The following is a 144,179-nucleotide window of genomic DNA, read 5'->3' as shown; positions in this document are numbered from 1 at the left end:
GGGCTTTTGGATACTCTGGCATTACAGCGCGCTACACTTCCAGTACGGACTCAAACCTATCGCAGGCTATTGAAACTGCTGTGGAAAAGGCAAAGAGTAAGGCAATAGATAAACTCATATCTAACCTTTCCGACTGTTTGGCGCAAATTCTTTCAAGTCAGATTGGGCAAAGAGTACAGACTAGTGCAGAACCTGCAGTATCGGACATTACCAGCGATGCCACTCAGCTACGCAATGTAGTGTTGGACGAACTTTCTGCATCTGCAGACGAGGCTAAGCAGTCAGGAACACAGGTGCACTTAGACCGACATACGCCTCAGCCGAGCACAAGTGCTGATACAAATATGGAACTCGATATACGAACTAATAAACGTACCAGATCCCCTACCTTCACCGATCTCAAGTTCAAATCTAAACGGAATGAATCAGCTATTTTGCGTGAAGATGCTAACAAGGGCGCGACATGCGCCTCTGCGGTGCGCCCAACACCATAGGTCAGTTGAGGGTACTACAGTGGAACGTCCGTTCTATATTCTCAGCCTCAACTGACCTACATTACTTTTGCAATAATTTTAATCTTGATATTATGATTCTCCAACAAACTTGGCTCACACCAGATAAAAATTTCTATCTTGCAGGTTTTCGTTCTTTTCGATTAGATCACCCATCACGTGGTGGTGGTTTAATGATCCTTGTATCAATTGAATTATGCCATAGGGCAAAAATTTCTTTTAGAATGTTAGACTCGGATTGTGAAATATTAGCATTATACTTGTGTCTCCCAAGATACCACCCTTTTTCAATTATAAATTGTTACTCCCCCTCCGGTGTGCAAAGTACGCGTTACCTTGACAGTGTTTTGGTAGCATGCAGAAAGGAAATTGTACTCACAAGAGACTTTATTTCACATCGTTTGTCTTGGGGTATAAGGACAGATTCTTGTGGTACACGGCTGTGGGAATGGACCATTGATCACAACCTCTGGTGTCTGAATCAAGGTCATGTAACATTTGTCCGAGGTCAGACTTGCTCAGTATTAGATTTAACGTTTTGCTCCAGTGCAATCAAGGTTTTGTCATGGGCTGTTCTGGATTCGGCAACTAATAGTGATCATCTTCCTGTAGTTTTTGACATTACTTGTCCAGCAATAACTTTCGATCAGCCAAAACGCACATACATCAACCATTGCAAATTTCAAGCCTGACTCCGTTCTGCCATTTCCAAGCTTGAAAATGCCAGTACTAAGGAGATTGCATCTACGATTGGTTCAATGCTGGAGGGATCTAGAAAAATTCCGAATTTTCTATTCCGTCGAATAAACAATCCTCCTCTCAGTGGTGGAACGATGAGTGTACGCGCGATTATAGAAGACGAAAAGACGCTTGGAAAAAACTTCTTCATAGTCAGAGCCCAACAAACTGGAAGGACAATCAATTCCTTGCTGGCGTATTTAAGCGTACAGGGAACCGCGCGAAAAAAGAGTGCAACAGTAGACATTTTGATTATCTTTCTAAATAAAAAAATAAGCGCGCTTTGTTTGCTTATCTTCGTAGAAGAAAATTACTGCCAGCACCTTTAACGTTGCAGTCATGTGTCTTGACGCCGCAAGAAATGAACACCTCTCTAGAAGACATAGCGCAAGGTTTAGAACGCCGCTTCACTGCTAATCTTTCGGCTATTCGGTCCATTCTGGTAAACTTGCAAGAATTTAGCGAAGTTTCTTGAGCTGAATTGAGTCAGACAGTATTATACTTACCGAGGACAGCTCCTGGACCAGATGGAATTACGAACTCTATGTTAAAATGTTTACTCCAGGAATCACCTAATCTTTTGCTAGAACTAGTGAATTATTTGTTAGGGAACGCATGTATACATCCAGAATGGAAACTTGCCAAAATTGTATTCTTGCTAAAAAATGAAAATGAAGCATACATGTTGGATACCATAAGGCCGATCGCACTGCCATCCAACTTAGTGAAATCGGTTGAGAGAATCATCAATATACGAATTAATGAACTTATTACCATGATGTCAATTTGAAGCCCCTGTCAAATTGGGTTCAGGGTGGGTTGTTCAATTTGGGATGCTCACGTTTATTTAGAAAGTCGACTTCAATTAGCTCGGCTACATAAACAATATGCAGCTTTGCTTACCTTAGACATCGCTAAAGCATATGATACCGTGGAGCACTGTATTTTGATAGATCGGTTAGAATACCTTGATTTTCCATCATACATTGTAGCGTGGGTTCACAATTTTTTTGCAGACAAGAATTTTTAGTGTTTTAAAGATGGGTTTTTGTCATCTACTCATACCCAAACGAGGGAAGTACCACAACGCTCAGCACTTTCCCCAGTGCTATTTATTTACTAATGAGCACCATTCCACGTACACAGGATATAATAACTTATGTTTATGCAGACGATATCGCATTTTTTGCAATGGCAGATAACATTCAGACCTTATATGAACAGCTGCAGACTTACCTTAATATATTGGAGAGCTGGCTCGATGGCAACTGCTTTCTACTTAATCCAAGTGAATGTGCCCTCTTTGTTTTCCCGCTGCAATACCGTGTGAACATCTGTCTGTCTTACCATCATGAGGATATACCACAGGTGGAGTCTGTTAAATACCTTGGAATAATTTATCACACATCGCTTAACTGGCGACATCAAATCGAATATATCACTGGAAAAGGTGTGCGGGCCATTGGCGTATTACGTAGGCTAAGCAACTACCGCATAGGTATGAGAAGAGACACATTGGTGTCTCTTCTAATATCGCATGTACTTTCGCATGTACGTTCGTCCCATTTTACGTATGTACGTTTTACGTATGTACGCACGTTATGTCGGTTCGTCCCATATCATTGTACGTTCGCATGTACGTTCGCATGTACGTTCGCATATATCGCATGTAAGTTCGTCCCATTTTAGAATTTGGTTGTGTACTTTTCTCTGGAGTTCCAGCTTATACGTTGCGGCCTCTAATTCTTCTGGAAAGAGAAGCTTTGCGCTTATACCTTAGACTTGCCAAAACAGTTGCTAACAATGTGTTGTATCTCTAATCGAGGGTCCCTCCGCTTTCTTGCAGAATTCACCCTCTGACTGTTGAGACATTCTTAAGAATTTATGAATCACCATTACGACATTCAGAAACAGCCTTTATTTCCACCCCGGAATCATTTTTGGTGCTAGATGGCCACGATTTCACACCCTACAAATTATATTTGTGCAAAATTTACTGGAGCCTCTAAATGTACGTATATGCGACATCATGCCGAGTCGTGATCATTTAGCCCCAGTGGAAATTCAATTTGACGAAATGTTTCCTAATAATGCCAAATTACTTCCCCATAATATTTTGGAAGGTTTACTACAAGATCATTTGCGCAGTATTACAACGAACGTTATTATTGCTACAGATGCATCGCAATATGACGAAAAGTCAGGGGTTGGTATTTTCAGCCCAATTTTAGATTAAATTTATTCCCTTAGACTACTCGATTTCATACTCATTTTTGTTGCTGAATTTTGGGCAGTAGTGCTCGCCTCACGCAAGTTAGATACAGCAATTACATCAGCTGTCAAAATAACAGATTCTCTATTTCTCTCAGCGGCACTTTTTGTTGGTGCTGAAAATCAAGTAACAAAGGCGTTCCGTGCACTAGTACCTGCGTATTTGAGAAAAGTAGGATTAGTTTGGGTGCCTGGACATAAAGGTTTGTTTCTAAATGAAATAGCCGATTCCTAAGCTAAGTCGTCAATCAGCGAACTAATTCTACCACTCTGTTCAACATCCACTTATATGACTGCTGCTCGATTCCACAGACGTACGCTTATGCAAGTCTTTAAAGGTTCAGCCCTAACAAACTCTACAAAATATCGCCATTTATTATATTCCTGACGAAGAGACTTTTGCCGCACTCGAAAACAAGAAGTAGCTATCACAGGGCTGCGTTGCCGGGTACCAAATCTAAATTTCTATAAATACAAGTCTACTCAGGCAGCTTCGCCTCTGTGTGCGTTCTGTGATGAACTGGAAACAATAGATCATTTCTTTTTGACCTGCAGGTGGTTTAACACATTACGAAAAAACCTTTTAGAACTACATTTACGTGGTATTGGTATGGACTTATCTATGCCTGTCATTTTGTGTTTTGGAGCTTCCATTTCTGGTTTCTCTATATTGCGACAGCATGCGCAGCCCTAGGGGACTATCTTGATGAAACTAATAGGTTGACTAATTAACCAGTTCCATTATTCTAACTTGTCCACATAATTACATTCGTATAAAATCAGATTACTGCTCGAATCTAAGAATAAATTCGTTTATGTAAATATTTGTAGGCATTACATTAAGCACCACACTTTTTTAGGCTATCGGTAATCTTTCTGTTATACCTGCATTATTCCAAATCTAAACAGTAATTTTTGGAACCACTCGAATCTTGGCTAATCCCCTATAGTGGGTATGAGCCACTATCAATAGGTTAACAACGACAACAACGACAACAACAACAACAACAACAACAACGTTTTTTTAACGGCAAGGACGCCAACAGCGCACATGTAACCTTGGCCTTAAAGAGCATTGTTGTTAAACAACGTAAGTTCGGAACAAGTATACGTTAGAAAAAAGAAAGTCAGCACGCACGCCGCGTATTTTTTAGTTAGATTTACTTCGTTTCCGAAGTACAATATCAGCGATAGAAGCCATCCGTGTTCATGCAATCAATTTAAGCCTGCTGTCGCTCTCAGAGAAGCATTTCTTTGTGTGGTTTGCTTGAACTATTTCGCGCCTTGCATTCATTGTCAGTCAAATCTAAGACACATACTTTATTTCCGGAGCCCTAGAGTGAATCGCCTAATTGATTTTGCTTACCGACGTTTTACCGCAATCTCTACTGCCACACATACTAAAACCAGCTCAGTCGAAAATGAGGATATATGCTAACTACGATGTGATGGATTTACTTTGCGGCAGCGAAAGCCTAATTTTCATGTGGTGTGAATCCGCGTACCTACGTCACATTGGACAGCTTGACCACGCAGCACCCGTCATGAAGGACACAAAACACGTAATGGGGGGCGCAAGAGACCCAAGAAATATACACTACTGGAGACATTCAAATAGCTTTGCGCACTTATTACAAAACGTGCTGCCATCCTTCCAGAAGTGTAAAAAATAGGCGTAAAAAAGATTTCTCAGTGCATTTTTTGACGGCGAGCAAGAGTTATCGTTATTTTGTCACATTTTTTATAGTTCAAGCAAACAAAAAAAAGTTGTGACATATCTCGTGGTCTTACGAATTCATGCTTGTTGTTATTTCTCATGATTTTCTTCGCCTTACAACGTACAGCCAGAAATGAGTATTTGTCATATTTGACGTATTCAGCGGTTCAGTGAGTATTATGAATTCATTTGTGTTTTGCCGGGCAATACGAATATAAAGGGCAACAGGTTGGGCGATAAAGTAGCACATCTCTGTTGCGCCGCATTTAGGTTGTAGTGGCAGGTTTCGAGACAATTAACGCATGTCAGGGGTGCCGAAAGAGTACCTGGCAAACTATCCATTGCATTAGGGGCGTATCTACATGAAAAAAGGTAATGTTTTACCAATGTATGTCTATATTCAACTTTCTCAATTTCCTCGCCAAACAAAGTTCTTCAAAACAACTGAGTGGCTGGTGATTCAGTTGGGACAGTATATAAATGTGGCACAACGCGAACATGCCAACGTAGAGGCAACACCTTGAACATAATTGTTAGTAGACAGAAACAATAACTGAAATTATGAATTAGGCCTGAACGATAAACACTTCACTGAAACAATGACTTGTTTCAAATAATAAACTGTACTTTGAGAACTCGAATATCGCAAGTTCTACTTACATAAGTTCATTACCAGAGGAGAAAGCTGAAGTGGAAATTTCATTTTCAAATCCCGTGTGGAAATTTTCGTGTGTGACGTCGTTATATTTTATACATGTATCTTTCGTACTTTCTCGACATGGTCTTATTGAAATTATCTTAAACTTAAAAGATTAGATCTATGGCACTCACAGATGACTACGTACTTCATATTTATTGATTTGGAACAACGCAGGACCCCGTAGACGCCGTCATAACTTTCTACGTCGCGGTGCTTGCTGCGGAAATCTGAAGGTGGCGTCTCCAACCACATTTCTTTTTCACGAGTGTTCTCGCTTACCAAGCATCGTGTCATGGTGAAGGCAGTGTTTCTGGGACTCTTAACATTTACTTCACATATACTCAAAAAATTTGTGTCCTCTTCATTACTGTCTCTTTAAGGCACGAAGCATTTACTTTGCTTTGAGCTACGTTTAATGCTAAAAAGACCACAAGCAGTGAGATATTGTTTTTCATCTTTGTCAACCATATTGCTTGGAAATGTGCATGGTGGGTCATACTAAGCACATAATTGTCTCTTTATTATTACAGCTGCAATAAATCTGAAAACTTTCGCAAAAGTTCTTTGCCCAATAAATGCTGAAACTGACCAAACATTTTTTAATGAATTTCTCATAATTGATGCAACAGAGGGTTAAGTTCAGCGGAGTCGTTTCGATGAACCGCTCTATTAACATTATGTCAGGGAAGAGCTAAATAAACAGCATAAATCGCTTTTGTCAAACCTTGCTTTGGTGTAAACATTTTCTATGTCCTTTTACTAAGTATTCAAGCCTTCCCCAAGCAGGCTTCCAAGAAAGTGCCCTCAAACAAAGCCGTCCTGAAATTTTTTTTCTCTCATTTGGGCTTAACGTTATAGTCCTTGTCACCACTTTAATTATCACTTCTAGAAAATGGTTTATTAAACATTTTTTTTGTTTAAAAAACATCGTAGCTTCAGTGAAGTTGACTTGCTCTTTCACTTTCTAGCACTCACCAGGACGTGCTGCGAGACTCCGAAATGCAATCGTTAGCATAACTCTTGAGGCGTCACATAACTGTCATCATAATGAATTTTCGAATCCCCATCATCTCGTACCATAGCATGCCTCAACTCTGAAGCTCCCTTTTTTCTCTGTTAGAAAAGTTTTGAGGCGAGATTGTCACGACGTAAAACACGGTTGTCTCATTACGCATTAAAAGGACACGCCTCTAATATATGCGACAATCATAACGCGCCTGCAGCAAAGTGGTCTTAGGTGCGAGGGCAGGCGCTATTACACGCTATAAAACAGCGCCGACTTAGGGAGTCTTCTTGAATACTTGAACAACGGAATGTGCGAGCCGTACTAAGCTCTAAGCATTTTAGGAAAAGGCCATTTTGGGTTGGAAAAAACTATATATATAAATATTAGTACCCTTGGAAAGACTTGGCGGACAGGTTATAATGACCTCCTCCCGCCATGCGAGAACACATTTTGTTGGAAAACTTTTCACTCTGCGAAACTCGGTGTGCTAGCAGCCTCTAGGAAACTCAAAGTGCATTATTAATGTGCATATGCTTGTGTATCCTCGAGAATCAAATTATTGAACTTGGCAATAATGAGGCCCGTGTTTTATACGACGGCTTCGCAACCACATGTTTTGATGCTTAAAATATTTTTTACTTTGTCTCGCGTATTGCTAGCTGAAATAGGAGTAGTGCACCACGTCGTCATGATTTGGCTCGTTCACTTTCGTTAGCACATGCGCGCAGTGACACATGCCAGTTTGAGCGTGGATTATAACATTTTCTTTTGGCGGCTGGCGACGTTTCATTGCGGGAACATAAACACCTACAAATAATGTTTTGCATGACCAAGAACTAAATGCCCAACCTTCGTTCTTTTGTGCGCTCCTTTGTAATATGGTTGTTTCGTATGCTGTAATGGCGATAAGCAAGATGCATCCTATTGCAAAGCGCGAAATAGCTCTCGCGAATGGCGACTGTGCTATGTAGAGCGTGACGCAGTATTTTTTCTGTATTCTGTGATTTTATGTGTCTTTTATATACATTTGCCAAAGTCTGTGTCATTCACGAGCGTGGAATTTGCGGCACTGTGCTGGTTGCGCTGACGCATACCATCTCCTTTTAAAACAAGAAGCGGAATGGTTCATGTCACTTTGCAAGGTGTGGTAAAGCGAGCACAATTTCTTTCTGCTTAGCGTAAAAAGCGCTTCAGAATGACAGATGTCACGTATGTTTGTTTGCGAAACTTGTGACTTATAGAAATTAATGTTAACGTCAGTCACAGCTTGACAATAAATACCCGTTCTTTCCGCTAAACCCCGGTGGCTTTTTGAGTAACACCCACACTTCGTAGGGTTGTTCGACGGGTGATGCAGCCATGCGCGTTGTCTCTTGACACACCTAAACTAAGACCTGCGACACCAGAGGAGTGACTGGCAGACGTTTCCCCAGACACAAAAATGTTGCTCTAATCCTGATAACTAGACCTTGTTTGTTTTAGTTTTAGGTATAACCGCTTACAAAAGCTTCAGAGGACGAAAACATTCTAGGGGTCCCATGGACCCAAGGTCCGACGATGGTGGCAGAAACCATCACATGGTGATAGCGATGCCAAAGGGACGTGGGCATGGCCCAGTACTTTGTAAGCTACTCATTGCAGTCTTTTTTAAAGTTTTGCGGGGTATTCTCAAAGGGGTCTGTGACGACATCTATGACCTTGACCTCCTCACCGCTCAATAGCACCAAAGTCCGGACGCAGGTTCGTGTCACCGACCGAGCGATTCTGAAGAGTGACACTGAAGGAAGTGGAAGCGCCAGAGCAAAAACGCACCACCATGGCATTGTGTCACACCGTAGCACTCCGCACCATGCAGTGATTGACGACGTGTGGTAACGTCTCACGCAGGTAGCCGCAGGTCAAGAAGCGCTGGTCATGATCTGGCGGCACACACTAGCATAGGGCTCACTTGATCGATGAAGCGTCATTCTGCAAAACGCAACAAGCCGGTTCTAAGAAAAGGAGAAGTGACCAAGTCAGTCATCACGCAAGCCATGATTTTCCCCTGGTTCGATTGGTTCAAGAGTGCATGCATGGTCCCGTTTCGCAGGAATGACCCCGCACAGAGACCGCATCAGGTGGCAGCAGAGAAGGGGAATGATTGTGGCCTTGCCGCAAGCAATTCAAACGTACGTGGGGTCACTGGAAGAAACGACCTGTGGTCGACGAGATGCTTCAAATGTCTATTTCCAGATGAACCCTAGTTGGCTCGAGAGGCCTAACGCACCCGAGAGGCCCAACGCAAGCGGAGGCCGACGAGTTGGCGTCCATGAAAGCAAAGTCACGAAGCTCGCGGTCGTTGGTTGTGAGGCGGCTTTCCGCACAACACCCACGCTTTGTGAGATTATGCAGGAGACCATGCAGCCATGCGCGGTAGATTTCGAACCATCGAAACTATGACATGCGACCCTGGAGGAGTGGGTAGTGAACTTCTTCCCAGACAAGGCACAGCTTGAGTTCTAATGATTATGCCTTGCTCGCTTTAGTGGGCACGGACTGGTGCTTATCTTAAATAAAATTTTCCCTCTTCTAGCCCTAATAAATGTATAATGGCAGAAAAAAGACGCACCACGCGTGATCCAGTCCTGAAGTTACGAAAAAGCGCAATATTTATGTATGTACATACAAATATATATTCGCATATTCTATCACCTACTCACGGGTTTGCATTGTCTTGCAGTCCAGTCTGTTGCATTTTATAACCAGCGGTTACTATTACTACGTGCTAAATACCATGCTCATGTCCATTTCTACATCTTTATTTCGACACGTGAAATGAGGAGCTTCAGAAAGTCAGTTGGGCGGATGAGATTAGGTCGTTTTTGGGTACAACGTAGCAGCATCCAGCACACGAACTTATTGATTGTCGGAACATGGGAGAGGCCTATGCCCTGCATTGGGAGCACCCAGGCGACTCAGGGGGTGACTGGCCTATTGTATTAGTTGTAAGGGTAATGTAATTGCTAGAGAAAGGAACGGAGCGGAACAAGAATCTGAGGCCTGAATGTGTGTGCTAAATGAAAACAGCAACAGCTCGTACGAACAATAAAAAAATTAACTGAAACAGAAGATTTAAATAGAACGTGAATTTAGCTAGAAACATCGAGTTCCTTTCAAACCAATAAATCTCATTGTGCACTGGCTTAGTAATGGCCTCCTACTCTCTATTAGCGCTGAAGCAAAAAAGAACCCTAGTTAGTCACATAGCCCAGCGTTCAGCTCTTTGTCATGGTTGTTGCCTGGGCTGTTAGTTTCACGGTTAGAAATGAGAGCGGGCACTGACAGAAGCTATCAACTTATTTCAGAGTTGAATGAAGTATAAAAGGAGCATTATCAACTCTATAAATGTTGTTCTAATTTCAAATACACGTTTAGTATAACCGTTTTAATCATTGAGAAAAATTTTAAAACGTGTGGACATGAGGCATGAACTCGCAATCGAAGTTGGTGACTCAATCTCACATTTTGCATGCGAACAACACTGACAAGGTAATAAAATAAATCAAGCAATATTACCACTTTTCATAAACACTGTATCTCTTAAAACAAATATTTGAGCTATAGCAGAATATTTGCTGTCATTGGATATATTTTGTGTGTTCACGGCTTCAGCTGTATAGCACTTCCTTAATCTGTCTGCAAATCCTTTTTGAAACATTAGATTATTGAACTTATTAAATATTTTCTCTGATTCATATTCACTTGAACCTTTCGGCTCACTCATGGCTGCCACTGGTTCATATCAACGCTTCTGTTTAAAAGATGAAAGTTTGGAAATAAAAAGTGCTTCAATAATAACTACAGGCCCCAAGAACACAAATTGATTTATTATTTGGAGCCCCTGATTATGAATATAGCAGCGCAAACTTTATAGACCTATTGCCATTCGTGTAAGACTTTTATCGTCCATGTCAGAGCTGGTTAAAAAAAACTCGGCAGGTCTCATGTACCTGGGAATTGACGTTATGCGAAGCATGCGGAGGGAAGGTGACCGCGTAGCAATTTTTTATTGAGTGACACGTCGGGAAATGACGGTAAATATATGTACAAATGTTGCACGCACAAACATATGTTGAAGAGTTTCGGATGTTCATGTAACCAGTCGTTCATACTTGTGAAACGATGCCAACTGAAACATGCATATTAGCAACACCGGAGGTTGATATGAAGCGCTGATGCTCGCGCGAAGATGCTAGCCCTGGACACTGCTACATAAATCAAATTCAGCGCATGGCATGTAACCAAAATTGACGTTAACCCGACGTGACGGCTGTATCAAAAGAGTACATATGTAATGTTTAGAAAATTGTATGCATCACTGCCACCACTATTGATGCTTCAAGAAGATTAGCGTCTATTCCAAAAGTAGTTGCGTTAGTTGCGAGACATTGCGTTTACTATAGCTCTGTGGTAAAATGCTGCATTGCTGCGCAGAATGCTTGAGTTCGATTCCAGCTGGGACCCTGACATTGGCAACTTGTGTCGGGTATTTCTTGATGCTCACGTGTTGAAATTCCTTTGTGTGTTGTCGTCGTTCCTGAGTAGATACTAAGTGTCAATCACCTGTGGCACATACCCGCGTGCCAGTGGCACATACATGCCAATGGGTATGTGCCACTGTCTTGCAGGAAGTGTTTGATGACATACGCGACGGTATTTTGACATTAATCATTTCTCGGCCAGTGCGTCGTATTCGTGAAACCATCTTACCCTCCCATGCTAATTTTGGTTCACGCCAAGTTAAGGGGGTGACCACGTGAACACCCAAACGTATACGGCTAGATAGATAGATAGATAGATAGATAGATAGATAGATAGATAGATAGATAGATAGATAAGCTCAATGTCGCTGAAGTTCGCTAAGAAATGCTTCGCATTTAAAACCATGGTCGAATTCTGCGGGGTATTCCGTTCACTGAAACGTTCCTAATAAACATATCGCAGTTCTAGTGCGTAATATGCCAGAATATTTTGTTTACATTACCGCTTTTCCTAATATTAATTGAAATATTATTATTATTATTATTATTGTTGTTGTTGTTGTTGTTGTTGCTGTTTTGGCATTAGTATGTGCCCTGTTCTCAAAGTTGTATTTATTGCCCTTGATTTCCTTACGGGCAGTAATAGCGCTAATTTTGGCAGTCAAGGTATGTAAAAAACATTGATCTGATTAAGGACCGCAACTTTATCAGAGCTAGTGTCAAATGAGCTGAATGTATATTCGCTCACGTTGTCACTGCTGAGTCATGACAAATTTTGTATAGTAATGAAAAGGTTGCGAAACTATCTCAGAATAATGTGATTTCCAGAAACTCAGAAATGCCTGTGCTTCATTTTTAAGCCTCGAACACCATGCACGCCAAGTAGTGCCTTAAGTTTTTTTTTTTTTTTTTTGCAGATCGAGGAAGCGTCATTCTCTGTAATTACGAGCCGTAAGCTGCAAATTGTTTAGGTAATTGTTGTCGAACGAGTAGCGTATATTTCTAATTGTCTATTTAAATGGTGTCGTCAACAGTAACATGAAGCCACACTCCAGAAAAATTTCTTTCTAGAGAAGGAATAAAAACGAAAAATGTTAAAGTTGTATTATTATATATTTATTAAAAGTTGTAAACTAGACTTGTTCGCATCTTTCTAACTCAAGGTATAGCAGCAGCAAGCGAATACAGCAGCCAAGAAATAAAGTAAATTAAGGGGAAAAAGAGCAAGTAAGGCGCCTAAAGCAGCGACATTTTGTGTGAAGCACAGCACAATTACGACAACAGAATGAAGAAATGTTACCCATGATGTCCGAGTCCTAAACACCGGCAAATAGTTAGCATAAACACACAATAAACACAATATTCACAACAAGGCTCTACCAAAGGACCAGTGCAGAGGTGATCATGTACCAAACCACCCAACATGCTTTGAAAAGAAGAGCAACAACCAACAAAGTGACACCATACCTTCCGATACTTCTCACGTTAGAGAAATTTCAAGGTTTTACTAAGCGAGCGGTCACTGTGTAAAGAAAATGATAGCAAACAAAACAAAACATGCTTCTCGTAAATAACATGCCCGTATTCACTTTCAGAAAAATGGGTGTCGTGAAGGTGGGTATTCTGCTTTTTTAGATTCCGCATTAATATAACGAATGAACACTTCGAGACATGTGTGGTGTGTCCCGAAACACCTTATTTGCGCAGTGTAGTGTAAAGGTGAGACAATTCGTTGACTGTTTATCTCCAGGTGTGCTGCAGGAGACGAAGTCAAGACGCAGTAAAAATTGGCAGATGCCACGTCATGAGAATCGACGATATGCGGAGCACGAATAAGGGAGGTTGATATGTCACTTTAAAATCAGCACAACGTTACGAGGTGGAGGTAAATTGTGCCACACATAACGTCCATGTCATGATTATCATATTTGGACGTTTCATTTACCTTCGTCATCTATTCACGTCACCTGATATCAAATTTGGTATATGTAGAACGGGCGAATCGGCCGCGAGCGCGCTATGAGCGTAGCATGTAGTCATGTTTTACATGCCACTCATATCACGATTATCATGTTTAGAAGTGTCATATACGTTCGTAGTCTATTCACGTCACGTTATACGAAATTTGGTATATGTAAATGGCTGCGAGCGCATCACTGAGGGCCCAATATGCTACGACGTAACGGTGAAACGCGCGCACGCTGGGTGTAGCGAATCTACACCAGGAAAACGCGAGCACTTCATAATATGATGCCAGGCGTTACCGCTGTGACCAGCGTCCTTCGGCGTGGCCCGGCGGCAACCGGCGCGATATGCAACATGCTGCATTTTGCGATGATGAAGTTACCCAGCTCTGCCCAGACAGCCTCACGTCTGCCTCTCTTCGCGGTGGAACGACGCCGGGCGCGTTCAAACGCCCACGTGTCAAAGGAACGCAGCGCGACGTGCGCCTGCGAGTATATGGCAGGCAGATCGCGGCGCCTGACTTGGCATCGCCGGTGTGACGCGACAAAATGAACGCCGGCGCGCAATCGTCCCACGTCACGTCGAAGTGTATTGACGCCTTGAGTGTGGCATGTAGTCATGTTCTTACATGACACGCATCTCAGGATTATCACGCTTACACCAGTCACGTACATTCGTCATCCATTCACGTGACGTAATACCAATTTGACATATGTGAAGCTAGGGAAACAGCCGTGAGCGCATCATGATCGTGGCATGTAGTCATGTTGTCATATTACACGCACCTTAGCATTGTGATGTTTCACGAGTCACATACTTTCGTCAACCATTCACGCCCCGTAATAATGATTTGGTAAATTCGAAGTTAGTGAATCGGCCGCGAGCGCATCATAAGAGTTGATGATTGATATGTGGGGTTTAACGTCTCAAAACCACCATATGATTATGAGAAACGCCGTAGTGGAGGGCTCCAGAACTTTGGCCACCTGGGGTTCTTTAACGTGCGCCCAAGTCTGAGCACATGCGCCTACAACATTTCCGCCTCCATCGGAAACGCAGCCACCGCAGCCGGGATTCGATCCCGCGACCTGCGGGTCGGCAGTTGAGTACCTTAGCCGCTAGACTACCAAGGCGGGGCCGCATCTTAAGTGTGAAATGTAGTCATGTTGTTACATGACAAGCATCTCATGATTGTCATGTTAGGGTCGGTTGCTTGTGTTTGCCATGCAGTCATGTCACACCAAACTAGTTTTGCGTCATGTGAACAAAACCACCGCAAGAAGAGCAAGAGCATAAAATGTGATTTATTTATTTATTTATTTATTTATTTATTTATTTATTTTCATACTCTCAGGGCCCGAGGGCATTACAGAGAGGAGTGGTCTGACAACAATATATCAATAACTGCACTTTTGAAGGCGGCAGATTCTTCGATTGCAGCAATGGAGGCAGGAAGGTGGTTCCAGTCACTGCTTGTTTGAGGCAAAAAAGAAGCATGGCAAGTGTTAGTGCGGCATATGGGAACTTTAACTTTAAGATGATGGTCTAACCGTGGTGATACATAATCTGGGGGAAGGAAAAGATCATTTTTAAGTGTTGGATTCGTGTAAAAGATTTTGTGAAATAGGTTGAGACGGAAGTACTTACGGCGTGACTTAAGTGTTGGTAATCCTAGGGTAGCTTTCATTGAAGAAACACTGGCGTAGCGGTTGTAGTTAGAGAGCACAAAACGAGCTGCACGGTTCTGAACGGATTCAAGGGCTGTAGTTAATACGGAGCTAAATGGATCCCAAATAGAACAAGCGTATTCCAATTTCGATCTAACGAGTGTTGTGTACAATTTAAGTTTTAAATCTGAAGGAACGGATGAAAAATGACGGCGGAGAAATCCAAGCATGCGATCAGCGTTATTAATTACATGTTCAACATGCATATTCCAAGAGAGGTTGTGGGTTATATGCACGCCAAGGTAACGGTAACTAGTAACGGGGTTTAAAGAGGAGTTTTTGAGGGTATAGGAAAAATGGTCATTGACTTTATTGTGGTGCATTACTCTCATAACTTTACACTTACTGATGTTTAATTTCATGAGCCACTTGTCGCACCAGTTAGAAACAGCGTCAATGTCGGACTGCAATGTAGAAACGTCATGTTGATTATGAATGACACGATACAGTACGCAATCATCAGCAAAAAGCCTAATGGTAGAATTAATTCCGACAGGCAAATCATTAATATAAATAAGAAAAAGCAATGGACCTAAAACCGAACCCTGTGGTACGCCTGATGTTACAGCAACGGTAGGAGAGTTATAATTATTAGCATGAACATACTGCAGACGGTTTGTTAGAAAACAGTGAATCCAGTCAAGGATGTTAGGATCTATACTTAGCTTGCTCATTTTGAGAAGAAGGAGAGTATGCGAAACAGTGTCGAAGGCTTTAGCGTAATCTAAAAAGATGCAGTCGATAATGAAATTATTGTCGAAAGCACGAAAAAGATCGTTAGTAAAAGAAAGTAACTGCGTTTCACAAGAGAAGTGCTTCCTGAAACCGTGTTGCCAAGGGGAAAAAAATGAGTTGGATTCGAGAAAAGATACTAAGTTTGAATAGATGATGTGCTCGAGAAGTTTGCAGGGTACACTGGTTAAAGATATTGGCCTGTAATTGAGGGGAGAGTGGGTGTTACCTGATTTGTGAAGTGGAACCACCTTACCCACCTTCCAATCATCTGGCAAAGTGGAAGACTGCAAAGACTGCGAAAAAAGTTCAGCGAGTATAATGGAAGAATAAAGTTTTGTGTTTTTTAAGAACTTTGAATTGATGCCGTCGTTGCCTGCAGAGCTAGACAATTTCATTTTTTCTATTATACGGCACACTCCAGATGAATCAACAGATATGAAATCCATAGGAAAAAAAGAAAGGTCTTCGACAGAAGGCATAGAAAAGGGTGTTGCCCCAGAAAAACAAGAAACAAATACATCATTCATCACATTGCAGCAGTCACGATTGGAAACAGCATCACCATTGCTATCTAGTAGGTGAAACGTTGTAGATCTGCTGCCACGAACTACATTCCAAAATGGCCGGGGATTATCTTTCAGTAGGGTGGGTAGGGTAATGTTGTGGAATACATTTTTAGCCTGCGCAATGGCGTTTTTGTACTCTTGTTCAGCGATTAATGACATTATTGACATGCACGTCATGATTTTCATGTTATGAGTTGTAACCTATGCTCGTCATACAGTCATGTTATGGCATTCCAAGTTTGGTATCGACACCATTATCGAAACGGCCTGGAGAGCTGAAAGTCGTAAGCGGATAGATAGATAGATAGATAGATAGATAGATAGATAGATAGATAGATAGATAGATAGATAGATAGATAGATAGATAGATAGAGTGATTAGATAGATAGATAGAGTGATTAGATAGATAGATAGATAGATAGATAGATAGATAGATAGATAGATAGATAGATAGATAGATAGATAGATAGATAGATAGATAGATAGATAGATAGATAGATAGATAGATAGATAGATAGATAGATAGATAGATAGATAGATAGATAGATAGATAGATAGATAGATAGATAGTGTTGCATTCACCGGAAGAGAAAGACCAAGGCCTTACAGAACACCTTTATTTACGGCACTGCATGCTTGCAGCACAAAGCAACGATTCACCCAGCAACAGAACAAGAGCCAGAATATATACGCCCACCAGCCACTCGCGCATGTACGATAACATGGTGACGTCACTAACATTGTTCATCGGCGATGCCTTTCACGCGCCGTAATAGATAACAACACAACACTTCCTTCATCACTAGATAAAAAATGGTCGTAACACCAACGCTCAGGAGGCCGCCTTTCCCGGTTGCTCCGTCTCAGAGGAATTGCATTGTTATTATCGGTTAACCCCGGGTCCGGCGGCCTTTGTTCAACCTAAGGGTCCGGTTGCACCACAGGCAGTGGAGGAGGGGCGACCTCGGAAGCGTGTGGCAGGCGTATTTCACGACGTGGGGTTCGGTCGTCGAGCACAGAATGTCGTAAATGATCAGCATGTACAAAACGCACTTGGTTTCCAATAACAACCAAATACGTAGTTGGAGACTTCACTCGCGTAACTTTTCCCGGCAGCCATTTCACCGATTCTCCTCGCACGGAACGATCCAACACACGGTCACCAACCCCAAAATATCGCGGCTTCGCTCTGCGCTTATCGGCTGACTGTTTCATTCTTTCTACTTTCTCGGTCATGGCCTTTGTCAGATGCGGCCGCACCAAAGACAACCTGGTACGCAACTGTCTTCTCAAAAACAGTTCAGCCGGTGTCTTTCCAGTGAAGGTATGCGGCGTTGTGTGATAGCACAACAGAAACTTATCTATTCTGTGCTGAAGCGTTCTTGCACTGCCTTTTTCTTTGTCCTCCAACAACTGTTTAAACAGTGCCGTCTTAGTTGTTTGTACCGCCCGCTCCACCGCCCCATTGGACTGCGGGTGGTACGGGGGTGTGAACGTGTGCTTTACAGATAGATACGCTCAAAGTTGCTAAACTTCACAAAGACATGCTTCGCATATAAAAGTTCAGTGGAACCACCACTGCATTCGCACATTGTTAAAAGGAAAGTGGCTTGATATGCATACACACCAGCCTATAGCATCGGCAGCTGTAGGCTGGTGTGTATATAACATCGGCAGCATACAAGTTTGCTCGCGAAAAAAACTGGCAGCATATCCACGGAGTTAATGATGGAAAGTGGGGCGAAGCATTCGTCCGTCCATTCGTTCTTTGCTTGCGTCCGTCCATGGGTCCGTCTGTGTGTCCGTCCATGCGACCATCCGCCCGTCCGTGCCTGCATCTGTTCGTGCGTCCGTCCCTGCGTTCGTCCATGCATCCGCCCCTGCGTCCGTTCATGCGTTCATCCATGCATCTGTCTGTGTGTCCGTTCGTCCATCTATTCAACACTCCAAGTCCCACCATCTCGCATCTTTTCATCATATATTCTTCATATAGAAGCACCGCCATCCAGCGGACATTCCAAGGACTAAACGATAGGTGGCACACGCACACTTTCTTACGGCTTGCGCTTCGGGGCTACTTCCCCCCTTTAACCACCTCGGGTTCATGGTATATACTTGTTCACTGTATTCATGGCACTGCGGCCCAATGCTTGCTAAACCTTTCTAAAACTAAGAAACTAAGGTGGTTACGCCCAGCGAGTATAACGTAGCAACCATTTCCTGTCAGATAGTACATGCCAATTTCTGCTAATGGGAAATGAGAGACAGGAGAATTCGGCTTTTACTTTCTTACAGCTTGCGCTTCGTGTCTACTTCCAACCTTTAACCACCTCGAGTTTATTGTATATACTAATCAGTTGCATTCATGGGACTGCGGCTCAACGCTCGCTAAACATTTATAAAACTAAGGAGGTTACACCCAGCGAGTATAATGTAGCAACCCTTTCTTGTCAAATAGCGCTCAATGTACATGCGAATGGCTGCTAATGGGGATTGCAGCGTGCGCATTGTCGAAATGCCGAATGCTCCTGTCTCTCATTCCCCATAGCAGCCATTGGCATATACATTGAGCATTATTTTTTATTGTTCAACAACGCACAGAAGAAATCTCTCACCGGCACCACCTTGGAGGTCGAAATGTTATGCTCGTTACATACTACAACGGCTGCCAGGGACAAACGGGTGTCGCTATAAAGAGCTTCGCCGCTAAAAAGACCGTATGATATTGATCTTTCAAACAAAAACTATACTGCCCAGTAAAACTACGCTTAGGTGCAATATTTGCGAAAAGAAATGCCCACGCAACGAAAAAAAGACTACAGAGCCAAACTGGGCATGTGTACCCCAGAACAATATAGCCCATAATTGCGTCAGTACATTCCACGTGAAAATCATAAAAATCAACATCGCTTCATTTTCTACGGGCTGTTGTTTATAAGGAGACACAATACACATAGATGAGATATTCATAATTCTTGTACTTCATGCACGCGTATTAGTATACTTGTGAAAACATCGCTCATTTTACGTACACTTAACTCTCTAAATGGCGTCTCGTCACCATCCAGCTATTTTGACAAATCTTTGAAGTAGCTTGCGGCAACTTTCACTCGCAATTGTATGTCTAAGCAAAGGCAGCAAATTGAATACAGCATTATCATTCGAACACGGCCGTCATCCGAAGCGGGAGGAAAACCGCACTATTTGCTGGAGAAGTGCATGTGCATAGCTTCGCCCCGTAGGTTTCGCTTTATTTCCAAGAGAAATTGTCGGTGAGTGTACAATAAGTTTGCGTTTTTTTTTTATCAGGCGTCGCACAGAGTATGACGCATTGGGCGATATTGCGCGTCCTCTGGCATGTTTGCAAATATGTACGTCAAACAGCCGCAAACAAGAGATAGGTTCGACGATTGCAAACACAACGTCCCTATTACTTTCATTTAGTCACTGAAATCATCCACAATCTATATCATAGTTTTATCAATAGCGGGCGCCTTTTTGTTCCGACGAAACACCACGTCGCCAAGCCATAGTTGTAATGAGGTTCTTCGGAATATTTAGATTAGACTGACTTCGTTGCGTCATTGACCGCAACGTCCGTAAAAAAACGGTGAGGCTGCTTTCTGTTTCCTTCGCTTTATTAAAACAACACACAAAAATAGACATACAAAAACATGCTATAGAGCAACGCACGACGACACTACACAGAGAAAGCTTCGAAAAGTCACGCACATGATAAGACCTACAACGAAAGCATCTCACCGATAAGTGCTTGAAACGTATGCGGGGCTTGTCAACGTAGAGGAGGTGTAACACGAATAAGTCAGCACCGCAGACATTCCGTGAAGAGCAGGTAACGCTCAGGTGTACGCACCGACAAAGCATATAGGTGTACAGGGCCGATGAAGTCTGGCAGTCTTCTTTTCGAACGCGTGGACTAGAGACCAGAGCGAAGCACTCGGGCCTACGTCCGCTATTATACCTTGTGGCTGCGGTAGCTTCCAGCTGGCTCTATGAACCGTCGAAGCTTCAGGTCAGGCGAGGCAGGCCACTCCGAATCTTAACCTCTGCCCGACACTCGGTGCAAACCACGACCGCGACGCTGGCGCACCACCTTTCCCTTGATTCTACCAGCACGAACACCACCTTTTCAACCGCGTGGCACTCCACTCCTCGGGTCCTGCTCTCTGCCCACACCTCCTGTTCGCACTGGCTCGTCTTTTTTTTTTTTTTTTGCTTCTACACCCTCACCCCCAAGCTAACCACAGTGGCGCATTCTTAAACTTGCACCAGGGTCGTCATCCTCATCTTCATCCGGTTTCTGTTTGCGCTTGCAATGCTCTTCTCTCTTAATTTCAGTGACGCGCACTTTTTCGAGACACTCAATTAACACGCGCACTGCACTCAGCACAGTAGTCCATAACATTCAGCATAGTGCTAGCGTCGCAACTGCTACCGTGACTGTGAATATTATTACCACCTTTGTTAATTTTAGTGCTGTCACTAATACAAGCAGCACTTGCTGAAGTAGTGAATATGACCACGTTCTTATGTATCGTGATCGACTGACTGGCTGAGCATTTTGGAAGAGAAGATGGCTCCCACTAAAAATTTGTGTACTTCTCGTTCGGACGAGTCTCGTAGCGTGCGCGATAGCTGTGACGGGCAGCGGTGACGTCGGTGGACGCAAGCAAAATTCAATATTGTGATCAAAAGGTTAACACGTCCAGCTGTGAAAGTTCAGACGTTATGCTTGGCTGGGCTATGTTTTACTCTGTGACCTTCTATTTTTCTTCCTCCTCACCTTTACCTCTTTTTCACGCATCTAGATTATGCCATAATATACATGGTTATGCTGGTGTACCGCTTACCTGGCTACGTTGTGTTTTACTCTCTGCGTTAATCATTTTCCTCTTCATTCACCTTACACCTTTCCTCCTCACTCTCAGACTCCTACCGCACCACCTTGCTAGGTTACGGCTATACATGGCTTCGAAGGCGCCAGGCCAGCCTACGCCATGAGGTTACAACGTACGTTCAAAGCATAAGACAGCCCATGCCCCTGGTGCACCGCACATAAAACGTGTTGCGGGTAAATGCTCGTTTGCCGATATGAATCGCCTGCAATTATACGCTCTATATCGCCCCTTTTTTTCTTCAAGTTGCATGTAAGTATGAGCCTACAATGAAGTTGTAAATCTCTTCCCGGGGTAAGTAAAGTCTCATTTGACATGCGGCGAAATAGTCTTGCCACGTAAGTGCAACTCTTGATAAGTTATTAAACGCACGTAAGCAATCGTTTTCTGACGTCATCGATTCAACAGGTTTCTCCGTCTGAAGTTCGTGCCACGATAACACTGAAAGTAGAAATAAATCCTAACATTAAATTCTGTAAACTGTAGAAACCTCCTGTATGCAGAAACAGAGTGCTGAGAACGTTATAAAATACCTGCTACTAAAATTATTTTTATGTAAAACACATCGTCTTGTAGCTTTTGACTTAAACGCAGTACAGATAATCTGTCCTAAGTGTTCTCATTGTTTTTCACTACCTACTCTCAAGGTTCCTAACTTTTCTGCCTTGTTGCTTCGTGATATGGTAGTACCGTAATTACAAAAGTAGATACACTTTGAATATGGACGTAAATGAAAGCAATTATATAATTACACTTTGCTCAAACTTTTACGAGAACAATGGTAAGCGACCAGCATGGAACCTAGCTCGAGGCTTTGAAAGTGGCCGTTGTGCTTTGTTTATGAATAATCCTTTAGATTTCGACCTTGTTATTGAGCAGAAAAAAAAAAGACCAGCTCAAATGGTTACGTTATATTTTAATATGAATGCTCAGGGTTGTTAGCGTAAATCATGGGCAATTTTGCTTTGCGATGAACGGCCTAACAGCAACTCAAAGTAACAGTCAAATTATCAGTAATTTCAGTAAGAGTAAATTATCAAAGTAAGATTCAATTAGTAAGAGTCAAGGTATCTGTAAGAGTCAAATTCTTTTTTAAGCCAAACTTTATTTATTAGGTGCTCGAAGTGTACCACATGGAATGTAGTTCCTGGTGTTATTTTTAGTGAAAGATGTTGTGTTATATTTAAAGATTTATTGTTACAGCATTACTGTCAGTGGGCTGAATAGTAGCCCAGTTTTTTTAGCGTTTATGTGCCTTCTATTTTTTGTGTTCTTTCCTTTTTCGCCTTATCTTGTTTTTTTTTTTTCAAAGCAGTTTTTATGTGGATTCTTTTTGTGAGCCGGAGTTACCTACTGTTACAACCCACCCCCCCTCTCTCATGTTATGCCTCACAAAGGTCCCTTCAGGGTAAATAATTTATGATGATGATGATACTGATGATTATGATCACGTAATCTCTCAAAAAGCACAACTATTCCCTTCATCTTTGCTAAGACTTGCTCCTCACCAGCAGCCCCGCCGTGGTGGTCTAGTGGCTAAGGTACTCGGCTACTGACCCGCAGGTCGCGGGTTCAAATCCCGGCTGCGGCGGCTGCATTTCCGATGGAGGCGGAAATGTTGTAGGCCCGTGTCCTCAGATTTGGGTGCACGTTAAAGAACCCCAGGTGGTCGAAATTTCCGGAGCCCTCCACTACGGCGCCTCTCATAATCATATGGTGGTTTTGGTACGTTCAACCCCACATATCAATCAATCAGTCCTCACCAGCCATGTTGCCGTCCTTTTTCGCTGATGTTGATGAAGGGTACAATAAACTTGATTGTGGCATATCACCTGAAAAAAAAACAAAAAAGCGCAATAATTGCTTGAAGCTCACTCCCGTTCAACTTTTGCCTTCAAGGGGATGAAAGCTTTTTTGCGAGGACCTAATGACACAACCGATGGCTGAAGAGGAATACTTTTTTATGATAACCTAAAATTTAAAATGTCTACAGCCTAGTGTTGCAAGCCATCATAAATAATACAATTTGAGAGCGACCCTAATGCATTCCTTATTTGCTCTGATAGCCTCTTTCGCTCGTCGGCGTTCATCCACCCTGGTTTACTTCTTAGTTAACTCTGTGTCTCACGCGTTACGGAAGTTGATATCGGACGTCTTGTTGATTGATTGATTATTTATTGATATGTGGGGTTTATGAAGTCCGAAAACCACCATATCATTATGAAAGATGCCGTAGTGGAGAGCTCCAGAAATTTAGATAATCTGGTGTTCTTTAACTTGCACCCAAATTTGAGCACACAGACCCACAGCATTTTCGCCTCCATCAAAAGTTCAGCTGCCGCAGCCGGGATTTATCTCGCGACCAGCGGGTCAGCGGCCGAGTAGCTTAGCCACTTGACCACCCCGGTGGGGCGACGTCTTGTTGAGATCTGCTCCACCAGTTGTCGGAACAATTCCGATGCACCAATATTTCCTGATGATTTGGGATATCGGAAGTAAGTCGTCAAGCCACAGCACTTGGTGCGTCGTGGTTAATCGGTGGCCTGGGTGCTCGGCCCGAAGGTCATGGTTTCGACACTGGCCACGGTGATCGAATTTCGGTGGAAGCGAATTGTATAGGGCCCGTGTATTGTGTGCTCTCAATGCACGTTGAAGATCACCGGACGGTCGTAAATTTCCGGAGCCCTCCTTCAGGGTGTCTTTCGTACTCACTGAGTGGTCTTGTCCCGTAAAACCCCAGATAAAACAGTTAGTCGACAGCTTGAAAGATACCCAAGCGTCACATGGTACTCGTGCAACTGAAAAATTGGCCCCGTATCTGCATGTTAACCTGCAAATGTCGTCGAAAGACGATAGTCTTGCCTGTGGAGAGAGTGTAGAACGCAATGCGGCGGGTAGGAGGATAAAGTGTAGAACGCAAGGCGACAGGTAGGTGCCACCACCGTCTCGTCTTAGCGAAGCGTTGGACGAGACGGTGGTGGCACCTACCCGTCTCGTCCATGGACGAGACGGCAGACATCTGTCTTTAGCCCTTTTATCCGAGACATACACTTGTCTGAAATAAATACAACAACAACACTCGCTTTTTCGTGCAAGCGTTGCATGGTCAGTGCAGCGTGATAAGAGCTACGGTCCTTAAAATTACTTATGTATGCCTTTTCCAGCAAAAGACGCACATGCAGAGTATATACGTGTTGTTCTGATGCGCCAGACATGCGGAATAATTGCTTCTTATTTGAAAATTTTATAAGTATGAGTGCTGAAGTTTGAGCAACATTGGTGGGTGCTGCGGATGGGGCCAGCCATTTCAAGTACCCGGTGCGTTAACAGTGGACAAACAGACAAATGTACAGACAGACAAACAGACAGACAGACAGACAGACAGGCAGACAGACAGACAGACAGAAAGACAGACAAACAGACAGACAGACAGACAGACAGACCAAAATTTTTGCGTCGAAGGTCCCCAAGAAAGACTATCGTCTTAAAAATGCTGCCACTAAAATCCTTCCTGTGTTTACAAAAGTGTCTAACGATTTAGAGCACTTTGTACTCTACTATAGTAAAGCAGAAGGCCCCGTCCCAAACCCACCAACTGCAATTGTGTTTTCAGAGAGGGTTTAGAAGAAGTGGGTAACTATTAAGAGTACTAGGTACTCTACTATGGAAGAGCATAAAGCCATTCCGTGGGCCTCATACTTGATCAGGCCCTGTTGACAAAAATTGCTGCGTGAATGACCTACGCAACCACCTCCAGTATCCAGTGACCCTTCAATGTCATTCAAGACTGCTGCGCGTAACAATATACGTGGTAACTATTCAGCAGGTCTTCAGGCTAAGCAATTTCCGAAATCTTACTATTCTTAGAAACTTGCGGTAAGTTCCATGTTTTCTTCTATAATGGACTTTACCAATTTTCGTCTTTGAGAACAACCCAGTTAGTTTTTCGGCACCTCATATCTTTATGGTGTCATTGTGTTGATCCTTTAATGCAGTTCTTTTCATCAAATTTAGTCCCCAACAAGTTCTTCTTTGGATATGTTTATGGTATCATAGATATTTTGCGTCACAGAGGGATAGACTAATTCTGAAATAGTACCCAGATGTAATATTTCTGAGTTTCTATGTAAAAAATGAATAAATAGTCAACGTTCTTTTTACCATTCCCTAAGACAGTTTGAAGGCTAAAGACGCGTGGTGTGGCTATATAACCAGGTCCTTTATATCAAGCGCATGCCACAATGACAAAGCTTTCACAAAACTTGCGCGCGTAAGGTCACAAAGCACGGCTGGTCACGTGATATTTTTGCGGCGTACACCGGGATTTTCCTCGATAGGCGTCTCTAATATGCACCGATGAAAGCTTTGCTCTCAAGAAACGAGGTCGTCAATACAGCCAACCTATTTGATTGGCTTGACGGGAGTCAATGTGACTCCAGCAGCAACTACGTACTTTGATCGGCAAAGCATGGTCGGGTACATCCTATTTTGATAAGAATTGGCAAGTGGATGATACATTTGTACGTGCTGTTTTTTTTTTTGCCGCCCTTTACGTTGAAGTGAAAATCAGCGCGAACTTGGCTCGTTGCAGAGACCACGTTCCCTGACGCCAGGGTTTGTTGCGTTATGCCTAGCCGAATTGTAAAAAGATCGCTGTTAGGCTTACTTATAGCATGAGAATCCAGTTTCTTACTGCCAGATTGGGGCTTTTTCCTTGCCACATAACTGATATTTTACACAAACATCATTCTCGTATAAAGTAATAATACATACAGACGCTCATTGCATTACCCGTACAGACGCTCACCTTTTAAAGAGAAAAGTTGATATTCCATCACAGCGCATTCGCTACTGTCATTTTTATACCGTATGCATTCGACAATGAAATGAAGATGATCTGAAACAAAGAACAAAATACTGCCTTTAACCAACCTTTATAATAAAATTTATCACATTGGTGATCGATGATTTGTCGTTCAGCAACCGCCATAATATAAGTGAGTTGCAATGGCGTACAACTGCTGAAGTCGTGCCGGAGAATCCAAAGCAGCAAAATAAAAGAATAACTTAGACATATGCGGCTCTGTGTGTGAAAACTACACCGACATGTGACTTCCAACGCGGGCACCACGCAAGCGAATAGGTACGGTTTTTTTGTGTGCATTGTTCGTAGAATGTCTATTTAGTCAGGACAAGCTTTGTCGTCCCCTACGTTTCAAGGGCGTGCACAGGGCATCATATCAGTTTATTCTGGCACATTCAGCCGCGGTTCTTTTATGGCCGTTATTGCGAAAAAGTCGCCAAATAAACAAAAGCCGTGTTCGAAGGGATATGAGCCGCTCCATACCCAAGTTAAGCGTGGACGAGTGAAGTAGCTTGGGCGGATGCATGCACCTGATTATGGAAATTTAAGAGCTTCATTAGAGAACGCTGTCATGAAACACGTACGTGTTAAAACTCGGAGGATACATAAGCCTCGTCTTTAAGAAAGTGTCTTCATCTTTTAGAATTCTGTGTCGCCTTCTTCAATAGCCATGTTTCGCATATTGACTATTGAAACTATGATCTCTGATGACTCTGGAACGCCTTTGCACGCTCCTCTTCTCAATATGCGAAGAGCGGCGTTTTTTTTTTTTAGCGAGAAGTATATCAGCCGTATTCTCGCTGCTTCGTCGTGGCTGGTCAGTAGCCGCACCGCACACCACGTTATCTGGCATGATGTCAGAGGATAAATCGGTGATAGCGTAGAGCAACCGACGAGGTTTAAAAAGAAATGGCTGGAGTGTCGCGACTTCAACTAAGCGCCATCTGGCGGCCGCAGCTGGAGACGTCGCTAACAGGGTCAACCTTGAAAGGAGATATGTCACCACGTTGAGCGCACTGAGAAGCAGCCGCATAGTTCCTCTATTTTCGCTGTGCCGCACGTGTGGTCCCGACATAGAAGCAAGCGATGTCCAAAGACTATCGTAGTGTGGTGAAGTGTGTAGCATCACGGTGGAAAGATGGCAATGTGTCGTCCTATTACTTCACGGAGAATGCAGACAACGCGCGACGAAGAATGGTGCAAATGACAAGCTTACCCATAGTAAAGAAGGGGACAGACACTACGGTAATTTGCTCTAATCAATTCGCTCTCGACGACCTGATTCTCTTCGGTGAGTTCAGCATCATTAGCATGTGTGCATTCTTATCAATATTCGGCCTGTTCTAAAGATAGATATGTGGGGCCCTTAACGCCCCAAAACCACCATAAGATTCTGTGAGACGCCGTAGTGGCGGCCTACATAAATTTCGACCACCTGGGGTTTTTTAACGTGCTCCCAAATCTGAGCACACGGGCCTCAGCATTTTGCCTCTATCAAAAATGCACCCGCCGAACCCGGGATCCGATCCCGCCACCTGCGGGTCAGCAGCCGACTACCTTAGCCACTAGACCACGGCGGTGGGGCTCAGGCTGTTCTAAGCACTGAGTATGGTTTTGTTTACACAAGAAATAAGTCTTGGGAATTGGTCTCGTTATGAGTGCGAGTGTATTTTTCGCATACACTTGCTTTCCCCAAGTTAAGCCACTTTATTACTCACCCCAATTCATTTTGGAATATATATATATATATATATATATATATATATATATATATATATATATATATATATATATATATATATATATATATATAAGTCAAGTAGATCCTCCAAGAGAACGGTAACAACGGAAGTGTTTAATTCGACAGTTTCGGCCAGAGTCTGGCCTTCATCAGGAGTCATGGTACATTCTGTTTGCGCTCACATTTATAGTATTTTGGGTAAAAAATGAGAGGGAAGGAACGAAAAAAAAAAAAAAAAAAAAAAAACAGAAAGAAAGAAAGAGTTTGAAAAACGAGAGAGGAAAGGATATCCAGAAAGTTCCAGGTTCCACTGTGCTTCGCGAGTGGCGTCGTCAGTGTGTATTTTCTTAGTATTGCGTTCAGTGCAGTTTGGTGGCGGTCCCTTTATTGTACGGGGCCTGGCTAAGGTAAGGGCTTGCGTGTCGCGAAAAATGCTTTTTTTATTATTATTTTTTATTTTTTATTTTTTAAAGACCGTCACTAATTCGGCGTCGGGGACAGCGTTCCGAGGCTCCAGGAAGTCGGCGCGGGAGAAAATGTTTCTTAAGGCGCTGTCTGTCGTTTTGAATGCTATTTTGCTCTGCGAATCCGCGTTTGGGGGTTTTAATTGTGTATGGGGTGGCCCTTCTATATGTCGGGCTTTGTTGTCGAAATGCGGGAAGGGTTTCCAAACTGCGAGAAAGGACGTTTGAAGTGATTGCTATTTTGTACTGGGAAACCGCGTTCGGGGCGTTTAGTTGTGTATGTGGATGTCGGGCTTTGTTGCCAAAATCGGGGAAGGGTTGCCACAAGGCGAGAAGGGGCGTTTGAAGTGATTGCATTTTGTTCTGGGAATCCACGTTCGGGGCTTTTAGTTGTGCATGCGGTGACCCTTCGACAAGTCGGGCTTACAACTATTGTTCGGTTATTCAGAGAAATAGAAATAGACGACAGTGGTTCACTGAAACACGCAAAGATATTTGTAGTTGTCCAGTCCTCGTCGCCGCCACAGTGCCGCGAAATCTTGAACTGTTATGATTACAATTATAAACTTACATATACACACATACACCCCCATACATATGCGCATATGCAAAAGTACATATACACATATAAATGTATATGTATATATTATAGTGCTTTGATTGCTGCAAGTGTACCCGGACTTTCATTTATGCCTTTTTCGAGGGTGTTAAATCGGTGTATGAGGTATGATTCACGTTGTTCACGTTCCCGGTTTGATTTAAATCCTGTTTCTAAAAGTGTGACTGACAATTTGTCGAAGGAGTGGCCGGGAAGGTTAAGGTGTTTTGATAGAGGTAGATTCGGCGCTGATTTCGCGTGGGCTCTGTGATTATTGAAACGAATCCTAAAGGGTGTTTCCGTTTGTCCGATGTATTGCATGCCGCACACGTTGCATTCAAGTAGATATACCACATTAGGGGAATCGCATGTTAGATTTCCTCGTATGTTAATTGAAAAGTTGGATTGTGTGCTGCTTGCCTTGCTTGTATCTCGCATCGCTTTGCATACAAAACATCGAGGCTTCAGACAAGGTCGGCATGAACTGTCGGAAGTTGAAGTATTGATTTGGGAGTTTACAAGTGTGTCTTTGAGGTTGCGTGTTCGTCGGTAAACGACGCCAGGAGCCGATGGGAATGCACGTTTTAGACGTTCACTTTGTTCCAGTATGTTGTAATGTCGTTTAAGGATTTTGTTAACGTTGGGGAAATTCGTGCTGTATGTTAAACATAGGTGTGTCTGTTGCAGGTTGTGTTGTGGTGGCCGCTTCATCAGAAGGTCATCACGCTGAAGTTTTCTAGCTTTTTGAATAGCGTCATCAATTACATGTGGAGGATATTTCTGTTTTTCGAGCACGAGTTTAAGCTTTTGTGAGCTCGCGTGGAAGTCAGTGTCTTTTGAGCAAATTCGCTTAAAACGGTGGGCCTGGCCGTATGGAATGCTGTTTTTACAATGGCGTGGATGATCACTTTGGTAATGGAGGTACTGTTGTCGATCTGTTGGTTTGCGGTAGAGGGTTGTGGAAAGTTTATCATCTTCTATTATTATGGTAACGTCAAGGAAATTTACGGTTACTTGTGAGTAGGTGTGTGTGAAGTGTATGTTTGGATGCACAGTATTGTAAGTATCGATAAAGTTTAGCAGTTCATCCTCGCTGTGAGTCCAAATAAGAAAAATATCGTCAATGTACCGCCTGTATAGGAGTGGTTTCAAGGGAGTTTGGGACAAAAATTCGGTTTCTAGTTCTCCCATAAAAATGTTAGCATAGTTTGGTGCGAGTTTGGTACCCATGGCGGTGCCGCTGATTTGTCGAAAGTACTCTTGGTTGAACTCGAATGAGTTCAGTTCTAATACAAGTCTTGTGAGGCTTGCGATGGCAGAGAAATCTGGGGTGTCAGGTTGTCTATGGTTTGTGTATGTGTTTTTTAATGCCGCTATGCCATCATCGTGGGGAATATTTGTATAAAGTGAAGACACATCAAGGGTAACTAAGTATGAGTGTTTCGGAATGCGCAGGTCTGCAATATCTCGAAGAAAATGTGAGGTGTCTTTTACGTACGACCCGAGAGTGCACGGAATGTGGCCTATTAATTTGTCTACGTACCCTGATATGGGCTCGGTTACTGTGCCTATACCTGAAATGATTGGTCGGCCTGGATTACCGGGTTTATGAATTTTTGGGAGTATGTAGAAGCGCCCTGGACGAGGGTGTACTGGCCGCATTAATTTGTGCTCACTGCGTGTTATTCTTCCCTCGTCCAACAGCTTCTTCAGTTCTGTTGCTACAATACGCGTGTATTTCTCTGTCGGGTCCCCTGGGAGGCGTTCGTAGAATTTTAAGTCGTTTAGTTGACGGTATGCTTCTTGTAGGTAGTCGGTTGTATTTAGGACTACAATTGCCCCTCCTTTGTCAGCGGGCTTTATTATTATATCAGTCCTAGATGTTAGGTTTTGCATACTCTTTTTCTCGGATTTTGTCATGTTTTCCCGCTTTCCCTTCTGTCTGTGATACTCCTGTAATATATCTTTCTGGACCGCGTTAATATATAAGTCCAGACACTTGTCTCGATGACTATTTGGTGTCCAATCGCTTGTTTGGTGGCGGGGAGTCTTTGGAATGTTAGACGGCTTGTCCAAGAAATATTCGTGCAGCCTCAATTTTCTAGCGAAGTTGTCGAGGTCTCGGAGTAAGTGAAACTCATCGAAAGATTTTCTAGTTGGGCAGAAGTTTAGTCCTTTAGATAATAGTTTTACTTCATCAGTTGACAAACTCGTGTCTGATAGGTTTATAATCGCAGCGTCGTAGTGAGTGTTGATAGGTGTTTTCTTGTTTGTGCCGTGAGTTTCCTCGTGGGTGAATGTGTTGTAGTCATACAGTGTAGCGTCTGGTAGTGTGGGGTTGGAAACATTGTCTCTTTTAAGTTTCTGTATTTTAGTTTTCTTGACCTCTTGGTATTTATTCTGTTCGAACTCTGTTAGTAGGGTGATTTCCTCGTTTGATAAGTGGTTGTTGTCGCGCAGAATGGCGTTGGTCATGTTGGTCAGTTTCTTTACTTGTTTTTCACTGTGGTTGATTGCAATTTCTGTTAGCTTGAGTGATGCTTCTAGAAGGACGTTTTGCCATGCGGCCTGGTTGTTTTCGTCGAGATTTGTGGCGGCAGGGGTGATGGAGAGTGTCATTCCTTTGGGGGCTATTCTAGCATTTAGGTATACTTGCAGCGTCGATCTATGCATTGCATGTCTGATTCGTTTATCCGTGAGTTTTCTTACTTTAAGAAAAGTGGCACTGTATTAACGCGGTCCAGAAAGATATATATATTAACGCGGTCCAGAAAGATATATTACAGGAGTATCACAGACAGAAGGGAAAGCGGGAAAACATGACAAAATCCGAGAAAAAGAGTATGCAAAACCTAACATCTAGGACTGATATAATAATAAAGCCCGCTGACAAAGGAGGGGCAATTGTAGTCCTAAATACAACCGACTACCTACAAGAAGCATACCGTCAACTAAACGACTTAAAATTCTACGAACGCCTCCCAGGGGACCCGACAGAGAAATACACGCGTATTGTAGCAACAGAACTGAAGAAGCTGTTGGACGAGGGAAGAATAACACGCAGTGAGCACAAATTAATGCGGCCAGTACACCCTCGTCCAGGGCGCTTCTACATACTCCCAAAAATTCATAAACCCGGTAATCCAGGCCGACCAATCATTTCAGGTATAGGCACAGTAACCGAGCCCATATCAGGGTACGTAGACAAATTAATAGGCCACATTCCGTGCACTCTCGGGTCGTACGTAAAAGACACCTCACATTTTCTTCGAGATATTGCAGACCTGCGCATTCCGAAACACTCATACTTAGTTACCCTTGATGTGTCTTCACTTTATACAAATATTCCCCACGATGATGGCATAGCGGCATTAAAAAACACATACACAAACCATAGACAACCTGACACCCCAGATTTCTCTGCCATCGCAAGCCTCACAAGACTTGTATTAGAACTGAACTCATTCGAGTTCAACCAAGAGTACTTTCGACAAATCAGCGGCACCGCCATGGGTACCAAACTCGCACCAAACTATGCTAACATTTTTATGGGAGAACTAGAAACCGAATTTTTGTCCCAAACTCCCTTGAAACCACTCCTATACAGGCGGTACATTGACGATATTTTTCTTATTTGGACTCACAGCGAGGATGAACTGCTAAACTTTATCGATACTTACAATACTGTGCATCCAAACATACACTTCACACACACCTACTCACAAGTAACCGTAAATTTCCTTGACGTTACCATAATAATAGAAGATGATAAACTTTCCACAACCCTCTACCGCAAACCAACAGATCGACAACAGTACCTCCATTACCAAAGTGATCATCCACGCCATTGTAAAAACAGCATTCCATACGGCCAGGCCCACCGTTTTAAGCGAATTTGCTCAAAAGACACTGACTTCCACGCGAGCTCACAAAAGCTTAAACTCGTGCTCGAAAAACAGAAATATCCTCCACATGTAATTGATGACGCTATTCAAAAAGCTAGAAAACTTCAGCGTGATGACCTTCTGATGAAGCGGCCACCACAACACAACCTGCAACAGACACACCTATGTTTAACATACAGCACGAATTTCCCCAACGTTAACAAAATCCTTAAACGACATTACAACATACTGGAACAAAGTGAACGTCTAAAACGTGCATTCCCATCGGCTCCTGGCGTCGTTTACCGACGAACACGCAACCTCAAAGACACACTTGTAAACTCCCAAATCAATACTTCCACTTCCGACAGTTCATGCCGACCTTGTCTGAAGCCTCGATGTTTTGTATGCAAAGCGATGCGAGATACAAGCAAGGCAAGCAGCACACAATCCAACTTTTCAATTAACATACGAGGAAATCTAACATGCGATTCCCCTAATGTGGTATATCTACTTGAATGCAACGTGTGCGGCATGCAATACATCGGACAAACGGCAACACCCTTTAGGATTCGTTTCAATAATCACAGAGCCCACGCGAAATCAGCGCCGAATCTACCTCTATCAAAACACCTTAACCTTCCCGGCCACTCCTTCGACAAATTGTCAGTCACACTTTTAGAAACAGGATTTAAATCAAACCGGGAACGTGAACAACGTGAATCATACCTCATACACCGATTTAACACCCTCGAAAAAGGCATAAATGAAAGTCCGGGTACACTTGCAGCAATCAAAGCACTATAATATATACATATACATTTATATGTGTATATGTACTTTTGCATATGCGCATATGTATGGGGGTGTATGTGTGTATATGTAAGTTTATAATTGTAATCATAACAGTTCAAGATTTCGCGGCACTGTGGCGGCGACGAGGACTGGACAACTACAAATATCTTTGCGTGTTTCAGTGAACCACTGTCGTCTATTTCTATTTCTCTGAATAACCGAACAATAGTTGTAAGCCCGACTTGTCGAAGGGTCACCGCATGCACAACTAAAAGCCCCGAACGTGGATTCCCAGAACAAAATGCAATCACTTCAAACGCCCCTTCTCGCCTTGTGGCAACCCTTCCCCGATTTTGGCAACAAAGCCCGACATCCACATACACAACTAAACGCCCCGAACGCGGTTTCCCAGTACAAAATAGCAATCACTTCAAACGTCCTTTCTCGCAGTTTGGAAACCCTTCCCGCATTTCGACAACAAAGCCCGACATATAGAAGGGCCACCCCATACACAATTAAAACCCCCAAACGCGGATTCGCAGAGCAAAATAGCATTCAAAACGACAGACAGCGCCTTAAGAAACATTTTCTCCCGCGCCGACTTCCTGGAGCCTCGGAACGCTGTCCCCGACGCCGAATTAGTGACGGTCTTTAAAAAATAAAAAATAAAAAATAATAATAAAAAAAGCATTTTTCGCGACACGCAAGCCCTTACCTTAGCCAGGCCCCGTACAATAAAGGGACCGCCACCAAACTGCACTGAACGCAATACTAAGAAAATACACACTGACGACGCCACTCGCGAAGCACAGTGGAACCTGGAACTTTCTGGATATCCTTTCCTCTCTCGTTTTTCAAACTCTTTCTTTCTTTCTGTTTTTTTTTTTTTTTTTTTTTTTCGTTCCTTCTTTCTCATTTTTTACCCAAAATACTATAAATGTGAGCGCAAACAGAATGTACCATGACTCCTGATGAAGGCCAGACTCTGGCCGAAACTGTCGAATTAAACACTTCCGTTGTTACCGTTCTCTTGGAGGATCTACTTGACTTATTGCAACGCTACGGCCATTTTCGCCACCATGCCTGCATATATATATATATATATATATATATATATAAGGAAAGAAATGTATACTTAAGGGCTCGTTTTTCCGTGTTTTGACAAAATATAATGAGATCTAACGGACGATATTGCCAAGGAATGTATAGGGGAAGTTATTAGACCGAATTGTAATGTAAATGTGAAGAAAAAAAAGTCGGTGAAAAGATAACTTGCCGTGAGCAGGAACCGAACCTGTGACCTTCGAATAACGCGTTATTCGAAGGGAAAGTATAGGGGAAGTTACTGACCGAGTTGTAATGTAATTGTGAAGAAAGAAAAGTGGGTGAAAAGATAACTTGCCGTGGGCAGGAACCACGGCGAGTTATCCTTTCACCCAGTTCTGTTTTTTCACACTTACGTTACAACTCGGTCTAATAACTACCCTATACTTTCCTTTGCATTATTGCCTGTTATATCTCAATAATATTGTGTCGGAACACGGAAAAACGAGTCCTTAAGTATAAACTTCTTTCCCTTTATATATATAGTTTGCCTTGTGTTTAACTGCATAATATATATGTGTGCATATGTGTGTATGTATATGTATGTATATATGTGTATATATTTGAAATTGTGTAGAATTATCACCCGTGTTTTTTTTTTCAATCCTTGCGTATGTGACTCTGTTTCTGGAATATTTATTATCCTGTACATTTTGAATTGTATTTTGTCGCCATGGTTGATCATGTATTCGTGAATTTTGTATATCAGTTTTTCCCTTTTTTTGTAATTCCGAGAACTGTACTTTGCTTCCGTATTTTTGTTCTTGTTCACCTAGGAATATTTATGATTGTACTTCCCACCCTGCTATAATCCCTCATGTGGGATTGCAGTATCTACAAATAAATAAATAAATAAATAAATATATATATATATATTGAGGGGCGGTGACAGCCATCCTTTCGCCATCGGCCATCCTTTAAGCAGGAGCTCCGTCAGATATTTGCCAACCCTTCTGTACGTGTAGACATCGCCAAATGGAAACTTGCTGAACGTGTCCAGCACTACGGCGAGTCCTATACATCGTACATCGAAGATGTCCTCGCCCTATGCCGCCGCGTTGACAGCTCGATGGCGGAACATGAACGCGTTCGCCATTTGCTCAAGGGCATAGGCGCCGTTGCATTTAACGCTCTGGCGGCAAGGAACCCGACCACGGTCGCCGATATCATCAGTACGTGTCTTGCAGCCAAAACGTTGTCTTACAAGTGGTGGAGAGTGCTTTCCGATCCCCTGGTCCTCTCCCTGCAGCGCTTTTTCGTAATCTTCGACTACAAACCATCCCTGGAGCTCCGGTCGGGTCGCCGTCTGCGCAGTCAGTCTACGGTCATGTCGCAAGACGAGCACAGCAACACGGCTCCATCCACCTCGCCTGCACCCCTGGGCATGCTTTCTTGGACTGTCACCGCCCCTCAGAAAGATCACTCGATGTTCTCCGGCCTTCGCAGTGAAGACGTTGAAGAATGGTTGGATGAGTACGACCGCGTGAGTGCGCTTAACTATTGGCATGATTCTGTGAAGCTGTCCCGTGTACCTTTCTACCTGACGGGTGTCGCTAAGACATGGTTTCTCAACCATCAGCTGGATTTCCCTGACTGGCCATCCTTTAAGCAGCAGCTCCGTCAGATATTTGCCAACACATGAACGCGTTCGCCATTTGCTCAAGGGCATAGGCGCCGTCGCATTTAACGCTCTGGCGGCAAGGAACCCGACCACGGTCGCCGATATCATCAGTACATGTCTTGCAGCCAGAACGTTGTCTTACAATATATATATATATATATATATATATATATATATATATATATATATATATATATATATATATATATATATATATATATTGTGAGCATTGTTTATGCGTCCCATCTTTTCATCTGTACATACTCATCATCACTAGTCAAGCTTAGGTTGTGGGGCACATACTCGAGACAATAAAGAAGAGTCTTGAGGGTACTGGACGCCATCTTACAAGTGGTGGAGAGGGCTGCCCGATTCCTGCGTCCTCTCGCGCTCTCGGACAACCCCAGCGTCTTCTAGAACACATTCCTGGAGCTCCGTTCAGGCCGCCGCTTAAACGACCTGGGTTCGGTAATGTCGCAAGCCGACCAGCCCAGCGCAGCAGCTGGGCCACCGCTCCCACCGCCAAGAAATCCTTCTCACCTGGTCACCAGCCCTCAAAAGGATCCTCCGCTGTTCGCAGGGCTTCCGGGTGAGGACGTGGAAGACTGGCTCGAGGAGTATGACCGCGTGAGTGCCATCAACAACTGGGATGAGCCTGCGAAACTCACCCGCGTTGCATTCTACTTGAGCAGCGTCGCAAAAACGTGGTTTTTAAACCACGCTACAGATTTGTTGACATCGCCCGCCTTTACGCGCCAGCTCCACCAGATTTTCGCCAACCCGTCGGTGCGCTCGGATATCGCCAAGAAAAGGCTTGGTGCACGTGTTCAACGCCCCGGCGAGTCTTACACTTCTTAGATTGAAGATGTTCTCGCCCTTTGATGATATGCCTGATCTGATAACCTGATAACCTGATATGCCTGATCTCAGCTCGAGTCATGACACAACAGAGCTGCGTGCATTGATCCGCTGTATCATCCGCGAGGACCTTCATGCACAGGCTTGATATCCACTTGATATCCGAACGACGCCTCGTTGATATCCGAACGACGCCACCTGCTGCTAGTTTACGCGACGTCGTGAGGGAGGAACTGGCATTGATCACAGGTACACCAGTTCCGAGTTCTCATCCCGTGCCCATTCCAAGTTATGCTCATGTTGCTGCAACGACACCTGCGCCCCAGCAAAGCCTGGCCTCGATGACAATCTCATCAGTTCCGAGCTCATATCCTGTGGCCATGCCAACTTATGCTCAAGTTGCTGCTATGACACCTGCACCCCAGCTAAGCCCAATGCTAAGCCCAAACCAGTGGCCGAATTGCATGGTTCGCTCAACTCACTCGCACCGCGACCATCTTCCCAGCCTTAAAACGACTGGCGCACTTCGCGGCCGACTTGCTTCTATTGCGGCATCCGTGGTCACATTTCAAGGTTTTGCCGACGCCGTCAGCGAGACGAAAGACGAAGCTACGATAACTTTGAACGGGAAGGCTTCTACCCCACTGGACCAGCCTATCGCCGACTGTATCAGAACAGCACACGTCGGTCGCCATCTCCGCAGAACTTTGGCTTAGTTGGCAGTTCCCGTTTCTCACGTCCTCGCTCACCTTCACCGATGCGGCGTTCCTCTTCTCCTCTCTGACCTTCTACCTCAATTCCTGACCGCCAACTGGAAAACTGAACAGTGCAGCTTCGGGAGGGAAAGCTGCATCTTTCGAACTCCATCAAACTCCTCCGGACCGCCCATCAAATGTTTTATTAGTGTACGTTGAAGGTGTACAGACAGAGGCACTGGTAGACACAGGCGCATCACTTTCCGTAATTCGTGCAGACTTTTGTGCCCGCTTGAAAAACGTTAGGACGCCATACGATGGCCCTCCCCTTCGTTGCGCAGATGGAGCCCCTATTCAGCCTTCAAGTGTTTGCACAGTCCGCGTTTTCATAGATGGCATCCTTCACCACATTCAGTTTCTTGTACTTCCTTGGTGCACTCACACAGTAATTTTAGGATGGGACTTCCTTTCCTCGGCATCAGCTTTCATATCGTGTCGTCAGCGAGTAATTGAAATGTCAGCTACTGATAGTTCATCCGATGTCGATCCATACAGCGTCCGTTTCGTTGCTGCCGCTGATTGTTTCATTTCGCCAGGAGATGAACAAATTCTCACGATCACTTCGGATACTATAGTTAACGGTGACGTGTTCATAGCCCAATCAGTTCGCTCCAAACCTGCGGGACTTACCATAGCACCCGGCCTTGTGCGGTTTAACGACAGTAAAGCATTGGTCACCGCCTTGAACCCAACTTCATCGCCAGTGATGCTGCCCCAAGGCACTGCTGTGAGCTGCTTCGCTGACAGCGAGCCTTTCTCGCTGGTTCCCCTTCACGCAGAATCAACGCCTTTGTCTACTACAACTGATATGAAGGCTACCACTGTTGCTTTAAATGACACCATAAGTCCTCACCTCACTGCCGAGAAAAAGAGAGACGTCTTAGACCTTCATCAAAAGCACAGCCTTTTGTTTGACGTACATTCCAAAGTTCTGGGCCGCACCTCCGTTGCAGAGCACAGCATCGAAACCGAAGGCAGCTCCATTGTACGCCGCCGCCCATACCGGCGGAACGGCGGAACAGCGGAACGGCGGTCTTGGGCGGAACGGCAAATCATTGAGAAAAACGTCACCGACATGCTCAAACGGGATATTATTCGACCTTCATCCAGCTCTTGGTCGTCTCCTGTGGTGTTGATCCGGAAAAAGGATGGCTCTGTCCACTTTTGTGTTGATTACAGAGCGCTCAATAAGATCACGAAAAAAGATGTATATCCATTGCCCCGCATAGATGATGCCCTGGACTCCTTACAAGGCGCAGAATATTTCTCCAGCCTTGACCTCCGATCCGGGTATTGGCAAATACCTATGCGCGAAGCAGACAAGGAGAAAACAGCGTTTGCGACGTCTAACGGGCTCTACGAATTTAACGTCATGCCTTTTGGCTTATGCAACGCTCCAGCAACATTCGAGCGCATGATAGATACCATCTTACGTGGTCTCAAATTGAAAACCTGTTTATGTTACTTAGACGACATCGTAATTTATTCTTCTACTTTTCCTCAGCACCTTAAGCGTTTCGACAAAGTTCTAACGTGCATTTCGAACGCTGGTCTACAGATCAATACAAAGAAGTGCCACTTCGCCAGCACAAGCATCAAAGTATTGGGTCACCTTGTCAGCAAAGATGGCGTTCGACCCGACCCCGACAAGGTTGCTGCCGTAATTAGTTTTCCACGTCCGGGCAATCAAAAACAATTGCGAAGTTTCGTGGGCCTGGCGTCTTACTTCCGCCGCTTCATCCGTCACTTTGCTGCCATTGCGGGGCCGTTACACAAGCTTCTGACGTCAGGAACGGCTTTCACGTGGACTGACGAGTGCGAGTGTGCTTTCAAGCCCTTAAGCGTGCTCTGACATCAGACCCCATCCTCCGTCACTTCGATGAGAGTGCACCCACTTTCCTGCACACAGATGCCAGTGGCCACGGAATCGGTGCTGTCCTCCTCCAGCGCGATGAAACATCACGTGAGCGAGTAATTGCGTATGCCAGCCGCGCACTAACACCTGCGGAGCAGAACTACTCGATAACAGAGCAGGAATGTCTCGCTGTCGTTTGGGCCATCCAGAAATTTCGCCCTTATCTGTATGGACACCACTTCACTGTGATCACCGACCACCATGCCCTATGCTGGTTGTCCTCGCTGAAGACTTTGTCTGGGCGCCTCGGTCGCTGGATACTGCGTTTGCAAGAGTACACTTTTGACGTTGTGTACATGTCTAGCAAACAGCATCAGGATGCTGACGCTCTCTCTCGCTGCCCTCTGCCACTTTCATCTCTAACCACGCATCCTCAATGCCCTTCAGGTAATCAAGCGGTTTCCTCTTCACTCACGTTATAACCCCCAGCAGTTGCTGGGCCACTATCTTTAAACAGCCGCGCCCAGTTCGCCGCGTGCCAACGTGACGACCCCTACTGTAACCGCATCATCGTATACTTGAATGGCTCGTCTTCTCCACCTAATGCCAGACTACGTCGTCAGCTACGGCAGTTCAAGCTAGAGAACAACGAACTTCAGCGCTATACTTACAATGCGGATGGGCATCGGTGGGTGCCAGTACTTCCCTTTCGCTGCAAAAACAAGTTCTCGAAGCATTGCACGACCACCCATCAGCTGGACACTTAGGATTACAAAAGACATACAACCGCGTTTGGAGCCGTTTCTTATGGCCTGGTCTTTCTACCTTTGTGGCTAATTATGCCGCCTCTTGCACACTTTGTCGACGCCGGAAACGACCAACTTCAGCTCCTGGTGGCCTATTACAACCCATTCCATGTCCCGATACACCTTTTGTCGTTGTCGGAATATACCTCGTCGGGCCACTTCCCGTAACGCCAGCGGGCCACCGCTGGATCGTCACAGCTGTCGACCACCTCACACGATACGCGGAGACTGCTCCTCTACGCACTAGCTCTGCATCAGATGTTGCCGCCTTCTGTTTAGAAGCCATTGTGTTGCGTCATGGTGCACCTCGCGCATTGTTGAGTGACCGAGGAAAGGCCTTCCTGTCTACAATTCTCGATGAAATCCTAAAAACTTGTGGCACAGTTCATAAGACCACATCCGCTTACCACCCGCAGACAAATGGCCTCACAGAGCGATTCCACCGGACTCTAATCGACATGATATCCATGTACATCGGACTGAACCACGATACCTGGGACCAAATCTTGCCGTTCGTAACATTTGCACACAACACCGCTGTTCAACGAACCACCGGGTATTCACCTTTCTTCCTCGTCTATGGTCGTGCGCCGACATTCACCATTGACGCCTCTTTCTTCAATGTAATGACAAAAACGTCCACGACTACGCCAGAACATTTCGTTTCCAGGCTCGCTGAGGCACGGCAACGTGTTCAACTCAACACGGAGGCCAGTCAACAAGACCGCAAGCAACGCTCTGACAGCTTCCGTCGTGACGTCACTTTCCGTCCTGGAGATGAAGTATTACTTTGTACGCCTGTTCGCAATCCACGATTGTGTGAAAAGTTTCAGTCACGCTTTCTCGGACCTTACGTTATTTCTGAACGGACATCTTCTGTCAATTACCTTGTCACTCCAATCGAGGGTTCCTCGGACCGTCGTTACCGTGCCTCCGAGATAGTCCACGTTTCACGTCTTAAACCCTTTGTTCGCCGTACATTTCCCGCCTAAGTCTCGGCCGGGCCGGCCGCTCAAGTGCGCGGGGAAAATAAGGGTGAGCATTGTTTATGCGTCCCATCTTTTCATCTGTACATACTCATCATCACTAGTCAAGCTTAGGTTGTGGGGCACATACTCGAGACAATAAAGAAGGGTCTTGAGGGTACTGCTGGATGCCATCTTACAATATATATATATATATATATATATATATATATATATTGTAATGAATCTGAATAACGGACGCTCTGCTGGTAATGAAGACGACGATGATGATCGGTGGCTGCAGTAGTAGCTCGCGCACGCCGCTCGCCATTAGCCAGACCTGCCTGATAAAGGACATTTTGCCAAGCTACGTCTGAACCTTTCTCGACGTACAACACCTCTATTTTAAGTGGTGGAGGAGCCGGGGTTCCCATCAACCTGGAACTTCGCAATCGGACGCTACCCTCACCGTTCACCATGACTGCTCCTGGCCCTTCTCAAGCTGCCTTACCAACGACAGTCTACTGTACTGGCGCGCCTCGGCGACGCGACCCACCAATTTTTCGCGGCAACGACGAACAAGACGTCGAGGACTGGCTCGTCGAGTACGAAATCGTAAGCGCTTCCAACAAGTGGAACGCCTGCGACCAGCTCACAAACGTGCGCTTTCACCTCGCTGATGTGACCAGCCTCTGGTTCAAGAACCACGAAGGCAAAATTACCAACTGGTCCGCCTTCAAGACCACCATCGCCGCGGTCTTCGGTCGTCCCGCCGTGCGCCGGCTTCGCGCGGAACAGCGTCTCCGTAGTCGAGTCCAGCGCAGAGACGAGACCTTTACGAGTTACATTGAAGATGTCTTGTCTCTTTGCAAGCGCGTCGATGAATCTCTAACCGAACGCGACAAAATCAAGCACATCATCAAAGGAGTTGACGACGACACCTTCCAGATGCTCGTCGCTAGTAATCCACAGACCGTCACCGATGTTGTCCAGCTCTGTCAAAAGTACGACGAGTTGCGTAATCAGCGTGTCTCGACGCGCAGGGCCGCTGAAGATACGGCTGAAGTTTCCGCCCTCGTACACGACGTCACTGCTGATCACACCGTCTTACTGCCCCAAATCAAACAATTCATTCGTGAGGAAGTTGCGCGTCAGCTTTCTCTTGTGGCCGAAGCATCCGCGCCAGTGACCTCGTTAGACCCACGTCTACGCCAGGTCATCGAGACACAGGTCACGCAGGCACTGCCTCCATCGCCATCTGTCCCTACGCCGCTGACCTACGCTGCCGTCGTTGCCAGACCCCCATCCCCACCTATCTCTGGCGCATACCGGGGCACCGGGTCCTCCTACCCTACGACGCTGCCTACATACACGGCACCCCATCCCGTTTCGCCCCCTGCACCTTCTGTCGTTAACCCATGGCGCACCTTGGATAATCGACCCATCTGTTTCGCGTGCCGTTTCGTGGGACATATAGCACGCTACTGTCGCCGTCGCAACTTCCAGCCTCCAGACCATGGGATCTGCAAATTACCAGGCTGCCCAGAACAAGTGAGTATTCGGAAGCACATGACCTTATTCATTGGAAGTAAGAGTTCGTAGTTCCATTGAGCAGCAGTAGAAGCAACAGTATTCAATGTATTAGTACTGGCATTACAATAGTGGTAGGGATTGTAACAATAGCAGTAACAGCAGTGCTTGTTGTATACTGGTAACACAAGTAGTCATTGAAAAGAGCAGCGAATACTAACATACCCTGTTCATTGTGAAGCATACAAGCGTAAGAACCTGTATTTTTGGTTCTCTCGGTTTCCAAAAATACCCAATTCAGCGTGGTATAACGCCTAAAATAGAGCAAAAAGAAACATAACTACTCAGCAAAACTTTCTGTGAGATCACCTAACACTTCGCCAGCCTATTTTACAGTCAACTATACCAGAGCGCCGTCGCCGTCGCTCGAACACATTTATTTCCGTTGAGGGAACAAGGTCCCTCAATCCAAGGCGACAACTACGGATTTATTGTTGGTGGATTGTGCGCTTCTCGCTGTAACCACTTTCATGCGATTATTAAAGAGAGTAACTTAGCAACGGTTGCTTGTTGGCCTTGTTGGTGTAGTGTGTTCATAAAGTTAAACGCACCAATAAATTGACGAAGACGGGAGAAAGAGAGAGAACACACAAGCGCCTATGTGCGTTCCCTCAGTCCCGTCGTCGTCCATTCAGTGCCACGTTTAACTTCGTAAACGTGCTACGGAGGGGTTCCTCAAACTGTGACATTCAAACGTGGCATGTGGCGGCAATAACACATAGAAAAAAAAAACTTGCTATCTCAAGCGGTCCACGCATGCAAAGTTGCTAAGACTGTGGTCGTCTGTGGTCTGGAAATCATTGTTCACTACGCTGTTCAAAAAGCATCAACGCAACAGCAATAACGCTGCATCCATAGATGAAAGAGTCTGTCAGACCTGACTTTTGCAGATGTACGCTTCAGCAACGTCCCTCATTTTGATAGCAAACGCACGAACACCATACCACAACAATTTATGGCCGTGTTTGCAGAGAAAACTGAGTGTCTCACAAAAATAATCAGTAAAATTTGTCATGCCCTGCCGGAAGCCGTATAATTCTAAGGCTTTCCGTTTTCACTATTCACTAATCGTAACTTAATAATGGTTACGGTGGTTAGCCACGCTAAGACTGTGTGGGTGATGAGTTAAGTGCAATACGCTTTGCTCGTGCGGTGAAGAATAGGCTAGGTCTCTCCTCTAAGCAGAATCCTAACCTGTGACCTTCGAATAACGCGTTCAATTCTCTACCACTGAGCTACCAGGACAGCTATCCCCCCACAGTTTATTGGGTATCTATGTCAATTTGAACGTGGGAGTGTCAGTCAGCGCCACTAGTAGCCATGGCGGCGAGTGTGGCACACCATTTATGAGCCTGTTTGGCGTCTAGTAGCACGTGAACTTATTACTAACTGGCAGCTGACCAATAGTCCCCCGTATACAACCTAAAGGCACGAAGTCTGCCAGTACGAGACCCTCGTTAATGAGTAAGGGAAACAAGTGTACACTTAAGGGCTCGTTTTTTAGTGTTTTACGCAATATTATTGAAATCTAACGGACAATAATGTCAAGGAAGGTATAGGGGATGTTATTAGGCCAATTGTAATGTAAATGAGATGAAAGAAAAGTGGCTGAAAAGATAACTTGGCGTGGGCAAGATCCGAACTTGCGACCTTCGAATAACGTGTTCGATGCTCTACCCCTGAGCTACCACGACAGTTATCCCCCAGCCACTTTATTGGGTATCTATGTCAATTTAAACGTGGGAGTGTCAGTCAGCATCACTAGTAGCCATGGCGGCGAGTGTGGCACACTCTTTATGAGCCTGTTTGGCGTCACGTAGCACGTGAACTTAATACTAACTGGCAGCTGACCAATAGTCCACCGTAAACAACCTAAAGGCACCAAGTCTGCCAGTACGAGACCCTCGTTAATGAATAAGGGAAACAAGTGTATACTTAGGGGTTCGTTTTTTCGTGTTTTACGCAATATTAATGAGATCTAACGGACAATAATGCCAAGGAAGGTATAGGGGAAGTTATTAAGCAAATTGCAATGTAAATGAGAAGAAAGAAAAAGGGGTGAAAAGATAACTTGCCGTGGGCAGGATCCGAACCTGCGACCTTCGAATAACGCGTTCAATTCTCTGCCAATGAGCTACCACGACAGCTATCCGCCCAGCCACTTTATTGGGTATCTATGTCAATTTGAACGTGGGAGGGTCAGTCAGCGCCACTAGTAGCCATGGTGACGAATGTGGCACACTCTTTATGAGCCTGTTTGGCGTCACGTAGCGCGTGAACTTATTACTAACTGGCAGCTGACCAATAGTCCCCCGTATACAACCTAAAGGCACCAAGTCTGCCAGTACGAGACCCTCGTTAATGATTAAGGGAAACAAGTGTATACCTAAGGGCTCGTTTTTTTGTGTTTTACACAATATTAATGAGATCTAACAGACAATAGTGCCCAGGAAGGTATAGGTGAAGTTATTAGGCCAATTGTAATGTAACAATTACAATTGTATTGTATTGTATACACTTATTTCCCTTAATAAGCAACGAGGGTCTCCTACTGACAGACTTGGTGCCTTTAGGTTGTATACGGAGGACGATTGGTCAGCTGCCAGTTAGTAATAATTTCACGTGCTACGTGACGCCAAACAGGCTCATAAAAAGTGTCCCACACTCGCCGCCATGGCTACTAGTGGCTCTGACTGACACTCCCACGTTTAAATTGACATAGATACCCAATAAAGTGGCTGGGGGGATAGCTGTTGTGGTAGCTCAGTGGTAGAGAATTGAACGCGTTATTCGAAGGTCGCAGGTTCGGATCCTGCCCACAGCAAGTTATCTTTCCACCCACTTTTCTTTCTTTTCATTTACATTACAATTGTCCTAATAACTTCCCCCATACCTTCCTAGGCATTATCGTCTGTTATATATATATATATATATATATATATATATATATATATATATTTCAGCAACCCATCCGGTGTCATGCAAAAAACATGCGCACGCACTCGCCTGAGAAGACTCAAAAATGAGGTGCACCCTTGTTTTCTCCTTCTCCGCCGATTGTATTAACCACCACGGCCTCGAAAGATTGCCATATGCGTATTATTGTTCGCCTCTACCCTACCATGGTTACGCGTGACATAAGAGAGTTCTAGTTTTATTCAAAGACATATCTAGTTTTCGGGTATCTTAAGGAATGTCTGCTGCAAAGATGTTCTGTTGATCGACCACATCTTTCGCTGACCGGTGACGACCGAAGAACAGAAATTACCCCAGCCTACTTTGAAAACCGCATTACCACCCAACTACTCGACGTCACTCGAAAAATTACGAACATACCCCGCAAGCAGGATAATCACCTTATGTTTGGCAACCCTGCTATAAGACCCTCCACGCGCTTTCGTGGCCGCGATCTTATTCGGCACTGCGGCTGGCGATGATGAATATCATGGCGGGTATAGTGGTGGTGAATTGAGCTCGGCCACCTGCAAAATGATGGCAATTCGAAAACACCCACTCGTTAAGCAAATGTACATAGATTGGTGCGTGGAAGGATTCCAAGTTTGTACCACGCAATATTACATATATATTGCCACAGCTCGACTTTCGCAGAAGACGCGTGCCACAATTCGCGTCCGTAAAAGCCGCCACACAAGTAGCAAGAAAGCCGCGCCATGGGACGCCGTCCTGCACGCGCCACGATGCTACGCCACGGGACCGGCACGAGACTCGAGGGGCAGAGGAAGAGACCGACGAAGTTCGAGTCAGCGAGCAAGGGGCATTTTGGCTGACCACTTTTAGTTTTGAGTTTACGGGCACAAGTTCGCCCTAAATAAAGAGCTTATATAGTACCAGGTGCTATATTTATTCGTAACAATGTGAATGCTGCTCCTTTACCGTGGTGTCAAGCGTTGGCATGGCGCTACGGCGGAATGTTTTACCGCCACGTTGGACGCTGGCGTTGAACTCGGGTTGCAACCCCGAATCGTATGTTCTCTTCGTTAGTGTATATCAGTGGCACCCATCACAGCAGTTGCCAACGTCAACATAGCATGTTCTCCGAATGTTACGTAACGAGCAGGCAATTTTCACGCACAAGCCAGCTGGGTACAGCTTTGGCGGTGCACTCCAGTGACATTTTTCACATTATGTGGGGGTGCCGAAAAACCTTAAAGCTCACCCCTTTACGCAACCCTTCGCGGGAAGCCTGGGAAGTAGCCCTGCTCTGCTTCGCTGAGCTGGGGCCTTGGTTGAGAGTGCCCAGGTGACGATGTTCATAGCCTGCCGTGCCGCCTAGCAGAATTCAGGAGCGTCTTCTCGAGCATGATCAGTAGCAGACGCTCCCAACGCTCCCTTGTTCGGCGGTGCTACCCTCTTACAGCGAAAGCTGTTATGATGATGATGATACTGATGGACCTTCAGCTTTCCTGGCACTCACCCACAAAGGGGGATCGTCCAAGAAAAGCTGTTATGAGATCACAACACGGGTCACGCGCAGTTGCATGATGTCCTCTGCCGGTGTGCGTAACCACATCGCGCTTTCGCGCGATGTGGTTACCTTGTTGTGTATACATGCACTATTCCTTTCGGAAACCTTTGCTTTCAACAATAAATAACTTTCTAAGGCGTAGATATCACTTCGTTGAGAATATCGTCGGTAACTAGAGTTTCTAAGCAACAAGTTGTATTAACCACATAAACCAAAACAAAGAACGTGTGTAAATGATAGCTATAGCCCAAATTCCTTTCGATCATTTTTGCACCGATGGCACAGTGGGGCTTGAACCCGGGTCCGCTAGGTGCCAGCCATATCTACATAGTTACGCTGGTGCTTGTAACTTCTTGAATGCATGAATGAACTTTATTTAAAGTCCGGCAGTTTTACCGGGCAAGGTGGGGTAAGAGGGGATAAACCCCTGTCCCTTCCCACTCTCCGTTGATTATGATGGCGGTACCTCAGGTGACCGCTGGAAGTCCTTGCACCCGGGCGGCATCTTCAGCTTGCCGGACGGCCGAAAGCTGGTCGGGCAACTCGTCGCTTGTGAGTCGGGCAGCTCATCGCTTGCCTCCCAGCGGCAGCGCAGCTGACGCAGCCGATCGGCAAAAGGGACTGCAGCCGCGGCGGAGGCCGGCTCTGCCCTCGCGCGGTGGTGGCAGCAGCACTTGGCCTCGGATTTCGTTCCTGCCTAATATTGAACCTACATTGAAGAGATTCTGAAGTTGTGCAAGTCGGTGGTTGCCCACATGACGGAAGAAGACAAAGTGGGCCATATACTCAAGGGCATCGCCGATGACGTGTACCACTTCCTCATTGGCAAGGAGAGCCTGGAATGCGTGGCCGACGTGATTAACCACTGCCGAACCTTCGAGGCTCTTAAAACTCGTCGCATCACATCGAAGTTCGGACGTCTGGCCAACGTCACGCCTGTTGCCACCGTCGATGTCTACCAAAATTCTCTACCTGCCGACCTTTCCTCCACCATTCGTCAGATTGTACGGGAGGAACTGCGTCGCCATGTCTCTGTTCCCATGCAAGCTGGAGACCCGCAGTGTGATACACTATCCCCAAGAATCAATGCTGCGAGTTTCGACGAGCGCAGTTACTCCACCCGCAGTCCACGGCTGAGGGCTCCGCCACCACAGGCTACTTACGTCGAGTCGTCTTATGCGCCCCGCAGCAGTTATAGCTACGACAGCCAACCGCCTCCGTTTGTGTCCGAGTGGCAACAGTTCCCTGAGCATCCTCTCCACACCGCAGCATTCAATGTGCCTCGGGAACGCCCCGTGTGCTACCAGTGCGGTGTTCGCGGACATATCGCCCGGTTTTGCCCATCGCGACGTCACCCACGCACGACGTTTTCTGACCGACCAGCGATGCTTGCACGGCGAAGCCAACAGCCCGATTACGCCTACTGGCCTTCGGATTCAACTGCCCAGAAGCACGGGCACCGGCCGAACATCCGCAGTGACTCGCCTGCCTCTGTGAGGAGCTTGACGCCACCTACTACGCGCCAGCGACGGTCCCCATCTCCCCGTCCCCGGCCGCGGCTTTCCTCTCCGCCACCGGGAAACTAGCTGGCGCGGCCGATGGAGGCGAGGTCGCTGGACGTACCGCTTTGCACACAAGTATGCCTCCATTAGTTCACATGCTTCACAACAAGGTTCATGTATTCATTGACGATGTTCCCACGATGGCTCTGGTAGACACCAGTGGAACAGTTTCTGTAATGAGCTTAGTTTTCAAGTAGAGACTTGGCCGCAAGGTTATGTTTTATTGGGATAAATCTTCTACTTTTCGAGCAGTCAGCGGCACGGCTTTGTGTCCAGTAGGTGTGTGCACTGTGTCTGTTCATGTTGCTGGTAAAACGTTCAAGGCAGAATTCGCAGTGCTCGTTCATTCCACGCATGACGTTATCCTTGGAATTTACTTCTTGCAAGAGTGCCGTGCGACTGTCGACTGCTGGGCAGGCGAGGTTCTGTTGTCTGCCCTCGCCCAGCAGCCTCAGCGTAGCGGAGACGACAACCTCGTTGTAGTTAAAGACCCTATTCTACCGGCATGGTCTACTGCCAGCGTGCCCGTTGCTGCTTCGAATGCCGACTCGAGTTTCAGTTCTCTTGATATTGTGATTGAGCCGTTGCCTTTGCCTTGCATGAAGAAAAACATCTTTCTGCCGCGCTGCGTTGTGTCTCTCACCGAGGGAAAAACTAAATTATGGGTAGTTAACTGCTCATCCGAGTCTGTTGTACTACCAGAGAGAATGCGCCTTGCCATGTTTGAAGGACAGTGCAGTATCTGCATAGGAGCTCTCAGCAATGCGGCAAATTCGGACTATGCTGATGTATCCGGCACGGAATACGAATTTTATAAGATGGTTAGCAAGTCTATTCCCTCGCATAAGCGCAAAGTGTTGGTTACACTGCTGGCCAGGCACGCTAAAGTATTTGATTTTGCACGGAAGTCGCATAGACCTCAGACGCTTAGCACACGCACTCGTCACAAGATCGACACCGGATCTGCGCACCCCCTCAGACAGAAACCTTATCGAGTTTCCGCGTCAGAGCGCAAGGTAATTTCAGAGCAAGTCAGCGAGATGCTAACCTCTGGCGTAATTCAAGAATCGTCAAGTCCCTGGGCCGCGCCTGTTATCTTGGTCAAGAAAAAAAATGGGTCCTGGAGGTTCTGCGTTGACTACCAACGTCTCAACTCTATAACTAAGAAGGACGTGTACCCGCTTCCTCGCATCGATGATGTCATCGACTGCCTGCATTCAGCGTCCTATTTTTCATCGGTGGACTTGCGATCCGGGTATTGGCAGATCCCCATGGATCCGGCTGACAAACAAATACGGCCTTTGTTACACCCGACGGTCTGTTTGAGTTTAATGTTATGCCATTCGGCTTGTGTAATGCCCCCGCCACATTTGAAAGATATATGGACACCGTTTTACGGGGCCTCAAACGGGAAATTTGCCTGTGTTACCTGGACGATGTGGTGATTTTTGGCCGAACATTTGAAGAACATAATCATCGCCTTGACCTTGTTCTAACCTGTCTCGAGGAAGCTGCGCTTACACTGAACTCAAAAAAAATGTCGCTTTGGAGAACGTGAAACCTTGCTTCTGGGACACCTGGTGGATAAAAATGGCGTGAGACCGGACCCGCAGAAAGTCGCCGCTGTCAGCAACTTCGAGCAGCCGCAGTCCCCCAGGGAGTTGCGTAGCTTCCTGGGCCTGTGTTCTTACTTTCGTCGATTTGTTGCGAATTTCGCTGATAAAGCACAACCACTGACTGGCTTGCTGCAAAAGGATGTCCCTTTCCACAGGACACCGGATTGCGAAGCAGCCTTTAAGCAGCTTCGGTTCATACTGACTTCAGGACCGGTACTACGCCATTTCGATCCTTCTGCTGAAACGGAAATTCACACAGATGCCAGTGGAATCGGCCTTGGTGCAGTGCTCGTTCAGCGCCATGACAATGCTGAACACGTGGTCGCTTACGCGAGTCGTTCGTTGAGCAAGGCAGAACGAAATTACACAGTCACAGAACAGGAGTGCCTCGCAGTCGTTTTCGCCGTGCACAAGTTTTGCCCATACATCTACGGCCGTCGCTTCTCGGTAATCACCGACCATCATTCTCTATGCTGGTTGGTAGGCCTCCGAGACCCATCTGGACGACTGACGCGATGGGCTTTGCGCTTACAGGAGTTCGACTTCACAGTACGCTACAAGAGCGGTAACCGGCTCGCAGACGCCGACTGCCTATCGCGCCTTCCTCTACCGACGACTGAGTGCGACGCTGACAACTTCGAACAGTATATCGGCGCTATTGCCTCTGAGTTCCCTGATCTCGCGACTTTCCTGACAGCCCAACAAGAGGACCGCTCCTTAGATTCTCTTTTCGCCTCCACAAATGAACGCGCAAACCCAAGCTTTTTTGTGGTTCATGACGGCGTCCTTTAAAGAAGAATTATTCCGGACGAGGCGCCCGTCTGCTTCTAGTTGTTCCACGCACTTTACGGGCTCACGTCTCTCGGTCCTTACACGACGACGCAACCTGCGGCCACATGGGCTTCGCCAGAACGCTTCAACGAATCCAGCAAAGGTTCTATTGGCCCAAGATGCGACACGACACGGAAAAATACGTTGCTGGATGCGAACAATGCCAACGACACAAACGTCCCACGGCTACGCCGCCAGGACTTCTTCATCCTGTTCCACCTCCTAACTCTTCCTTCGAGGCTGTTGGTGTCGATCTGCTCGGTCCATTTCCACGATTGAGCAGTAACAATCGATGGGTCGTCGTCTGTGTTGACCACCTAACGCGCTACGCAGAAACTGCTGCAATACCTGCTGCAACGGCCATGCACGTGTCGCAGTTTATGCTTCGCTCCCCGCCGCGGTGGTCTAGTGGCTAAGGTATTCGGCTGCTGACCCGCAGGTCGCGGGTTCGATTCCCGGCTGCGGCGGCTGCATTTCCGATGGAGGCCGAAATGTTGTAGGCCCGTGTGCTCAGATTTGGGTGCACGTTAAAGAACCCCAGGTGGTCGAAATTTCCGGAGCCCTCCACTACGGCGTTTCTCATAATCATATGGCGGTTTTGGGATGTTAAACCCCACAAATCAATCAATCAATCAATCAATCAGTTTATGCTTCGCTGTATAATTCTCCGCCATGGTCCTCCACGCGTTGTCATTAGCGACCACGGACGTCAGTTCGTTGCCGACTTCGTTGAAGAGATCCTGCGTCTGTCTGCCTGCCATTTCCGCCATTCCACACCATATCACCTGCAGACCAATGGTCTCGTAGAGCGCACGAACCGGACTCTCACGAACATGCTGTCTATTTATGTCGATTCTAAGCACAAAAACTGGGACGAAGTGCTACCTTACATCACGTACGCGTACAATACCGCGAAGCATGAGACTACAGGTTACTCTCCATTTTACCTGCTGTACGCTCGCTCCCCACGATTTTGTCTCGACGCTATACTACCTTTTACACTAGACGTGGAAACCTCGATAGCCGAGACGCTCTGCCGCGCCGAAGAAGCCCGTCGCATCGCACGCCTCCGAACCTTGGCATCCCAGCAGCGTTCTAAGAAACGTTACGACGCCTGCCATCGCTCCGTATCTTATAGTAAGGGCGATCATGTGCGGTTATGGACACCAGTCCGCAAACGTGGTTTGTGCCAGAAGTTCTTGACCCACTACTCCGGTCTATTCGTCATTCTTGACCGCCTCAGCGACGTCACGTACGTAATCTCGAGCGTCACAAGCAATGGTCGCCGCTCTAGCAAAACACAACTGACACACGTTGCGCGCCCTAAACCGTGCCACCATCAACCATCTGAGTGACTCGCCCAGAGGGCATCGTCTGCGAACCGGGAAGTGAAACGCGCTAGCGAATATTCGACGAAGAGGAGGAAGAGACTCGACTGGCTCGCGAGCGACGCTGTCGATCCTTCGCTGAGCTACACCTCTGCATTACCCATCTTGTAAATAAACGCGTTCCATCGTCACAATATTGAACATTTCATTTGGCTTTGCCCACAGTTTGATGTGCAAAAAGCAGCGACGATCCGCACCTTGCAAAAAGGCTGTCATAGGCACCGGACAGGTGATGACGTCATTTTTCCTAAAGGATCCGTGGCAATGAACAGGAACGTGCAATGAATTTTGTTGGTCTTCCTGCGAAACACTGGGCTGTCTGACACCGTGGTGACAATTTCCAAATTCAGGAGATGCTCAAGTGGAACGATTTCCAGCCATGCAGACCAGGCTAACCCCACCAGCTGCAACACCACCACCACCACCACCACCAACACCACCTACCATGTCCTTACCATTCTGGTCTTTCGTAGTATGACCTGTTGAGCACCACCGATGTTTCCATAATGTTCACCATAGCGTCATTCAGACACAAAAGCTGTCTGTTTTGCGTCGAATATTACGTCCATATTGTCGAGTTAGTAGACAGGAACTGAAAAAAAAAAGATGTCGGTTCGTATTTATTCTTTTTTTTGTGCTGCCACATCTAGCGTTGTTTCGTCGTTATTGCATTTTGCCTGTTTATTTGAGGGGTGGAGCGCCTCAGAGTCTAGGCTTGTTGGCACGTCATGTATAATTACGGTATGTCATGTCATCACGCTGCATCATAAACGACAATCTATCACGTGGTTGCACCACGACAATGAGCAAACGCCACAATTGGCGGCCACTTCAGAAAAATTATTGGAGGCACAAGTTAGCCAGGCAGCATATATACCGTATAGAGAACTGATCATATAGTAAAGAAGGAAAATGATGAAATTCCCCACAGCGGATGCAAGCTACAGCTGCGTGGGTGAAGAACTTCAAGAACAAATAAAAAAGAGGAGGTCTTGCAGTGATCTAAAAAGAATTCTTCGCAACATCGCGAATACATCACAGTGAGTGTGTGGTTCGCTCAACATGCAAAGATTCATGGAAAGCTAGAACTGTCATTATCACTAACGTTACACACGAGGACACTTTTAGATGCGGAGCATCTAATACTCGAGGCTTGTAGTGCGGCGCCGTCCGCAAGCTTCCTCCTCCTTCTTCCACCATCTGTGCATCCCTTCCTCCTCTACACACCGCGCGCGCTTCACTCCTCCACCATCTGTGCACCCTTCCTCCTCTACACACCGCGTGCGCTTCTCCTCTTCACGAACATTCGCTAGCTGTATAATGTAGCGCGCATGCGCCGTCACGCTTCGAGAACATCGGCAGCTGACGCGCGCGCATGCGCCGTTGCGCTTCGAGAACATCGGCAGCTGACGCGCGCGCATGCGCCGTTGCGCTTCTCCCCCTTCTCGAACATTCGACAGCTGACAGTGCGCATGCGCCGTCGCGCTGTATATATACTCAAGGTCGGCGCTCGCTCGCTCAGTTGCCGCTCGTCGGTTGGTTTGTACGGCGCGTCGACGTCTCAAGGTCGCGGTGAAATGAATTCCAACGAATCCACAAACACAATGATCGACGTCCCTTCGACCAGCGCCGCCCTTTCGCATACGTGTGTACGTGTTCACTCATTTAACACCCCCTCCTACAACCACGTTAACCAATTTAGCCATCGACCCAAGTAAGTCGCAATTTAACACCCCATTTCACAACCACGTCAACCAATTTAGCCATCGACCCAAGTAAGTCGCACTTTAACACCCCGTTAACCAATTATATGCTCCGCATCCTCTTCAGTGTTCCCCCGAGGGAAGCTGCGGGCAATTTTTTTTAATCTCTTCTCCATTCAACTTTTTTGAAAGTACGGAACCACATGTCATAACTTTCAATGGTTAGGCAATTAGCGTAGCTTTTGCACTCTATACAGTAATGCCTTCCGAGGTCACCACCAAATTTATACTTCATCAAGTTTCGTACTAATCTTTGTACTGATCATTGCTGACTAATATCTACAGATATCTTTCGTGCAATGCTCACATCTCGCACGAAGAGGCTCGCCTCTGTCGCCCAAGTAGAACTTTCTGCCCTGTTAAAGCGCTGGACAGATGAATGTGAGCTATGCTTGAGATGTATAGAGCGCTCATGGGATAATTGCGGTATAGCACACTCGTGCTCTGAAATGCCGGTAAGTCTAACAACAGGTTTCTGCAAAGCATTGAAGCTCAACTTCTTCGGTAATTCTCGGGGTTACCTAAGTATGCTAACATGGTCAAACAAATTTCCATTGCCGAAAGCCACCCGCGGTTAACACATATATAGCTGTCGACACACTCCGGGCGCATATTCACCATATATCCAGACGACCTGACCACCACCTGCCTAGGCTGCAACTAGAAAGGCCGAAGGCAGAATTCTCCAGACTTGTTGCAACTAACCAGCTTTTCTTCTCCTCGAACTTCTCACCTGCCACCATATCGCTATGCCCTGTGTGGCGCCTGCAAAGACACCCTGCACACCTTGTAAGTGCCGGTGATATAAAAAAAATACAGCAAGTCCACGAAGTGAATGATGATAAGTTGGGCAAAGCGTCCGTGCGTTTGTCTGTCCAAGCGTCCGTCCGTGCCTCCATCCGTGCGTCCGTTGCATATATATATATATATATATATATATATATATATATATATATATATATATATATATATATATATATATATATATATATATATATATATATATATATTGTAACGAGCGTAGTGGGCATGGAGCTCGAGTATAGAAAAGGAAGAAGACTTGCTGTGATCGCAGGCTTGCGTTCAGTTAGCCCTTGCGCTAAATAAAGCTCTCCTTCGCCGAGTCAACTCCTGCTTGTTCAACAACCCGTTTCAAGTGGTGGAAGTGCTGGGTACATCTGGTCCTCACTCTGGAACTTCGCAGCCGCACACTCCAACGACCTCCTACAATGACTAATCCGGGGCCATCTCATGCTGCTACTTCAGATCTCGCACCTGTGCCTGTCTTCTGTGCTGACGCTCTCCGGCAGCGCGACCCCCCCATATTTGGTGGCACAGAGGACCAAGATGTGGACAACTGGATTGCCGAGTATGAACTGGTGAGCGCCGTCAATAAGTGGAACGCAGCCGATAAGCTCACAAATGTGAGTTTTTACCTGACCGACGTGGCAAAACTATGGTACAGAAATCATCAAAGTGATTTAAGTACCTGTTCGGAATTGGCGAAAACCCTCGCGGAAGTCTTTGGCCGTCCTGCTGTCCGCCGCCTTCGTGCTGAACAGCGCTTGCGGGGCAGAGTACAGAGAGCAGATGAAACTTTCACGAGCTACATCGAAGATGCGCTATTTCTCTGCAAGCTCGTCGATTCGACTCTGGACGAGGCAGGCAAGATCAAGAACATCATGAAAGGAATCGACGACGGTGCATTCCAAATGCTGGCTGCGAAGAGTCCCCAGACGGTCGCCGAGGTGATTCAGCTCTGCCAAAGCTATGATGAGCTGCGTAGGCAGCGCGCTTCTACACGTTGCGCTGCTAAAGACACCGCGGACATCTCATCCCTCGACTATCGCCATGACACCGCCGACCACTCTGCGTTGATGCCAGTCATAAAGCAATTCATACGCGAGGAGGTCGCCCGGCAGCTATCTATATTCACAAGAACTACCGAGCCGATGGCACCCTTGTCGCCTTCGCATCGCCAGGTCATTCAATCGCAAGTTGCCGAAGCATTGCCGCCAGCTCAGGCTCCACCAACTGTTACCGCACCACTAACGTATGCAGCCGCAGTTGCTCGGCCACGTGCGCCAGCGTCTCCGGCCATCTACGAAGCTACTCGCCACGTTTATTCGTCGACGCCACCTTTCCGCTCGCTGACCGTCCCGTCTTCGGCTGTATATGAAACAGGTCAGAACGTTTATATGACGCTGCCGCCTGCACGACAATTTACGGTACCTTATTCAGCGAGCAGTGCCCCTATCGTCAGCCAATGGCGCACTCCGGATAATCGGCCGATCTGTTTTTCATGTGGCATCCCAGGCCACGTAGCTCGTCACTGCCGTCGTCGCAGCTTCCCTTCTCACGACATTGCAGGGGCCTCACATTACATGCCCACCATGCCCACTCAGCCGCGATATCCCGTTCCTGCCGATCCACCTCTAGACGTACGTCTCAGTCGCCGACCATCCGGCTCAAGTCGTTCACCTTCTCCTCGTCGTCGATCTATTTCTCCGATGTTACGTCGCAACAGCCCACCGCGAGGGGAAAACTGACGGGCGCAGTTCCGGAGGCAAGAACTGCGTTGGCAGCGAAAATTTCAAGACCTAACTGCTGTCCCCCGAACGAAATCGAACTCTATATTGATGGAATTAAGGTGCACGGACTTGTTGACACTGGAGCTGCCGTATCTGTAATTAGCGAGAAACTGTGCCGAAACTTGAAGAAAGTGACCACACAACTTACCGACCTATCTTTGCAGACAGCTACGTCCCATCATATTCAGCCTTCAGCTTTGTGCACTGCACGAGTCGTCATTCAAGGTGCGATGTACGTCGTCACATTTGTAGTTTTATTCAGTTCTTCGCATGACGTTATCCTTGGGTGGGACTTTCTTTCGTCAAATTCTGCTTTGGTCGAATGTGCTCGTTCTGAACTCGCATTATCTGTGCCGTGCTATGACCCCAACGATGGTGCTTCGTGTAGAGTGTTTGCTGCTTCTGACGTTGACATTGCGCCTTTCTCAGCTGTTGTTGTCTCGGTGTCGTGTGCCTCCCCTCCGAAATCGCCTGTGTTGTTTATGCCATCGGTCCCATCTGCGTGCCGTCGAAATATCATGCTTCCGTTTGCCGTCGTCATTTTTCGCAAGGGTCACGCTGCCATTTATGTGTGCAATCCCTCGGACAGCCCGTCATCCCTACTACGTGGAGAATGCCTGGGAAGCTACGAACCTTGCGAGTGCATTCTTCCGGCTACTATACCCGATTCAACGGTTTCGCTCCCAATTTGTGCTGTCACTCCTACCAACGCGCCTAATGATGCTCTGGACGTATTCTCGGATGCCATCGACTCTGAGCTCGCACCAACTCAGCGTGAAGAGATTATAAATCTTCTTCTCCACTTTCGTTCATCATTCGATCGTGACCAGTCAGGCTTAAGCCGAACCTCTGCGGTCGTTCACCGTATCGACACCGGTCAACAAGCCCCGCTAAGGCAGCGTCCGTACCGTGTGTCATCTGCTGAACGCCGTGTCATCGACGAACAAGTGGACGACATGTTTAAACGTGGCATCATCGAGCCCTCCAACAGCCCCTGGGCTTCACCGGTTGTTCTCGTCAAGAAAAAAGACGGATCCATCCGGTTCTGTGTTGACTACCGCCGACTCAACAAGATAACGCGCAAAGACGTATACCCTCTGCCGCGCATCGATGATGCTTTGGACTGCCTACAAGGAGCAGAGTTCTTTTCTTCGTTATATTTACGCTCCGGCTACTGGCAGGTGCCCATGGCAGAGGATGACCACCCGAAGACAGCCTTTGTAACACCGGATGGACTATATGAATTCACCGTTATGCCCTTTGGCCTCTGCAATGCGCCTGCCACTTTCGAAAGGATGATGGATACCGTCTTGCGAGGTCTGAAATGGAAAACGTGCCTCTGTTATTTGGATGACATTGTGGTATTTTCAAGTGACTTTGCGACCCACCTCAGCCGCCTCGAGCAAGTTCTTACGTGCCTTTCCACGGCGAGACTTCAACTTAACTTGAAGAAATGCCACTTCGGCGCTCGCAAGCTTGTAATTCTCGGCCATGTGGTTTCTAAGGACGGCATTCTCCCGGACCCTACGAAACTTAATGCAGTCGCGGCGTTCCCAAAGCCAACCACCATCAAAGAGCTTCGAAGCTTCATCGGCCCATGTTCTTGCTTCCGGCGCTACGTCCGCAATTTCGCCTCCATTATCGCCCCCTTGACCAATCTTCTTGCCGGAAGTTCTGATTTGTCAGCGTGGTCGCAGGCGTGTGATGATGCATTTCAGGAACTCCGACGGCTCCTCACCACGCCTTCCATACTCCGACATTTCGATCCGTCTGCTCCAACGGAGCTTCATACGGACGCTAGTGGTGTCGGGCTAGGGGCCATACTGGCCCAACGCAAGGAGGGCTTTGACGAGTACGTCGTTGCCTATGCCAGCCGCACCCTCAGTAAAGCCGAGAAGAATTACAGTGTAACTGAAAAGGAGTGCCTCGCCATTGTTTGGGCAATCGGAAAATTTCGGCCTTATCTATATGGACGTCCGTTTGATATTGTAACAGACCACCATGCGCTTTGCTGGTTATCTTCACTAAAAGATCCTAATGGTCGGCTCGCTCGTTGGGCATTGCGGTTACAGGAGTTCGATATCTGTGTTATCTACCGTTCTGGCCGGAAGCATTCCGACGCCGATGCCCTGTCACGTTCGCCATTGGCTTCACAGCCTGTCGGCTCGCCTATCTCCACTAGTGCTGCCTTGGCCATCAGCATTTCGGACATGCCTTCCGAGCAACGCAAAGATGCTTGGATTTCTTCTCTTTTGGACTTTCTCTCAAACCGGACGCCCGCTCCAGTTTCCAGGACGCTTCGCCGTCAAGCAGGACACTTCGCTATTCGGGATAACCTGCTTTACCGCCGAAACTACAGCTCGATCGGCCGTAACTGGTTGCTCGTCATCCCCCGACATCTGCGCTCTGACATCTGTGCCACGTTCCACGATGACCCGCAATGTGGCCACGCTGGTGTGTTAAAAACATACACCCGCTGGCAGCTGCGGTACTGCTGGCGCGGTATGTACCGTTTCGTTCGCCGTTACGTAAGGTCTTGCCTTACGTGCCAGCGACGCAAAATGCCCACTCAACATGCCACAGGTCCCTTGCAGCCGTTGCCATGTCCAGCACGAGCTTTCGATCGTGTCGGAATCGACCTTTACGGTCCGCTTCCCTATACTTCGAGTAGCAACCGCTGGGTCATTGTCGCTATCGACCACCTAACGCGGTACGCTGAAACAGCTGCGTTACCTTCTGCTACCGCAAAATACGTTGCGTGTTTTATACTGCAAAACCTGGTTTTAAGGCATGGAGCACCTCGGGAGTTACTAAGCGACCGCGGCCGCGTTTTTCTCTCCGATGCCATCAAAGCGTTGTTGAGCGAGTGTCGCATCATACACCGCACTAACACAGCCTATCACTCGCAAACTAATGGGATGACAGAGCGTTTTAATTGTACACTTGGGGATATGCTGGCCAAGTACGCTTCATCCGACCAGTCAAATTGGGATAGCATACTCCCTTTTGTTACATATGCTGACAACACTGCAACGCAAAGCACCACTGGATTTTCGCCTTTCTTCCTTCTTTATGGACGCGAGCCATCATCAACAATGGATACCATTCTTCCTTATCGACCGGACCCTTCAGAGATGACTACCGTTTCTCGAGCAGCAGCACACGCTGAAGAATGTCGGAAGCTTGCTCGTGCGTTCACGTCACATGACCAGACGCGCCAAAAACATCGCCACGACGCGTCAACCACGCATATGAGCTTTGCTCCGAACTCACTGGTGTGGTTATGGATTCCTTCTACTCCTCCAGGACTCTCCCACAAGCTTTCGTCCAGGTACCATGGCCCTTATCGAGTTCTACGCCAAACATCCCCTGTCAACTACCTTGTCGAGCCGCTGGATGCATCTCCGGACAAGCGCCGTCGGGGAAAAGAAATCGTACACATCTCTCGGCTCAAGCCATACCATGACCCTTCTGTGTACACCTGTCCTTAGGTCGCCAGGATGGCTCCCTCATCGGCCAGGGGTGATTGTAACGAGGGTAGTGGGCATGGAGCTCGAGTATAGAAAAGGAAGAAGACTTGCTGTGATCGCAGGCTTGCTGCGTTCAGTTAGCCCTTGCGCTAAATAAAGCTCTCCTTCGCCGTGTCAACTCCTGCTTGTTCAACAACCCGTTTCAATATATATATATATATATATATATATATATATATATATATATATATATATATATATAGCAGACGCGCTTTCACACAACTGTTTATTCAGCCGACATTTCGACGAGAACCCCGTCTTTTTAAGGCATAATATAGACATCACTTCACATTATATATATATATATATATATATATATATATATATATATATATATATATATATATATATATATATGAGATCTAACAGACAGTAATGCAAAGGAATGTACAGGGGAAGTTATTTAGAACCAATGGAATGTAACTAAGAAGAAAGAAAAGTGGATGAAAAAATAACCAGCCGTGAGCAGGAATCGAGGTCTTGCAGTGGTGTAAAAAGAATTCTTCGCAACATCGCGAATACATCACCGTGAGTGTGTGGTTCGCTCATCATGCAAAGATTTGTGGAAAGCTAGAACTGTCATTATCACTAACGTTACACACGACTACCACTCCGAAAGCTATGTGGGCAAGACGGGCGCACACTGCATAGTAGTTTGACCCACACGAGGTTTTACAATAAAGTTGCTGACCAGTTGCTGACTAGTTTTCACACTCGTCGCTTGGCTTATAGATGGCGCTGACTGTCACTCCTACTTCTAAACTCACATATAAACCCAAAAAAGTGTGTGGAGGGAAGGCCGCTGTGGTAACTGAGTGGTTAGAGCATCGAACGCGTTATTCGAAGGTCGTAGGTTCGATTCCTGCTCACGGCTGGTTGTTTTTTCATTACCTTTTTTTAAATATTTACATTCCACTGGTTCTAAATACCTTCCCCTGTACATTCCTTGGCATTATTGTCTGTTAGATCTCATTAATATTGTGTTAAAACATGGAAAAACGAGCCCTTAGGTATACCCTTCTTTCCCTTATTTCATTAAAAAAACGAGGGTCTCGTACTGGCAGACTTGGTGTCATTAGGTTGTATACAAGGGACTATTATTCAGCTGCCCGCTCATAATAAGTTCACGTGCTACGTGACGCCAAACATGCCCATAAAAGAGTGTTTTCACACTCGTCGCTTGGCTTATAGATGGCGCTGACTGTCACTCCTACTTCTAAATTCACATATAAACCCAAAAAAGTGGATGGAAGGAAGGCCGCTGTGGTAGCTCAGTGGTTAGAGCATCGAACGCGTTATTCGAAGGTCGTAGGTTCGATTCCTGCTCACGGCTGGTTATTTTTTCATCCACTTTTCTTCCTTATAATTTACATTCCATTGGTTCTAAATAACTTCCCCTGTACATTCCTTGGCATTACTGTCTGTTAGATCCCATTAATATTGTGTTAAAACACGGAAAAACGGGCCCTTAGGTATACACTTCTTTCCCTTATTTCATTAAAAAAAACGAGCGTCTCGTAATGGCAGACTTGGTGTCATTAGGTTGTATACGAGGGACTTTTATTCAGCTGCCCGCTCATAATAAGTTCACGTGCTACGTGACGCCAAACCTGCGCATAAAAGAGTGTTTTCACACTCGTCGCTTGGCTTATAGATGGCGCTGACTGTCACTCCTACTTCTAAATTCACATATAAGCCAAAAAAGTGGATGGAGGGAAGGCCGCTGTGGTAGCTCAGATTCCACTTCGGGCTTTCGAGCGATGCGGTCGCGGAATGTTCGGCTCCGGCAAAGCGGTTTCAGCAGCCCGAACGGGCCGCGGTAACAGGGTTTTTGCACCTAGCGTCGACGATTATCAGGTGATTCTGCCTAATCTGCCTTCCGGACGTATCGCTGCGAATACCGTTTCATGCATGGTGATCCGAGAGCCCGGCCTTACCGCGTCGAAGATTACCGGGATACTTTGGCCAAGCTTGGTGCGCTCGACGATGTTTTGGCGTTGGGTGCGTATCAAATGAACCACGTATGGGCTGTGACACTGACGAGTGCTGAGGCTGCTCGGAAGTTGCTCTCCGCTGTCGATGTGAAGGTAAACGATCGCCCCTGTTTGCTCATTGACCCAAATAACCGCGAGGTTCGCTTGAAGCTTCACTGGTTGCTGCACGGCGTGAGCGATGAAGACGTGCGTGTTGCCTTGACTCCCTATGGGGAAGTATTCGAAGTGAAGCGGGAGAAGTGGCGAGCACCGGGCATCACTGAAAAGGGCTCAACGACGCGGTCTGTGGGACTAAAGCTGCACTCCGACGTCAAGGTGGATGACATTCTGCACCAGCTCAAGATTGCCGAAGAGTTGACTCTCGTTGTCGTTCCGGGCCGTGCACCGTTGTGCCTACGGTGCAAGAGTACCGGTCACATACGTCGCGACTGCCGAGTACCCCGCTGCAGTCGTTGTCACCGCTTCGGCCACGAAGACGATGACTGCGCGAAGACATATGCCAGTGTGACCGGGCCAGCACAGGAAAGTGACGCACTGGAGCACCTCATGGACGAAGCAGACTCGGAAGAAACAGCAGGAGTTAACCCAAACTCTGCTGTGGAAGATGAGTCGTCATGCTGTCAAGAAGAGGGCGTGTGTGAAGCACCAGGTAAGCCCGACGCCGGGCTTCCATACGAAGGCGTAGGAGAAAGCAGTGAAAAGGTGGATGCAAGCAGCACCGGCGACACGTTTCTTGGCTTAGCAGACGAGACCCCCTCCGAGGTAGAACGGATGACTGGGATTGAAAGCGACAGTGGCACTGTGACGGGGAAGCGTCCCCATGACGAAGGGAAAAAAGAGAAGGGCACCAATGCTGCCACGCCGGACGAACCACCCGCCAAAACGACTCCCGCTCGGCGGCCTCTCATTCGGCCACGGCCAAACATTTCTTCGGAGTGCAAGACGGCGGAAACGCCGCCTTCGCCACCTTAAGGACTGTACTGGGACAAGGCGTTCAGGAGGGAATTGCAGTTGTAAGGTAAGCGACATGCCCCTGGGTTTTTCGTAGCCTTACAATGGTGCAAATAGAAAATTCAATCCGTGTGGCAACTTTACATGTGCGTGGCCTGGCCTCACGGAGAAAACAATGTCAGCTTTATCGACTAGTAAGTGACCTCGACCTTGACATACTGGCAGTCCAAGAGACTAAAGTTCATGGCGACGATGAAACTAGGGGCATGGTGCGCCAATTCTTGCCGCGGTATTTTGCTGTAGTTAGCCATGCCATAGGGACTTCTTCCGGCTGCGTGTTGTTCGTCAGAAAGAGTCTGGGTGCTAAAATAGAAGCCTTAACGTCATGTCCGTCTGGTCGGCTCATTGTTTGTGATCTTTTGTTTTCGGGTTTGAAATGGCGCGTAATAAGCTTGTACGCACAGACTGTCTCTGTCGAAAGACGCATATTTTTCGAACAACTAAAGCAGTATACCAAATGTAATAAGCTGCTTATCATTATTGGCGATTTCAATTGCGTCCTTTCAGCCAAAGACAAAACTAGCGAAAGGCATTACAGGGATGCAAGTACCGCCGTCTTAAGCGATACAGTAAGAGAACATGGTTTGGAGTATGTGGCTGAATGTCTCGGTGGTGGCCGGACTATGCAGTACACCCACATTAAGCAGCCAGCCACGCCCGGCTAGATAGGGCGTACGTGAGTGTTGAATTGGTACCGCTTTGCAAGGCATACCGTGTTAACGCCGTTTCATTTAGTGACCACTGCTTGGTTAGCTTTGTAGTAGCTAGCACGAAAGAAACAAAAAGGGCCTTCGAGTGGCAACTATGGAAATTGAATTAGAATCTGCTGAGTGATGAAAAATTTATGGCGGCAGTGATGACGGAAGTTGAAGAAATGAAAGTTCGTAGTAAATAGACGTTAAAGAAAAATGGGAGAACTTCAAGCAGGTCGTTGGAGCACTCGAGCGCTATAAGCAGAGAAACAGGAGCAGAAGATAAGCACATGCGCAGAAACCTGGAAAAATTGCTCCTCGAAGATTGTAGAATGCCCGGCATGTTTATTGAAGATATTCGCGCATTGAAATGAGAAATGGAGCAGTTCGATGTCGAAAGATACCGCGGTGCTATGGTTCGGGCAAGAGCCGAGCGACTGATAACGGCAGAAGCACCGTCAAAAAGGGCGTTGGGCTCAGAAAATTGGCATGCGCGACGTAATCAGATAACAGAAATCGAACAAGATGGTGAAGTCAGCGATGTCGCAGATGTTATCGAACGTGCTTTCTTTGAGCACTTTAATGGTTTATTCGCCGCCAGCTCAGTTGATGTCGATCGTTTTAAAAAAGATTTTTTACCGCTGATGCCAAAGCTTGACAATAATGCAAAAGAAATATTGGAGGAATCCATCTCGGAAGAGGAAGTTAACAGTGATATTGAAAATATGCATCCGGGGAAATCGCCTGGCCCTGATGGTCTGACTTCCGCCTTTTATAAGTGTTTCAAGTTAGAAATAACACCAGTCTTAGCCGACGTTTATAACGAGGCATTCGAGCTGAAAATATTGCCCCCGTCCTTTTCATCATCTCACACTGTTCTTATACCAAAATCGGAAGACCCCGTTGCACTGCGCAGAGTAACTTATTGCCGCCCAATCTGCCTCACTAATGGAGATTACAAGATATTCATGAAAATGCTAGCTAAAAGATTGCAAACAGTCATCACGGAGCTCGTGGGGCCACATCAGACGTGCGGCATTAAAGGTCGAACTATCCTCACTAATATACACGCGGCACGGAGCATCCTCGAATGTTGCGACGCTATTGGTGCGCGAGTGGCAATGCTGCAAATCCACCTCGAGAAGGCTTTCGACAGGGTGCCTCATGAAATTCTGCTGTTCATTCTAGATTATGTGAATTTAGGGAAAATAATCAAAGAGGGGGTTGCCATGGCGTACCGAGACTGCTCAACGTGGCTAATCGTTAACAAGGTGGTGGGGAAGCGCATCCCAGTCAAGCGTTCGGTCCGTCAGGGTTGTCCTCTCTCACCACTATTGTTTTATTTGTACATAGAGTCCTTTTGTTTGTGAGTGTCATAGAGAATGACTGTGTCCGTGGGTTTAAGCTGCACGAGGTTGAAGTCCGGCTGTTGGCTTATGCGGACGACATTGCCATTTTTTGCGCGGACTCTGACAGCATTGCAGATGCTGTCAAATGCGTTACTAACTTCTGTGCTGCAAGTGGCAGCGCTGTAAACTGGGGAAAATGCCTTGGCTTTTGGCACGGTGACTGGGCAGAAACCCCAGACAGTTTTGCCAGCATAAGGTTTGTTAGGACACCAGTGAAATACTTGGGTGCCCCCCTCGAATACTACAAAGACCGCGATTCCTACTGGAGGAGCCAAGTGGATAACCTGCGGGAAAGAGTGAACAGGTGGAATGGCTGGAATTGGTCTATGTTTTCTAAAGCCACAATTTGCAACATATTCTTAGTGAGTAAAATTTGGTATATCTTACAAGTCTTACATTGTTCAAGGGTAAACATCCAAAAATTTCACCGTGTGTTCGCTGTCCTTGCGTGGGAATCGTCTTGGGAAAGATCGAGTCGGACCAATTTATTCCTTCGAATGCGAAATGGAGGACTGGGCTTGCCGGATTTGTTTTTCAGACAGGTAGTGAATCGATTTTGTTTCTTTAGAGACGTCGACAACCCATTCCTTCGCACTGTCTGTCAACTTCGCCTGGGGCAACACTTGCCTAACATGGTTGTATCAACCTGCAGCGTACCTGGTGGCGTTTATGGCTTTCTCCGCGAGGTTGTGCTTTCTTGTAGCTTTCTGTCAGTGCGGTTTTCACTTGAATACATGAGTCAAGTCCGACGTAAAAAGCTGTACAAGGACCTATGTGATGTGTTTTTAGCAGTGCCTTTTTATCGGTCCCTTTACAATGTATGTCATGGCCACACTGTACTAAAGAGCGTCAAGGCGATAAAAATACCGCCAGGTGCTAAGAATTTCTTTTTTAAATTACATACCGGTACGCTGACCGTCAAAACCTGGATGGCTGCAAAGGGATTTTACGTTTCTTGGGGCACGCATTGCATAATATGCAGAAAGGAGGAGACAATTGAGCATGTATTCCTTGACTGCTGGGATGCTGTCTTTCTTTGGGACATGCTCCAGCGCACGATCAAAAAAGATTTTCTCCTTGATACACATGGCATCCGCTATTTGCAAATACAAAGTGACGACGGTACCCCATATGATATGATAATGCTTATGGCTCTTCATAGAATTTGGAAATCCAGGATGGCAGCCATGCACTTTGATGTAGATGCACGAGCGCCTACCCAGTACTTCAAAGAATATATAAGAAATTTTGTGGATGAACAAAAGTTTCAGGAATTCACCCCAGAGTGGTTGCCGCGCGTCGAATTACTATCGACGATAAAAACATTTCAACAGATGCGTGGCCACAACATTTGAGCCACGGTTTTTACATTGTTTTGTATTTTGTTGTGTAATTATCTGTTAATATGTGTATTGTTTACGTGAGCCAAAGACAGGCAATAAGGAAAAAAAAGCTGTGGTAGCTCAGTAGTTAGAGCATCGAAAGCGTTATTTGAAGGTCGTAGGTTCGATTCCTGCTCACGGCTGGTTACTTTTTCATCCACTTTTCTTTCTTCTCATTCACATTCCATAGGTTCTAAATAACTTCCCCTGTACATTCCTTGGCATTACTGTCTGTTAGATCTCATTAATATTGTGTTAAAACACAGAAATACGAGCCCTTAGGTATACACTTCTTTCCTTTATTTCATTAAAAAAACGAGGGTCTCGTACTGGCAGACTTGGTGCCATTAGGTTGTAAACGAGGGACTATTAATCAGCTGCCCGCTCATAATAAGTTCACGTGCTACGTGACGCCAAACATGCGCATAAAAGAGTGTTTTCACACTCGTTGCTTGGCTTATAGATGGCGCTGACTGTCCCTCCTACTTCTAAATTCACATATAAACCCAAAAAAGTGGATGGAGGGAAGGCCACTGTGGTATCTCAGTGGTTAGAACATCGAACGCGTTATTCGAAGGTCGTAGGTTCTATTCCTGCTCACGGCTGGTTCTTTTTTCATCGACTTTTCTTTCGTCTTATTTACATTCCATTGGTTCTAAATAACTTCCCCTGTACATTCCTTGGCATTAATGTCTGTTAGATCTCATTAATATTGTGTTAAAACACGGAAAAATGAGCCCATAGGTATACACTTCTTTCCCTTAATTCATTAAATATATATATATATATATATATATATATATATATATATATATATATATATATATATATATATATATATATATATATATATATAAATATATTGTGCGATGCTCAACACCAGGCATGAACAGTCAGTTCGGGAGCCTTCCACATCGGCTTCCTCATTGTTAGAAAAAGGTTATAAGGCAATAAACCCTAAATAATATTAACCTAGTAGTGCGACTCGCCAAATTAAGAAACATCCTGTATGTGATTGTATGTGTGGAGGGAGCCCTCAATTTTTTTACCTGGGGAAAAACGTTTTTTCTTCAAATAAACTGGATGTGTGAAGAAATGTTTCCCACGTCTGAAAAGCTCAACTCTCACAAAGTATGTACTGTCTTCTCCAATATGGAAGAACTGATACACCATCGCACTTTCATGAAGAAACGCGAAGCCCTTAATAAAAGCATTTAGTGCACCGTGGCAACCCTTTCATTAGCATCGCTGACCAGACTTGGATGAACGTTCGATGGTTTATAAAAATTGCAAGTCACTTACCTTTTTGAGGTAAGACGGCATACCAACGCAGATTACGAATCTCTGCTAATGCCACCAGCTGGAAAACGACAGGGCTGAATAACAGCGGTCATACCTATATCTGAGTAATCACATTATGGAATGCTGGCTATCAGTCAGCTAGTAAATGGTGCTGTAGGCCGCGTATGTATCTCTAGTAGCAGAATATCTCTACAACAAGTAGTAAATTCTGCTGTATATTTCTCATTGTTCTTTATCGCATACACATCTAGGAAATCAAAATAATGTTAGCGGACCTAGATAAAATATTCATACTTTACCTTCTTTAAATCTAAAACGCAATTTGACCACTGTAGCACATTGCAAAGTACAATAAGTGAGATTGCGGAAGGAATGAATCTATGCATGTCATCGATATTCATGCAGTGGACCCAACCGCATTGCTGCTAACACTTCTCTGAACATCCCCTGAAAACAATATATAGTTTCAATCAAAGGTCGCCACTAGCTTTTTTTATGTTACATGAGTTCATCGGAACGTCGCTGTCGATGTGCGTATGTGCTATTGATAGAACATGGTACTTCCTTATAGCTTGAAATTGAGCAGGCACCTGGGGCCTTTAGATCGACGATGATTGGAAGATCCTTGGCTTTCAGTATTTGTCATTTACCGATGCTGTGACGTTCATTATAAGAAATTAATGAATTATTAACCATAGGCATCAATATTCCGGTGCCTTTAATTTAGGTCATGGGTTCGCTTCAGGCTTCGGAATTCGAACTTTCGATAGTGGCGAGAATGCAAAGTCAATGCCACCTAGGAAAATATTTCCACGTCTGCTCACTGCCGGCGTGCCGTCACTCGTTTTGTCCGAGCTAGCAAACGTACGGGAGGTGTGAATGCATTGCCATCATTGTCTCTTGTAAAAAAAGAGAGCGTTCGGGAACAGTTCTATATGCCTTGCAGCGTTATTCTGCCTTTTCCTTTTGCGTCAAAAAAGACGCTGGTTTAAGTAATGTATTACGCTTGCAAGCGTTTGGAGATTTATCTGCGAGCCATTTCATCCATGAGAAAGAAAAATTGTGCGCCGTCAAACGTGTGGTTGATCTAGACGAGCAATATTTGATTGCCAACAAAGTTATGAAATAAATCAGGTAAATTTTATTCATGCTTTCTTTATTCACACACACACACACACACACACGCACGCACGCACGCACACATGCGCACATGCGCACATGCACACACACACACACACACACACACACACACACACAAACAAACACACACACACACTGTCCCGAACTTGAAGAAAAACTTTCCCTATATATTGTCGCGTTCCATTTGCCAAGTTTTGTTATCGTCCCAAAACACATGATTCTCAGCGCAAACCGCGCCTGCAGTTTTCGAGAAGCTTCCGGGCTGGAGTAGATCGTTTCGATAAGATCACGCCTACTCTGCCAACTGTACAGATTATTCTGGAACCTACGCCACCGCCAGCGATAACGCTAGAACATTCGACGGCAAGAGTATAAATGCCGACGCGCTTCGCCGCTTGTCAGTTGTTGATCGACAGCCGACGCTCCGTTCGACGCTATCAGTCCAAGACTGCTACTGTAATCAGACTTTCCGTTTACCTGGCACGGGTCCGCCTAAATAAACAGTTAAATTTCAACGCAAAGACTCCTGTCTTCGGGCACGTCACGACCCCGTGACATCTGGTGGAGGTGCTGGGTAACGATCCCAGTACCTCTCGCAGATGTCACTTCAATGTTAATATTCATTTGCTATGTTTCTTCCGTTATATTTGTACTCTTTCGAACACCTGTCTTCATTATTGATCAGCGAGCTGTGAGCGTGAGAGCAACACACACACGAAGCAAAGAGGAGCCACACAGCACGGGCGCTCACTAACAACGCTCACTCATGAGCGCTCGGGCTGTGTGCCTTCTCTTGTCTTCGTGTGTGTGTTCCTCCCGCACTCCGCCCCGCCGCGGTGGTCTAGTGGCTAAGGTACTCGGCTGCTGACCCGCGGGTCGCGGGATCGAATCCCGGCTGCGTCGGCTGCATTTCCGATGAAGGCGGGAATGTTGTAGGCTCGTGTGCTCAGATTTGGGTGCACGTTAAAGAACCCCAGGTGGTCGAAATTTCCGGAGCCCTCCACTACGGCGTCTCTCATAATCATATGGTGGTTTGGGGACGTTAAACCCCACATATCAATCAATCCTCCCGCACTCCCTGTTCACTGATCAATTATGAATTACCAACTAGCCCACCTGTCTCTTCTATTACCTGCCTTCATCGACACATAGTTATTGAGGAGAGTGCTTGCTGCTGCCAGAAGTATGTTATTCAGCACAATGTCAGGGTTATGACCATTTCAAGAGAAAACAAAATCTTTCGTTTCAAAACATTTCTTGTGACTGACACAAGGAGCGGCGTTTCCTCTTTTGCTCTCGCCCCTCTCGCACTGTGCGTAGTCGCTCGTGTAACTTAGGGCCTGGGAAAACTGTTAGTATTTGGTCTATATTAAAGAATGTAGCCCCTGTGAGCACTTCTACTGCGCTGCTGGTCCTTGGATTGATATATTTGGTTGTGGTTCTTAAATATTCTAGCTTGAGGTACAGCTCACACACCTTAAAATCATTTAGGAAAGCACCTTACCGGAAGCATCGACAAGTATCTAAATATCAAGGAAACACACTCGGCGAAGGTGCTGGCCAGGCTCGCGCAAATTTCTAATACTTAAAAAGTGGTTGGCCACAGGCACTAGAATACTATACACAAAACCGATGCACTAAGCGATGCAACAGCATCCCTTCCTTTTTTCTCAGTGAAAAAAATGGAGGTAATACGAAACTTCTGTGGTGCTAATGACCAAAAGCAAAAGGTTTATCGATGATAAAAAAATGCCTGTTTTGAAAATGCACTGCCACGCGCGTTTATTATATGAATTCCAGGGTTTACGCTATCAACTCAGAAGGACCTTTATGTTAGAGCAAGAACGAAACATGGTGGAGATGATGGCATTGAAACGACTTCAAAATATGTAGTACGGGCACATGTACGTTGTGGGTGTAAACAAAACACATGTTGACATCAGCTCGACGAATGACATGCTCCCATTTTGTTCTTCGATTTTCTTACGAAAACAGAACACTAGCAACTTCAGTTGATTTGCTGTGACCATTCCTTACGCAGCTTTACCAAATAGTTTGGATTTAAAGCCGTACAAATTGTGATTATCCAGTGCACAAAGCGCATCGCATATCCACACTGCAGTTCACGGACACAGAAAAACAGGGTTGTCTCGAGTCGCCAACAAGCACACCAGCACGCCACGAAGACGTTCCTCGGGCTTGGTAATCCATGTCTGTCGAGCGACGAGAGCAGGTACTTCTGTAGAGCGAAACACGGCTATCAAAATGGAGTGACGTCAGAATCCGTGGCACAAACAGAACAGGCATGAAATTGTTTAGGTAGCTCATATATTGGCATACGTTAAAGAATCCCAGGTTGTGTATATTTCAGGCGACCTAAACATGGAAGCGTTCCACAATAATCGTTGTTTCAGCATGACAAAAAGTTACAAAAAAAACACTTCAAGAATTTTTTTAGGAGCTAGTGTTCTGTGGATAGAAAAAAAGTGAACATAACAACGCAGCCATTTGCTTAGGGTGCATCGCACTTCTAAAATGTAGGTTGCCAGCCACCGTAAATAATTTTGAAAAGAACCATCAGCGTGGGGGGCTTAGTTCCAACCCATATAGTGCTGGCAAAAAACTTTAGATGTATGTCTTCATAGCGGTGATGGGCATAGGAGACGGACAAAGTTTTTTTTTTCTCGTTCAGTTGAGTCATAAAAGTGCTTATAACAGATTCATTGCATCACTGCTCCTTAAGAGGGCGCTAGGACTTTTCTGCACGCACGTGGATGCCATAAAATTAGAGCATCACTTGTAGCAGCGCTGTGAAAATTATAATAGAGGAACCTAACTTTACGTGCGCTGTAAAAAATATAATAGATGAACCTAGCCTTACGTGACGCAAATATTTGAGTATGCTGCACATGTGCCTCGGCTACAAGTAGCTAAAAAAGCACTATTTACGGCACTTTCTCCTTTACATCCTCACTTAAGGTGCGTGATTGAAAGCTGTGAATAAATAGTGTGTTTTAGGTTCCCATATTATTCTGGCTTTCACACTAACCACTTTCAGTCAAGTATATATGAATAAAAAAGCAAGGCACTAAATTTTACTTCCACTGACTTTTGACTGGTCAAATAACGATAGATTTTTCTTGCACTAATATCAGCCTGAAGGATCCCTTTTGTATGAAATTCTCTCGTTTTCTTCCATGTCCATCAGTAAAATGAGAGTATGGTATTATCATGGCCTGATATATGACTGATATTTAGGTATTTCAAAAGAACAGCTTTGCGCTGAATGTTGAGAAAAACAGAATTGAGGAAAACATGTGAAACTGGAATATAACTATATAAATTACGTTTATTTTCAATATGAACGTCACAATGTCGCAATATGCAAGGATGAGGTATACGTAAAAGCCAAATTTACGTAATGAGTGTCATGAAAGTCTTCAGACGAAGAGTAACAAGGAGAACGGCGAGACGTCTACCGCAATGAACTGCTCTGCGGGCCGCAGGTTGCCGACCTTGTAGTACAGTGTCATGCCTTTTGAAAAACAGCTGAATTTGCTAAGTTAGCGGCTGGTGACATCTGTTGAGTTCAACAGTACAGCATCCTTTAGAGCAGACCATTTGTTATGTGTGAATACGAATCCATGTTCTCAATGTAGAGTGCTTGTGCGTAGTGCCATTTTTATTATACTCCTAGGTCAGTATTCTGCTAGTGCGAAACAGCCTGAACAAACACTGAAAAACTAAACGGTTTGTTGCAGAGCTTCTCTGAAGACTTTGAACACAACTTTGCACATCGTTCAGTACAGCATAACTGGTGTTTTTTCCGCGATAAACTAAAGGAAGTGGAGGAATTGTGTGTACCTAAACTATCAATAAGCGAAAGAGTAAATGACCCTTGGTTTACTCTAGAAGTAAAAAGAAGCTTAAATAAAAAGAAAAGAGCCTACCAGAAAGCCACTAAAACGAGCGACCCCCACGACTGGCTTAAATACAAGAGTACATCCAGCGCTTGCATGGATGCAATTCGCAAGGCCAAAAATGAATTTTACAATTGCACGCTCCCAAACCTTTTAAAAACAGACCCTAAAAAATTTTGGAATGTTATTAATCCAAAGAACAACAACTCTGCCCCACCCATCACAAGTGAAGATGGCAAGACCTTGCCTGTTGCAGCATGTGCTCAAAAACTGAACACCTACTTCTCTCAAGTTTTCACTGCTGAGCGACCACTAGATAGCTCTCTTGATTTGCCGTCACTAACCGTTCAACACCCGTTTTTCGCTATTGTAATCACTACGCATGGCGTAGCCTGCGCAATAGATCGTTTGGCACTCAAGACTAGCCCCGGACCAGACGGAATTAGCGCGAAACGTCTAAAATTAACAAGTCCCTTTTCGTCATACTTTCTTTGTTTGATTTTTCAACAATCACTTGATTCAGGATTTATACCAGATGATTGGAAATCAGCGCATGTGACCCCAATTTTTAAGTCTGGTGACAATACAGTTCCCAATAACTACAGGCCAATTTCACTAACATCAATCTGTTGTAAATTACTCGAACACATATTATTCACGCATATAATGAACCACCTTAATCTGAATAAACTGCTCCTAAACAGCCAACATGGGTTTCGTAAAGATCTATCTTTCCAAACACAACTCTTTGAATTGGTAACTGACCTTCATTCTTTTCTAAACGTGTCCCGTCCTGTTGATGCAATTTTTGTTGATTTCTCGAAAGCCTTTGATCGCGTGCCACATAAACGTCTGTTCCTAAAAAATTCGCCAACTCCAACTCGACCAAAACATCACACGATGGATAGAAGAATTTTTAACCAATCGTTTCCAGACAGTCAAGTTAAACAATCATATTTCTAACCAAACACGTGTTTCATCTGGGGTCCCTCAGGGGTCAGTGTTAGGTCCTCTTTTATTCCTGATTTACATCAATGACATAGCATGCAGCCTAAAATCACCAATTCGCTTGTTTGCGGATGATTGCGTAGTGTATAGAGAAATATCTAATCCAGACGATACAATTATCTTACAATCTGATCTTATTAGGCTAGAGGAATGGTGTAGCCGCTGGCAAATGGAAATAAATGTAGAAAAAACCAAACACATAATGTTTAGTCCTACCCCCGAGACAGTTCCCGCTAACTACAAAATAAATGATACTCCAATAGATTCAGTTCAATCGTTTAAATATTTAGGTGTGTTCTTTACGGCGAATTTAAAGTGGACGTGCCACATAGAATGCATATCTACTAAAGCCCTTGAAAAACTCGGCCTTCTCAAAAGGCGCCTACATTTAGCCACCAAGGAAACCAGGTTTCATGCATATAATTGTCTTATCCGGCCCTCACTAGAATACGGTTCAATCATATGGCATCCTCAGGGTGCAAACCTAACTAACCTTTTGGAATCTGTCCAGAACAAGGCAACCCGGTTCATCACGTCCTCGTACTCACGTTACCAAAGCGTATCTTCTTTAAAGAATTCACTTCATCTTCCCTCGCTTGCCATGCGCCGAAAGTTGGCTCGACTATCTTTTTTTCATTCGCTGTACCACAGTAGCACGCCGTTTTCCCAGCTTCATATCATTCCACCACCTCATATCTCCGCCCGGGTAGACCACACTTTCAAAGTTAAACCAATTTTCGCTAAAACAGAAAGATATAAAAACTCTCCTTTAGTCCTTGCAATCGCAGAATGGAACGCGTTACCTGCTCACATCGCAGAACTGTCCGATTCATCATCTTTTCAACATGCACTCAAAACCTTTCTTGAAGTTCTTTGATGACGCATAAATCTTTAGTTTGTTTTTCTTCTTCTTCTATGTTTTTTTCACACTATTGTTGAGTGTACTGATCGCGCTTTTTTGTTCTTGTTTACTGTTTTTAAAGTGCATTTCGCGTGAACCCCTTTTTTCATTCAATGTAATCTATTGTTGTTTGGCGTTGTTTCTGGATTGCACTTTCAGTTTCTCGATGCAGCAGACATGTATACCATCTCTGCCTTCATTTATGTTCTGTACTGTACTTGTGATCATAACCCCACTCTATCCCCCCCTATGTAATGCCCATTCGGGCCTTTAGGGTATTTAAATAAAAAAAAACATGCAAGGCATTGAACACTGTCTCTCGGTTTTGTTTCTATTCCGTACCTTGACGATTGACATTTAAAAAATAACGTGGCTGATTACCCCAATCTAGGAATTGATATAACACGAAAGTGACACGTGTCTTCACAGAGGTAGTGAAGCGTCTAAGGTGCATTGTTTGACCACAAGGACTAAAGGATGAATGCTGTGGCAACAAATAGCAATATTACGCGAAAAATGCCAAGCAGGTCGAAACTTCCTGTGCACCTCAAACAGAGAATACGCATGAAATGCGCATACACACGACAAGCGGACAAACAACTGTCACAGCTGTACACTTGAAGAGCACTGCTCAGGCAGAAAGAAAGACGCACGAAACGAACGCACAAATAGACGCAAGACGAGTGCGACCAACTGTCATCATTCCTACTTCAATGTGTCTGGGCACTGTTCTCTTTTTATACACGCGGCCGTGGCAGCGAGCGAATGGTCCTTCGTGCTATCGTTAACCACTGTAAGTTCAAAGCAAACTTGTTGAGGAAGCACAAGGGTACAATGCGCCCGAATGCCGATGTAAGGCAACGCCCCCTAGATTGTTAACAAGGCCCATCTAGGTAGAGCACGACGTCACGCGGGTTGCCCACCTGCACCCCAGTCGCCGTCGCCTCTCGTTCCCGCTAAATCCACTAGGGCATTTATTGAAAGCTGGTCGCTTCTTTTTTCTTTTTTCCTACGTGGTCTGCATTTGGAGACCTTAACAAGCACACTTGTGTATAATATAGATAATATAGTTTTGTCTAGCTTCAAGTCGGGATCTCAAATGTTTACTTCTGTATTTACACGTTACATGCATCAAACTGTAAAAGGGACAAAAATGCACATGCAGAAAGGAAGTGCAGGATGCTAGACAACAATAACGTTTCAGCACTGTAGTGACGAATGGGGGCCACGAGTGCTATAGGGCTAATAAATGTGGAGCGTTTCTTAGTCGCGCGATCACTTGCTTCGACGTCGAGGCGGCGACGTTCACACCAACACTGCGCATGCTCGCGTCTCATGACGCATGATCGCGTCTAGTGCTGGCCCAGGAAGACACCCGAAAAAACTGTCGCTAGCGCCCCCTCTCTCGTCTCGCGAGGCCGGCGCAAGCAGCGTCTTCTGTAAAAAAAAAAAAACTACTTTTCGCGCTGGACAACTGTTTACTGGCCACTCTGTATATGTAGACACTGGATCGCAAGTTCTGAACTCCGTCAAGGGATTCTTTACTTAGCTTTCGCTTGATTCTGAAGGCAACGCTTCTTCATTCAACATATAAGAACAGTAAAAAGGAAATAACAATTGAGCATTCCCAAATCATACCCAATTACGCAACATTCACGTGATACCCCTCTACTTTGTGTCGCATTTACTCTACTTACCCTCGTGGAAAGATGTCTGCTGCAGTTTTCTCTCATTTACCAGACGAAACGAAGCACTCCGTTCTTCGGTCGTGTCAATGTCATTGGGACAGTTCATTCATTAGGGAGCTGATGTGCTGCATCACTGACGCTGTTTTTCACGCCCGTGCCACTTCAATTCAGTCATGTGGTTTTTCAGTTGCTGGAACAGTGAGGACAACGTCCGGATGTCGTGTACTGGGCCTGGAACTGTACCTTCATAAGGTAAACAAGCTAGCTTGATCATATTTGCTGAAACTGAGATAACAGCATGCAGAGTGACGAAGAACCACACATGTGCTAAAGAATTCTCCTCGTTGCTGAGAAAATCACACAGCAGTTATTGGGCTTGATGGCCTAGAAATCATTACAGCTGACATTGAAAAGCAAGCCACTTAGTTAATCGAAAGAGCGCACAGTATTTCTTTCCTATTCGCTTTTTTTGTGCATATAAAATATTTGATCGATTTGCTCAGTACCTGGTCTTCTACTCAAGGTCGTTTTGAGACGATTGCGATTCTCGACGATTGCGATTCGAGCGGAGGTAAGGTAGACAGTTCGAAAACATCGTTGGTACAGCATCTATCACTAAGCGCGTCTCTCGCTGTCGACTGTCCCTGTCCTTCCCGACGCTGCGTCGGAATGTGACAGCGTTGCGATGAAGTCTGCCTCGAAGTAGAGACGTTGAGAAACCTGCGCCAAGCATAACAGTGACTTCAAATTTCGTACGACATGGGCTAATGACCAGTTTGGTGCGATGGTGAGTATTTCTGCTCCTTTATGTCGCACTGACCTACTTGAAAGTCAATAAAATTGCCATCACTGGATACGATACTCGCTCTGTTCAAGAGTAACTGAGAAAGAACACTATTACCTCGATGCTGTCGAAAAGAAAATAAATAGGCAGCTTTTCACTTTGGAGTGTATATTTGGTCGCAAATTCCATTCTGGAATGGTTTTAATTGAACATTTTTCATTCAAGATGTTTCGGTGCCAGCATTTTGTGCGGTGAATCAGCTTCCTCTTCGTCGATTCGTCGGCGACGGCGTGCTCATGCCCACAGTCTCACCACAATATTATAAAACTTATTCGAATGAGAATTAGAGAATGATATTGCAAGCTCCGGACTTGAACAACGGCTGTGGGTTGTCCAGCGGGCCCGCTACGCAGCAGAGAGACTTGGTCTTTCTCTTCGGACGTGGGAGCGGCCCGCAACGTAGTAAAGTTCATCCATTCATCCATTCATCGGAAAGTATGCTGTTTGGGTCTGTGCGGTCAAGATGGCACATGCCCACTACAAAACAGTTTTGTTTAGATCATCGGTTGATTCATTGAATTAGAGGATGGCGAACAAGCCGTTGATAGTAGGTTTGTGTAGACTGAAGCTATGCAAGTCGACGACTGAAAATTAGACTGGTGTCTACCCACGTGCACGTAAACTTCTGATGGTACGTTAAAGAAAAAAAAACGTATACAAAATTTTAAAAAAGCCAAAAATGCCTAAAGCTTCTAACTGGTGTTTTTTTCCTCCGTCGGAAAAATTCTGTAAAAATTTTTTTCTGCAAATCGCATGAAAGTGTTCATTTCAAGAATATTTTATTTGTCGTGTTCGATCTACTGCATTGTCTTTATTTTGATAAGAGTGGTAGTGCATTAAAACAAGCCCCGGGAAATCAACAAAGAAACGCACGCCACAGTGCTACTGTGCGAGTGTGTCTGTTGCCTTCTCGGGTCCGGTTTCTTTGCGATATATCAGTCCCATTCAAGAAATGGCGTACCAACAAGCTTGCATTGCTACTTTAATTTTTGTACTTGCATCCAGGGTAGTAGTCTCTAGATACAAGAGCCCTTTCAGACAAATTATTAAAAGCCTGTAGACAGTCGTTATCTTCTGTCATTGGATCATCAGGTCTCCGCGTCTGAAGTTCATGCCACTCACTTGCTGAAAGTAAAATGTACATCATGATATTGAATGTTTAATTAGTTCAGTCAAAACTGCATAGCATTGTCAAAGAATAATACTCAGAATGGATGATTATCTACCCTGCTATACCAGAGTCACAGGTAAAAGAAATCCACACATCTCAATGAAGTGAATATTGATGAGTGAGTGAAGCTAAGTTCGAAGGTCCACAATGTCTACGTTGCCATCAGCGACGACAACGTAAACAGCGTAAAGGACGGGCAGATGGGTAGACACGCGAAAAATGCAGATGATCATGTATTGTCCAGTCATACACTTCATTTTCGCATATATGAAGTTGGTTTTTAACGACGGTAGTCTTTTCGGGGATACTTGAATGCCGAAAATTCGGTCTGTCTCTCCGTCTGTCACAGAATTCGGCCACCCGGTAAATGTTTAGGCACCTGCTCAATGCCAGTCATCTTGAACTGGTGGCTTAGTTCGTATTTGTGAAGATTGTCGATAAAAAGAAAAAACTAATAGTGCGCATCTTTGAGGCCCGACATTGGTACGTCAGTATTGGAGGTTGTGTTCCTTCGCCAGAAAGTGCATAAATAAATGATTTTAAACACTCTGGCGTTTTTTTTAGCTGCATTCAAAACGCAATGCTATGAACAAAAAAGCCTTCCACTGATGATATGGTGCTGTCTATTTCTGCAGGCATATATTTTGGCGCACCAGTTGTACATTGACCCTACCGCGGAATAAAATACATTCGTGTCTCGCAAATAGTTCTTCTTATACTATCATACCATGTAGTATCACACGCGACGAAAACGTTGCTGACATGCCGTGGAGATACTAACACGACATGTATCACATGTCAGCAGTGATAATGTGGTAAAAAAGAAATCTTTTCAGATAGACCTTCACTACATTTATCAGAAACGGTAGGACGGAAGAGGTACAACAGAACCACGGCTGACCGCTGATTGAACCAGGACTCATGTAGTACGGCCGGCAGAACGCTTGTCTTTAGAGCAAATTTTCAGCGAGGCACGCAGGTATACGCATACAATCGGATGTTTTTAGATTGATTGATTTGTAGGGTTTAACGTCCCAAAACCACCATTCGATTATGAGATACGCCGTAGTGGAGGGCTCCGGAAATTTTGACCACCTGGGGTTTTTTAACGTGCACCCAAATCTGAGTACACGGGCCTACAACATTTCCGCTTCCATCGGAAAAGATGTTTTTAGAGGCGAAGCTTCTAATGCCTAGTTCACACTGAAACATCCGCTTTCTACAGCGACCGAAATTCCCCTGCCGCCGAAACACAGCGTCGTCCGCACTGGACGCGCCCCGCGCCGCCGAATATGCCATCTACTACGGGGCGAACGCGGGATGGATTCGTTGTCACCCGGTTGTTGTCGCGGCTCGCAAACGCTACTACGCTATCCAGTGGTGTATACTTCGACGATTCTCGTACGCAAGAAGCAAGAAAAGACAGTACTGCTTACTTTGCTGGCAAGTGGCTGTCTTGTAATGCACGAAGAGCAGAAAAACCACCGACGCCAGCGGCGTGGGTGGGTTCGTTTTGCTCTGCAAGACCGCAACAAGCTCGGTCACGCCAACAGCAAGCTCGGTCACCTCTTTCACAAAATACGGAGGCGAAGTAGGCACAGAGTGGGTTCAACTCCCGTTGGTTTCAACATTCAGTTACGTGCACTGCAGCATAACAAGTGAGTAGGGCTTGGCCGCCATTTTTCAAAATTCCTTGACTAGCGCTCTTATTGGTCCGCGGTGACCGAATCGGCGGCAGAGGCCGCAAAAATCGGTCCGAGAGCGACAGGCGCGGAGAGGGCCCTTTCGGCGGATCTCGCCGCCGCCGAACCGGATTCGGAGCACTTTCGGCGGCCGGAATGCTCAGTGTAAACGCGGCCTTATAGCGGCACCTGTTCGTCCCTCGTAGTCGTAGTAGTAGTGTGTAACCAGTCTTGCATTTTGACTTCCAAGGTGGTGCCGGTGGGAGATTTTTCTGTGCGTTGTTGAACAATAAAAAATTCGCAGCGTGCACGTTAACTAAAAGCCGAATTCTCCTGTCTCTCATTCCCCCTTAGCAGCCATTGGTATGTACATTGAGCACTATCTGACAAGAAAGGGTTGCTACGTTCTACTCGCTGGGCGTAACCTCCTTGGTTTTAGAAATGTTTAGTGAGCGTTGGGCCGCAGTGCCATGAATACAGCGAACTAGTATATACCATGAACTTGAGGTGGTTAAAGGTGGGAAGTAGACACGAAGCGCAAGCCGTAAGAAAGTGTGCGTGTGTCACCTCTATAGTTTAGTCCTTGGAACGTCCGCTAGATGGCGGTGCTTCTATATGAGAAATATTGTAATAGAACAGAAGGCAGCAGAAAGGGGGGTGGTATTTGGGCATTCATTCATAAAAGTACAGACTGGCAAAGGGTCAAGCAGGAGTGCAAGGAACATTTATGGCTAAAAGGAAAAGTGGCAGGTCAAATGACACTCCTTGGTTTCGTGTACTTGTGGACGAGAGCAAAGGCCAGAGAGGAAAACCAGGCAATGGTAGAGTGTATATCAAAGGACATTCAGGAGTTAGGAAGAGAGTGCGAGATAGTTATACTAGGAGACATGAATGCGTACATAGAAGATATTGATGGGTATACCGACCCGACAGGCAAAATGATCATGGATATGAGTGAAAGGCTTGATTTGATCATTTGTAACAGTACCGAGAAGTGTGAAGGGCAAATAACATGGGAGGTAGGAAGGCTGCAGTCGACGATAGATTATGCACTGATGTCACATAGGATGAATGATAAGCTCAGGGGAATGCACATAGGTGAAGGTGGCTCCAGAAGTCTGGGTAGTGATCACAAACGAATCAAGCTAAGTTTTGGAAGAGCAGTGGAAGTGGGAAGGAGACAAGATGAGCAACTACAGGAAAATTTTTATCCAGAAAGGCAAATTGAAATAGCTGCTAAACAAATTGAGAAAGTAATCACGGAGGATAATAAGACAGTGTGGACATACACGAATCTAATTAGACTATTTGCGCTAGAGCTTGCTAAGACGCTTGACAAGTCACCCCGGAAAAGAAGACACAAACCCTAAAGTTGGTGGGATGAGGAAGTTAAGAGAGCCATAGCAAAACGTCATGAAGCTTCTAGGGAACACAAACGTGCTAAGCAGCGGGGTGAACCGACAGATGATGTTGAAAGAAAATGGGAAACCTTTCTAAGCTGTAGAAGAGATGCATCCCTTCTGATCAATGAAAAGATTAGAAGAAAGGGAGCTCAGTGGCTGGCAGAAGTACATAAAAAAAGATAGAAAGGCAGCTGCGAAATTTTGGAACCATCTAAACTCCCTAAGAACTGAGACGAGCCTAGAGCAGAGTTTTATATCTACAGCCCAAGGTGCTAGGCTAGAAGGAGATGAAGCTATTGAATATATAAGAACAAGGGTGACAGAAAAATTTCAACAAAGAAGTACTTTGCGCACCACAATAGACAACGACGAATGAAGTGGTGCAATGGCTCCATTTTCACAACGAGAATGGGAAAGGACTGAGAAAAGGGTTCCTAGTAGTACATCAACAGGCCCAGATGACATTCCAATTATGCTGATAAAGACATTAGGTCCGAAGTCTAAGCAGGCTTTGAGAGAGGCAGTGACCAAATAATAATCGATGGTGAAGTTCCCGATGGATGGAAACTTAGCAGGATGAGCATGATCTATAAAGGAAAGGGTTACAAAACTGACATAAACAACTAACGTCCTATAACAGTGACATCAGTGGTCTACAGGATGGCGATGCAGATTATAAAGGAAAGACTGCAGGCATGGATAGAGGATGACGGGGTGCTGGGGGAACTGCAGAATGGGTTTCGGAAACACAGGAGGTTGGAAGACAATCTGTTCTCACTGATGCAGTGCATCTAAATAGCAGAAAAGGAACACAGGCCCCTGTGGCTAGCATTTTTGGATATCAAGGGAGCGTACGATAGCGTGGTTCAAGAGGAAGTGTGGGGAATACTGGGCACACTAGGCGTAAAATATGTACTCACTAATCTTTTAAAGGATATCTATAAAGGTAACAAGGTAGTTATAAAGTGGGAAAAACAGGTATCCAAGCCTGCAGAGGTAAAACGGGGACTTAGGCATGGGTGTCCCCTGTCACCCTTATTATTCATGATGTACCTACAAGGATTAGAGGCCAAATTAGAGGGAAGTGGGCTGGGCTTCAACCTCTCTTTAGTCAAACAAGGAAAACTCATTGATCAGGCAGTACCAGCATTAATGTACGCAGATGATATAGTTCTATGGCCAACAACAAGGAATATTTGCAGAGATTGATGGACATCTGCGGTAATGAGGGAGATAGGTTAGATTTTAGATTCAGTAAGAAAAAATCAGCAGTTATGATGTTCAATGACAACGAAGGTAGTGAGCTTAGAATACAGGAGGTCACGCTAGAGATAACGGATAAATACAAATATCTGGGCGTATGGATAAGCAATGGAACCGAGTACCTGAGGGAACACAAAATATACGTGACGACTAAATGTAACAGGAATGCAGCAGTGATGAAAAATAGGGCACTGTGGAATTACAATAGGTATGATGTTGTTAGAGGAATATCGAAAGGGGTTATGGTTCCTGGGCTGACGTTCGGCAATGCGGTCTTGTGCATGAGATCAGAAGTTCAAGCAAGATTAGAACTTAAGCAACGTGGAATAGGTAGGCTTGCTTTAGGAGCTCACGGGAATACACCAAATCAGGGAGTACAAGGTGATATGGGATGGACATCATTTGAGGGCCGGGAAGCTAGCAGCAAGATAAAATTTGAGAAGCGATTGAGAGAAATGGGGGAGGAGTGTTGGGCTAGGAAGGTTTTCAACTACTTGTACATGAAGAATGTCGATACAAAATGGAGTAAGCGAACCAGGAAATTGACTGGTAAATACTTAGAAAACAGCAGGTGGCCGAACCAAAAAGAACTATCAGTTAAAAAGAAAGTGAAGGAAACGGAGACTGACATGTGGAAAATGGGCATGATTAGGAAGTCCGCACTAGAGGTCTATCGAAATTTTAAGCAGGAAATTGTCAAGGAAAGGATCTATGATAATACTCGGGGTAGTTCTCTACTGTTTGAGGCCAGGACGGGAGTACTGCGAAACAAGACAAATCGGGCCAAATACGAAGGGGTAGACACAGTACGCAGTGCGTGTGGAGAGGAAGAATAAACTGCCGAACACTTGATAATGTTCTGTAAAGGGCTTCACCCTATATTTCAGGATGATGGCGCAGACCTTTTCAAAGCACTGGGGTTTAGGGACAGGGAGGGCAAAATAGACTTTAAGCGGGTACACTTAACTAGAAGGAGTTTATCTTATTGGTGGCTAAAGTCAAGGCACGAGTGAAAATTAAACCCTTCACTGCAAAGTACGAATCCTCAAACTCACTTTTTAAAGAAAAAAAATAAATGTAGTTTTTGGTTCATTAGGTATTACGGCTTGGTGGCACTAGACACCACCCGATCTAAAGGGTACAGCCATATCCATCTATCCATCCGAATATATGATGAAAAGATGCGAGATGGTGGTACTTGGAGTGTTGAATAGGTGGACGAATGGACACACAGACAGATACATGGACGGACGCACGGATGGCTGTACAGACTAATGGACGCATGGACGGACGCAGGAGCGAATGCATGGATGGACGCAGGGACGGACGCACAGATGGACGTGCGGACGCACGAACAGACGCACGCATGGACGGGCGGATGGACGCACGGGCGGCCACATAGGCGCACGCATGGACGGACGGACGCAAGAACGAATGGACGGGCGGATGCTTCGCCCCACTCTCCATCATTCACTCCTTGGATATGCTGCCGTTTTTTTGTTCTTATTCGTACAGGTATTCAGCTTTGGCTAAGGTGTTTTGGAACAATACGAATGCGGACAGCATGGCTCGTCCCTGAGAAGCTGCGCCTCTAGAAAATAGCTTAACGTCTCCAATATTTCATCACAATTTAAGAATGTGCCTTTACCCTATTTTGCCTTTTTCAACTGTAGCTGCTACTGTGCCATTCTCTATTTTCGCTGTGGGGTTACATGTTTAATGCTATAAGAACTCGGTTTCACTTGCACTGGGGAAGGATGATAAATTGAAGGCTTTCAAGCGCCACGGCCCCTAGATAAAAAAAAATGTGTGCCTGTTGCGTCACTCTGTAACAAAAGGGCACAAGCGTGAATACAATTTCGACAGTTTCATCCGCGTTGCCTCTGTTCGCCATGAAGTCAAGTCCCTTTACACTGACAAATACACAAGAGAACCACGCTGTATCTGGCCATATACGAGCATACCGTGAAGCCGCTGCGTTTCGTGGCATTTTTGACCGACAACAAAAAATATTAACATCTGCCATCACTAATTTGCGTGCGACACTGAATGACGTTGAAAGCCCAAACAATTTACTGTACATAAGGCACGGCAATAGGAGGGGGAGGGGGGACAAAACGTGCCATGTTTCTTTGCAGACCACTATGACTAATAAGGAAAGCACTTTTTTTGTTTCTGATAGATATGTGGGGTTTAACGTCCCAAAACCACCATATCATTATGAGAGACGCCATATTCGAGGGCTACGGAGTTTCCGACCACCTGGGATTCTTCAACGTGCACCCAAATCTGAGCACATGGGTCTAAAACATTTCCGCCTCCATCGAAAATGCAGCCGCCGTAGCCAGGATTCAATCCCGGGACCTGCGGGTCAGCAGCCGAGTACCTTAGCCACACTTTTTTTGTTTCTATATTTCAGTGATTTATGTTAGTAGTTGTCCACCTTCTTTATGTCAAAAGCTGGTTTCATGCCGTGCTCAGTGGCTAAAGTTGTGCGACTGGTGTCAGGGTGTTCGTGACCAGTCAAAAAGGCGTAAAATTGTGCTCTCGGCAAATTTCCGAATCGGCGCATGAAGCTGCTCTGGTCAATACAACAACGTATGTATTTATCATAGCGATAGCAATTATATGGACGCTCTCGGCTCATAAACGTAGTTGGAGCACGTCACGAGCATTTAAACTGCAATTTTAGGTTTTGGACGTTTAACAAAGAGCCGTGCGGATTAGTGTCTTACACAAGAGAGATATTGAATAACATTAAAGGGTTGCCGTCACCTTGAGTGGGATGTCCACGTGTTTTTGCGCTTGCAGTGCGTGTGAATTCGACATATTGTTCACTCCTAATTTTATTATTAACGCGACATTGTTGAATAGCTTCTTTCGCAAAAATACTGGTGATGGTATTGATGAGGGCGTCGCTAGTTCTTTGCCAATAGTTTGTACTTGCGAGAATCACTTGCACATGAAATCGGTGATGATGGCATGGGTAGATACGATGGGCATGTCGCTTTCGCATAACGTTGCTTGAGAGTCATAAAAAGTGGAACAATGAGATAGAAGTGCTGGCAGTCCTCTGTTTTCTTTAGAGGTTAGGTTAAGATCCTTTTTAAAGTGATTTTACTTCATGTTCTCGAGCATTCTCTTGTAATTTAGTGTGCTGCTTGAATTGATTCATGCTTGTTGATCGCGTAAAACTGGCATGGGTTCTAAATAAATTATTGATATTCAGTTATGCGAAGAAGTGTCACATGAGTCAACAATTTATTACAATTATTTGGCAAGTAAGATAACTTGGCCAATAATAGGATAGCTCGGCTTCCACATGTGCTTTATGACAGACAGCCCGACTTTAAAATGAACACTATTGTCTTAGATACTCGTATTATAAAGTAAGTTATTCTTATGCATGGGTGGTTCTATACGTTAACATAATATGTAACCTACTAACGTATATAGTTATTGGCTTATTGATGTTTTAAATACTGCCTTAGAAGTCATGTTACCTTCCTTCGGTTTCAATTTCGCGGATGGTGAATAATGCACACTTGATCTTGGTATTTCTCCTGAAAAAATAAAGCACAAATTTTAGGGTATTCTCCCCTTTCATTGCGTACCTTAATGAAATTAACCGTTTTCTAGGGTTTATTACGCACAAAACATTGCCAAACTGACGATCATGTGGAATGCTTCCGTCATAAACCGTGTAACTAGTCACGTCACTGAGATCGCGTAGCATCACATTTGCAACTCTCCCACCACATTCACGGAACAGCAAGCTTCCCGATTGTTCTCGTAAGTACGACGTTACAGGTCGTCAAGTGAATGAAATCACGTAACGTCATACTATTCGTCACGTCCCTGATATCACCAAACATGATATATAATGCGAACTAACAGGAAATATTATCAGGCAAAGTATTGGGGAAGCTGTCAGAAGTAATTGTAAAGTAATTGTGAAATTGTGAAACGTTCAATAGTTAGTTGTGGAATCGAGTGCCTAGGTTCTGGGGCATTCGGTCGCAGGCCCCGATCATGCACAAGCGGTCTGAACCATTAAAGATTGTAAAAGCAAGGACATGCAGATAATAATGATAAGCAGGGTAGCAAGCATAGATATGTTCGAAACATAGTTAGTCTCATATTTTACCATTCACTTTCGTTTCTATGCTCAGTTGTATCGAAGCAGATGCGTACGTTGCCCCACTATTTCATTTACTCACCTTTCAAAGGCAGAACTATAAATTTCATCACTGCGCATTCTCTGCGGTCATTCTGATATCGTATGCATTCCATAACGAGAAAACGTTGCGCTGAAAGAAAGCACAAAAATATTGACCGTTACGGATGTATTTTAAAGTACTGAAATGTACAGAACTTTCTTGCTCGGAAGTATTCCTGTTAGCTTCCAACTCGTTAAGAGACCTGAGGCTATGGCACGTGACAAACTGAAGTAAAAGTAGTGGGTTCAATAGGGGGATATATGCGAAAAACATGGCTGATCTTTCTGCCACAGAAATAGATATAAGACGAAAGTGAAGCGTGTCTTCACGTATATTATTGGACGTTTATGTTTCATTTTTTTTACAAGGATGAAGATATCAATGCTTTAGCAACAAACGGTAAGGCTACAGGAAGAACGGCGAGCTACTCGAGACTTGCATCACACTGCTGAAACAGAAAAGACAACAGCCGCATACACCGGATGAGGGCGAACTGTCACAGCTGGACACTTAAAGCACGCTGCTCAAACAACTAGAAGGACTCACGAAACGAATTTACAATCTACACTTACCGAGTGTTAAAGAGTACTTCTACAACTTGTTACTTTGTGTGTGACAGTGTGCTCGTTATGTAAACGCGGCCTCTGCAGCATAGTAATGTTCGTGTGAAAAAAAAAGGCAGATCTCACGTGCAGCGGGAATCGGTAATATGCGAAGAACTATAATGAGGCAGGTTGATATGTCATTTTGAAGTCAGCACAACGTTGCGAGGAGGAAGTAAATTATGCCGGATATGTCTTTCGTGTCACGGCTGTCATGTTTGGACGTGAAATTTACCTTCGTCATCTATTCATGTCACCTGATACCCAATTTGGTATATGTGGGACTAGCGAAACGGCCGCGAGCACCCTATGAGCATTGCATGTAGTCATGTTTTACATGACACGCATACTATGATTATCATATTTGGACATGTCATTTACCTTCATCAATTCACGTCACGTGATACCAAATTTGGTATATGTGGAGCTAGCAAAACTGCCGTGAGCGCATCACGAGCTTGGTACGATGTCATGCTTTTACATGACACGCGTGCCATGATTATCATGTTTGATCGAGCCATATACCTTCGTCAACCCCTCACGTCACGTAACACCAAAATTGGTATACGTGAAGCTAGCGAAACGGCAGCGAGCGCATCATGAAGGACTCATTCATACTCCGATGTAACATTGACGCGCACGCACGCTGGGCACGACGACGCTACGCTAGCAAAATGTGAATACTCTATAGTCTGACACCAGGTACGACAGACGCCACTAGCATCAGTCGGCGCGGCCAGTGGCGACCGGAGCGAAATGCGGCGTGCTGCATTTCGCGCTGATGAGGTTATTCAGACAACACCGTGTGTGCCTCTTTCCGTTAATGCAGGTACGCCGGCGCGCGCACACACGCATGCGTCAAAGAAATGCTGAGCGGCGCGCGCCTGGCGTGGCATCTCCGGCGGGACGCTACAAAACGAACGCCGGCGCGTACGCACACCTGTTCACGTCGAAGTGTAATGCCTTGAGTGTGGCATGTAGTCATGTTCTTACGTGACACGAATCTCATGATTATCATGTTTTCACTAGTCGCATACCTTCGTCATCCATTCACGTGACGTAATACCAAATTTGGCATATGTGAACCTAGCGAAACGGCCGCAAGCGCATCAGGACTGTGTCATATAGTCATGTTGTTACATAACACGCATGTGATGATTGTCATGTTTGGACGTGTCATTAAACTATCTCGTCTGTTGGAGTCGAGCAATACCGAATTTCGTACATGTGAAGCTAGCAAAACGGCAGTGAGCGTATCACGAGCGTAGCATGCACTCATGTTGTTACATGACACTCACTGGCAAGTAAATAAATAAGTTATGTTTGCACCAGTGCCATACATTTGTCATCCAATCACGTCCCGAAATACCAAATTTAGCACAGGTGAAGCTAGCGAAACGGCCGCAAGCGCATCATGGGCGTGTCAAATAGCAATGTTGTTACATGACGCGCATCTCATGATTATTATGCCTGCACCAGCCACATACATTCCTCATCCATTCACGTCCCGTAACACTAAATTTGGTATATGTGAAGCTAGCCAAACGGCCGTGAGCGAATCATGAGCGTGGCATGATGTAGTCATGTTGTTGCATGATGCGCATCTAATGATTATCATGTTTTTACCAGTCAAATACCTTCACAATCCATTCACGTCCAGTGATACCGAATTTGGTATATGCGAAGCTAGCGAAACGGCCGCGAGCGCATTATGAGTGCGGCATGTAGTCATGTTGTTCCATGCCATGCATGGGATAATATTCATGTTAGGGTCTGTCGCTTGTGTTCGCCACGCAGTCATGTCATACCATATCAGTTTTGCAACGTCATGTGAACACAACCACTGCAAGAGCAGTAAGACCATGAAATGAAAATTACGACATCCATGAGCTACATTTCATGATTTTCATGGTATGGCTAGTCAATTATGCTCACCATACAGTCATGTTTTGCTATACCAATTTCGCTAACGATACCAATACCGAAACGGCCAGGTGAGCTAAAGGTCGTAGGCGGATAGATAGATAGATAGATAGATAGATAGATAGATAGATAGATAGATAGATAGATAGATAGATAGATAGATACGCTCAATGTCACCGATGTTCGCTAAGAACGGCTTCGCATTTAAAACAACGTTAAAAAAATTGCCCGCAGCTTCCCTCGGGGGAACACTGAGGAGGATGCGGAGCATATAATTGGTTAACGGGGTGTTAAAGTGCGACTTACTTGGGTCGATGGCTAAATTGGTTAACGTGGTTGTGAAATGGGGTGTTAAATTGCGACTTACTTGGGTCGATGGCTAAATTGGTTAATGTGGTTGTAGGAGGGGGTGTTAAATGAGTGAACACGTACACACGTATGCGAAAGGACGGCGCTGGTCGAAGGGACGTCGATCATTGTGTTTGTGGATTCGTTGGAATTCATTTCACCGCGACCTTGGACGTCGACGCGCCGTACAAACCAACCGACGAGCGGCAACTGAGCGAGCGAGCGCCGACCTTGAGTATATATACAGCGCGACGGCGCATGCACTGTCAGCTGTTGAATGTTCTCGAAGGAGAAGCGCGCGCGCGGCACAGATGGCGACGGCGCGACGGCGCATGCGCTGTCAGCTGTCGAATGTTCTCGAAGGAGAAGCGCGCGCGGCACAGATGGTGGGCGACGGCGCGACGGCGCATGCGCGCGCGTCAGCTGTCGAATGTTTGAGAAGCGGTGCGGACGGCGCGGACGGCGTGGACGGCGCACTACAAGGCGCGAGTATAAGATGCTTCCGCATCTAAAAAATCGGCAGATCCCACGTACTTGGGAATCGACGTTATGCGAAGCAAGTGGAGAGGAGCTTACCATGTTGCGATTTTTAAATGAGCAACACGTCATGAAATGACGCTAAATATATGTACAAATGTTGCACGCGCAGCCATATAATAAAGAGTTACATATGCTTATAAAACAAGTTGTTCGCACTTGCGCAACGATGTCACCTGGAACATGCGTATTGGCAACACCAGAAGCTGACAAGAAGTGCTAATGCTTGCGAGGATGCTGGCCCTGGACACTGCTACACAAGTCAACTTCAGTGCATGGCATCTAACCACAATTGATGTTAACCCCACGTGACGGCTGTATCAAAGCAGTACATGTGTAATATTTATAAAATTGGGAAGGCAGCACTGTAACCACTATCGAAGTTTCACGAAGATTGGCCTCTATTTGAAATGCAGTTCCGAGACGTGGCGTAGCTCTGTGGTAAATTGCTTCATTGCCAAGCAGACTGCTTGGGTTCGATTCCAGCTGGGACCCTGACATTTATTCTTTGCATTCGACGGCTCGACGCTACCGATGTCAGATATTTCTTAACGCTCGCGAGTTGAAATTGCCCATGTGTGTTCTCGTCATTCCTAGGTAGATACGAAGTGTCAATCACTTGTGGCACATACCCGCTTACCAGCTGCACATACCCTTCCGTTGGTATGTGCCACTCTACGGCGGGAAGTGTTTGACAACGTACGCGCCAGAATGTGACATTATTCATGTCTAGACCAGCGCGTCACATTCGTCAAACCATCTTACCCTCCCATGCTAATTTTGCTTCCCGCCAAGTTAAGGGGGTGACCACGATAGCACCCAAACGTAAGCGAATAGATAGATAGATAGATAGATAGATAGATAGATAGGATCAAAGTCGCCGAAGTTCGCTAAGGAATGTTTCGCATTTTAATACGGGACGAAGTAAGGACGCAGACTACGGCCTCCTTTCGTCCCGTTTTTATCGCTGTTTCAAAGACCATGGTTTCAAGAACTAAGTTTTTCAAGACATTCGCTAAGCGTCCCGTCATTATTGTATGTAGCCAAATCTCGTTAGTTCTTGAACCGGCCGTAGAAGGCGGTACTTGTACATATAACGAAATGCATAACGCTGAAAAATGCAAATGGCACGATACTAGAGGACGTTACTTGTAGTATGATAAATGATAAAAAACATAGCATATCTATGCAGCGAATGATGAGTGGGGCGAAGCATCCATATGTCCGTCCGCGCTTCCGTCTGTCAGTTCGATCTTGCTTCCGTCCATCCGTGCGTCAATCCGTCCGTCCGTGCGTCTACCCGTTCATCTTTGCGTCCATCCGTCTATCCCTGCGTCCATCCAATCTTGCGCCCTCTATGTGTCCGTCCGCCCATCCGCCCATCTTCTTGTGCATTTATCTGTGCGTCCATTCGTCTGTCCGTGCATCCGTTCATGCGTTCGTCCGTCCATACACTCATCCGTTCATCTGTGCGTCCGTCTGTCCATCCGTGCATTCATCTATTTGTGCATCCGTCTACGCGTCGCTTTGTCCTTCCCTGCGTTCATTCATGCGTCCGTCCATCCGTCCATCCGTGCGTTAAACAGACAATGACAGACGGACACGGCCAGTGGATGATTCATGGTTTACCGATAAAAAGTATGATGCGGGCAAGGCGGCGGCGGCTCGCACTCGAGGACAGAACTCCGGTGTACGAGCGCACGAGAAAATAAAGAGTTTTAGCAGAGCGGGCCAGCGGCCAGCGAACCGGAGCGGACGAGCGCAGCGCCAGCGGAACGACGCGCGAAAAAAAGAGTTTTAGCTGAGCGATCGGCTGCTGCCCCCAGCGAAGCGTTGTACTGCGCCATCTGTCCATTCAAATTTGAACTACCCTGATAGGAAAAAAAAGTAAAGGTTTATTTTTAGATGCTAAAACCACAATACAAACACGAATTTTATGTTTCAGTACATATTATTTTACTTTAACGGTGATTTGTATCTTTTAGCGAAGTCGTTAAACTGAGGAAAGTACGTCACCAAGCCAACTGAAGTCGAAGCTCCAAGCCAGCTGTTTGTTGCCGCGCTTTTTAACAGACAGTGTGTGGCTTGCCGCTGCAAATTGCCGCTGATAACTGCTTTGAACAATGCCCCAGAGCATACTGCAGGACCCCCTGCTCCTGACTCGGTTGAAATGGTCCGAAATAGTCGACGTCTTGTGCTTAGAAGTTCTGGGCGAGACACGGCGTGACCCACTCTCCATGCGAGGTCTTTTGGACATTGATGCGATCGACAGTGGCGTGTTCAGAACGTACTTTCGGTTGGAAAAGGACGATGTACCCAGGCTACAGAGAGCTTTGTGCATACCTGACAAGGTAACAACTCCGCAGAGGGTGTCAGTTCCCGGCGACGAGGCCCTTTGCATCACGCTAAGAAGAATAGCCTACCCAAACCGGCTGCGCGATCTGGAACACCTTTTCGCCCGACACAGCTCGACCATATCGTCATTGACGAACGAAGTGCTCAGGCACATCGAGGACAACTTCTTCCACCTTCTGGACGACGTTAATAACCACACGTGGCTGAACCTGGACACCCTGGAAGAGTTCTCACAGGCAAGCGAGAATAATTAGAGTTGTACATTCGCAATTACAACTTTCTGACATATTCGTTCGGTATTTTTTCAGGCCGTTCACGCGAAAGGTGCCCCGCTGACAAATTGCTGGGCCTTCATCGATGGCACGGCGCAGCCAATATGCCGACCAACAAGGAACCAGAAAGTGTACTTCAGCGGCCACAAGAGAGTCCACGCCCTGAAGTACCAAGCTATAATGTGCCCAAATGGCATGATCTGCCAGTTGGACGGATCATACCCCGGCAGCAAACACGATTCAGGCGAGTAAATGACAAGCACAGCTGGTGGATCAAACCGCTGCTGAACGTCACTCGCCTCCTCCTTCCCTGCTAGGAACGGGCGCAGCTCCAGCTAATCGTAATTTATTCTTTCAGGTAACTTTGGAAACAGCGCCGCGTATACGAAGCTACAAAACCTCGTTCAAGGTCACGACTGCTGCATCTACGGGGACCCTGCCTACCCGTTGCGGCCCCTTCTGCTCAAGCCCCATGGCGGAGCTCTCCTGACTCCTGAACAATTAGCTTTCAACAAAGCCATGAGTAGTGTGAGGCAGGCTGTGGAGTGGGGTTTTGAAAAAATTGTCGGACTGTTTGCCTTCGTGGACTTCAAAAAAAAAAAACCAGGAACTCTACCTTCAGAACCTTCCACGCATATACAAAGCGAGCGCACTCCTCGCAAACTGTCACACTTGCTTGTATGGTGCCCAGGTATCGCAGTACTTCGGCCTTGAACCACCACAGCTTGAAGTTTACCTTGCCCACAAATAGTGTTGTACAACCAACCACAGTTATCGAAACAAAGTTCGTTGGCGAGCCATGCTTTAAAATGATCTTGTGGCTGTCATTTGCTGTACTAAACGAACGCTACTTGTTATGACACTCTAGTGAATGAAATCTGCTGAACGAAAAGTGCAAAAAACTGACATTCCTGTGTTTCTTCGTATGGAGAAATTGATTTCGTATTGTTACAAGCGTTTCCGCTATACTGTGTTAAATGCCACAACATTACTGGCAGTGTCATGTAATTTCCCATGCATGTAAGTCCCCTCTGTACAGTGCGAAATGTGTGTACAGTGTCGACGTATCCCTACACTTGGGCCTTGAACCACCAGTTCTCGAGGTTCGCTTTGCCCCACGGTAATGTTCCATGACAAGCAGCTTCGAAAACAAAGACTTTATTGAAGAATTGCATACCGTATGGTGTTGTCAGGTTTACACTTGACGCTGGATCCTTTCACACTTAAAAAAAACATGACAGATGCAATGAAGCCGACAATTTATCAAAGAATTAAGATTCTATTACCTGAGGACTTCTAGGTACAACACGACAGTATCTCATTTTCAATGAAATTACCCGTATTGTTCCGGCAAGACATACACTTACATTTGAAAAGCAGTTTTCAAAATTGTTAACCAGCCGAACGTGTTTTCGCTGGAACTACCCGTTTTAGACCCCTCGTCGCAGGAAAAATGCTGGTGCGCAGTGATGTCTTGCCGTTACCTCCTAATAAATAAATAATCTGCAACCTTAGGCGTCCTCGAGTCTGAACCATTGTATTTTAAATAAAGTTGTATTTGAGTTTACGTGTAGGAAATGTGATCCCACTGGAGATGCTTCTCTACTTACGTGTTGTGGTGGTGTTGTCTTATGTGTTGTGGTGCTGCGCCAATTTGGTGGTTTGGAGTTCTGCAGCTTCCAGTATCCCAGCAAAATGTCTACACGATCTTTTATACCTCTTAGGGTGAGCTCCCGGCCCACCGCCCGATTCACCGCAGCGAGAACATGCACCCACTTGATGTCATCGCCAAACGGCTTCGCCGCGGCCACCTCCCGAAGAAGACAGAGGTCCTCGTGAGCACTGAAGCACCTCCGGGGCTTTTTAGCTGGTTGCATTTTTGTTTCAGAAGCGTTCGATGCGACCACGGCCAGCGACGCGACACCACGACCGTTGGAGGCAGCCATTTTGAATAACTACGCTCGCTCGCCCGGCCGCCGCTGCGCGCTGCGCTGGGATGACGAAACGAGCGGGCGAGCGCGCAGCGCCGTAAAGCCGCTCGCCGCCTCAGCGTACTGGCGCATGCGCAGTGGCGTTTCCGCTGGTCCGCTCCGTTCCGCTGGCCGCTGGCCCGCTCTGCTAAAACTCTCTAATAGGAGTGGCGTCACACGAAAACGTTGGTGATCGCGCGTTCGTCGGAGGCGCCGCACGCTAGGGGCCGTGGTGTAGCAAAATAAAAGATATTTTGGCGGGCGCGCACGTTCAGAAGGTCGGCGGACGACAAGGCTGTAGAGCGGCGTGCGCGCAAGGCGGCGGCGCCTCTCACTCGAAGACAGAACCCCGATGTGCGAGCGTGCGAGGCAGAATCGGTCCGTGAAGCTGCATGGCGGCGCCGACAAGATGCCAGCGTACGAGAACGGGAGGCCGAAGCGGCCGGTAGCGGCGTGCGGATGCAGCTTCACTCCACTCTCCATCATTCAAACCATGGATATGATGTCATTTTTCTTTTAAAGACGACGGCGACCTTCGACGGAAAAAATTTTGTCTGTCTGTCTGTACCTTTGTCTGTCTGTCCGCCCTAACGATACCTCAAACGGCATCAATGGGCCAACCCCATCCGCAGCACCCACTAATATTGCTCAAGGTTTAGCGCTCGTAGCTGTGCGATTCTCGATTAAAAAGCAATCATCGCGCATACCTGAGGCACCACAACAACGCTTCGATGTTTTGTATGTCTACCTTTATACTAGAAGAGGCACACATAATTAACTCTAAGGAATGCAGCGTTTATCCCGCTGCGCTGACAGTGCAACGCGATGCTCAGAAAGGTGCTTCCAACGCTTTGCTACGACGTCATGGTGGGGGCGCCTGCCCGTTGCTTTGCGTTCTACACCTTATCACCTCCGAGACTGGCGCGCATCTTTCTCCGCGGGCTGCACGCCTTCGTTTTCGAAGATAACTGCCAGATGGCGCTTGTGTCTAACCTGCCTCGATGCGCTCATTTGCCTCCGCTGCACGCTCGAGGCACTCCAACGCAGCGCCTCCAAAATACCATTCACCGATTTTCTTGTGCAGAACATCAAATAAACGGTTTTTTCACTCTCTCCAGACGCAAGACTATCGTCTTTCACCGACATTTGCGATGTAACATGTAGATTTGAAACCAATTTTTTTCTCGGGTACTTTAACGCAGAAACTTCGGTCTGTGTATTTTGTCTGTCTGTCAGACCCACGGTTCAGGCACCCGGTCAAAGTTTAGGCACCTGCTGAATGCCCACCTATCTTGAACTCGTGGCGCCATTTATACTCATCAACATTATCGATCAAAAAGCAAATATTACGCACACATGTGGCACAACATCAATACTTAAGTTTTACGCGGCGCGTTCCTTCACTATAAAATACACAGATACATATTTCTAAAGATCCTAGTGTTTCTTGAACATTCCTGAAAATGCAAAACTATGGACAAAATAAAAGCACTATGCTGACGATGTGGTGCGGCCAACTTCGGCTGGTGTCTACGTCGACGCAGAGGCAGTACATGCGCAGAGCCTTTGACCAATCCACATAATAAAAATCTTGTCTCACGAAGCGTTCTCTTTCGCAAGCCATCATGGGTGTGACCAAACTATCACTGACATGTCGAGGAGGTACGAACACATGTTGTTCCAGCAGTAGTAATGCGGTAAAATAAAAGCTGCTCGAATAAACCTCTTTATGACATTCAACTTCTCACCCGAAGGCCGCGGGATTTAATCCTGGCTGTGGCGGCTGCATTTTCAATAGAAACAAAAATATTCAAGGCCCCAGTGCTGTGCGATGTGAGCGCAAGACAAAGAACCCCAGGGGTCAAAATATCCGCCACTTCCGACTTCGGCGTCTCTCAGTATGATATCGTGGTTTTGGGACGTTAAACACGAGATTTTATTACCAAACAAATCTGCATTACATTTATGATGCCAGGACGAAAATGGTTCGAGAAAAGCATCACCGGTGGCCACGGACGAGACCAGCACATTATTTTATGAGGCGTAAAGCCGTCAGGTTGAGGAAGAAAGAAAGCAGGAAGAAAGAGACTGAAGCATAGTATATAAGAAAAATAAACCGAGGAAAGAAAAAGAAGAACACAGAAAGTGAAATAAATAGAGAAAGGGGAGTTTGAACGAAATACAGTGAAACATACACAAAGAAGTAACAAGATGCAAAGAAATGAAAAATTGGATAGAACTCGAGAGACAAGAGAAGAGAGAAGGCGTTAGGAATAGACAGAGAGCGTAAAAGTTGCCTACACTTTCGTTTCATCTCTCTAGAGATCTACGCTTCAGATCTTTTTTAGATGCGGAGCATCTTATACTCGCACCTTGTAGTGCGCCGTCCGCACCGCTTCTCGAACATTCGACAGCTGACGCGCGCGCATGCGCCGTCGCGCCGTCGCCCACTCTTCCACCATCTGTGCATCCCTTCCTCCTCTACACACCGCGCGCGCTTCACTCCTCCACCATCTGTGCACCCTTCCTCCTCTACACACCGCGTTCGACATCTACAATTCTCCTGATTCTCCAGTGGACGCGCATGTGGCGTCGCGCTTCGAGAACATTCAACAGCTGACAGTGCATGCGCCGTCGTGCTGTATATATACTCAAGGTCGGCGCTCGCTCGCTCAGTTGCCGCTCGTCGGTTGGTTTGTACGGCGCGTCGACGTCCAAGGTCGCGGTGAAATGAATTCCAACGAATCCACAAACACAATGATCGACGTCCCTTCGACCAGCGCCGCCCTTTCGCATACGTGTGTACGTGTTCACTCATTTAACACCCCCTCCTACAACCACGTTAACCAATTTAGCCATCGACCCAAGTAAGTCGCAATTTAACACCCCATTTCACAACCACGTTAACCAATTTAGCCATCGACCCAAGTAAGTCGCACTTTAACACCCCGTTAACCAATTATATGGTCCGCATCCTCCTCAGTGTTCCCCCGAGGGAAGCTGCGGGCAATTTTTTTTTCGCCTGTTTTTATCTGTGTGTGCATATATATTAATATATATATATGTGTGTGTGTGCGTATGCATTTTATATATATTTTTTTTCTTGCGGCTGTACCTTCACACACGTCAATGTTTATTACGTGTCACCATTAGATGCTTTATTATGTATCTGTATTTCTTTTATGTTCAACTCAGTGTTAATGGACTGTCGCCTTTCTACATATCGAAATCGTTATCTCTCCCCTACACTAATGCCCCTCGCTGGTGCTGTAGGTACTGTAAATAAATAAATAAATAAATAAATTGGCATCATATCTACGGAGTGAATGATAGAGAGTGGGGCGAAGCATTCGTCCGTCCATTCGTTCTTGCTTCCGCCCGTCCATGCATCCGTCTGTGTGACCGTTCATGCATCCATCCGCCCGTCCGTGCGTGCGTCTGTTCGTGCGTCCGTCCCTGCGTTCGTCCATGCATCTGTCCCTGCGTCCGTCCATGCGTCCATCCGTCCGTGCATCTGTCTATGGCCGTTCTGTCCATTCGTCCATCTAGTCAACACTCCAAGTACCACCATCTCGCATTTTTCATCATATATTCCGCATGCAGAAGCACCGCCATCCAGCGGACGTTCCAAGGACTAAACGAGAGGTGGCACACGCACACTTTTTTGCGGCTTGCGCTTCGGGTCTACTTCCCACCTTTAACCACCTCGAGTTCATGGTATTTATTAGTTAACTGTATTCATGGCACTGCGGCCCAATTCTCGCTAAACCTTTCGAAAACCAAGGAGGTTACACCCAGCGGGTATAACGTAGCAACCTTTTTCCTGTCTGATAGTGCTCAACGTACATGCCAATGGCTCCTAATGGAAAATGAGAGATAGGAGAATTCGGCTTTTACATTCTTACGGCTTGCACTTCATATCTACTTCCCACCTTTAACCACCTCGAGTTCATGGTATCTACTAGTTCATTCTATTCATGGCACTGTGGCTCCACGCTCGCTAAACCTTTCTAAAACTAAGGAGGTTACACCCAGCGAGTACAACGTAGCAACCCTTTCTTGTCAGATAGTGCTCAATGTACATTGGATTGGATTGGATAAACTTTTATTTGGTCCTCCAAAACACAAATCACTGTGTTGCAGGCAGCTCCCACGTGGGGACTGAGATGCCAAGCTCCTCAGCCGCCTAGCGGGCTTGGTGGACAGCCCAGAGCTGATCTGCCAAGGACGAGCTGCGGATTGCCACCTCCCATCCGGCAGAGGTGATGTTCGATATATGAGCGAATTCGGTGCACTGCCAGAGATGTGTTCTAATGAAGCTGTTTCCCCACAATGTGGACAAGGATTACTTGGGTATAGGTCAGGGTACATAATGTGTAACATTTTCAAAGTAGGGTACATCCGCGTTTGCAAAAGCCTTAATGTAAGTGCTTGGGGCCGGGTTAGATTTTTGTGCCAATGGCTGCTAATTGGGATCGCAGCGTGCGCGTTACCTAAGCCGAATGCCCCTGTCTCTCATTCCCCATTAGCAGCCATTGGCATGTACATTGAGCACTATTTTTTTACTGTTCGACAACGCACAGAAGAAATCTCTCACCAGCACCACCTTGGAGGTCAAACTGTTATACTTGTTACATACTACAACGGCTACGAGGAACGAACGGGTGCCGCTATAAGGAGCTTCGCCCCTAAAAAAAGCAATGTCAGTAAGCTCATATATCGATGGGTGGTGCGTGTTTTAAAACTCCTGTGAAAATCTCAGACGCTATGCGCGGCCTGCCGATTCAAGCGAGCGCACCATAAAAAGGCAAGCTTGTGCGACATAGCTTCTTTGGTTGCGATAAAGCATGAATGAAACAGTACTTTCAGGGAGTATACACTTAAGCAAAAACAAACAAACAACCGCTGTTATCACGCTGCCATGTGATGAAGTGTGTATTAAGGCTAAATTTGTTTTCTATTTATTCTTTTCTTATTCCAGGAATATGAGCTAGTAAGAAGAGTTCCCGTTAACAATTTCGCATTGCTCACTTGGACTGCATTGTAGAGAAAAAAATTACATTGCATATAAAAGTGTAGTAGCATCATAAGATTGTATTGATTCAGATTCAAAAATAAATTATGTGAAAGAGACATAATCATGGCCATATGATGTCACTGACTTGTGATTAGTCACACTGCGTTTTAGAGGAAGCACCTGCATTTTAAGGTATTTCACTTAATGAGTCCCATATCTGCCCTGGCCTTGCCACGATTACAATGCGAATATTTATAGCATTTAGGAGATGATAGCTAATTCAATTGTATTGATATCAGTCAGTTGGATCTGCTGAACCTTGTTAATGAGTCACCTTGATCCTTCTTGCTGGTTTTTGTTTTACCTTGCATTATGGAGCCATAGTGCTTGTGATCAGTACAGAGTATTTTGACTATTGCGACAATTTTCGGCAAGGTAGAAACTGCTGATATTGTGTGTGGCTCTTCTTTTGTCATCATTACAAGTGAGCTCTTTATTTTTGCCATGAATCAAGAACAAGTCACCCATACAGATAACTAAACAGAGCACCTGGGATTGTTCAGTAAGCTAGTATTCCACGTGTTTCATTACAAAGGGGTGTAATTGTTGTTGTTTAACGTCCAAAAACCATCATATCATCAGTGACACTGCAGTGGGGAGGCACAAAAATTTTGACCACCTGAAGCTCAAGAATGTGCACATATATCTAAGGACAAGGGCCTCAAGCATTTTTCTTCACCGAGAATGGGTTTAATAACAAAGTGAATCTTACTGACATTTGCATCCCTTTACACTACAATGCTAACTACACTGAGATCAAAAACTGTCGGAGTAGTAGCGCACAGCACAAGAGTTCACTTTTGATGTTGTTTTGAATTTCTTCACCATCATGTATTCTTCACCCTCTGCACTTGAAAGTGAAAAGTTTACAAGGAACCACTTAAGAGCATCTCAATTTTGCACCTGTTTCATGCTTCATTAGAAAGTCTGCAATGGTGCTGTCAAGTGTGAGTCAATGATAAGACATTCATTTTAATGCATACAAAAAGCTTTAAGGACTCTTTCGTATCCTTTTTAGGAAGACATTTATGAGAAAGCAGCAGGAGTTGCTCACTCACCTGTTTGTGTATTGTGGAAACACTCCCTTGTGCCTCACTGTACACTAACTCGAACATTTCGTACATCTTACAACAATTGGGACAATACTCTCACTGTGTTTTTTATACATCCAGAATGTTATTTGTGGTACGGCATGGAACCTGTCCAATAGCGTGCCCATTTGAAAATTTCACACTGTTAGAAACGACACTAGGTGGAACCGGTTTTATACAGCAAACGTATTCTTAAGATGGACAGATGGATAATCGGAGGAGTAATAAGAGTTAATGAAAGAGAAGAAATTGGGCCCATGTCATAGTGAAATGAGAATGAAACGCACAGAACAATGCGCTACTAGAAAGGAAAGTGTGATGCCAACCACAAAAAGATACACACACATAGTATGACAAAATTACAAGATGAAAGTGTCATGCAGTTGCTGAATGAGTACGAACGTGACTAAAATAATCATACATACGGTAAACTTCCGCTTAAAGTACTGCGATGCTCTACTCCCTTCATTTCTATGTTGGTTTGTTATCGCACATTTTTAACTATGGACAGAAGTACTAACTGCTTTACAATCTGTATACATTTGTGGTCAAATTAGTTTCAACCTCATGGCATACCAAGTTCTAGGACACAATATTCTAACAACTATCTGCTATATATAGGAAGCTTTAAATTTTTGGCCCGTGATTGCTTTGTAGTTTATTTTGCACGTTCCGGGTTGGGACAAGGAACCGAAGAAGAAGAGCGCTTTCAGAGGTAGACAGGGGGACGCTCAAGTGAAAGCAGAGCGCTTCTGAGCGTAGCTCAATATACCGAGATCGCAGTTACTAAAATACGATGCCTAGTCCCCCCTACTGAATATTAACCTACACAGGCCTGGTCTAGTATAGTCACCTTTATGCCTCCATTTCAATGAGTGTGAATCTCTTGATCATTTCTTTCTAACGTGCAGAATATTCACCAATTAGAGTAAAAGACTTCTAGACGAACCGCTTCGAAGTTTGAGATTAAATTTATCCCTTCCGGTTCTTCTTTCCTTTGGGGCTACCGTGCTGGGTTTTAGCCACAAAAGCGTTTGCGAAGCCGTTAGCGAAGCCGTTTGCGATTTCCTTTGGGAGACGAGAAGAATAGAATGCTAAGTTCATCGTTAAAAAATATCAAAATCAAGCGTATTCATTAAAAACTTAACATTTCGAAATTGTGAACACTTCCTTTTAAATAGCAAGACACCTTTTGTTTCATGGCCGATCTCTTATTGTGGGTTGAGCCAGGATAAAAAAAGGGACAGACAAAAACAATCAATAAACAAGTACATTTCGCCTTGTGCCTTAACGACGGAGTTCAGTCTGATCGCAGTTTCTGGGACGCCATCGTGTTAATATTTGGTGCTAAAGAACCGGGATTGAAAACCAGGAACCTGCGGACGGCTACCAGGCAACTGCAGTGGCATGGACCGACTGAAGTCGAAGCGGACGTTGCAGCAAGCGTTGAACACGAGGATAATGAACGAGGCAAGTGCTCTCCTACCTAACGACTCTGCCTCCTGTGACCAGCTCAATTCCACATATGAGAAGCGGAAGGCTAATAACGAAGAGCATAAAAACTTCAACAACGAGATCGACCAGCATATACCTGACGAGGAGTTCAATGCCGAGTATAACACTGTTTTACTATATGAGGACAGAGCTACGCGAATTCTCGCAGAGATTCTCTGCAAGAAAGATCGCATGCTATGAACATCGACTGGTACTCAAGAAAAAGTTGCCCAGACAGTCGCAGCATCATTAAACAAAACTGGAAAATTAACTAAACTGACAATAGCTTCTTTCTCTGGGGACCTATGCAAGCGGGCCGAACTTCAGGAACAATTCGACCAAATTGTTCATAGTAACGCTCACATCACTGCCACAGAGAAGATCCATTACCCACGACTATATCTGCAAGGAGACGCTGCATCAGTAATTCCGACGATAGATAGTTGCTACAACGACGCCATCAGCATGCTACCGAAGCGATTTAGGGACAAGGCGCGCCTTGTCCCCAAATCGGGCTCAACATCCGTAGTTTGCCAAACTACAGATGTCGAGCCCTGTCCGTTCATCGACTGACTCCAAAGCGCTGCGCAGCTTGTACGACCAAGTTCTCGTTACTATCCGAGGCCTATAGACTTTGGGTGTGTACAAGTCGTCATTTCTGTCTATGCTCTGCGACATCATATTGCGTGCTCTTCCACTGGATATAGTCGTGCAGTACCATAGATTATGTGCAGTCCAGTCGCCACATGACTCGAGAGGTGAAGCTACACCCATGAAACTGGACTGTGCGCTCAACTTTCTGTGTATTTAGCTGGAAAGACTAGAGAAGTGTGATTTCAATGATGCCAGAGGACGACAACATGGAACACACCCCGTGGCAAGTCAGTCGACGCACTGCCGGTGTGAGAAACTAACGTCATCTTTGCTTCCCCAAAACTTGGTAGGGGAAAAAAGGACAACTGCGTCTTCTGCTTGTCAGGTCAACACGAATCGGAAGCACGCAGAGCTGATGTGCCACTGACGCAGAAGAGGGAACTGCTTTCCAACGACAAGAGGTGTTTCCGCTGCACCGCCAAAGGACATCAGACACGGGACTGCAAAAAGAAAATTTCCTTCTCCAGATGCGAAGCTCGACATGCCACAAGCATATGCGATGCCGAAAAAAGTTCGCGAAAGGCAGACTATGCTAACAAGAATGACGAAAAAATTACGATAGTCTGCGTATTACTTGGAAGAAGACCCATAAAAGAAAGCTCCATCGGTTGCGTTTTTCTTCAGACTTTGAGAGCATGGGCCATGAATGATGACACCTGCCGCTACATACGAGGCGTTTTTGATGGTGGCAGTCAGAGGACTTCCATAACTGAAGATCTTTTTAAGCACCTCCAGCTGAAGAGCGTGGGAACAACTCGAATAGCGCTCAGTACTTTCGCAAGTGCATCAGACCAAAAGGCTAGGAGGCATCGCATTGTATAATTACGACGGCGAAGTCAGTTTCCCAACGCGAAAATAGTCCTAACAGCGATAAAGATCCCAAGCATCTGCCAGCACATCGCAGAGATAGCAATGGACGGAGCCTTGGTCACGTCTTTCAAAAAGCTGTGAAAGGGTGTCGCCGATGAGCTGAAATACCCATCACTGAGAGGGGCATCAGCGTACTGATCGGGTTCTATCAGATGTGAAAAGTGTTGACCGGCGAAGTTTCACGTGCGAAGGCAACAAATCATTGATCGCACTGAACTCCAAGCTTGGATGAACCTTCCACAGAAGCATATTGCACTTAGTGTCTTGACCAACTACTTCACAAATGATGGTGTGCGTGCTGAAAGTCCAAGGTACCGATTCTGACGAAAATTTGCGCTCCTTTTTGGGAACTTGAAAACATGAAAATTGTCGACATGACAAACAAGCCACCTGAAATGAGCAACACCATGATGGATTTTGAGAAAACTTTTAGCTTTATAAACAGAAGATATGAAGTGGCCCTCCCTTGGAAGGATGGTTTCGAGCTTGCAAGCAACAAGCAAGCCACCGTTACTCGACTGGACAAACTTGTTAACCTTCTCTACTCCAGGAAAACTGCTCGAAACGCATGACCGTACCATAACAGAGTACCTGCGGGCTGGACAGGCCGAAGTAGTCAGTGGTGTACATGCAGATGTGACGAAGTTATGTTACATGCCGCACAAGGAAGTCATTGGTGAACAAGCGCTGACGACAAAATATAGAGTGGTGTTTGACACTTCGTCACATGCCAAAAGATGAAAGTCCCTTAATGATTGCCTTGAAAAAGGTGACAAATTGTACTAAGACCTTGGGCAAATTCTATTACGCTTCAGAACGCACCCGGTGGCAGTGACCGTGGACAGAGAAAAGACATTCCTTCAGATTGCGGTTTGGGAGGACGACAGACACGCTTTTCGCTTTATCTTGTTTGCAGAAGAAGATTTATCCAAGGGCAAGCTGCAAGAGTAGAGGATGACACGAGTGCTTTTCGGAGCTACATGTAGCTCATTCTTTCTCACAGCTACTATTTTCTACCACGTGAAAAGAGCACCGGTTGCCATGGCACAAACAACACGAATTCTTGCCGAGTCGTTTTACGTGGATAACTTACTTACTGGTGCCGACACAGAAGAGGAAGCCGCTAAACTTAGTCGAGAAGTACAGATAATAATTAAATCGGCCGACATGGCATTGCGAAAGAGGACAACAAATTCAAGAGACTTGATGCGAACACTTGATATTCAAGAAGAATTTACTAGTAAAGAGATGGTCCTTCTTCCCCGCAGGGGCGCCTGCGCAAGTAGGCGTTTGGTGTGTAGCGACACCACGGACCCGAGCAAACGGGGGAGTTTCTACTCCCTCCCACGCCTAGCCGTGCGTGGCTTTGCCGTGTCCGGGGAAAAGGGGATCCTGGGGGTTGAGCCGACGCTGGGTGATTGGACCTTTAAGGCCCCCCGGCAGAGGCAACACACCCCTTTGGCCCCGGCTTCACGTAGACGGCACCCCTGGGCTGACCCACCCAGGGGAAATCGGCAGTCGCCTTTTCCTATCTCTCTCTCCCTACATCTTCGTCTTTCTTACTTTTTTAGCTTTCCTGTCTTCTACTCTCTTCTGTTTACTTCCAAACTTCCTGGCGGCAAGGGTTAACCCTGTGCAAATAGCCTACCTTGGCCTAGGCGCATTGGGTTATAGCAGAGTTGTACGGCTGACGTCTGCAAGCTTTCAGCATCCGCAAACTTGTAGCGTCCCCTCGTTGGGCTCCGTGGTGGGTGGCCGCCAACGCTGCCGAACAACATACAATTAGCATGCACAAAGCATTTCCTTTACTTAATGATCGTGCCTCCTCAAAGCGGGTACGCACCGAAGACATCAATTTTTTGATTCGGCCAAGACAAATCTTTCCTCATTTTCATGTTATACACTGCGAAAAAACTAACAAACAAGCCCGAACTGTATCCCCCTTCGTAGTTTCTAGATGCTTAACCGAAACTCTCGGTGCCGGGTACAAGGTTACCAAAATGGCCAGTGGAGATCTACTCCTTGAAATACGTGACAAAGACCAATTCGATAAACTGAACACCATCACAACGTTTGGAGACACACCCATCAGTATTACACCACACAGGTCCATGAACTCATCTCGCGGGGTCGTATCGGACGTAGATTTGCTTGAGCTGATGGAAGCTGAACTTCTGGAAGGATGGAAGAGCCAGAACGTGACAAACGTACAGCGTATTAAGATCAGAAGAGATCAAAAGGAAATCCCAACCAAACACTTAGTACTGACCTTTGCTTCGAGCGATTTGCCGGAAACTATTCAGACTGGGTACACAAAGACATCCGTGAGACCGTATATTCCCAACCCCCGCCGTTGCTTCCAATGTCAGAGATATGGCCATGGCTCTAAAACCTGTCGCGGTCGCCAGACTTGTGCACAATGTGGAGTCCTAGGCCACGTGTCTGAGAACTGCAAACAACCGCCACACTGTGTAAACTGCGAAGGAAACCATGCCGCATATTCACGCTCCTGCACATACTGGAAAAAAGAAAAAGAAATAATTACGTTGAAGGTGAAGGAAAACATTACATTTAAGGAAGCACGGCGAAGAGTCGCTCCATTCTATGGAGCTACATACGCTGATGCGGCGCGTCAGGGGGCACCGCCGCACCAGCCCTCGCCACTCCTTCGGCCCGCGCATACCGAGCCGCAGGTTGTGGCACCTGCCCCCAAGGCGGTTGTAGCCCAGGCTACACCGCCTACTCCTAAGCAGAGACTGGAGACTCCAGAGTCCTCGGGTCTCAAGGCCTCACCTCACCAGGCGAGGCCCGAAATTCGAACTAGCAGCCCGCACGTGCGGGCATCCAGTGCCTCCGAGGAGGCAATGGATACGTCGGCACCCTTGGTGCCGAAAGAGCGGCGTGGCTCCTTGGAGCGCGCCAAGAAAACAAAAAAACCGATAACAGGACCTGGTGACGGCCCTGTTAAGTGAACTCAAATTCCCTGTCTAAACAGCCACTCGCTTTTCGTACACACAGCACTATTTTACATTCACCATGAACACTCAAATTATACAATGGAACGTCAGAGGCCTTCTCAGAAACCTTGACGACATCCAAGAACTCTTACACGAACACTCACCAAAAGTGCTGTGTGTGCAAGAAACACACCTTAATTCAAAACACACAAATTTTCTTCGTAAATACGTTATTTTCCGAAAGGACCGTGTTGATGCTTTGACATCATCCGGAGGTGTGGCCATCATTGTGAATCAAGGAATTGCATGCACACACTTACAACTCCAAACATCCCTTGAGGCAGTGGCTGTTCGCGCAGTTCTTTTTGATAAACTGATCACAATCTGCACGATTTACATTCCTCCTAGTTATCAGCTACAAAAACGTGATTTACACTCTTTAATTGATGAACTTCCGGAACCTTATGTTCTCCTTGGAGGCTTTAATGCGCATAGCAGGCTATGGGGTGACTCTCGGTATGACGCGCGAGGTCGACTGATCGAACAGTGCCTTCTATCGTCGAGCGCGTGTCTCCTAAACCGAAAAGAACCAACCTATTATAATCTCGCTAATAACACCTACTCCTCCATAGACCTAAGCATAGCATCTCCATCCCTTGTCCCTCTACTCCAGTGGAATGTCGTCAGTAATCTGTACGGAAGTGACCACTTCCCCGTAGTTTTGAGCACAACTACAGTAACCGAGTGCCCACCACGTGTTCCCAAGTGGCTAATAAACAGAGCCGACTGGGAACAGTTTTATACTATCGCTTGTCTACGTTGGAATGACATCTGTACTTTGAACATTGATGTTGCTGTGAACTACTTCACAGCGTTTTTGATTGATGCTGCAACAAAATGCATCCCACAAACAAATGGACAACCTGGAAAACGACGTGTGCCATGGTGGAACTCTGAATGCCGAAACGCGCGCAAACAGCAAAACAGAGCTTGGAGGCTGCTTCGGAACTCACCGACAGCCGAAAATCTTGAAACCTTCAAGAAAATAAAGTCTCAAGGCAGGAGAACGCGTCGGCAGGCCAGAAGAGAAAGCTGGCAGAAGTTTTTATCAGGGGTTAATTCATACACACAGGAGGCTAAAGTCTGGAACATGGTCGGTAGAATAGCAGGAAAACAAGTACACACACTTCCCCTCGTAAACACTCAGGCTGATACCTTAGAAGATCAGGCAAACTTCCTCGGTGCACACTTCGAACAGGTATCCAGCTCGTGCCACTATACTGACACTTTCCAAAAATACAGAACAAGAATAGAAAAGCAGAAACTCGAACACAAATCCACTAGATACGAGGCATATAACCAAGCTTTCAGTCTAGCTGAGCTCGAAACATCTCTGAACTCCTGCAGTACTTCCGCCCCAGGTTCAGACCGTGTGATTTATGAAATGTTAAAAAACCTACCAAACGAAACCCGAAAAACGTTACTTTGTTTGTACAATGCTATTTGGTCTTCTGGCACTATTCCTACCTCCTGGAAAGAGGCGATTGTTATTCCCATTTCGAAAGAAGGCAAGGACCCATCTTTAGCTGCGAGTTACAGGCGGATTGCACTTACAAGCTGCTTGTGCAAAGTCTTCGAAAAAATGATAAACTGCCGACTTGTACATTTTCTTGAAACAAATAATTTGCTCGACCCATTTCAGTGCGGGTTTCGAGAAAGTAGATCCACGACAGACCACCTTGTTCGTATCGAGGCACAGATCAGAGACGCTTTCGTCCATAAGCAATATTTTCTCTCTGTATTCCTCGATATCGAAAAGGCTTATGATACAACATGGCGCTTCGGAATTCTAAGAGACCTGTCCCACCTTGGCGTGCGCGGAAGAATGTTTCACATAATCGAAAGTTACCTGTCAAACCGGACATTCCGTGTCCGAGTAGGCACGGTTCTTTCCCAAACCTTCGTTCAGGAAACAGGCGTGCCACAAGGTGGTGTACTTAGCTGCACACTTTTTCTCATCAAGATGAATTCCTTGCACTTGTCCATCCCTCGCAATATGTTTTATTGTACATATGTCGACGACGTCCAGCTCGGCTTTAGATCTTGCAATCTGGTAATGTGTGAGCGACAGGTTCAGTTAGGTTTAAACAAGGTCTCCAAATGGGCAGAGGAAAACGGATTCCGACTGAACCCACAAAAGAGCACGTGTGTCTTGTTCTCCCGAAAGAGAGGCATGCACTCAGAACCCGACATTGAGTTGAACGGTCAACGTCTGTCTGTCAATGCGGAGCATAAATTCTTAGGATTAATCTTGGACAACAAGTTGACCTTCGTACCGCACATCAAGTATCTAAAAACAAAATGTTTAAAAGCCATGAATGTTTTAAAAGTGTTGTCACATACTACGTGGGGTAGTGACAGGCAATGTCTCATGAACCTCTATAGAAGCCTCATTCGCACCCGCTTAGATTATGGAGCCGTTGTCTATCAGTCTGCTACTCAAAGTGCCTTGAAGATGCTGGACCCCGTGCACCATTTGGGCATCCGCCTTTCTACGGGTGCTTTTCGCACCAGCCCCGTAGAAAGCCTTTATGTTGAGTCAAATGAGTGGTCACTTCATCTGCAAAGAACTTACATGTCCTTTGTTTATTTCCTTAAGGTGAAAGCAGACAAGGAGCACCCCTCATACTCTACAATTAACGATTTGTCAAGCTCAACTCTGTTTCAAAACAGGCCTTCGGTGAGGCAGCCCTTCTCAGTTCGCCTGAAGTGTCTAGCTGAAGAAACTGCAGTATCACTTGAACACAATTTAATGGCTCCTGTGGCATACCCGCCACCGTGGCAGTGGCAGACTATAGACTGCGATATGTCTTTCCTAGAAGTTACAAAACATGCACCTCTTGCCCACATCCGAACATACTTTTTGGAACTTCAACACAAATACACACGTCCTGAGTTCTTCACAGATGCCTCCAAGACTAACTCCTCTGTGTCCTACGCTGTTGTCGGCCCATCCTTTTCGGATGCTGGCCCTCTACATCCACGCACAAGTATCTTCACAGCGGAAGCTTACGCGATACTTGTGACAGCTAAACACATCAAACAATTAAAAATACAAAAAGCAGTGATTTATACAGACTCCCTCAGTGTGGTAACGGCTCTGCACAGTCTTAAAAAACAAAAAAACCCTGTCCTTGTTTCACTTTACTCCATATTTTGCACACTCTACACACTCAAACAACATGTTGTAGTGTGCTGGGTGCCAGGGCACCGTGAGATCCAAGGCAACGTGAGGGCGGATCAGCTCGCTGCATCCGTCCATGAGAGCACCGCCATTACATCCATATCAATCCCGGTCGTTGATCTTAAGCCGTCTCTCAAACGAAACCTTAGGGACTACTGGCAGAGCAAGTGGGATACACACACACAAAACAAACTACACGTAATTAAGCCACACCTTGGTCATTGGCTGCCCGCATCGAAATCGCGTCATACAGAGGTAATACTAACGAGACTCAGGATAGGACACACATACACGACACACACACACCTTTTGTCTGGTGGCAATCCACCATTGTGTGACAGATGTGGTGAATCCTTAACCGTCCTTCACATGTTAATTCAGTGTAAACACTTAGAAACTCTAAGAAAACAACATTTTCCAATACTCTACCGACAACATATACCTTTACACCCTGCAATGTTTGTCGGTAGGGAACCACTTTTTAGTCATAATTCATTGTTAGCGTTTTTAAAAGAAATTCACAGCTTTCATGTCATATACCCGGGCATACCGTAGCATGACCTCTCCAGAGAGGTTTTTGCTGCGGTGGCTACACAAGAAAGCACATGCCTCACGGCCCTTGGACGCAAGGGTTTGAACGAGTGAGGCACTTGTGCTAATGCCATACATATCCACCATCGTCTTTTATTATCACCATCTTTTGTCATCTGTTTACATCACACACACCTTTCACGGCATGGTCATGATTTTATTACTTGTATGTTTTTACCCGCCTTACTGCGAGGAATTTTATGGCCCTTATACAGCCGCTTATCACAATCATTGTCCATATTTTTAGTAAGATGAACTGGCGCTCTTTGGCCGTGAATCGGCCCTTGCGCCATAAAACATCAAACATCATCAAGATGGTCCTTCTTCACGAAACGTAGGTCAAGGTCCTGGGTTTGGTGTGGAACCCTGCAAAGGATGAATTCAGCTTTTCGGTTCAAAATCTACTTCTGTGTTTGACAGCACAGGTGGGCATAAAACTATTTGTCTTGCAGTCAGCATGAAGAATATTTGACCCGTTGCGATTTGTAGGACCATATACTATTGCCATACGAATACTGTTTCAGAAGCTGTGGATACGAGGAATTGGCTGGGATGAAGTACTACCCAATGACCTGCAAAAAGAATAGAATGATTGGGTCATCCAGCTGCCGCAACTGCAAGACGTTGTCGTTCCTGGCTATCTGGGTGGTGGAGCAAGGAAGCCCAATGCGCTTCGAGTACATGTTTTCTGCGATGCCAGTCCAGCGGCATACGGAACAGCGATATACGTCGTGTCAAGTTTGGCGGAGCCGGAACGGTTGATTGCGTAGTCTCGTGTAGCACCCATTAAGGAGACAACGCTGCGGTGATTAGAGCTGCTTGCTGCCTTAATCGGCTCAAGAATGTTGGCATACGTGAAAAGCGGTTTGAGGAATGTTCAAGTTGACTACACGATGTGGACAGATTCCGCCTTTGTGTTGTCATGAATAAAAGGTGACGTCAGAAAGTGGAAACAGATTGTAGCCAACCAAGCCAATGAAATTAAGTGCACAACAGATCCATCAAAGTGGAGATACTGCCCTGGACCTGACAACCTGGCTGACCTACTCACGCGTGCTGTGACGCTTGAGAGACTGCTGTGCAGCTCTAAATGGTAGCATGGTCCTGAGTGGCTAGCTAGACCGATGTCTGAATGACCCTACAGTTGACGTCGCACTAGTGACACACTTCTCAATTCTGATATTCGACATTCAGCGTTACAACAGGCTTCAGTACGTACTCAGAGTCACTGCGTGGGTTTTCACATTCACTGACCGATACAGAAAAAGGACGGATCACACTGGACATCCTGTGGCAGCAGAAATCGTAGACGTTGAACCGTATTGGATAAGATGTACACAAGAGCAAGGCTTTCTTGCAGAGCTCACCACTTCGACCAACGGTCAACAAGTCGAGTTTACATCTCGAAGCTCTGAACTACGCCTTTACATAGACAAAGACGGAATTCTTCGGATTGGAGGCCGTATATTGCTCATGCATTCCACACAAGATGTTAAAGGAAGATGCTACTTGAAGACACTTTTTTTTAATATTCACCCTAAACCAATGAACCTTGAGCTGTTTGTGGAACGTTTTTTGCTGATTTCAAATATATAATTAGAGTTTTCTTGCAAGTTACGCACTTTTAGCTCTGCAACATGACAAAGTGAAAACTTCAACCCTTTGCCCACCCCCCTCTTTTCATTTCTAAACTTCTGTAATTTTTTACCATTCATAATTCATAATGCTTCAAATAAAGTGTAGAGTACAAATAAATAATCAGGAAGCACACACAAAATATGTAATAACCGTGAAAAATAATAGACGTAAAAAGTCCATATTTCACCTACCCTAGTAAAGGTATACATACAATTTTTCATTATACAATAAAATATTAAAATTTACCGATACCGAAAATGGCTCCACAACATATGCCTATGGAATGCGCATATGTTCGGCCATCTGAAGATACCTTTTGTCACGCAGGTATCCACAAATTTCGGGTGAGTGAACCACTGACGATGTATAGAGAGGTGCTCAAGTGGGCCCACGTTCACCATTTTTCTACCGGCAAGAAACGACGAGCCGATTAACTACGCAGCCGAAGGTGTTCACTGTGGCCTGCATGACACCCTTTAGTTTAGGCAGTGGCCTTGCACAAGCGCTTACACATGCCGCTTCTACGAGAATAAAAGGCTGAAGTGTCACCGACGTGTTAGTAGCCGCTTTGTACATATAAACCCCGTGATAAACCAGGCAAGGTAGTGGTGGTGCTCTGGTGTAATTGTTAGCATGTGTGCTTTCAGTGCGTGTGGTCCTGAGTTTGATTCCTGTGTTGTGCGCACTTGTATGCAAATGTCTTGTTTATGCGTGGATGTACATTTTCTAATATGTCCCTGCGATAAATAATAGTAATAAATTTACTCTGAAACACTAGTTTCGTGCCTTGATCTACTTCTTTTTGGCCACGTATAAAATGCGTTTCTTAAGGCTCTCAAAAAAAAAAAAGCAGGAAAACTTCTTCTGCGCTCCATTCAGACCCCCGAATCTAGGTAAATAAAAACACCAACGTTACTTCCTAAATTCTCTCTTTTGACCGAATTTACTTCCCAAACAAACCTTGTTAAGCCTTCTGCCAACACAAATCGGCCGTGTCTCTCAAAAACGAAGCTATTTTTTGGAAATAAACAATTAGCGTAGCTTCATTACTAAATTATAAATCAAATAAGGAGCAATATTTGTCAATGAATGAGTTCAATAAAGCAGGCTGACAGCTATAGGAAGATTTGGAGTGGACGGCTCTCGTTTCGGCATGGTGCTGAAACGAGAAAAACAAAACGCACCAGAAACTTTACAAAAACACCAAAAAGTACCTCGCAGTGCTGATGTCCAAACGAGGAAAACACAACTCCCCAGAGAACTTACAAAAACACCGCAAACAAGGGTGTTAGTGAAAACCTCATTTTAAAGTGCGCTTCACTTACTAACTTTGAGATGAACGCTGGAACACAATCCAAAAACTCCCTAAAGGCTAAAACGTGTTTACAGTTTACATGCAAGATTTGTGACGTCACGCGTTTTTATTAGCGTTATATCCCTTACTGGTTTATTCGTTATTGGTGGACACAGGTCAATATACTTCTGGCCACATCGTTATCTTGTTGAAGCAGTTAAAGCGTGATGTCATTATAGTGCCTTTACGTCATCAAAGGCGTTATGTTGGGGAACCAGTATGTTGTGAATCTGCGACCATGACGTCACGAAGAAGCTATTCCGTTTATCAAAAACTTTTGATAAGTTTGTGGGCCAATTGAAACAGCGTGCCTGTTACAAGACTGCTAGTACCATTTGAAAACAGCTGTGTCCCAATACAAATATTAACGACCCCAGAGATCTCAGTCAAGTCAGGTACTTGGCTATTTCGCGTTACATAATTACAGCACGAACGATCACGCAGCTGTCCAAACTTCCGTGATGGGGTTTACATGACGGGAATCGCTGAGCTTGTGCTTATACATCATTGCATTCTGAGGCGTATTTTCATTGGTGCCCAATAATGGTACCCACCTCCGTAATTTTATTGCAATGGTTATCGTTTGTCCGAGGAGGAATCATTTAGTAACAGTATTAGCTTAATATCCATGGCTCTTTGGGCAACGCAGATGGGTTGGCGCAAGGGGTGCAAGAACAACAAACAGGGCGCTGCAGGGGCCGTGTTGCTCGTTATGACGATAGAGCATGTGTTCGTCTTTACTTGGCTGTGATTCAATTCTAGATATTTATTGCGTGAAATTATGAAATGTGTTTGAATTTATTTGCAGTAGTAGAAGTGATCGATGTATGAGAAATAGTAGAAGTGGTATTAGTACTACTTGTATTTCTCTAGCTCTTAGAACAGGTAGGAAAGGGGGGGGGGGGGGGTCGTAGTGATATAGCTGTTTTATGCTGAATAGACATCATGTGTAGTAGTGGTAGTAGAGAATTAGTTGTTGATACCAACTTACCAAAATCCTTGTGAAGCATACAAGTGTAGGAATCGGTCGTCATGTTCGGGGTTTTCAGGAATGACCATTCAAGTCTTCTGGACCTCCTAAAATAAAGCGAATGCAAAGACAACTGGTAAAAGAACATTCTCTTAAAAACACTCATCACTTCTGCAGGCGCGTCGAGAGTCAACAATAATAGGGCACCACTACTCGATTGCTTCGTTTAACGTCGATTAAAAGAAAATATCACTCATACTTCTGCTACAACTAATTACACCAGGTGCATGGTTCACACGCAGCTCACAATAGGTGTTTGCGTGCGGCTGTTAAAGTGAAATGTTTAAACTGGCTGCTTCGTGAGAATAACGTGAAATTTACAACAAGTAAGCTCATTTCAAACGATCAATATTTTTCATTATAAATGTAGCGATGAAATAGCAGTTATCTGAGCACAGCCCTTTAGGTTTGAGTGCATTAACAGATAATTGAGCCTGCTTAAAGGAGAACGTGGTAAATGAATAATCACTTGTCAATGGCAGTTGCGACAATCTGGCCTGATGCTTTGTCTAAACTAGGCTGATGTGAAAGATGGTGCCTTAGTTTAACTTGAAATATACCTGAATTAGATATGCGCAAGTTTTTTTGCCCATAAGACCTTTTAAGTGAGAAACTGTCTAACATTTGTGTAGTAGGTAGAAGAAGCAATGTGTTGGTAATGAACATTTCATATATGCCATTGTGATGGCTATGTATTTTTACTAACGATATTCGTATAAAGTTCATAAATTTCTCACATATTTGCCACGTATTTCTGTAAAATTTTTACTCAAAGCTACACAATTTCTTACCTGTAGAGGTTAAAAATACGTGTATGCCGGTATTAGCATTCAATAAATTTGGTCTTTTTGTCTTTCGTGTACATTGTGGGGCTTGTTGACCATAATTTCTTTTACGTTTATTGAATGTTACTTAGATTCATAAGAGCACTCTGGTGTTCTACAAAACTTTCAGGCTGGCTCACCACGTAATATACATTGAAATCTACATCTTAGTGTGAATAAGGTGGGAAAATGGCTTCCAATTTGTTGTTAGAGCCAACATAAATTCCTAGAAATATCTGTAAACTTCACCTTTATGAGTGCAACTTGACAGCGCTATACTACCCCACTTGCATCGCCTTCTCAAAGGCTTGCCAAGCTTTTATTCTTTTTAACAGTACTGCGTGCAATACATTAGGCGTCGCAAACTGCTCGAAGACGCCTGCCGCAATCGAATTTGGCAAATACCCATTACGGGTCTTTCAGGCAACGAAAAGCTACGCAGGTACACACGTTGTTGATTCGGTGTCTGAGTATAGCTTTAATTACAAGTTGCAGCTCTGCGATTTCCAGTGCTTCGGCTGCCTGTGACCGCACAGTCATTCCGCAATTCACAGGACGCGCTGTATTGTTAGATTCCGTGCAATCTCTAAGCCATCATTACGACTGTCTAGTGACTTTTCCAGGCAGCGTAAGGTACAGGAATGCAGTTCCAAGCATTGTTATGACACTGTGATAGAATACTCGACTGCAGAGCCTAAGGTAAGTGGCCTGTATTCTGACCTAAATCAATTTTTTTAAGTGAAGTGAGTAGCCCTTTATAGGGCTGGCTTGTCTTTATTCAGTGTTCGATTTGACATGGTTACGCAGTGGTCAATACAAGCTTAAAACATGGCTAGGAACACTTTAAACAGCGCGAGTGTAGAAGCATTACCTAAAATACTTCTAAATAAACACATACTCCCAAAATAATTGGCATACGTTGCCTTAAATTGCATAAGACACTCCCCAAACATTCGGCTTACGCCCGCATCACACAAAGACGCCATCACCTCGGCAATGACCTGCTTGCCGAAGCGGCATCAAGAGCGGAACAGCGAAGAGGGTCACTAAGGTTTCCATTTGTGAAGCTGCATTTAGCGCAGGTTTTAGCATTTCACCAACTGTCACGCAAAACAGATTTTAACGCAATATTTAACGCGGCATTTTATAAGTACAATTCAGTGCCTACACAGGCGTGGAATAAGCGCAGGATTTATTGGGAGATTTTCAACTGCGCCAAAACCTGCATAACAACTACGTTAGCACAAGAAAAGGCGAAAAGTTATGCCTTCATTAGGCACGGAAGTGTTTATTATATTCATCTATCGGGTTTTCTGGCTCATGGATGACGCTGATTTTTCACTCTCAACCAATGACAGTACAGTGAGCGAGCAACGCGTAGCTGACGTTTCCGACAAACCAGCTGAGTACAATGCTCACGCTGCGGCTATTTGTGCTTTGCTGTACGTAATTGCAGAATTCCTGTTATTTCGGTTGCGTATATGACAAAAAGCCAGCTTTGACGGTGCGAATGAGATTCCGCCAAGAATAACATCGGCAGTGTGCGGTTGTTATAGATAATCTAAATTAGTATAAAATAATAAACAAAAGAACATGCATAGCTGCGGTACAGTGTCATGGCTATGCTACTTTAAATGTTTCCATCAAAATGTGTGGTCACAACCCCCTCAAGGCACCCGCTCGTGAGTGCAGTATACTTCTAGGATATGTACATGGAGTAACGTTCTTACCATCTTCCTCTACCATAGTATGATCTCTTCAGCCACACGGTTTTTTTCGTTATTGTTAGGACCATGTCGTTCAAACAAAGAAGTGTTCTATTTTGCGTAGAATACCACGTCCATATTCTAGAAGAATCATACAAAAACTGAAACAGAAAGTGACAGTTGGTCTTTATATTTTCTTTCGTAATCCTACATCCAGTGTTGTTTCAGTGGCCATCTCGACACAGTCAGTGCCCCCCCCCCGCCCCCCAGAATGTTCAGTAGCTCGGCAAGACAAGCCACGGCGTACACAAGACAGTTCACCTAAGCACATTAAATACCGCCCGACAGCAAAGTTTGCGGCAGCTAGTCATACTACACAGCAGTCATGGCTGAGTGTAGGGATGACAATGCCACTAGGATGCACGCGCGATAAGCTACAGCGAGAAACAGAAAGCGGAAATCAGAAATAAAACAGTCTGCCTTGTGAACGGGTGAAGATAACGAAGAAGTCTATTAGAATATTAGAACAAGATAAACTATATATATATATATATATATATATATATATATATATATATATATATATATATATATATATATATATAACGAGCCCTCAGGTATACACTTCTTTCCCTTATATATATAAGGGAAAGAAGTGTATACCTGAGGGCTCGTTTTTCCGTGTTTTGACACAATATTACTGAGATCTAACAGACACTAATGCCAAGGAATTTATAGGGGAAGTTATTAGAACCAATGAAATGTAAATAAGAAGGAAAAAACTGGGTGAAAAAACAACCAGCCGTGAGCAGGAATCGAACCTTAGACCTCCGAATAACGCGTTCGATGCTCTAACCACTGAGCTATCACAGGGGCCTTCCCTCCATCCCCTTTTTGTGTTTATATGTAAAAATGGACGTGGGAGTGTCAGTCAGCGCCATCTGTAGCCAAGCGGCGAGTGTGAAACACCCTTTTATGCGCATGTGTGGCGTCACGTAGCACATGAAGTTATTACGAGTGGGCAGCTGACCAATAGTGTATATATATATATATATATATATATATATATATATATATATATATATAGTGGGAGTAATAATTCGATGGGCCAGTTAGTCTTCTTGAAGGTATGGGATATGGCACAACGGGAGCGTTGTGAACAAGGATAAATATATATATTTCCCAACAGTTTCGGTAGGGGTCCTTCTTCATCAGGGGATGGGTTATACTAACCTGAACTTAAAAACTTCGTTGCTACCGCGTCCCTCTCGCCTTAGAAGTTGTTTGCGAGAGTGAGAGAGAACTAACAAAAGAAAGAAAGAAAGAAAGAAAAAAAGTGAAGAAAAAAGACGAAAAGAATAAAAGAAAAAAAGAAAGAAAAAAAGAAAAAAAGAAAGAAAAAAGGAGGAAGAACCACTGTCAACGCTGAGAACAAAACCAAATGTCCATGTACGTCCACATCCGGTTCTGATCCCGTGCTGGTCAGTTCTCGGCGTGTGTCGGGCCACCCAAGATTGTCGCCGCGGTGGCGGGAGGGGTCCGCGACGGCGTGCGTAAGGAAAGGGTTTCCCCTTAATGGGTCGGTCGGCTCTCTTTCATCTTCGTCCGTTTATATATATACATATATATATATATATATATATATATATATATATATATATATATATATATATATATATATATATTCTATTTAGACCCACTATTACCACTGTCTCAAATCGCATCTGATAGCCTGCATCGATCCCTGCTCAGATATAGTCCTTTTTCGATTTTTTGGCTTTTCTTTCTATATATATTTTTTTATTCCAAAATTACTTTGTGTTTGAAAAACCATAAGCCTTTTACTTAAGACCCTGCCGTCTTGTTTTTGGCCAATCCCCCTTTGTGGGTGTGCGCCAGAGTAACAAGGACCTTCATCATCACCATCATCATCATCATCATCATCATTAACTCTCTTGTGCTCATGTCAGTGTTTAAGCAAATTTTATTGCATATTTTGGTTCAGTCGGCTTCGACCACCAATCATGCGGGTGGCCTTCTTCGTTCAGTCAGCCAAGGCTGGTTTGGTCATCCCGAAGTAAGAGCTACCCTGACATCCGGCAGTCAACGTGACCACAAGTGAGCTGATCTCTGTAGCTATCGACAAGGTATCTACGTCTCCTGATGAACTCGTACAAAAATGGTCTGTGAAAATAAATATTCAACTTTTTATTTCCAACCACCATGTCACATTGAAACTAGAGAAGCTTGGTACATCGGAGCCAACTTCTCATACAGCAGTACTCGTTGTTTTTCATGTGATTCAAGTTCAGCAGAAACAAGTGGGTCAACAAAATTAAATGATTCAGCCCCTTTTATCGGCTTTCAGCCTGAACGACAATTGTTCTACTAACGATCTGAAAGCCGAACCCTTCGATAGTTCATCAAAGAATCCAGATGCGTGGATTGCTTTATTTAACACTCCCGTAGGCATAACGGCTGGGGCACCTATAAACAATGAGCGAGACATATGCTTCCGTTTTTAACGGGCATCGCATGAAAATGGTACAGGTTGCGTCGCATGAAGCATCAGTCTGATGCATAGAGCTCATGGAGGGAGAGAGCTCAATCTTAATATTCCCTAAGAACCTGCTTTTGCGATGCTATGAAGACATTTTTTGCCGATAAAATTCTGTACTAGTGACCCAGTATTTCTTTGAGGAGCGTCGATGCTTCTACTAGCCGAACCGGACGTTCCACTGACTTCTGTTAAAACTTTCGTCAGACACGGCTTACAGGAATGCAATGGTAGGTTCAGGCTAGAACACAAAAAAAAAATCTAGATTGCTGCAGTCGATTGAAAATATGGCCCGTCATTTTACAGGGAGGACAACAAAGTCGCATCGATATGTTGAAGGGAGAGGAGAATTGGGAAATAGAATTTTGTGCGCAGCCACCAAAGTCTTCGCAAGCCGAGGGTCATGAAGAATCGTATTTCACCAATGAGATGGAGTCTATGATTGAGGAGTGCTCTTCACAAAAATTAAATCAAAAGACAGATGAATGAGGGTTCTCAGTCTGACCCTAAGACACAAAATGGCTTATTGTCTGATTTCTTCAAGCGTGTTGCATATAGACCTATAAATAATAAATAATAAATAAATATTAAAAGCAGAGCTAATTCAGGATATGAATTTAGCGTAAGTTTGGATCTTGTTCATGAATACGAAGGAAGCGAGAAAGAGTATTATGACTCAACCTACCTGAAAGTTACGCACAATTCTCAAAGTTCAGAAATTATAGCACTATTTCGAGACACAAGGGTGTAAAAATGTCTTCTTCCTCGTCCGGATATGGCGTTGCTGAAGCTGAATTTTTATATCGTATGTGGTATCTGTTCATAAAGACGTAAAGAAAGTGGATTCCTTGCGGATAGGGAAGAAAAACAGTGAAATTCCGCAACTGTAACCAGAACGTGTTTGATAGGGAGACAAAACAGTTGTGGGAAAGACTATAATTTTACGTGCGCAAAAAAGCATGCCTAAAGGAAGAACTTCAAAATATGTCAGATGCCAAAGTAATTTGCCCATCACTGTCTCCGTTTCTCGCACCCATCAGATTGCTGCAAAAGGAGACGGTAGCTGGCGCTTGCGCATGGATTACAGAGTAGTAAATAACCAGACACGTACTACTAATTCCTGTTGAATAAAACAGGTGACTGACCAATGTCAAACAAAACAATGACGTTTCGGGCGCCGTACGGATCCCTTGTTCACAATCTAATTGTTCACAATCTAAACTCTCTCTTTGTGCATTTCTAGATTGTGAACAAGGGATCCTTACGGGTCCCGAAATGTCATTGTTTTGTTTGACATTGGTCAGTGACCTGTTTTATTCAACAATGCCTTTACCTGACCAGACGGCATTCCGTCGAACTCTCGACTACTACTAATTCCTATTCCAATGCCGAGGATGGACACTGTCAACGACGAAACGGGAGGCTGCACCTGCGTTGCTCGCATATACTTGTACAAGGGCTTCTGGAAAGTGCCTCTACACGAAGACACCAAATAATACACCACGTCACATAAGAATATAACTATCTCCGTCTTGGATAGAGAACCTCACTCAATTTGTTCCAGAAAATGATGAGATATTGCGCCCTTACATCGGACACTTTTGCAACATCGTAGGTGGCATCATCCTATACTCTAAACGCCAAAGTTCCATGAAATACATATGGCCCATATCTTTTCAGCAATGTCTGATGCTACATTAAAGTTGAATTCAAAAAGAGTGAGAGCTACAACATCAAGGTCCCCTTTCTTAGCACTGGTTTAGATTGAACGAAGAAAATGAAACAGTTTCAGTGACTCGTACTTTGAAACTAGCAAGGCCATGCAATAAACTCTCTCTTTGTGCATTTCTAGAATTGTCGGGTAATTTTCGAGGTTTCATTGAAGATTATGCTATGAAAAGTGCCGACCCTGCAAGATTAACTGAGTAGCATGTCCCATTTGGTTAGACAAAAAAGATGACGACGCCTAGAGTGAATTGGTCCGCATAATTGCATGTCATTCAGTGCTATGCTCGGCAGACCTTTCACTCCTTTTCAAATTGAACACCCACGCATCTCACTATGAAACAGGACCCTTCTTCTATCAAAGAGATTCATCATCACCCTCACATAACGAACAGCTTCGTGTCGTTCAACTAGACCGTATTAAACTATACGACGAGAGGAACATAAGCTCCTACTTTTTTAAAAGCTATTCGCCACTTCCACTCAAAATTTGAAGGCACGAAGTTCAAGATTTATACGGTCCACAAAGCCCTAGCGTAATAACAAAGATTACTAAAATTATATGAAATACAGCCTGCTGGGTGGGTGAACTTCTCAACAATTGGACTATCAGGTAACTCCTCGTCCTGGTGTCTCCATAAAAGACGCAGATGAAACGTCACTATTGGCCAATGTGCCCCCCAAACAATTATGAAGAAACAAGTTTTGTGATAATACGGAGAGAAACCAAGGCTCTGCTACAGAGTGAACATGAAAGCGTTGCTGTGGCGATTTCCTTAGTTCCGAAGATATTGGAATTCTATCATAACAGCCTGGATATATACGATGGCTTTGACGAACCTAAATGAAATTGACAAAGAGGTTCACGTTGCCTGGTATGAAGCAAGACAAAAACACTTTTGTATCTTCTTGTAACAAAAACCAGATTACGAAAGTGAAATCTAAACAAGCAACGCGAAAAATTGCTAAACCAGCGTGGTACAAAACATCAGCTGGAATACTTCATTTGCATTTAGCGAAACTGCGAAAGACGTCGAGAAGTTCAGAGGACACAAGCTTTGTCGTTGTGCATTGACAAGTGCACAGTGATGATCGCAGCAAAGCCGGACAAAGAAACGCTGATAGCGTAACTTTTATGGGCAGAAAAATGCTCCAGAGCGTAAAAGTTATTCCCTCTGAAAATAAACCTGGCTTTCGAAGGCATCGGCTACAGCAATTGGCATAAATCAAACATCAAGTTTTGGTTCACTGCACCCTATCATCCTGCCGCAAATGGAGTGGCTGAGCGAGCGATCGGAGACGTCATAGAGTGCATAATGTGTATCCATCATTCATATGTGGTTAGCAGTGTTGCCAAGAAGGAGCAGTAGCTCATGACGACCATTCATGCACAACCGGACTGTGATGCACTCCTATATTCGCTGCAACTTGGTGATCAAGCTATCTGCCTGCAGACATAAGCCTCTACATCGTCAAGATAATAAAGCTCCAATACGTGATAGTGATAGTGTATGATTAAACAGTGAGATAATGAAGAGAAATTTAAACAAGTGCCAATATACAACATCACCAGAAGTTGATGTACCATACTGTGATAAAAACTGACTTTTTAAAAACCTCGCAATTCACTTTAGCATTTTTGACTTGAGGCAGCTATTGCCCCCCGACGACTAAGCCATGATCACACCGTGAGCTTGAAAACAACAGTGGTAACCAGGAAAAAACAGTGGTGTTTGCCTTATCTCTGTAAGCGCATTACGGAATGTTCGCTATGAGTAAACTACAAAAAGGTACTGTCGACGGTACTTGCATCTCTGATAGCGAGATGTCTCTAAAAATAATAATTATATAATTTCGTTTTACTGGAGCAAAACACACACACACACACACATACACATCTCAGAAATAAAAATAACGTCCGTTGACCAAGGTACAACATGCATAGCTTACCTTCCTCAAATCTAGCTCGCAATTAGACCATTGTAGCACATTGAACAGAACTATAAGTGTGATTACGGAAAATATGTGTCTAAGCATCTCTTCGAAATTCACGCAGTGATCCCAACTGCACTGCTGCTAAAATTTCTTTGCACATCTTAAACAATGTATAATTTATATTGTTCCAAACAATCGTTGCTACACACATCTGTGTGACCACCGTTCTTAAGTGAAAAGCGTACAAAAGAAGGTAGCTTCTTGCATGTACTGTTCTGAGAACATGGTTCTTTTTTTAGCTTGAAATAGGTTAAACACCGAGTACTTTTAGGTTAACGTTTATAGAAAGAAACTTGAATATGAGTACTTATCATCTGCTAGTGATGTATGTTTCTCAAAGTGAGCTATATATAAATTATTATCCACATGCCTAAATATTTTGGAGTCTTTGTGTCTCAGGTCACGGGTTCGCTCCCGGCGACGGTGGTTGCGCTTTAGATGGAGGCGAAAAGGCCAGGTGACCACGTACTCATATTATCATCATCATCATCATCATCATCATCATCATCATCATCTTCATCGTCGTCGTCGTCGTCAGCCTGACTACATCCACGCCTCTCCCATGTTCCACCAGTTAACCCGGTCCTGTTCTTGCTGCTGCCAATTTATACCCGCAAACTTCTTAATCTAATCTGCTCACCTAACCTTCTGTCTCTTTTTAACCAGCTTGCCTTCTCTGGGAATCCAGTTAGTTACCCTTAATGACCTGCGGTTATCCTGTCTACGCGCTACATGCCCGGCCCATGTCCATTTCCTCTTCTTGATTTCAATTATGATATCCCTAACTCCAGTAAGTTCCCTAATTCACTCCACTCTCTTCTTGTCTCTTAAGGTTACACCTACCATTTTTCTTTCCATTGATCGCTGCGCCGTCCTCAGTTTAAGCTGAACCTTCTTTGTAAGTCTCCAGGTTTCTGCTCCGTAGCTAAGTACCTGCAAAATGCAGCTGTATAGAAATCATATATAGACGTACGTTAAAGAACCCCGAGCCATCAATATTTCCGGAGACCTCCAATATGACGCACTCCATACTACATCATGGTTTTGGCATGCCATAAAAATGTCCATGCGTTTCCACAAAGTGAATGATGACTAGTGGGCGAAGCAGGGTCTTAAAGTCCATAACATCGACGTAGAAATTGCCGAATAGTGAAAGAATGGGCAGATGGATGAATGAACGGACACATGCACAGCTGTAAAGATGCAAAGATGAACGGATGGACGGACAAACATACGCGTGGGTGGATGAACGGACACACCCGTGGACGGGCGGATAGATGCACGGTAGACGGACAGATGGACGGCGCATGTGATCATATATTATGCGGTGATACGAGCACAATTGGTCCATCTAAACATAAAGTCCCGTTTTAAACAGATTATGTTGTTTTTTATTATGCAGCTGGTCAATTTCGATTGTATTCTTGTGGAGCGTAACGACGCCAAAAAGCCTCGACTCTATGAAGCTTGCCCCGTAAAAAAAGCCATCAAAAATTGTTCTTTGGAATGTTTTAGGCAAACCGAAAAAAATCTGCATTACATAGCCATTCGCTTATTGTGCATCCCGCTTCTCGATTGCACGTCACCAGCCACCGTAAATATGTACGAAGAGACCCATAGTCGTGGGAGCCCTGGTTAAAACTTCAGCGTCGGCAAGAAACATCATATGTATGTCTTCAAGGCGGTTACGATCACAGAGTTGCCATAAGAATGCTTATATACCCTTTATTACACCACTGCTCCTTCACGAAGATGCTATAGGCTCTGTCTGCACATGGACAGGCACCGCAAAATTAAGCAGTGTGACTTACTGCTGGGCTTGAACAATACTAAGTAACTGTTCGTGATGAAAAATCGTCTCGTGCGCTGCGTCAGCGGTGTTACCACCAGTACATGAAAAAGCACTATCTACTGTACCTTCTGCTGCTTGACTTCCCTTCAACGTGCAATTTCACACTGCTTGTGGGATGCTGGGTCAACGATAGATGGATACCCACATGAAAACATGAATCTTTACTTGGAAAAAAAGTCACAGTTTTGCCGCAAGGGCGATGCAATGAACGCGATGGCAACGAATTGGAAGGTCACGTACCGAATGGCAAGCAGATCGAAACGTGTCCCGTGTTTCTCACGCCAAATGACGCACGAAACGTGCTCACAGGTAGAGATAAGTGTCTCAGTTGTTACTTTGCTTTGTCTTAAAAGCGCGCCCTTTTCGCAAATGGAGACTGTGCAACGATTGTAGTGACCTTTGTGTATCCGGTAGCTACAACAGAATCGTTTTAGTGAAAACCAAACGCAAGCCAAGCCGTATGATTTTCCCCACGGAGAGATAAGGGCGCGCGAGCAAGCGACTACCCTCCTCCTCTGCGTGGGCTAAAGTACGCGTAGGAGACGAGACTGCGCGCTGCCCGTCCTTACCAGTCACGACGATGTGGCGACGTGCGCTCCTTGCACCATCTCGTTTGTAATGCTGCAAACATGATAGTTCCCCATGACCTCTGTGATTGCGGGCGCGCGGCATGGTTCTCTCTGGCCGTCCTAATCACCACACTCCCCTACAATACCAGTGAGTATCGCCTCACGCGCCCTGCTACCGCGAGGAGGCGCATTTAATGTGGGTTCCTCGAGCGGTGAAGACCATGGTAGAAAGCAGAGTGCAGCGGCCCTCACGGGGTTACCTTGCGTGCATGCGCCACTGGCCTTCTGCATAGAGGAAAGAAAATTTAGGAGTAGAAGTGTAAACGAATTTGATTCAATAGTAGCGATTTAATAATTAGGTTGCCCACATGTTACGATTCACACAATTGGTACTATGTCAATGCTGTAGTTTTTTTCTGTTAGAGTGAGTGACGTCAGGGCTTGTTTCTTCTATTTAATTTCAGGTATATGTCATACTGCTGCTTGCCCTTCTGCAAGTCAGATAGGAAAAAAAACCTTGGGCACGAGCCGCCAGCATGCACAGTGGTGGTGTCAGTGGCGCCACTGACATCAAATTCGCGAGTTGGTGCGACCATAAAATGCACCACATTTAATAAAAACTGACAGCCATATCCACAAGGTAAATCATTATGCCATATTATGTGCTCATGGGTTACACGCAAATAAATGAGTCACTTAATTTCTTGTTCCTTTCGTGGAGATACCCCTGATTTAGATTGTAACACTGTTTAGAGAATTATTTCAAGTGCGCTGACGTAATCACAGCTGTGACCCGTAGTGCGACGTGGCTTTATTGCTTTTAGGGACGAAGCTCTTTATATCAGTACTTGGTCGGTCGTCCTTATAACCAGTGCAGCCAGCATATCCACGGAGTGAATGATAAGTGTGGGGAAGCATACGTCTGTCCGATACGTGCTGTAGGGTGATAGGAGTCGACGGACGCATGGACGAACTAATGCCCGGACGGACGGATGGATGGATGGATGGATGAACGGGTGCTTCGCCTCACTAATTATTTACACTGTACCGTACTGTACTAAGTATATACCGATTTGCTGGGCAAGGTGGCTCTATGCTCTGTAGAAGTCCTACTGGTCGTTTCGGTGGTGCCTTTCGTCGCTGCCAGTCCGGCATTTCCTTTCCTCGCGAAACAACTGACGTAGGCGGTAAGGCGTGGCCACAAGTACTCTTGCTTCTGTACTTGCGAGCATGCGGAAACACCGAGGTGTCCTGCCATCGGATCATCGTGCAAGGCCAGGAAGACTCCTGGTCGCAGTACTGAAGGCCATAAAAGAGGGCACTTGCACGAAGAGGCGAAAAGTTTTACTGTTGAAAAGGCCATATCGCAAAAAAACAGCACAAACGCCCGCTTGAATTCCTTCTAAAGAACGATTGTTCTAATAGATCCGGAAGTTGCAGCTCTGCTGGCTGCTTTTCAGCGAAGTTTTCGGCACTTATCGTTCCCAAGAAGCAATCATCTCATTCATCGAATGGTGGGGGCATAACGGGAGCACGGGGCAGGCAGACGGCCTCGAAGTGTTTCCTCCCGGGCTTGAAACGATGGCGTTGTCATATTCCAGAAGTATCAGGTGTCATCATGTGAGGTGACCTAAAGGGTCTTTCAAGGTAGCTAGCCAGCGCTAAGCGTGGAGGTCACTCTCACTTTCAAAGGCTTGCCTTGCCATAGAGGTAGGGGTGAAACTTTGGCGTAGGCAAAAGCAAGGCACTCCGTTTCTGTCGTGAAATAATTGGCTTCTGCCTTGGACAGCGACCATCTATAGCGTAACTAATAATCCTTTCCAGTTCATCCATCTTCACAAGGACGGTGCCACGTTTTACACTCTGGCGTCGCTGTAGATTTGTGTATCGGCGCATTCATTGATTCGCGCATGCATCAGATGCGCCTGCTGTCGTGAAATTTCTGAAATGCTTCATGTAGTGCCTTTTCCCAGTGAAATTCCCGCCAATCTTCATAAGCTGAGTTAACGACTCTACAATCTGCGGAAATACCTTTAAGAAACGCCTGTGATAGGTACATAATCTGAGAAATCGGCGTACAGCCTTCTTGTCAGTGGGCAGTGGCAAGTCGGGGACGGCAGCTGTTTTCTGTGAGTTGAGACGTACTGCAGATTTGATAATAACGTGCCCCGGAAATAATAGTTCCTCGCATTCAAAGCGCCACTTTCCTGAATTCAGGGTGAGTTTGGAGGCCTTTATAGCTTAAAGTACCGCTTTAAGGCAATCAAGATGATCGTTGAAGCTCGAGCAAAACAGTACGGAATCGTCCAAGTGCATGAGCCAAGTCTCCTGCTTCAATTCTGCCAGTGCTGTATCTGTAACGCGTCAAAATCGCAGGTGCGCAGCGAAGATCGAAGAGCATCTTCGTGAACTCAAAGAGGTCGTATGGTGTTATGAACGCAAGCTTTCTTGATTTCTTTCATCGATTTCAATTTTGCCCTAGGTAGTCTTGCGGCATATCGAAAAAAATACTTCGCGTGTGGATGCGATGCAGGACATCATGTGTCTATGAGAGCACATGCACGTCCTCTTTTTTGCGGTTTTGTGTAGGCGGTGAAAATTTACGCAGAAATACGGAGTACCACTCTTCTTCATTATTAACACTACGGGTGAAGTCCATAGATTTTCGAACGGCTGGATGATGTCGTCGCGAAGCATTTTGTCGAATTGTGTATTTACGGCCTCGCGCTCTTACGCTGAACCTCGGCACGAGTTATGACGGAGTTGTCTGGCACTAGCCTCTGTTATGACGTGACGTTTCGTGACGGGGGTCTGTCGACTTTTCGACGACGACTTAAAGCAGTCCTTTTTCGGGAGCAGAATCTGCCGCTGTCATCGGAGCATGCCCTGTAGTATTGCTGAAGCCAAAAGCGTTAGCGGCTCCCACTTTTTCCTCAATCTAGGCTCCCATCATGCATTTGTCGACGTGCTTTTACTCGTTTCTGCAATTCTTGACAGTAACTGTTTTTTCCCTCCCCGCTGCACGCTGCCTTTTCGTGCAACTCAAAAGCCGTGGTTGTCCGAAAGGTACTGATTTCCTTTACCGATGCCTTCCAGCTCTGTGTTTTTGGAGTGCCGACAGAAATAAGCACGCCGGGGCAAGACAGAACAGCGACTTAATTTTCCAGCAAATTCGAGGTGTGGTTCCCTGTCGGCATGCGCAATAGTAGTGGTTTCTCTGTGCATAGTGTTATTGGTTTTGTTTTGAGGTCAGTGACTGCACCATGGAGGCTTAAGAAGCTCATACCAACGATACCATTTCGTGAGCAATACTCCAGGACGATGCAGCTTGCGGAACAAATTCGGTCATTAGTGTTGACCAGCTGTGCAAATTTCTACCGGTAGTACTAGGTGACCTCCAACTGTCGGGATTTCGGGGCCTTCCCAAGCAGTCCAAACTTTCTTGAACTTCGCGGCGAACGACCTACTGATGACGGAATTGTCGACTCCAGTATCGAGAAGAGTGGGGACAATTTGTCTGTCGATAGAATGTTGAAATGACTAGTTCGTTGTGTTGTGTTGCTGTTAGGTCACGGCATATCAGGGCTTTATCGATGTGCTGCTTCCACGTGGCGTCGTCAGGTCTTCCTTTGGGAGCGAAGCTTCGACTTCAGAGCTTTGTTCTGCCTGTGACATGTTCTTCGTCGTGGCAACGGCGAAGATTATCAGTACTTTGTGTACAGCAACCACACCTTCGTAGGTCACTGCCCATACTTTTCTTATTAAGGGCTTGGAGATCGGCTCCGAACAGGGTCATTGTACTGCCTGCGATGCGGGGAGGTTTCGCAGTGATGGCGAACGGTATTTTCACTAAGGTGTCAATTGCGCTATGGTGAGGTGGACGGCGATGTCGTGTGGGCGTTCCCCCGCAGTGGAGACGACATGTTGACGTAAAAAGCCCGCAGACTCATCTGTTGGTACTGGCAGCGGTGGTACCTGTGACCGCCCTCCTCCCAGCGGTAGCAGTGCGGGTTGTTATCAGGGGCTTGCCAAACGTCGGTTTTCCGAGGAGCGTAACGCTAGATGACAGGATGCTGATGGGGCGTTGGTGGTGGCGACGCTGGCGCGGTGGCGCTGTCGGGCGACGAAGGTATGCGATGCAGTGTTTTGACCTTGTTGCGGCGGTGAAGCGGTACGGCTTGCTGCAGATGTCTAGCTCATAGCTCGCACTTGCAGCTGGGCTGACTCGGGAATGTCAATAAACAGTTGGATTTCTCCAAGGATGATATTTGCGATCGAGTCAACGTAAGACTCTGGTGAGGGCAGGAGTTGGCTCAGTCGCTCCAGCATGATCACTCGTATCGTTTCTCGCAAGTCATCAAAGCCGATTACATGAACAGTGGGGCTGCCTCACTCTTTGATTTTGCTGGCGGCTTCGCATTTTCAGTTTCTTCTCGATGGTCGTTGCTTCCGAGATGAATTCCTGGATAGGGCAAGCTTGCTTCTTCTTCTGTCGTGCGAAGAGCTCCTGCTAGACTCCTCGAATGAGGCAGCGAACTATTTTCTCCTCAGGCATGTAAGGGTCATCGTGACGGAACAGTTGGTTTATGTTTACCGAGTATAGCGCCAGGATTTTATTGTAGGAGCTGAACACGAGTTTCCTGTCATGCTCCGGCACTTTCACTGCAGACGATGTTCGTCAATTTGGCGAGAAACTTGGTGCGCAAAATATCCATAGTTTTAAAGATTCGTTCTTAGTTTTAAACCATGTGCGAGTGGCGTCTTCCAAGGCTATCTTCACATGCCTTAGCTTGTCTTTGCTGCTCCAGTTATCAAAAACAACTACGTGTTTATACGCTTCCCGCCAGCTTACCGGATATGTGAATGATGATCCGTGGAAGACCGGTGTATTTCTAGCTTGCCGTAGCAAAAGTGCCATTGCCAAAGGCACTCATTGTTGGCGTTGTCGTGCTAATGGCCGTTGTCTTCCGGGTCTTATCACGAGGAATTCCGTACTCTGATGGCAGACCTCACTGTTTGTGGCTAGCTCACTGGGCGGGGTTTATATTGATGTCTTTTTTAGAATGGCGACTGGCTTCATGGCTTGACGGGGACGCTCGGAACATGAACGAACCAGGTGTCATGGGGTCTTGACGTCGATGAAGGTAGAAGTCGTCGTATGTAACATAAAACTCTTTATTGAGTGAAACTTGTGACCGCGAAACAGAAACTCAGATTACAGCAAACAATGCACGCAGTGCACTGATATCAGTTCACAGAACGTCGGTCATCGATGAACTGATCAGCGGCAAAGGACATCTGCACTGATGCCGGCGCCATCGAACATTTGAGCATTATCACTTGTCGCCGCGTTTATTCTAGAGTCAACTTACCTGTTCACATTCGCACGCTAAAGCTTAACAAATGATCTCATCATAATCTGGAATACTCCAAGACATTCTGGCACGTTTAGTGCAAAGCATTATACACGCTTGCGTGGGGCGGGTAACATGAATCACATAAAGAAAGGAGCGTGTGTGGCAATATCTCCAATCAGATACGTGTGCATCAGCGGAGTAAGAAATGCCCCGCTTCTAAATTTTCTGTTTTCCTAACGGGAACCATCTTGGTGGTCTGGCATATATCGCGCTCGACTGCCGAACCGCAGGGAGGAGGAACAGGCCAGTCCGTTGCGCCCGCTTTCAATAAAAGCAAAATGTAAACGGCCAGAGTGCTCATTTGTTTATGAATGTTAAGGTACACCAGGTTACATATAAGTGCTTGAAAGCGAGCTAGTTGATTGATATGTGGGGTTTTAACGTCCCAAAACCACCATATGATTATGAGAGACGCCGTAGTGGAGGGCTCCGGAAATTTAGACCACCTGGGGTTCTTTAACGTGCGCCCAAATCTGAGCACACGGGCCTACAACATTTCCGCCTCCATCGGAAATGCAGCCGCCGCTGCCGGGATTCGAACCCGCGACCTGCGGGTCAGCAGCCGAGTACCTTAGCCACTAGACCACCGCGGTGGGGCGAAGCGAGCTAGTTGGTGAAGACACATCATATAACACAGCACAACTTTACACCTTGACAACGGAACACACAAGGATGAGCACAGACTACCAACACTGCTATTGTTGTGCGGGTACAAATAAATAAAGGTACCCGAAAGCTACGCGTTCAAAACAATTTGACCGCGATAGCGACATTTTGTTTGTAGTGCCTACTTCAAACACTTAGTGCATGAAACCTGTTCAAATTTGCTATGCACCCACTACGTCAAAGTACGAAAATTCCTGGAGCATGATGGTCTTTCAACTTGCGCACGACCTTGTCTTCACGTAGTTGAGGCGAGCGCCCACAAGTGGCACAGTGTATACTACTGCCGTGCTTGCGTTTCACCTTGGTGGCGTGCTTCCGCAGGGGACCGTTAAAAAGCCCTTAAACCACACCGAAGTCGAAGGCAAGAGACCGGTCTCCTTCCTGCATTCACTGCCCTTCCTACAAGTGCTATATCCTCCTTCCAAATGATTTGCTCATAATACACGCGAAGTGTCAGCACTTCGCAATTGGCAAGTCAAGATTTTGTGCATTTTGTCTACGGATGTTTTTCCGCTTGCGCAGTCACAAACGCAAAAATGACGAAGTGAATTCACTTTACTGCGCTCGATATCCACGCGAAACAAGGCAGACCGGGCATGCAACTACATCGTAAAGCAGGGTAGATGACACTTCACAACAAATATGGCTCACAAGTCGATCAATCAAGATAATACTTGAACCTGACGTCACTTCATCAAACACGTGAGGATTATATGTGGTGTTTAACGTCGCAAAACCACCATATTATTATGAGAGATTCCGTAATGGAAGATTCCGGAAATTTCGACCACCTGGGGTTCTCTAACGTGCCGCCAAATCTCAGCACACGGGTCTACAGCCTTTTCACCTCCACCGAAAATGCAGCAGCCGCAGCCGGGATTCTACACCGCGACCTGCGGGTCAGCAGCCAAATACCTTAGCCACTAGACCACCACGGCGGGGCGTTCACCAAACAGGTGGCGTCACAAATCGGGGCACAATGATGAGTAATTTCTGGAAAAAAATAACACGCTTGTTTCTCGTATTTACATAGCTACTTTAGGGACCCTTAAAGGCCACGTTTGCTTTAGTTTTGCTGCACCTTTAAAAATTTAGTGCAATGATTTGAAATGACCAGCGATGTCCCTGGCTGTATTTCATGTAAAACGAAACGCCTCTTTTGGTCTTCCACACAGGGCTTGAGACATCTGCAGACTGATGAATTCTGTTTTTATGTAACAGTTCTAACAGCGGAACTGCGTTCGAATGTGATTCAACTCGTACAGCTTCTTACTATACAAAGGAAGTGTAATCTCGACATAAAACACAATATTCTACTCATAAACCGTGCTTTTTAAAAATAAATGCACTATTTCATTCGTCCAGCCCACTCTAACGAGGTAGTCCTCATCTGCCTCTTCTGAAGTTTTGTACCACATTTGGCAGGGGAGCACCAGTAATCAAATTCGCGTCTTTCTTCTGCAAGATAGCCAAAATCTGAGCAACTTGTTTAATTGATAAAAAACGAACTATATGTGAGTCAATAGTATGTTTTACCATTTCTTTTACGTGTTATGTCTGTTTTCAGCTTTCCGCTTGGATCGAACCAAATATTCATTGTGACAACGGATATTACGTTCTGCTTTTGTATTTAAAAAGATTTCACTGAGATGAAGCGTGACCAACCGAAATTCGTATGCAGTGAATACAAACAACAATTTGCTGCATCAATCGTCGTCAACGTAGCGAGCTTCGAAAGAGCCACTTTTCCATTTGTCTCAATGCTCAGTACTACAAACAATCAGATAGTTTAGCAAGAAGTCAAGAAAGTGCTTAAACGCTCCTCAAGCAACTTGTATAATGAGAACTAGCATTTATTGTTCGCTGAAATCCTGAATTTTTTCACAATTGTTCTCGCTGGCCTTGGAGTATTCGCACCTTAAGCACACGCCAATGTCGCACATAGTGTCGCGGCTTACAAAAAAGAGGCGAGTGTGCTAGGTCAGAAGCTGATGACAGCTGTTGAATTTGGCAATGCCTGTAAGCACAAGAACCGACACTTGTGTTACGTATACATGCGAATCAGAGTTGTTATTAGACTTTTATTGTAATTTTTGGTCAGTAATCTCCTAGTGCCCAACTCTAAAGGCATTTAATTCTCTATTTTGGTTATTTCTATTCCACATCTTAAAAGGAGGTATTTCAAACAAGTACACATTGTTCATTGTGCCGAATTCATGAACGATGCTAAGCGTAAGCACGCGACAAAATGGACTTTATGTATCTTTTTTTTAGTAGCAGTCAGTATACGCACTTTTGATACGCTCTGAATGTGCTATAACATAACTCCTAGTTTTGAACTTTAAAACACGAGACCGTTAAAGCACATATTGTAAGCTGTCAGCGTGTTTCCTCTTGCTATGAACTAATTTGCGGCGCAGAAATTGGAAAAACGTGTTTCTGTGACACTAAAGTATTCATGTAAGATTCCCCACACCACACACATAAAAAAATATATATTGTAACCTATACTCGGCAATATGGAACATTAATTTTGCGGGTGTCACACAGTGTTTTACAAGGACCTAGCTTATCTGTTGCGTTGACGCAGTAGCGATAAAGAACACGTTTCGTGAAAATACCGGCATGAGCGTTATTGATTTTAAGTGAAAAATAATCATTTTGTGCGTGAACGAAAAATTTAGAAAGATAGAAACAAAATCATGAATACACCCGAGTGAGAGAACGGACCATTTGCTTGCATAAGATGCGCCACACAGCCACGCGCCTTTTTGTAAACGCAGTTAAAATAATTTCCCTTGCATCAAGATGCAGTGAATATAAGGTGCATGCTTTATAAAAACACGCGTCTTGTATTCAGGCTTCTCAATGCAACGTGTAATAAAGGAGTAAGATTGCGTGGTACAAACGTACAGTACATTGCCAACGGGTGTCGGAACATGTAGTTACCATGACGACTTCGTGGTTTGAATGCGGCTGTCCATTACGGAAGGCAAATACTCTACTGCGCATATTCCCTTTGACCAAACAACACGTAGTGCCTGCATCGCAAGATTGAAAAGATTTCATGCACATGGTTGCGCGTGGTTTAAAACATTCTACCCTATAAACAGAAACTTCACTAGCACATGCAACTTTGAACTTTAATATTGCAGTAATCAACAATTAAAACTTCTCATCATACTACAAAAAGTGCACATGCACTCTGTGATTGAGGTACGCACTAGATGTAGGATATTGCTATCACGTTCACCTTTTAAATTAAAGGTGAAGCTTATGACGAACTAGCTTACCAGCTGCAACTTTAACAGCTCTTATATATTTTAGAGTAGAATTTGGCTCTTACACTACATTGTATTCGAGAATTGTCTCTGTTGTATTTACATTATTCAAATTTGTCGCACCGGTGTACACAAGGAAGTTTGGTTCCCATATTTGGTGCTGCGTTCTTCTATTATTGCACGCTTATGCTTAAGAGATCCGACCAAATGAGTGATAGTGAAAAATGAAGGTGTCTTTCTTTGTCGCCTTTGATGGCTAGAAAATCAACGAGGAGCGAACTGACTTATTGCACTTTAGCGCAGTTGTCTAAGGTATTTTACCACAGGCGTTGTTAAAGAGTAGAAGCGGCAGAATTGGGCACAGGCTTGCATTTATTGGCGTTATTGAGGATAAACGCGTCAAAAGCAACGGATTTCTGCGCGAAGAGACAATCGCAAGCGGTAGCTGATTGGCGCCAGATGGCCCTAAACTTTGTTCAGGTATCCAATGTTAGTTCCAATCTGGACATAACCTCTAGGTCTTTTTTTATATCGGGGCAACATCTCTCGTGGACGGGGAATAGTGACCATCAGCGCTGGCTGCGTCCGCGTCAACGGGTATTGATGCAAGAGATTGTAATCTATGACTGCACCACAATACGTCTTTGTGATGTCACACATACCAATACCTGTGACGTCAATGACTTCATCTTGAGGTCGTTCTGACTTCAAGTACGATGAGGTCATATGACGGAGTCATCACACGACATCTTCATGAGGTCACAGTAAGGCCTATCTTAGCGCCTTCGCAAAATCACGTGAGGTACACAAACCTTCTACCTGAGATATGGGATACAGCGTAAAACGTCGTTTGTAGCAGAAAGAATTCCGTGGAGACTGGGAAGGGGAGGTCAATACAACTTGCTGCAAAGAGAAAAAAGGAACAGAAAAGGAAGTAGTAGAATTTCAACTTCCAGCCATCTGAGGCAAAGGAATCACGCGAATATTTTACACTCCTGTTGGTCACGTCATCCTTTCACTCGTCTGAGTCACTAAGAAATAACCACCATATCCACAAAGTGAATGATGTGATAGGAGCTTGCTCGAAGGTGCATGGGACTTTTCATGGCGAGACCATTTTCGTAGGGAGGCTTGTTAAGGAGCAGGCGCATGATGTGAACTTTGAAGGGAGCATTGTTGGGCACGTTCCGCGGCGGCGCGGCACAGTGTTGGCCATGGCGATCGACACATTAATCATCTGCCCCTTTATGCAAAACTGGCCGCTGCCGCGAGTGAAATGCGTAACGCTCAAAAAGGGCAGTTGTGTAGCTATCAGGCGTTCTTCAACGGGATTGAGAGCAGGCAGGTGAGGGCGCTTGGAAGGATATCAGTAGCCGTGCGAATGCGACTCATTGAATGAACTTGTCACATGCTGCCACGTCAACGAAGCCACGAAAACGAAGTGAACGTACCGGCGAGGATCCTCCTCGCCCTGCCGGCACGCCGAACGTTCTTTTGTCTCCTCTCGGCTCGGAGGCGGCGTGCATTCGTACGCGGCCAGACCAAACAGCGCGGACAGCGCTGTTTTTTTCACATTCCTTTATCTCCCCTACTACCCGTCGCCGGTGTGACGTTGCTGAGCTGACCACCTGAGAGAGAGACATTTACTACTCAAGAATTTCCTCTTAACTTTCCTTTCTTTCAAAGCCACTTCGAAGAGGTGGGCGCGTGGGTCATCGGAAACTGAAGCCTTGTAGGGTACTCCAGAGTGTTTCAATGATATGAGTTGTGAAACTGCGTTCCGAAACCATACACGCCATTGGCCGACCTAGCGGGAGTGAATACGTCCCGCCCTCCGGGGGCGACAATACAAAACACTGCATCGACACATGTGCGTGCGCTTCTTTTAAAGACGATAACATTTCTTGGGGACCTTCGACGAAAAAATTTCGGTCTGTCTGTCTGTCTGTACATTTGTCTGTCCGCCCTAACGATACCTCAAACGGCACCAAACGGCCAACCCCATCCACAGCGCCCACCAATATTGCTCAAGGTTTTGCGTTCATAGCTTTGCGATCGTCAATTAAAAGCAATTATTACGCATATCTGAGGCGCCACAACAACGCTTTGATGTTTTGTATGTCTGCCTTTATACTGAAAGAGGCACACGCAAGTAACTCTAAGGAGTGTAGCGTTCATCGTGCTGCGCTGAGAGTGCCACGCGATGCTCAGAAAGGTGTTTCTAACGCTTTGCTACGACGTCTTGGTGGTGGCACCTGCCCGTCCCTCTGTGTTCTACACATTATCGCCTCCGACACTGGCGCGCATCTTTCGCCGCGGACTGCACGCCATCGTTTTCGAAGATAACTGCCAGAAGGCGCTTGTGTCTAATGTGCCTCGATGCGCTCGTTCGCCTCCACTACACGCTCGAGGCACTCTAACACAGCGCCTCCAGAATACCATTCACCGATTTTCTTGCGAAGAACATCAAATAAACGTTTTGTTCACTCTCTCCAGACTCAAAACTATCGTCTTTCGACGACATTTGCGGTGTAACATGCAGACTCTGAACCAATTCTTTTAGGCTGCTCAACGCCACGCGTAGTACTGGCTCGTCACCTCAATAAATAATCTTGGCTTGCACGGCGCCCACCACCGCTGTCAGCTGTTTTGGCTCTGCAAAGGCGTAATCAAAGCTGGGTCAAACAGTCAAGTTTTATTTCGTCGAAGGTGGCGCTTGCAATTTCCAGCTACGATGGATTTAACGCTGCACCCTGATTATTTCTATTACTCCTCGTTTGCTCGTTTATATACGTGTAATATAATAATAATGACGTGTAATATACGTGAAACGTAGTTGCAAGTCACCTTGACAGATCTGCCATGCCTGTTGTGATGGCTCAGAATGTGTTTTCGAAAAAAAATCTCAGCGTATCCACGGAGTGAATGATGAGTTGGGTGAAGCGTTCGTCCATTTGTTCTTGCTTTCGTCCGTGCATGCGTCCATCTGTGCGACCGTGCGTCTGTCCATGCGTCCGTCCGTCCATCATGTTTTCTGCACCAGTTCTCAAGGCCATGTCTACGATACAACAAACTGAGAGAACGCCACTGGAAGTTACAAATGAGACATGAAGCTACCACGTGTACAACGCAGGAAAATAGAAATCGTCCTATCAGCCTCGCTTCTCACGAACGCATACTACAAGCAAAGCGTCTGTTGCCACGACGATGCAGGATACAGTGCCAAAGACATCCGTTCATCCAATGCTACACGTGTTTCCAGCCTTGTTTACTTCTCACAAGACCCCAAGTCGTGTCATCATCAGTGCATATGTGCAGGGCGGGGCTATGCTATCTAGGGCGTAACAGCCAGCCTCATCCACAAGAGCTCCCCTATATATAACCGGACTGCTTCCCTCTGCTGGGAAGTTTTTGTGCGAGTTCAGCAGCTCCCTTCTGAAATTGAAATACTGCGCATTTTGACATCCTTCACTTTAACACTATGCTTTCTGTTATTTTGTTGATTGAAACTAGCACATTCTTTCGGTGGGAGGGGGAATTATGTGACGAAGGAAGACAGTGACTCCTTGTAAAGCCGAGAAGGGAGAAGTCAGAATGAAATAAACATGGCCTGTGAGCCAGGCCATGCCTCCCAATCACCTTAGCGTACGTCACATATGCACGCTCCCGTCCGAAACAAATACGCTTGAAATAAAAATAATGGTGGTGGTGGTGGTGGCGTCTAAGCCATTCATTGTGAATACCGAAGTCGCGAAGTCGTGCATTGTGAAAAACGCGTAAAGCGGCCTCCTTTTAATGCTTTTAAAAGTAAGATTCCCGATAATTATTTTTCAATTGTTACTGTTTTTTTTATAATTTGAGTTGGTATTCAATTCGAAAACTGCATTTCAGCATTCGCCTAAGCCTAGCGCAATTATGGACACCCTTGCTAACCTAGACCTTTTTTTTGTTATATAAAAAACGCGAAATTCATCAAATATATGGAACACCATTTTCTGATTATGCCCACTGCAGGGCAGAAGCCTCACCCATGTTCCCCGTGCATCAAAGTGGTCATGTGCTTGCTTCTGTTAGATTGTACCTGTAAACGTAATCTCATCTGTGCATATAATTTTCTGCCCCCCACCTCTCACGCACCACTTGACTGCTGTTTAAATCCAATCAGTTACCCTTAAAGGCCAGTGGTTTTCCTACTAAGGCCTACGTGCCCAGCCCATCTCCATTTCTTCTTCTTGATTTCAACTATGATATCCTTAGCCAGTGTATATTTCCTGACTCACTCTGCTAATTTATTTCTCTGAAATTTACACCAGTAATTTTCCTTTCCATCGCTCGCTGCGCCGTCCTTAATTTAAGTTGAAACATCTTTGTAACACTCCACGTTTCTGCTCCGTAGGTAAGTACCGGTAAGCTGCAGCTGTTATATACCTTCCTCTTGAGGGATAATGATAGACTACTCTTCATGGCTTGAGAATACTTCCCGAATGTGGACCATTGAATTCTTATTCTTTTAATTATTTCATTCTCCAGTTCGGCTACGCGGTAACTATCTGTCCTAAGTAAAAGTATTAACAACTCTCAATGCCTCTGCGAAGAAGGTTCTTTGCCGTGCTATTCTCTGCTGAGATTGTTTCACATTACTTATGTTTCATATATATTGAACTACGCAACATTTTAGTAGACAAGGCCAACACAACTGTTCATTTCGCAGTGCCTGCTTTGGTGCATTTTGATCTAGATGCTCAAACAGAGCTTAGCGCTGACGCAAGTGGCCATGACATTGGTGCTTTACTCCTTCAGATACAGAAGGGCACAAACTGTGTGATAGCCTACGCTAGGCATCTTTCGTCGCAGACGAAAAAATATTTAAAATTTAAAAAAGAACATTGGGCACATCACCGTTTCAGCCTTAATATGGTGAGGGCCACTTCATTTTTTACAAAAGTGTATAATATAACAGGCTCAAATATTTCGCTACTCACAATATAGTATTATGCATTTAATGTTGCCCGTAAAGAAGAAAATATTGATATTAAACTAAACAAACTAGCTGGGAAATATTGGGGAATGTCATTGCAAAACTGCACCGCGCGTAAAGGCCCACTAAGTTGCCAAATTGAAAAGTCCGATACCCGGTAGCTTAACACAGCGACGCAAGCTCTAAATGTTTGGGGGAACGTTGACCTTACAATAAGCCGCTATCATTCAGAAAAATTATTGTGAAACGTCCCGCTGCCCAATCCCTCCGAGAAGACTTCTGTTTTTCACCGAAACGTGTGCCTCATGTTTTAATGGTCCGTGGCGTCAAGTCTCAAATTTAGAGCTGCGCGCTAGTGTTTCAAAACTGGGTGAGACGTTGCATTCGCCAGGGCCGATAAGGGTGGCCGCACTGCACTGCAGTGGCAGTTCTGGCATTTATATATGGCCTTTGGTGCTCTCGAATCACCTGCATATACAAAGAAAAGAGGATGGGTGAAATATTTCATGTTTCACAGACCTTTTACCCACCTAGGCAATATTGATGGCGGTGCTAAAGCCACGCGGTAATCTTTTTTCCGACTATAGAAAAGGATACATTTACTAGTCTTCACGTTCAAGTTCAGCTTGCAATATCACGCTACATTTACGAAGGAAAGACGGCGCAGACGTAAACAGACGAACAGGCACTGTATGGTGTTTCCTTCTTATATATACCGTGCTAATACAAGCCACGTTCATGAATGAACAACTCGCCCGAGCTACAGCACTTCTGAACTTCATGTTCAGCTATCTGTAAATCGTAAACCGACCCTTCTAAGCACCCCGGCTGGTAGTGCATTGCTGCAACTTCGGCAGCGTTTTGCGTGCGTCTGTGTAAACGCTAACATGCCTCTACTATACGGCAACCATTTTGCAAATATCTTGCGCCACGAATTCTGTTTACGCAGTTTATGTAAGCTCAATTTGAGAAGTGGCTGCATGTACAGTCACATACAAACTAAAGGCGAACAAGAAGCTACAATATTGACTATGTTTCGCGGGGGATTTAGCGTTACCACTATTTACATGGTTGCTAAAAGGGCTAATGGCCTAAAATGACCTCGCAAGCTGAAATCAAACTCAGATTAAGCGAACTGGTGGTAACAAGTAAAAAAAATGTGCTCCTTGCGCTAGGGCACAAAATGGCTTCTACTCGGCTGTAGAAGCATGCAACTTGCACTAGAGGTGCAGAGATCGAAGCAATGTTGCCAGTTTTGCTTCTAATAATTGGATGACAGCTTCCTTGCTGAACGAGTTGCTTGTAGTTTCCCAGTCACTTGTCTCGTTTTTTGGGGCATATTTGAACTTTCCCAGAAGCTGTAGTTGTTTAAATGATCACTGCGTTCTCCAGTAGCGCTTTTATTGCTCCCTAATAGTGCGTGTGGCGATGTCTTTGAGTAGTTGGGTGTTGGAATCAAACATACGTTAATGAAATCAACTAGCAACGTAGTCATGCGCTGGAAACGTGCATCTAGCCAAGTTGGAGATTACGCTTAAGACACGGCTAGAACGTAAGTAGCTGTTTTCATTCGATCGCAGTTGTGCATAATGCTACTGAACAAATTATAAGTGAGTCCTTTAACTCTCCTTCTTATTGGGGTGACACATTTTCGGTATAATCAAAAATGCTTTCAAGAATACCAAAATTCGTTTTATTTTGGCTTCTTTCGGACTTCGCGAATGTCACGCCGCTACTTTTGGGCTAATTTTGTAATAATTATTTGCTTCTTAATTCGGTAACGTTTCAGAACTTTGGCAGAAACACGAAGCTTAGTGGCCTTCCTTGTTTTTCTCTACTAAATCGTCATTTGTTCCTCTCTTTCAGTCTCTATATTTCTTCTGTCTCTCTTTTGATAATAATCTTTGTAATAGCTGGGGATTTACGTTTTAAGTCACGAATATCTCCTTTTTTGGTCTATCTATCTATCTATCTATCTATCTATCTATCTATCTATCTATCTATCTGTCTATCTATCTATGTATCTATCTATCTATCTATCTATCTATCTATCTATCTATCTATCTGTCTGTCTGTCTGTCTGTCCGTCTGTCTGTCTGTCTGTCTGTCTGTCTGTCTGTCTGTCTGTCTGTCTGTCTGTCTGTCTGTCTGTCTGTCTGTCTGTCTGTCTGTCTGCCTGCCTGCCTGCCTGCTTGCCTGCCTGCCTGCCTGCCTGCCTGCCTGCCTGTCAGCTTCTGCATCTTGTTCACGCTCTTTCTGTATTTTTTATTTCTTTCCTTTCTGGGTCTCTATCGGTGTCGCTTTTTTTATTCATATGCCCCAATTCTTGTCTCTTCATTTCCTTGTAGAATATGTTTTATTTTCGTTGTTTCTTTTTGTGTCCGTGTCTTTCTACGTTTTTCGCTCTCTATATCTTTCGCTGTCTCTCATTTTAAATGTCAAGCATTTCTTAGCTGACTTCGGCGACTTTGAGCGTATCTATCTATCTATCTATCTATCTATCTATCTATCTATCTATCTATCTATCTATCT

The 144,179-nt window shown here is 45.3% G+C and overlaps 1 protein-coding gene across 2 annotated transcripts; it reads right to left on the bottom strand.

Annotated features, from left to right (window-relative positions):
* Window positions 1-79,122: 79,122 nt before the first annotated feature.
* Window positions 79,123-124,949, bottom strand: LOC142764829 (uncharacterized). 2 transcript variants are annotated; one of them, XM_075865361.1, is made up of 6 exons: window positions 124,840-124,949; window positions 118,632-118,768; window positions 116,039-116,124; window positions 88,071-88,160; window positions 87,354-87,413; window positions 79,285-79,456 (listed from the first exon to the last, which is right to left on the bottom strand). In XM_075865361.1, exons 1-6 carry the CDS (start codon window positions 124,924-124,926, stop codon window positions 79,314-79,316), a joined length of 603 nt encoding a protein of 200 aa, XP_075721476.1. In that variant the 5' UTR covers window positions 124,927-124,949; the 3' UTR covers window positions 79,285-79,313. The 2 variants fall into 2 exon arrangements, with proteins under 2 accessions (XP_075721477.1, XP_075721476.1); XM_075865362.1 differs by lacking the exon at window positions 118,632-118,768 and having other exon boundaries at window positions 79,123-79,456.
* Between the last annotated feature and the right edge of the window lie 19,230 nt (window positions 124,950-144,179).

The sequence above is a fragment of the Rhipicephalus microplus genome, chromosome 6 (genome assembly GCF_043290135.1).
Source record: "Rhipicephalus microplus isolate Deutch F79 chromosome 6, USDA_Rmic, whole genome shotgun sequence".
In the NCBI taxonomy this organism is placed as follows: Eukaryota; Metazoa; Arthropoda; class Arachnida; order Ixodida; family Ixodidae; genus Rhipicephalus; species Rhipicephalus microplus.
This window is presented reverse-complemented; position numbering and strand designations above follow the sequence as displayed.

Coding starts and splice junctions, on each gene's coding strand:
- LOC142764829 (XM_075865361.1), bottom strand. CDS start 124,926: ATGCTTAGACACATATTTTCCGTAATCACACTTATAGTTCTGTTCAAT. Junction 116,125..118,631: donor TACTATGGTAGAGGAAGATG/GTAAGAACGTTA, acceptor GCTTTATTTTAG/GAGGTCCAGAAGACTTGAAT. Junction 87,414..88,070: donor TATAGTTCTGCCTTTGAAAG/GTGAGTAAATGA, acceptor TTATTTTTTCAG/GAGAAATACCAAGATCAAGT.